Source organism: Achroia grisella, unplaced genomic scaffold (assembly GCF_030625045.1).
Source record: "Achroia grisella isolate CSIRO2021 unplaced genomic scaffold, CSIRO_AGI_Agris_v1 utg1173, whole genome shotgun sequence".
NCBI classification, from domain to species: domain Eukaryota; kingdom Metazoa; phylum Arthropoda; class Insecta; order Lepidoptera; family Pyralidae; genus Achroia; species Achroia grisella.
In genome coordinates, this window is record NW_026712589.1 from 1520793 (window position 1) to 1664971 (window position 144179).

At 34.3% G+C, this 144179-nt stretch overlaps 1 protein-coding gene across 1 annotated transcript; it reads right to left on the minus strand.

Annotated features, from left to right (window-relative positions):
* Positions 1-43270: 43270 nt before the first annotated feature.
* LOC131851183 (homeobox protein araucan-like) lies at positions 43271-94606 on the minus strand. Its single transcript, XM_059201632.1, has 5 exons — positions 94520-94606; positions 65958-66070; positions 55409-55725; positions 47332-47920; positions 43271-44814 (listed from the first exon to the last, which is right to left on the minus strand). Exons 2-5 carry the CDS (start codon positions 66032-66034, stop codon positions 44811-44813), a joined length of 987 nt encoding a protein of 328 aa, XP_059057615.1. The 5' UTR covers positions 66035-66070; positions 94520-94606; the 3' UTR covers positions 43271-44810.
* Positions 94607-144179: the final 49573 nt, after the last annotated feature.

The following is a 144179-nucleotide window of genomic DNA, read 5'->3' on the forward strand; positions in this document are numbered from 1 at the left end:
CTGTAGAAGGCGCGAATGTTGTTTTTTTTTACGGTGCCCTCACAAATGTTGCGAGGATACGCATAACGACTGCAAATAAATGTGACATGCTATAAAATGTATTCTTTTTAATTATAAACTAACCTGTAACAATAATTATTTCAATAACCAGTTATTGAAAGACTTTATTTTTGGAAACCACTTTTTTTTTTTTTGTTATAATTGAATGATGCACCCGACTGTGCTAACGGTTTACACTGGCGGGGCACCAGCGGAAGATGAGCATGAGATCAGGTCAGTTAGCCCATCGTGACAAATTCTTCATGAATTCGTCACGAGGGGCTCTAGTGGAGGATGATAATGTCATGACGTCAGGGTTGTTATACACTAAATTTTTTTATCGATGATAATGGTATGATGCACCCGACTGTGCTAACGGTTTACACTGGCGGGGCACCAGCGGGAGAAGAGCATGAGATCAGGTCAGTTAGCCCATCGTGACAAATTCTTCATGAATTCGTCACGAGGGGCTCTAGTGGAGAATGATAAAGTCATGACGTCAGGGTTGTTATACACTAAATTTTTTTATCGATGATAATGGTATGGTGCACCCGCCTGCGCTAGCGGTTTACACTAGCGGGGCACCAGCGGGAGAAGAGCATGAGATCAGGTCAGTTAGCCCATCGTGACAAATTCTTCATGAATTCGTCACGAGGGGCGCTAGTGGAGGATGATAAAGTCATGACGTCAGGGTTGTTATACACTACATTTTTTTTATCGATGATAATGGTGCACCCGCCTGCGCTAACGGTTTACACTGGCGGGGCACCAGCGGAAGATGAGCATGAGATCAGGTCAGTTAGCCCATCGTGACAAATTCTTCAAGAATTCCTCCACTAGTGGAGGATGATAATGTCATTACTGATTTAATCTTATTGTGTTTTTATATTTGAGCCTAAATAAATTAGTGCTGGTTGGTAGTTTGTATTCACACGTTTCGACTTGTAAAATGTTAACTTACAAGGATTGTTTAAAAGAGCAACACACAAGTTTCTTGCTTATTCTTCTTCTGATGAGACAGCTTTCCGAATAAGCGGTAGATTTAAAAAAATTTTGACTATTCAAGAGTGCTTAAATTAAGTTTATTTGAATAGATGATTTTCTATTCTATTCTATTCTATTCATGAAGTCAGGGCGGTTACACACTACTATTTTTTTTATCGATGATAATGGTGCACCCGCCTGTGCTAGCGGTTTACACTGGCGGGGCACCAGCGGAAGAAGAGCATGAGATCAGGTCAGTTAACCCATCGTGACAAATTCTCCAAGAATTCGTCACGAAGGTTTCCAGAAGAACCGCGTGGATGTGAACCTGACATGGTACATGCGGTGGTTATAGTAGCAGATTTCTCGGCAATTTCCCCCTGGAAACCATCATGATGAATTCTTGGTGAATTTGTCACGATGGGCTAACTGACCTGACCTCATGCTCTTGAGGTTGAGGGTGACGCAGCTGGAGTCGAGTCATAACGCGAATTTCAAGGCGTTTATGGAGTTCCCACCAAAATACTGACCAACTTCATGAAGGAGGACTATTTGAAGGGTGTGGTGTATCGGCGCTACCGTGGTAGTTTACCATCATCAGTGCCGTGACCACACAGATACTTTTATATTTATTTTTTTTATTAATACCTGTTGCAGACATACTGAAATATACCATATAGTTTTATATTTCACATTTAAATTGCATTTTTTACTATTAAGATTGTATTATATATTTTTGTACTAACTACGCCCGCGATTTCGTCCGCAAGGAATAGAGGACGAAAGAGGAATTTCCATTTCATCCCCTATTTTATTTCACCCCTAAAAGGGTAAAACTCGTACAAATTTTGAATGTCACATTGATAGTAAGAAGCTTAAAAATTAGGTTTCAAGGTTCTAGCTTTAAAAATGATGATACTCCCATAGAACGTTTCATCTCCCCTTTCGACCCCTTACAACCCTTTCGCATTAAAAAGTAGTATGTCCTTTCTCAGGGTCTAGACTCTCTATGTACCAAATTTAATTTAAATTAGTGTCTGTCTGTCTCGCCTTCAAGGTAAAACCCTTGAAGGCGAGACAGACAGACAGAGTTACTTTCGCATTTATAATATTAGTTAGGACATAGAACCATAGTGTCCAATACAGATTGTGACAGCCAACAACTATATCATTCATATGTATATTAGTTTCTAAGGTATTTATTATATAATATGAGCTTAGTAGTATTAGTAGCCCGAAGTAAATAAATAAATATATATATATATATATATATATATATACATATATTTATATTGGATGTTAACAAATATAATGTGTCAAAAAATACAATTCTTTTTTCATACTTGAAATGGTATTAACCAATATTTATTACTAGTATTTACATAACCTAATTGTACAACTAAGAACCTAAAATTAAAAAGCTTAAAAAATATAATATGATGACTAAAATATATTATTAAAAGGGGTCCCTTTAGGCAACGGTCCGAAGATACTGGCAGCGTTCCCTCTTTGAATAGCTAGACTAATTCTTTGTCCGAGGTAGCTGCAGCTCTTCGGTCTTCTGTGATGTCGACTAACCTTTTCGTTATTTCTTTGAAAAGTCTTATAGCGCTAGGACCCCACGGACCAAGGGTCTCGACACCGTATTTACATATTTTGGCTTTTTCAGCCGCTTCACATGCCGCACCAGCTCTGTTGTTGGTTCCATGTAGATGGGATGGGTCCAGCGTGTCTGCACAGGTTGCATCCCATACCAGCAACCGGCCCATCTATTTATATTTATTTTTATATCCATATTTATATATATATTTCCTGTTTGTATTATTAGTTAGACAAAAGCACGGTGCCCATAACTTGAACAATAAAAATATATGAATCAATAAAGGTGTGAAGTGTTGTAAAAAGGGATTTCTAAAAGCCGAGGCGGGCCCATTGTTTATGTCTGGACATTGAATTTAGGATTGTTTTAAATTTATGAACATGCGATGACCATTTAGGTATCCATATATCTTATTTTGTTTACTTACTAGTTTATACATCGCTCATAGCTCTGTCTACATTTTTCTATGGGTACATTTTTTTTAAATTTTCTCGTTTAATAATTATATGTATAAAATTTGATTTAATAAATGGTGCGATGGTCTAGTGGTTTGACACACCGCTTTATTTCCTTTGGTCGTGGGTTCGCTTCGTCGCACTGTACGAACATTTTTATTCATGTGTATGATTATTTCTAAAGGTGTTAAGTATTCTCTAATCTTAAAAAAAAATTGTCTATGTAGGTATATATCATTGATTACTACACAATACAAGTTTTGCTTACCTTGGGACTAGATGACGTTGTGTGAATTTTCCAGAGGATATTATAAAAAAAAAAAATAAAGTAACATTTTGGAATCGCATATCTGAATAATGTGACTAATTTAAACCAATACCACATTCAAACATAGACGGAATGTAAATTAGGTATAATAATTTGAGTATATTATGTATGTATTTACTAAAATAAAGTTTCTATATCAGTTGTCTTAGTACCCATAATACAATTGGTTATTTAGGTTACTTAGGACTAGATGGCACTGTGTGAGTTGTCCTGAGATTATATTACTACTTTTACCTGAGATTATATTACTAATGATAAAGTAACTCTGTTTTCTGTCTATCAAGCTTTTACGCTAAAACTCCAGAACCAATTTAAATGTAATTTGGTACACAGATAGTCCTGAGAAATGACATAGGCTACTTTTTAATGCGAAAAATGGTTGTAAGTGGTTGAAAGGAGAAATGAAACTGGTATGGAAGTATCGTCATTTTGAGCTAGAAGCTTGAAACTTATTTTTAAGGCTGTCGATTAAAGATAATTCAAAGTTTGTATAATTTTACCCTTAAAAAAATAGGAGATAGACATTCATATTCATCGTTATAGTTTCAAAAATAAACGTATTTCCATTATTTATGAACATAGAACATTTCGTGCTTTGGTTTAGATTATTAAATATATTTTCTTTATTTCATCAAAGTCACTATTCCCCGCGGACGAAGTCGCAGGCACAGCTAGTATGATATATATTTGTTCTCATTTGACTTGAACTCAAGCATCAATCTGTTAGTAAGCAAAAAATGCGCCTACAAATTATTATTTTGTGTACACTTATGTTTACTTTCAAAAGTATAATGTGTGGTGAACACGGCCCAGCGATGATCGATGACTGGCACCATCAAGGACACCCACATGAAGCTCTACACTGATGTAGTGATACTAGAAGTACCAAAACTGATGTTGCATATTGAACTTTATTACATACTAGCTGTGCCCGCGATTTCACTCGCGAGAAATTTATAGCCTATATGCCATTCTGATCGACGTTAGTGACACTAGAAGTCCCAAGTGATGTTGCATATTGAACTTTATTACATACTAGCTGTGCCCGCGATTTCACTCGCGAGAAATTTACAGCCTATATGCCATTCTGATCGACGTTAGTGACACTAGAAGTCCAAAGTGATGTTGCATATTTAACTTTATTACATACTAGCTGTGCCCGCGATTTCACTCGCGTGAAATTTCAATAACAAATATATTCTATGTATTATTCTGATGTATAAGCTATATTAGTGTAAAGTTTCATCAAAATCTGTTCAGTAGATTTTGCGTGAAAGAGTAACGAACATTTATTCATACTCACAAACTTTCGCATTTATAATATAAAATAATAATAATATTATTATTAATATATATATATATTAAGATGATAACAAGTTACAATATACAATATAAGCCGCTTTTTTTTAAAATAACGTACTACTAATACTTTTGATAGTACGTCAGTTCGTATGAACACGTTTAGTTATAGAATGGCTCAAATGATTTCAATGCGATTTTCAATAGTGTATTGTTCAAACATCCCGTCACATTTACGATGTCCAAAATTGAATAAAATGTAAAAAAAAATACGATATAGTGATTACTCTAATAAAAGATTTCAATAAGAAACTGATTTTACTTAAATATCGTTTAAATAAAGTTAGTAATTCGCTTTACGGTAATTACAACAAACTACCAGTCTTTTCTACTTCTGTGTGAAAAAGATTCAAATGTCATATAAAACACTTCCTTTCTAAAAAAGCATATCGTAAAATTGAAGAGTTCGTTACGATAATAGTGTTTTGTAGATAAACTTAAAATTCAGATAGACAATATTATTTGATTCCGCTAAGAATGAGGTGTAGCGGTGGCTATGTTGATTATCGCATGCCTCTCACTTATTATTGTGTAATTATTAATATTAAAATACATCTATTCAAAAGAGCAATACACAAGTTTGCTCATTTTTTGTGATGAATCTTCATTCAGAATGAGTGGTAGAATAAAAAATATGACTATTCAAAAGTGCTTGTATTGAGTTTCTTTAAATAAAGATTATTTCTATTTCTAGTCTATGTTCTAACAAACCAGTCCACCGAATAATAGACTACACTTAACTTCAGGCTTCATTCACATGCCACACAACATATATACTATGTTTTTGAATTCCCTTTGGTTTTACAAGATTTTAACTTGCAATGTTTCAACGCTTGTTCCAATGAAATCTTGCAACTAAACTTTAAAACTGTTATTCTCAAGCGATCGAGCTGCACTTTTGTATACATGCTTAGTTTCAATTGAACTTCATTTTTAGTTAACTGATATCAGTCAAGATCTAATGTAGTGGACTACTTAAGATAGTCTGCCTACTCTACCTATTTAATAATAATAATAATATCTCAGAACAATTCACACAGCGCCATCTAGTCCCAAACTAAGCAGAGCTTGTCTTATGGGTGCTAGACAACTGATATAAATACATGAATATATTTTTTTTTGTAAATAAATACATATTATACATAGAAAACACCCAGGCCGATACAAACAATCATACTCATGAATAGAAATGTTTGTACCGTGCGAGGAATCGAACCCACGACCATCGGATAGTAAAACCACTGGACCATCAAGTCTGTCAAACTATTTATTTATACTTTGTAATAATATGTGTATCAAATTAACTTATTAATTGGGTTCTTTGAGAGGAATTCAAAAATGGAATGTCGTCACCCTGTTCGAGTCAAAATTGTTTTATAATAGTACACCTAGATGGCGCTGTATTTTTGCCTACATATTTCTAAAACACGCTATTAAGATTTTTTTGTTGTACCTTATATTGATATGTAATATTTTTGGTCCAGAGAAGCTATAAAGGTCAGCTGCGGCCAAGAACATGAGAGTAAAAAAAATTATACGCACCTCCGATTGATCCCCCGTCCAATTCAAACGGGGACCGATGTTACCACGAACTGAGCCGAGGTTCGAAACCCCTACGGTGCCCTCAGACTAAAGTCGTATCCGTCAGGCGGGAGTTGGCCTTCAGCCGCTCGATAAGTCCTTCCGCGGGTTTGAAGTACCATCTGATGTCCGATGAAGCTGTAAAGGCCAGCTGCGGCCACCAGCATTGGAGTAGTCCAAAAAAAAAATGCACTTCAAATCAATATACAGCTCTAACCTCATAACTGTATTTCATTCAATATAAGTACAAAACTCTCCTGATCTCCAGAACCTCAATTTTCTACACTCTAAATCAGATACGATGATCTAAGCCGTGGCTCGGTCGCTTAGCAGTGCCATCAGACTAAAGTCGTATCTGTCAAGCAGGAGTTGGCATTCGGCTGCTCCATAAATCTACAAATTATAGTGCCTACTGCAATATTCCTCATTTTTAGGGTGAGCTGTAAAGTTCAGCTGCATAACATTAAAGTAGACTGAAATAGAAAACTTGTTTCCAATACTAAACCATTGGGTTGTTTTGAAACCAATTGTCTATTTGTTTCCGCTAACCTTTGAAATGCTGGACCGATTTTGACGGGACTATCATTGGCAGGCAGCTGATGTAATAAGGAGTAACTTAAGCTACTTAAGGGGTCAACCCTCTTTCGAATTTTGAAAAAATCGAATTTCGAAAAGGCAGTCTATTTTGGATGAAAATGTGCACTATGAAGAAGATGAAGGCATAATGTATGGTGCAGGCATCGCTGATTAGACGTAAGTAAGATTTTTTCACGATTTTTCGTTACAGAAAACTTTAAACGCGTTTTTCTCGGAATGATGTTTTTGGACGGCTTGTTGATAAAATCTCCGAAACTATTCAACCGAACCTTACCAAAATTTAACCACATGTTCTTGATGACTATAGCTATAGCGCATATCATACGATTTTTGAAATTTTGAGTTTAACTATTTATTTTTGGCAAAGAACGACGGAAAAAACGTGATTTTTCGTACTTTTTCGAAAAATGGCTGCAATTTTGTCATTTTAAAAAAAAATCGTATGATATGTGCTATAGCCATTTACTTACTGAATCTAAAACTATTTTTTTTTTTTAGATCATCCATTCCACATATTTCATCAACAGCGCACACTCATCTTTTTTTTTGGACCAGTCTTCTCCCTCATTTTTATGTATAAAAACTGATTAAAATAAATATAAAAAAAAAATTCTTGTGTAATCAAATAGTGTATTTTTTAGGCCTAACACTTTTTATGTCCATATTTATGACGTATACCGGTCAAAAAAATTCGTGAAAATAGCCTTATCTTTGCCCGTCTAAAGAGGGTAGACCCCTTAAATACAGCACAGTCGCGGGTACAGCAAGTCATTATTAAAAAAATGTTATATGTAGTTCCTGTCGCTTATAGTTTAGAACTATATCTCTGTGGCCATACGTGCTTAATGAAACATACATCTCGATACATCATTGATCGTGGCGCGATAGTCGAGCTCACGTCATGTTTACTACGAGTAGACCCAACATGAACGCCCCTCGTTGTTTCAACTCTCATTAATAGAATTAATGATAACGTTTCGCATCTGTACGCCTATTTAATTCGTTGTCGATACTGACGATAGATTAACTAATGTAACTTACGTTAATTCGCTTCAGAGATCCAATAACCGTTATCGGAGTTCTAAACTGTTTAAGATTTGTTAAAGTATAAAGTATAAAAACTGTTGTTCCAATGACTTCATAATTATCTACATATTTTATGACTTTCTCTTTATTTTACTAGATAAGTAGGTTCTCATGACAATGCATCTTAAAGCCAAATTTAATTAGGATCAGTTCAATCAGTTAGTTGTGAAAAGGGATCATATAGACAGACCGACACATTCATAGATTTGTAATCGTAAATAGTGAATATAATATAAAGTAAACTAAATATAAAGATTTACACGAATTTAATACAATTTTTAGCGGTACAGTCGAGAGTTGACGTATGGGGCCCCTTAAACCTACATCCGGGACTAGACTCGGGAACTCAGAGTTCTCTGCCTCATGATGGACCCGGCAACTGCACGGTGAATCCATACAATGCTAAGAAATTCTTGTCTTAGTATTAATTTCATGTATTTTTTTTATCGTTTTAATTTATGTAAATAAGTTATTAATTGTAAATAACTTGGAAGACCAATAAGACGGTGGGCTGATGATATTGTGGACTATATAGGAAAAGACTGGTTAGCTATAAAATAATAATAATAATTAAAAGGATCAATGAAAAATATTGCAACAACGGAGTATCTTATCAGTGGCGTAGCTACCTAGGGGCTAGGCGAGGCAGTGCACCAGGGCCCTCAAGCTGATGGCCCTCGAACCTTTACCAGTAAATCTCGATCAAGGAAAATTACTCCCATTTTCAAAAAAAATATGAAAAATTCAACCCCCATTTTAATCATGGCAACTCAGTTGATTAAATTTCTAAAGTTATACCTTCGAAATTCCCCTAAATTCCTTCTGTGGGTTGGATGTGTCGTCAATTTGACGGATAGCGATATACTATGTGCGTTTTAATAAAACTATTGTATAATGTAACTGTAAAAAATTGGGCGCCAATTTTTGATTTGCCCCAGGGCCCTTTACCTAACTACGCCACTGTATCTTATGTGCTTTCTAAGAATGTACGAGACACATTAAATTTAATAAGTGATGAAAAATCGAACAAGAAAGGCACCAAGCAATTCTTGGCCAGACTATTAACTTGGCCATACAGCGAGACAATACGGTCAGTATCTTTGCACCTCTATCACGTAAACCCATTGTTCATATCTTTTCTAATATTATTTAATTCAATAATATATAATACTAGCGTTTGCCTGCGGCTTCGCTCGCGTTAATTTATCCCCTTAGGGGTGGAATTTATCAAAATCCTTTCTTCGGGGATGCCTACATCATAGTAGCTTTATGCATGCAAAGTCTCAGCCCGATCAGTTTAAAATTGACAAAGTTTCATACAAACTTTCATCCCCTATTTTATCACCTTGGGGGTAGAATTAATCAAAATCCATTTTTAGCCATTGCCTACGTCATACCAAACCTACCTGCATATACCTATTTTTACCTATACCTATTTTTAAATTTCAGCCCGATCCGTCTAGTGGTTTGGGCTGTGCGTTGATAGATCACTATGCCAGCCAGTCACCTTTGAGTTATATATATTTAGATATCTTACATATAAAATTCTCATGTCACAGTATAGTTACCATACTCCTCCGAAACGGCTTGATGAATTTTTATGTAATTTTTTTAAGTAGGTCTGAGAATCGGCTACTATCTACTTTTCATACCCCTAAATGATAAAATAAAGGTTGTCCACCCCTAACTATTTTTTATTTTTTGTACAAAATTTTATATATTCCACATAATAAAATTTATAATTTTATTATGTGGAATTAAAATGCATTTATACATAACTCTAAATTTTCATCGTCTATCACCAACCCCTATTTTTTAACAGCGATTTTAATTTATATGGCAAAACAACATTTGCGGGGTCAATTACTATATTATATAGATATATACGTATATATGAGATATTCCTATGTGTATGTCTATTAAGATATACCTTAAAAACAGTTGTAGTACAATGAAATATTGTGAATATTTCAATAGAATAAGTTGTTAAACAAATTGAGATGTCGTTTTAGAATTATTAATAGATGGTAATCAGATGACGGTCTCGATGATCTAGCGGCTTAGCACACCGCCTTACTTCCGATGATTGTAGGTTCGATTCTTAACACGGTACAAAAATAATTGTTTTAATCTAGTGTTTTCTATGTATATTAATGAAGTATTTACAAAAAATTGCCGCCATCGTAAACCGTAAACCCGCTTGGGCTTATAGTTTATGCTAGCGGAGCACTAGTGGAGGATGATAAGTTTAACATGAGGTCAGGTCAGTTAGCCCATCGTGAGAAATTTCCCAGAAATTTATCAAGATGCGTTTCCAGGGGAAACCGCGTGGAGGTCAACCCGACATGGTACATTGCTAGTAATGGGGTCATGAGTCCACCTTTCTAATAATCCCCTTCCCCTCAAAATATGTATTGAAGTATTTATATCAAATTCAAATTCAAAATATCTTGATTCATGTAGGTCTATTACAGACTCTTATGATAATATGTCAAATCTACCGTCAGTTCGGAATGATTTCGAGATGTGAAGAACTGACAAGAAATTCAACTCGTATTTTTTTTTAATGTTGTACATATTTACATTAATACTATTTCATTTAAATTCAAATTTGGGAGAATAGAGTGACCATCAGCATATGCTATATAAAAAAAATAAAAAAATCTAATCAGTGTTCGCAACCTGAACAGACCAGTCCCCACAAGCAGCACCCGTTCACGAGTATGACGGATGAGCCAGCCATCATTGCACTCAACCATATTAGAGGGAGCACATCGACCCGGCCCACCACGCCGCCACAAGTTTGAACTTTATAGCGAGCATGACTGTTTCAAGTTACTCCGCTACGTCATTTATATTATTTACAGCATAAACTGTAACAATCACAGTATCAGTTATCTAGCAATATCAGTTATCTAGTAACTGTAGTAAGCAAAACTTGTTACCAAGTTTTGCTTAGCTTCGATTGATTGTATTGCGCTGTGTTGATTGTTCAGGGTTACATTATTGTCATATTACATCAATAAAGTGGGTGATGTTACATATAATGTGTAAATTAAAAAAAAGAGTCACGTTAAAAATATTCCGTGAATGTAACAGTTGTCCCAGTATGTAATATACAAAAAAATACATGTATGTATGTATTTATATCAGTTGTCTAGTACCCGTGACACAAGCTCTGGTTATCTCGGGACTAGAGTGAGTTGAGGGAATTGTCCCAGTATGTAATATACAAAAAATACATCTATGTATGTATTTATATCAGTTGTCTAGTACCCGTGACACAAGCTCTGGTTATCTCGGGACTAGAGTGAGTTGAGGGAATTGTCCCAGTATGTAATATACAAAAAATACATCTATGTATGTATTTATATCAGTTGTCTAGTACCCGTGACACAAGCTCTGGTTAGCTCGGGACTAGAGTGAGTTGAGGGAATTGTCCCAGTATGTAATATACAAAAAATACATCTATGTATGTATTTATATCAGTTGTCTAGTACCCGTGACACAAGCTCTGGTTATCTCGGGACTAGAGTGAGTTGAGGGAATTGTCCCAGTATGTAATATACAAAAAATACATCTATGTATGTATTTATATCAGTTGTCTAGTACCCGTGACACAAGCTCTGGTTAGCTCGGGACTAGAGTGAGTTGAGGGAATTGTCCCAGTATGTAATATACAAAAAATACATCTATGTATGTATTTATATCAGTTGTCTAGTACCCGTGACACAAGCTCTGGTTAGCTCGGGACTAGAGTGAGTTGAGGGAATTGTCCCAGTATGTAATATACAAAAAATACATCTATGTATGTATTTATATCAGTTGTCTAGTACCCGTGACACAAGCTCTGGTTAGCTCGGGACTAGAGTGAGTTGAGGGAATTGTCCCAGTATGTAATATACAAAAAATACATCTATGTATGTATTTATATCAGTTGTCTAGTACCCGTGACACAAGCTCTGGTTAGCTCGGGACTAGAGTGAGTTGAGGAATTGTCCCAGTATGTAATATACAAAAAATACATCTATGTATGTATTTATATCAGTTGTCTAGTACCCGTGACACAAGCTCTGGTTAGCTCGGGACTAGAGTGAGTTGAGGGAATTGTCCCAGTATGTAATATACAAAAAATACATCTATGTATGTATTTATATCAGTTGTCTAGTACCCGTGACACAAGCTCTGGTTAGCTCGGGACTAGAGTGAGTTGAGGGAATTGTCCCAGTATGTAATATACAAAAAATACATCTATGTATGTATTTATATCAGTTGTCTAGTACCCGTGACACAAGCTCTGGTTAGCTCGGGACTAGAGTGAGTTGAGGGAATTGTCCCAGTATGTAATATACAAAAAATACATCTATGTATGTATTTATATCAGTTGTCTAGTACCCGTGACACAAGCTCTGGTTAGCTCGGGACTAGAGTGAGTTGAGGGAATTGTCCCAGTATGTAATATACAAAAAATACATCTATGTATGTATTTATATCAGTTGTCTAGTACCCGTGACACAAGCTCTGCTTATCTCGGGACTGTATGAATTATCCAAGGATTTTTTATTTTAAATAATTCCACTATCTAAATTAAAACACAAAAACATCTCAATCATACATTAATAACTCGTAAAAGGCACATGTGAACAACTGTAATAACTTCATTCACATTATCCAAAGACATTGGAGTATGTTTTTTTTTTTAAACTTTTTATACAATCGTAATAATACGTTTAAATATTAATAAAGATCTTCGGAAGGGGCTCAATCATTTGAGTTTTATTCATACACTAGTTGCGACCGCGACTTCGTTCTTGTACTGATCACATTAAACATTTTAATTCTTAATATAATATTATAAATGTTAAAGTAGATATGTTTGTTACACTTTCACGCAAAAACTACGGAATAAATCATCATGAATTTTTGTACTTGGAGGTAATATGGGTTACTTTTTACTTAAAAATACAGATATTTTTATATTTAATGCGAGCAAAGACGCGGTTGTAGTAAAGCGAGTAAAAGCAAGTAGTGTCATAAACGCGAAAGTATATGGACGTTTGTTACTCTTTCACGCAAAAACTGCTGAACTGATTTTGATGAAATTTTACAATAATGTAGCTTATACATCAGAATAACATGTAGGCTATAATTTAAAAAGATAGTATGTAAATTGGGTGAAATATACGGATATGAAAATATGATGTAAGTGTTATTCAAAGACAGATATATAGCGCGGGTCAGATAGTAGTTTCTATATTTTACTAGCTGTACACGCGACTTTGTCCGCGTGGAATTTAACCCTATTTTTCTTAAATAAGACTTTCATTGACAGGTAGCTAATGTAATAAGGAGTAACTTAGGCTACTTTTATTTTAGAAAAGTAAAGTTACATTCCACGAGGACGAAGTCGCGGGTTCAGCTAGTCTTTATATAATCTTAGTGCTTACAACACGTAAGATTTGTGCATTAAAAAAAAACATTTTAAGGACCTACACAGACGACTTCATACGATTTTACGACTATACAGAATGATGTAAAAAGAGCAAATGTTCTTTCGGTGTTTATTATTTTAGTTAATGGCTTATTCTAAATGGCTTTTAATTATATGCTTTTATAGAGGATAAAGCTACGGTCTTACGTCTTGGGTTTTGGTCCAGTGCGACATGTGTGTGTGTGCAGCTGATTTTTGGGTCCTAACTGCTACTAAATTCTAAACTTATAAAATTTGTCTGATATAAAACTGCCGGAACAATGATTCAGATGTCTTATCGCGCTCTTTTTTGGTAAAATATCTTATTATAACATTATCATATTATAGTAATAAAAGCTTAAGTAGTAGAAACAAACTGGTTTCACCTGAATACCGTTTGACGAAAGTTAGTAATTCTTTTTATGGGAATTGCGTAAGGTTTTACAACAAACTCGAAGATTCAAATGTCTTAAATATTTTCTTCGTTAAAAATCTTATTATAAAATTAAAGTGTTTATAAATGATGGTAATGTTTTGATATAAAAAAAACTGACTTGAAATTCATAGCGTTGATAATACCTATTACGATAGGATTCATTTGTAATAATAAATAGTGAGTGATTTCTAGCTAAGAAAAACTGACAGAAAACCCAGATTTTAATCAGTTTAAATGAGCTTGTACATGTTTACAATAATACAGATTCATTTTTCAATTCAAATTTGGGAGAATAGAATGACCACCAGCATATGCATTTTTGTCAAAAGGAAATAGTCTCATCAGTGGCCGTGTTACTGGCAGTTTGTCTACCATTCTTTTTATTTCTGATAAACTTTATATTTCTGATATCTATTTTTATACGTCACTTTTGACTAACTAATTGTTTTGTTACTTCTCGCTGTAAGCCCTTTTGGGAAGAATACACATTTTTACTAGTATTTGGTTTTATTAAAATAGTAGTTGTGTTCCCGCTCCAGTAACGAGCCGTAACCCAAACAATAATTGTAACAATAATTAAAACTCTCACAATAATACATTTTTTTATACATCTTTCATCTGTTAAATGTTTTCTTTAATCACATTTCCATACAAAACTGTAAATTAATTATGTAAATGTAAAACTGTTTTCATAACTAAATATTACAAATGTAATAACGGTCCAAAGTACAAAACGGGTAATAAAACAAAACACGTACACATTCCATAAATACGAGAGATTTTTCTAAAATGCTTCATAATGATTATAACACACTTATATTCATTAATCTTTGGATAAGTTATAATTTATAATGCCTTACGCAGGCAGCATTAATAAATTTGGACGAGTGTATTGAAAACTCTCGGGTTATGATAAATAAATAACACGATACAGACAAACAGATAGGTTGCCTCCTGCAGTTAGAAGCGCGTGCCACGTATTATGTATATTTTCATATCAAAAGGCAGGCTGCGACTATGCATGAATGACTCATTTGGGGCGCGATGTCTTCCTCTGCCTCTGCACTTTGTGTGGGTGAATTTAATTTGTTGCACTTTATATTTAATCGCATTAGCGATTTCATATCTTCATTATGTCTTGTCCAGACGGGGCCTTATCTATCGTTTGCATAGGTCTCAGGGGACATTGCAATTTCAAATTATTATAAGGGACTGGTCAGATAAAATTTAATAGATATGTTTGCAAATGAGTAGCTGGTTGATAATATCGCTTTTATTTTTATAAGAAAATGTATAGCAGGTTCGGATATTGCGTTATTTGTTTGTTTTGCTCATGCAGCATTTATTTGTCCCACTTATATTATATATATAAAAGTTTGTGAGGATGTATGTTTATTATTCTGTCATGTAAAAACTACTGAACTGATTTTGTTGAAATTCTCCACTAATATAGCTAATATATCAGAATATATATAGATAATAATTTTTGCGGCTGAAACTAGTACTTTCTGTTTTTGTGAGCATTCCATTTGATATTTAATGTGTACGAGATACGATACGGTAGGTATAGTTATAAAATACATGTTTTTATTTGCAATTTTGTTATAAATTAGGTGATCCTATGATGCATGCTCTTTGAGTCTACAAAAGTGAAAACTATTTGTATTCTCAATTGGGTAAAAGCAACAGTATTTACAGAGATATCTTGTTCTACTTATCACGGGAATTATAAAAAACATATTACAGCGGTTGAACTATTGTCTTTTGTTTTAAGTTGTTGTCTTAATTTGAACGAAAGTGGCAAAATATTTTAATAGTAGGTGTGCAGAAGCATTGGTCAAAAGTGTGGCCTAAAATATTATTTTTATATTGCAACGTCGGGGTTTCAGCGGGCCAGAGACTCACTCATAGTTATACAATTGAGATTCAAAAAGCTAACTATCTAACTAGTCTGACTAGTCTAATGCTGTTGGCCGCAGCTGGCCTTTACAGCTTCATGGGGCGATAGGGGGCAAGTGCAGATGGCACTCCAAATCCGCGGAAGGACTTATGGCGGCCAACTCCCGCCTGACGGATACGACTTTAGTCTGAGGGCACCACTAGGGGTTCGAATCTCGGTTCAGGCCGTCGTAATATCGATCCCCGTTTGAATTGGACGGGGGATCGATCGGAGGGGATTGTCAGTGCTATGAATTTAAAGTTTCAATATTACGTTCAATGTATTCAACCTGCATACAGGCGTGCAAAATTTATATACATCTATGAAAACGAGCCTCAGTCCAATTAAGATCTTGCATTATCAGTGTTTTGTGATAACATACTAGTATCAAATCTGCACGCATATGACCAGCTATTGGGACCACCGGCAGGCAGATTGGTCCCTATTTCCATGAATTTTGTTTATTCAACATTGGCCCGTTTCTGGTTTATTTTGTATGTTTTTTAGGCATACGCATGATTTATCAGTGCCCATTAGGTGACCGTGAGTAATGCACGCAGCGCGGTCCCTCTCCCCGGGACGTCTGATCCGTTCGCATAGATAGCAACTACACATGTTGTCAACTTGTATGTTTTCATCCAAATACCGTATATTTGATAAATTTAACATTCTAACATTAGTATGATATACCGATAATGACACCGTTTTATTTTGAGGTGTCGGTTAATAAAGTTTTCTGATTCCGATGTCGGATTGTTTTTTTTTTGAGTTATTTTGACAGTGTAATGTGCGGTGTGAGGGGCGGAACAGATTCGTTTTTTGTGTTATATGAATGGCGAGATAGTCCACCTGGTGGAGAATGGAAAAAATATGTAAAACCAAATAATTAAAAATATAATTCTGAACAACATTTTTATAAAAGAACAAAGAACAAGTTTCTTGCTCATTCTTCTTGTGATGAATCTGCGTTCCGAATGAGTGGTAGAATAAAAATATATGACTATTTAAAGGATTGAATGAAGGTACATGCAAGTTTCTTGTTCATTCTTCTTGTGAGGAATCTGCGTTCCGAATGAGTGGTAGAATCAAAATCTATAACTATTTAAAAGATTGAATAACGGTACACGCAAGTTTCTTGCTCATTCTTCTTGTGAGGAATCTGCATTCCGAATGAGTGGTAGAATAAAAATATATGTCTATTTAAAAGATTGAATAAAGGTACAAGCAAGTTTCTTGCTCATTCTTCTTGTGAGGAATCTGCGTTCCGAATGAGTGGTAGAATCAAAATATATGTCTATTTAATAGATTGAATGAAGGTACATGCAAGTTTCTTGCTCATGCTTCTTGTGATGAATCTGTGTTCTGAATGAGTGGTATGTTAATGAGTGTTTATATTAAGTTTATAGTTTTAATAAATTTTCTGCATTAACCATAGTACCTACCTCATGTGATACCTACCCCATGGTTACGATGCCATGTCTCAGTGCTCTTTAATATGACTGTCTTATCTTAACCTTAAAAACAGATCAGCTATCAAACTCTCTCTATCTCACTTATATCTATTGACTGAGGAATAACTGAGACAGAGATAGATTAGCAGACTACAGTCAGACTCTACAGTAAAAAAATGATGTTTAGAATATTAATTCAATTATAACATTAATTATAATGTCTCAAATCAATTTAGATAGCGCCATCTAATCCCAAACTGAGCAGAGCTTGTGTTATCGGTACTAAACAACTGATATATACATTCTAAAACACTTTGTGAATACATACTTAGTACTTACATACACCCAGATTTATTTAAACTATAAATAATCATATACAAATATTTCTACCTTATCAGGAATCGAACCTGCTACCATTGGAAGCAAGGCAGTGTGCTAATACATACTTAACATACACTCAGATTTATACAAACAATCATACTCATGAATATAAATCTTTGTGCCGTACCAGGTATCGAACCCACGACCATTACAATTGAGGCGGTGTGCTAAACTAGCACACGATACCAAAAAATAATTTAGAACAAATAAGCGTGTACTAAGAAGTAATCACTTCATAAGCAGGAGATATAGAACTCAATTTAAAGAATATACAGACGAAGTTGCGTGCGTCAGCTAGTCAATAATCCTTAAACAAACAAATCGTCTACTCACACAGTACAGTATTCGACAAATCGATCGCTAACATATATAATTGCCTAATTACCATACACAATGTGATTGACAAAAACGGCAAGTCATGTTACCGAGATCCAATATTGTACAACTTAAACAAATCAACAAACATAATAAACTAAGAACACTTGTCACCCCGAGTAAGCGTTTTTGTTCACCTTGCATTTTTATAACAAGAGTTTTTGTTGCGACGTAGGAAGGAAGACGCGGCGGGGGGTCCAGGCCTCCCGGGGCATGCGTAGGTACACACAAAACATTTCGTGATCCACAAAGACAAAAGGAAAATTAAAATCTGTAAAACTCTCGGGACAATCTCCGGTACTCCCTCGTACAGTCTAAATAACAGGGTTGTTCGTTTCAAAAATCTGTACTAATATTATAAAGCAAGAAACAATGTTTTTATAGAACAACTTAAAATCCATAGCGCTGACAATGTTATCTGATTGCACTGATGAGTGCGTAACGATTTCTATGTTGATTATCGAATTTATATAAAAAAAAAACATATATTCAAAAGAGCAACATACAAGTTTCTCGCTCATTCTTCTTGTGATGAATCTGCATTCCGAATGAGTGCTAGAATCAAAATATGACTATTCAAAAGCGCTTGTAATGAGTTTATTTGAATAAAGATTATTTCTGTTTCTATTTCTATTGGTTGTCTGCTCTTATCACTACGACTGATTTAATCTTATTGTGTATTAAATTTGACTCTAATAAATTAGTGGTAGTTGGTAGTTTGTATTCATACGTTTCGACTTGAAAAATGTGAACTTACAAGGATTATTTAAAAGAGCAACACACGAGATTCTTGCTCGTTCTTATTTTGATGAGACTGCTTTCTGAATCGGTAGATTAAAAAAATTGTTATGACTATTCAAAAGTGTTTAAATTAGGTTTATTTGAATAAAGGATTTTCTATTCATTTCTATTCTGGAGATATATTTGTTTGTTTGTTTGAACGCGCTAATCTCAGGAACTACTAGTTCAAATTGAATAATTATTTTTGTGTTGGGCAGTCCATTTGTCGAGGAAGGCTTTAAGATATATAATATTATGCTACGACGAATAGAAGTTAATCATCAGTGAACAATGTTGCAAAAACAAGAAATATTATTCATATTTGTGGGCTCCCGTTGCGTGCGCTGTGCGTACGAAGTCGCGGGCGAAGCTAGTCCTGTTATGTTATAAACGCGGAGGTTTGTTATATTTGTTACTCTTTCATGCAAAACTACTGAACATATTGTAATAAAATTTCGTATATACGTAGATTATATTGTAGATTAACATGTAGAAATAATTTATACTTTATACATTCTCTATAAAGTAATAAATTATTTGACATAGTAAAAAACAATTTTAATAATTAATTTTCGGCGAGATTTCTCGGTACATACTAGCTAAATCTTTACGATGTTCTAAAAGATCTTGGATCTTGGCTTATGTAGAACTGCAGTAACTTCTATACTTGAAGTGTAACGCTGCAATAAAAAGCTCTTTCCAGATTTGGCCAAGCAGAGAGATAAGCACGAGCGGTGAAGGCGAGTGTTAACAATTACCAACATACTATAATAAATTAAATCTTTGAAAATAATCATTACCATGAGTCCGAATTATTGACACGTAAAATTGAAAAATAAAATAGATAAACCTAAAGCTCCTTCACAAACAGAAAATACTAAAAAAACTATTAATATATATATATATTAATATCAATTATTATTAAATAAAATAATAGTAATAAAAAGATACTTAAAACAATAAATTCTAAACTTAATAAAATAATTAATAAATGCTTATGTTTAGAAACAAAAATTATATTCCCAACTAAAAATATTATAATTACAATAATTAATATATTAAATATTTTGATTTGTTTTTATAGTTTAAACAAAACATTCGTCTTGTAAATCACTATATACTGCAGTTCTACATAAGCAAGGGGCTCAAACAAAAATCCTGGTCACGAGTCCCGAGAACTGCTCGGAGTCTCTCTCTACCACGCAATGGACCTGGCAACCTCACGGTGAATACACGTAATGCTAAGAAGTTCTTCTATAAACTCCAAATCATTGAAGTGTTAAGATTCGTATATATGTATATATATACGAGTTTGACGACCTCGGTGGTCTAGCGGTCAAGCACACCGCTTTACGACCGATGGTCGCGGGTTCGATTCCTCGCACAGCACAAACATTTGTATTCATGAGTATGATTGTTTGTATCAGTCTGGGTGTTTTCTATGTATGTATTTACAAAAAAAAAATCGATGTATATGTATCAGTTATCTAGTACCCATAACACAAGCTCTAGCTAGCTTAACTTGGGTCTAGATGGATCTGTGTGAATTGTCCTGAGATTATTATTATTATTTTCTTTTTTCCAAAAATTAAGGAATTGCTTATTGGTTGTTATCATAAAAAGATAATTTTTATGATAACAACCAATAAGCAATTCCTTACCAATATACATCTTTTATTAATAAACTGAGGCTATGTCCAGCAGTGGACGTCTTCCGGGCTGCGATGATGATGATGATGATGATGATTAATAAACTGTACTTAATTTAATTAACGTAAAAAAGTACAACTTAATTAGAAAACTCCTGCTTGTTTTCTAGTCTGTTAACAATGTTTGGACGTACCAAATGAAATTAGAAACTTCCATACAGCAAACTCGACTGACGATGCATTTGATTAAAACTAAACGGCTTGTACTCACTAGTTTTGGGTATATTAAGCATTTATTCGCGAGCACTATCTCTACGGGATGTGGAGTTTTAACAAGCACATTCATTTGTGTGGCAAGTTCAGTGTTTTGGAATAATAAATTCAAATTCAAATTCAAAAATCATTGGATATTTTATAACTTTTTTTAATAGAATTTCCCTACCGTCCAGTTCGGTATATAGATCCAATTGAGAAGAACTGGTAAGAGAATTAATTGAATTACTTTTTTTAAAAGCCAGTTTAATAAATATAAACACATTTATTCACGCAAGAATCTAAAGTGCTGTCCTGATAATCTGGATGTACGATCATCGTCTTTCATAATATATGTTATTTAAATAAAAATATGCCCTTTTTGCCACGCATAACCAAAAAATTACCTTCCAGCAATGGTATTTCCGAACCAATACCATATTGAAATCTTCAAGAAAAGAGTTCCTTCTTAAAAAGCTGGCAACGCACTTGCAATTGCTCTGGTGTTGCGGGTGCTCATGGGAGGCGGTAGTCACTTACCATTCTCTATACTCTTTTTATAGCATGCAGCATAGGGATCAACCTAATTTGCGGCTCAACAGATGGTAAGTGATACGAGTTTGTCACACTGTTGTGAAATGAATCTGAATATTCTGTTATTTCTCAATTGACATGTTATTTAACACCACAAAAAACAATTACAATACATTATAATTTCTATTATTACCATCACGGCCTTCATAGTCTAGCGGTTTAACACATCGCCTTAATTCCAATGGTCGCGGGTTCGATTCCTCGTACAATACAAACATTTGTATTTATATGTAGGATTCTTTGGTTTGGGTATTATCTAAGTTTAATATGTATGTAATTACAAAAAATATGTATCTCTATATTTATATTAGTTATATAATCTATAACACAAGCTCTGCTTAACTAAATATGATGTGAATTGTCTTGAGATATTATTATTATTTGGTTAAAAGTGATCACAACTTTCAAATTAATAATTCCCCAAATCCACATTATGGAATGAAAACTTTCGTTTGCACAGGTACAAGGAGAAATTTACATTTATTATTCATGGGAACAAATACACTTTGAATGGTTTTTGAATTTGTCGACTTAATACAAACTGCTAGCAAGGTGGCCGGTCGTCGGCGACGTCGCCGCGTCGCATAATGGATGCTTTTGAAATTCGCATTCGGAGCAAATATTGCTTTCATACGTCCATAAAGTCCAGACATTGCGTTGTTAGTTGTTAGACAGAACTAATAATTATTTGTTAGTTTATGTGTAAATCAAATTGTAAATATGTAAATAAATTGTAATTATATATCACCTATGGGACACAGTCACCTAGATACATAAAATAATAATTGCATTTAATAATGTCTAGTAAGACAAATTCAATATTGTCTACTAGGCACTGCTGTATCTAAACTGTGTCACCCCACCTTACATTTTCCTATTTTTATTTAGTATATAAGATTAGTTCTATGTACATATTGTCAGTTTATCATCATCTGTAATATACATCGTCTCGACCAGCAACATCTTATTATTCACCCGCAACATCACCGTTATCATTATATAAAACAAGTCACTGTCGCTGTCTGCCCGTTCCTATGTATGCTTAAATCTTTAAAACTACGCAACGGATTTTGAAGCGGTTTTTTAATTGATAGAGTGATTCTATAGGAAGGTTTTTGTAATACACCCGTGCAAAGCCGGGGCGAGTAACTAGTTACATAGTATACAACAAAGTCGCTGTCGCTGTCTGCCCGTTCCTATGTATGCTTAAATCTTTAAAACTACGCAACGGATTTTGAAGCGGTTTTTTATTGATAGAGTGATTCTATAGGAAGGTTTATATAATACATCCGTGCAAAGCCGGGGCGAGTAACTAGTTACATAGTATAAAACAAAGTCGCTGTCGCTGTCTGCCCATTCCTATGTATGCTTAAATCTTTAAAACTACGCAACGGATTTTGAAACGGTTTTTTAATTGATAGAGTGATTCTATAGGAAGGTTTATGTAATACACCCGTGCGAAGCCGGGGCGAGTAGCACATAGTATAAAACAAAGTCACTGTCGCTGTCTGCCCGTTCCTATGTATGCTTAAATCTTTAAAACTACGCAACGGATTTTGAAGCTTTTTTTAATAGATAGAGTGATTCTAGAGGAAGGTTTATATTATATAATACATGTACTCCCGTGCAAAGCCGGGGTGAGTAGCTAGTTGTAAATAAAAGAGGAATTATGTCAGTATAATCTGGAACGGTTTGAAATTTTATATTTATATTCAGTAGGTCTGAGAATAGGTTTATAACTAATTACCCATAAGGGTGGGTCACCTCAAAAAATTTTTTTTCTATTGTTCGACTTATTTTTTTGTTATTATGTGGTATTAAACACATATACACCTATTTTTTAGTAATAATAATAAAGACATTTATTCAGCATTATAGTATTATTATATGCTATCTATCTTATATACTATATAACTCAAAAACTAAAATAACTAGTAACGCTGAATGTGACTCCCACTCAGCATTTATACTGTAGTACAGTTATACCACAGCGCTGATTTTCAGTGGGGCCACCAAACACATACACACACCACAGCGTACGTAAAGATAACAAAAGAAAATAAAACGTTAAATTTAAGACCATTTTATAATCAGGTATGAAAATGTATGTAAAGATAAATGTATGTAATGATATTGGTACTTAAATTTATACGGCAAAACATTTGCCAGGATTTTTTATAATATTCTCATTAGTGTAACAAATATTGAAGAACAGAAAAGAAAAGCACTCGTAACACAACGTTCTATGTTTGAATATTACGAAATAAATTATTGAAGAGGTTTTAATACTTATTTTTGTTGTTTCCAACACTTTATTTTATACTTGTTGCTGCCTGCGACTTCGTCTGCGTTTCCGTCGTTTCATAAAATAAGTAGCATATGTCCTTCCTCACGGTTCAGTGGTTTTGATGTGTTTTCCTAACATTTCCTTTCACTGCTCTGCTCCTATTGATCGTAGCGTGATGAAAAGTATACTATAACCTGCACAGGAGTATGAAGAATAATTGTACCAAGTTTCGTTAAAATACGTCGAGTAGTTTTTGTTCCTATGACGAACATACAGACAGACAGACAAAAATTTTACTGATTACATTTTAGGCATCAGTATCGATCACTAATCACCTCCTGATAGTTATTTTGGAAATATATTTCATGTACAGAATTGACAGATTCAAGTATACATACAGATTTCTTCTTCTACAGATTTATTATAAGTATAGATAGAAATAAAACAGATGATTATAGGCTAGCAGACTATTACTTTATTTTTATATTATATTATATTGACATCCATAAAATTGTTATATGGCGACTGAACAAAATAGATTTACTGAAATAAATCAATTTAAGTCAAATAAAAATGTAAAAATTAACATAATAAGAGCACGGACTTTGTGTCTGTGGAAAGAAAAAAAAAGGCTAGCCGACCCAGCAAACGTATAAAGCCCGTATAAAGCCTAGTATAAAGCGTATATTTATTTCTATTAATTTTGCTATACTTAAATAAAAAAAAAGTATTTATCGTAAAAAGGTACATTAAAGTGTTTTTTTTTTAAAGAACAAAAATAATTGATGATTGATTAACAAAATATTAGATCACCCTAATCATTAAGGTATATGAAACATAGGTATTGGTCGATTCTCAGATTCGTATCACTGTGTTAGTAGTTAGTGATACTTCTCCAAAATGGCTTAACCGATTTTAATGAAAATTTATATATATACTCAGTTTTAGCTTATGAACGTCAAATTTTTTATATTATATTTTTTCCCTACCATCCAGTTCAGTATATAGATCCAATTGAGAAGAACTAGCAAGAAACTGAATGGTACAATGCTTCAAGATTTTACTTTTTTCACAGTTTTTTTTGGCACCAGCTGGGATCTATCGACATTGACATCGTTGTAATCCAGTTAGGTTGAAACCACTGCTAGTGGAACCTAGTCGAAACATCGAGAGGTAAATTACCATAAAATTACTCGTATTAAAACCCGTTTAAGAATAAAAATAACAAAATTCTCTCTTTATATTATTATTACAAGTCAATATTATCACATTCAATATGAAAGAATTTTGTTGGAAAGCGAAAAATAAAATATTTTTTCTATGCTATAACAGTGTTGCCATACTGATGAGTACATCATCATTTCAGGTCTCCATAGCTCATATACTGTCACAATAAATTATCCCAAACCACCTGCAGTTCAGCATCTATTGATTATCTGAAACAGATCTCTACATTACTCCAAATTGACAAAAAGCATTTTTAGCATATTCTAAAATTCCTGTCAACAGAACGAGTCGACAGTGGTCTGCGCTGGCGCAAGTCGGCTGTCCGGAAATCATTCCATATAATATAATAAAGCACATCGAGAAAGCGCCCGCTCGCTGTGTGATCGATGTCCACTGCGCAGCGACAAAAAAATAACAAAATCGACTTAGCAAACATGTTTAATAAAATGAATGAGTCGCCCGTATATCTTCACCTGCTTAGTATGACATAAATTATAATAACATTATGTTGTACACGTTCAAGGAGTCCCAACAAATTCTTATTCACTAGAAAATAAGACGTTTCAGAAAAAATATTGTCAGTGTTATTAAGATGAGTTCAAAATAGAATAAAACTTGAAATTCTTCTAACATCACCCCGCTGTTGAACATCGTATGGAGTGCTTTTGTGTGTTTACATGAATAATGCGACGATATTCGAGCTAGCTGTTAACTGTTCTCAGGATTAATCCCAGTTTTAGGCGCTGAAAACATCCGACAATGTGACACCTACCATTCTACATGTATGATGCACTTATTGCAGTAACTCTTCAAATATTTAGATAACATTACAAAGTATAAAACAAAGTCGCTGTCGCTGTCTTTCCCTATGTTAAAAATCTTTAAAACTACGCAACGGATTTTGAAGCGGATTTTTAAATAGATAGAGTGATTCAAGAGGAAGGTTTATATATATAATACATGTACATCCGTGCAAAACAAGGGTGAGTAGCTAGTTGTAAAAAAAAGAGGAATTATAAAAACTAGTATACTATAATCTGGTCTAACCTAAAAAATTAACAATCATAGCCAAATCGATATTGTCCGCTAGTGGCATTATTACTCCAATTTGATTAGATTTAGATAACAAGACTTCTACGACAGAATCCTTTATCGCCCCTAATTTCCAGAGGCAGTCTCCAAATTATCGCTAAACAATATTTAGCACCGATTAATCCCATAAAGTCTCTTCAAATTAAGAAGACTCGTAAAAATCAATTAGGCGGTGCGGAGTGACGTAACCGCACACTTCCGATGTCCCGAATTCCTTTTATTATCAATTAGATGGCTTTATGTGGAGAGTAGGTAAGGATTAGGCGAGGACGGGTCTAGCGTGCGTGTCTCCACCGCTGTCGAAGAGCTTAGCCCCTCGGGACGGTGTGACCCTACACTATACGATGACATCTGTCTTTGTCATGTCCGAGAAGGAATTTTATACCGCGAAATTGACAGCGGAGTAGCTGTAATAACACCGTAACTCATGGATCGAGTTCTCATACGTGTTACGATGAGCGCAATAAAGCATGCTCATTATTGTTCATGTTTACCGGCGTAGTGTAGACTGCGCAGTGTGGGTTTCACGCAGTGCCGATCGATTTATGTTGTTTTATATCGTGTCCGCTTTTGTTAATGCGAGAACTAAATCAATCTGTTTACAATTTAAAAGTAAATTGTAAGTGTAATGCTCTTTAATGTTATAATGAATTAAAATAGCGTGTTGTGGTACTTTTTGTTTTTGCATTAGAGCAGGCTGGATGACTTCGACGTTTGCGTGACCGATATTGTGAGGTATGCTAATAACATGATTAAAGATCTTTTAAGTGAGCAATTTAATTTGAAGTTAATACTCATTTTGTTAAAGAAAATTAGTCCATATTGTATGGAAGTTTTGTCCATATACTTGGATAACTATTTGAGGAACATAGTGTTATTAAATTGGCTGTTAACTTTATTATGCACTATCATATATAAAGATAGAGAATATACATACCATACCTGTATAACATTTATTTGAAAAGAATACGAGCTGAGTTTCTTGTCAGTTCTTCTCATGTCGAAATCATTCAGAACTGTCGGTAGATTTGACATATCATAAGAGTCTATAATAGACCTACATGAATGAAGATATTTTGAATTTTGAATTTAATATGAATTACAAATATTGATCATATAATCTATATTTGACGACCTCAGTGGTCTAGCGGTTTAACACACCGCTTTACTACCAATGGTTCCGGGTTAGATTCCTCGCACGATGGGAATATATACATTGTATTATGAATATGATTATTTGTATCGTTCTGATTTTTTCCTATGTATATAATACATTCATTCTACACAACCGATGCCAATAGCTAGTATGAAATATGTACTATGAAAATAAATTATATGGAATATCTATTTGATAGTACATGCTGGTGGTCACTCTCTTCTCTTTAATTTGAATTAAAACTTTAATCTACATTTTAGTTATCAAGTACAAGCCATTATAAAATTAATAAAAGCCGAGTTTCATGTCAGTTCTTCTTAGCTCGAATGCATTCCGAACGGAAGGTAGATTTTGACATATCATAAGAGTCTGTAATAGACTTACATGAAGAAAGATATTTTGAATTTAATTTTAAAATAATAAATATAATAAAAAATATACGTTTGAATTTGGAATCTATCATTCTTTTATTAATCTTTAACGAGCTGAGTTTTTTGTCAGTTCTTCTTATCTCGAAACCATTCCGGTAGATTTGACATATCATAAGAGTTTCAAATAGACCTGAATGAATAAAGATAAAAAAAATATTCATTATGTTTCGTCATTTTCGCGCCAATTGGTTGTCAAATAGCTTTTTTTTTATATTAAACCTTACAACCTTTTTTCGCATTAAAAAGTAGCCTATATCCTTTCTCAGGGTCTAGACTATATGTGTACGAAATTTCATTTAAATCGGTTCAGTCATTTTACAGTTTTTTGTCAGTCAAAAGTTACTTTTGCATTTGTAATATTAGTAAGTATGGAGTGGGGTGATAAAGGGAACCGACTCGCTTTGATTTGATTTGATCCTCTGAATAATAATCAATAAAACCTATTTGCACGTATACCAACAAATACTCAAGGACGTCATTAATATGGGAGTTTCGTACAAACAGATTTTTCGTTCAACAGCTGAATATAGGTCTTCATTAAAAGCACCCACAATACTCCCGGGTTGTGTAGGTATGCACCGTTCATTCACGAGGTTATAGGTGCCTACCTACGTTTAAAGTATGCCCAGATTAGGTATTCTGTATATCTGCGTTGGAAATATTAATGGACTTAATCTTTGTTCTTGTTTCTTTGGGATGATAATTGAAAGCCAACAAACAAATAAGAAATCTGCATAGTAATTTTTGGACGATTGATTCGCGATTGAACAGCTATCGTTTATTGAATGTATCTCTTTATAGTAATATAGTAATCTCAGGACAATTCACACTGCGCTATCTAGACCCAAGTCAAGCTAGCTAAAGCTTGTGTTATGGGTACTAGATAAGTGATACATATACATAGATATTTTTTTGTAAATACATACATATTATACGTAGAAAACACCCAGACCGATACAAACAATTATACTCATGAATACAAATATTTGTGCCGTGCGAGGAATCGAACCCGCGACGCGCGTCGTAAAGCGAGGTGCTGACCGCTAGACCACCGAGGTTGTCTTTATTTATTTATTTATAACTTTATTGACCAATAAATTATGGTAAGACTTAATAGGCATTGTCTACCAGTCAACATTCAGGAAGTGCAGAAATACTTGATGTAATTATTGGAGATAGGTTTAGGTTTCAGGGAATGAGTTCCAGAGCCGTGAAGATTGTAGACCAAGACAGTAACATGCAAAATGAGTTTTATAAAGAGGAGTTTGAAGAAAAAGAGAGTTCTTAGATCGTAGCGTGGATCTTTATATTAATACTTTTTTTAAGTATAATAATGATCTATGGAATCCGCTTCCTTACTACTTATTAAGGCATTTTTTTTAAATTTATGTATTATTCACGTTATATAATTTAGACCTAAGATAAGCAGAGATTGTGTTAAAGATACTAAACATTTGAGATAAATACGTAGATAAATTTTTTTGTAAATACATAAATAATATAGTGCCTTATAAATACGTATAAATATAAGTAATTTAATGTGGTAATTTAGTAATTTTGTTAATAAAAAATTTACTTTCTCTTTTAAAAACAAATTCAAAGAAACTATAGCTTTTTCTTAGATAGAGCTATCTTTTCGATTACTAATTGCGGAAATAAGCTTGATCAAACAAAGAAATTTCATCTTTCCTTAGGTAGCCTTTTTTTTTTTTTTTTTACAAGGGGAAATCCGTCATGGAGACCCGCACGCCCCGGGGGAAGCGTGGGGGTACTGCCGGACTCCTACCGGCTAAAACCCCTTGGTGTCCTCCGAGCGCTTTGGTGCCGGGGTTACGGGAACAAATGATATTCAACCGTAAAACCCGGCAGCGCGGGCTCTTCAGCCCAACTCCTGAGTGGCACGCGCGGACACCACGCGCGCCTACTCCTGGCCTCATACCTCCTTAGGTGACAGCTGACGCCCCCTCGTCAGCTGCCGCGAGGCCCGTGGTGTTCCTTAGGTAGCCTAGCCTATTTGAACGTAAAATTTTATTAAATACAATTATTTTTCAACTATATTGTCATATAAACGTAACAAATAAACAAAAAGATACTTTACCATTTATAACCTTAGTATTGATAATCTATACATAGAAATAAAATTGAAATGTCTGTTTGTAATATTGAAATAACCGTTTTTTACTAATTGCGTGTGGTTATAAATACGGTACATACACGAAAATAACATTTTTCACTTTCGTTTGCTCGGGTTAATGGCTGGACCGATTTTGACGGAACTTTTTTTGGCAGGTAGCTGATGTAATAAGAAGTAACTTATGCTACTTTTATTTTAGAAAAATAAAGTCAAATTCCACGCGGACGAAGTCACGGGTACAACTAGTATGAAAAATACGTGGCGAGTCAGCGCAGACGAATTGCTGTAGATAAATTATAACGAACGTTTTCTGTTATCTGAGATTTTAGTTGGAATGCAAAGATCACAACTGTGGACCGATCGATCCAACGATAGTGGCCCCTTCAGATACAGTAGTCCTGGCACAGAGCACCACTATTTATCGACGTCATAGAGATTTATGTGTATCTTCTAAATCAACAATCATACATCTGACTCTACTAGTGGTTAAAATTCAATCATAATTAATTTAACATTCAATAAGATTATAGACAAACAATCTATATCTAAATATGTATAACTCAAAGGTGACTGACGTAGTGATCTATCAACGCACAGCCCTAACCACTAGACGGATCGGACTGAAATTTGGCATGCAGGTAGATATTATGACGTAGGCATCCCCTAAGAAAGGATTTTGATAAATTCCACCTCTAAGGGGATAAAATAGGGGATGAAAGTTTGTATGAAACTTTGTCAATTTTAAACCGATCTGGCTGAGACTTTGCATGTATAAAGCTACTACGATATAGGCATCCCCTAAGAGAGAATTTTGATAAATTCCACCCCTAAGGGGATAAAATAGAGGATGAAAGTTTGTATGAAACTTTGTCAATTTTAAACCGATCTGGCTGAGACTTTGCATGCATAAAGCTACTACGACATAGGCATCCCCTAAGAAAGGAAACAAAAGTAAAACCTCAAAAACTATACCTAATTATTAATAGTACTTCTTAAAGCGAGCGAAGCCGCGGGCAAAATATAGTATTAAATATAAACAATGTTATTCTATCTTCAATTCGACCACAGATTTTAAGAATAAAGTAACGAGTACGAGTATATATGCCTCTGTGTCAAATAGATGGTAAAGTGATAAATGATTTTTTTATTGATTTAATGTATAATTTTTAAAATATATATTCAATAGCAGCAATTCTACACTCTAAACAAACTCTAAGTTTGCGAAATTACATACCGTTTGTGTAATTTTCGTTAAAGGAATACAAAGGTTTTGCTTCCATAACTAATTCAGAGCAGTGGTGGAATGGATTGTTATCTTATAAATCCATCCAAAATAGTGGTTACTAGCAATGTACCAAGTCTAGTTTGACGCCACGCGGTTTTGAAATCGTTGTGGTTAATTATTAGTATATATTCGCAAAGAATGAAAAATATTAGATTCCAAATTAAAAAGTGCTTGTACTATAAACTGATGGATATGCATCAATGCATTTTGCACATATATATCTCATATTTTGCAATCTTTGCGAATATTGTATATATTCGCAAAGAATGAAAAATATTAGATTCGTAAATTTGCAACCATCACCTGATTATTATGATATGGAATGGTACCTTAGTCTCACCTATTGCAGCCAGCTGTGTCAGCTTTTATTTCTTAAAGTATGAATATATATATTATATATATGATAGAGTAGTAAAATTACAGGATTTCGTTGCATCCTTCTTTCTTCAAATATCAATATTTGAGTGATATTACTAATGTCATAAGATACTAGTAATATTATAAACTCGAAAGTTTGTAAGTATTGATGTTTGTTCTTCTTCCATGCAAATACTGACGGTCGGATTCTGATGAAACTTTACAATAATATAGTTTATGCATCAGAATAATATACAGGCATGTATTTATTATTGAAATAATTAATAAACAATAGTAATTAGAGACAATGTGATCAAAGGTAGACTTATCTCTAAAAGATATCTTTTTTAATCAACTATAGCGTCAATATAGCGTGGCATTTATTGGCCAGTTAAATAAATACCAAACTGGAAAAATGGAACTCTCGTGAATTTTACAGCAAATATGAGATTGTAACAGCAATATATTTCAGATATTACTAATGGCATCGATTTCAAACATGAAATAGTTGTTAGATATTGGTTGGTTCAATCTTGTTGAGCAAGAAAAATTGGATACAATATTTTTATATTACGAGACTCGTTTGAAAGAAAACTTACTTAGAAACCTCGAATAATATTATAGTATATCACATAAACGGGTTACTAGTATTACAAAGATTTAATTAAATTTTTGAAGTGAATGTAACTATAGTTTTTAGTGGATACACTACTGACAAAAGAATATATAATTGATGTAAATATAATTGAAAAGAAATAGAAAAATCTATTATTAAATAAACTTAATATAAGTACTTTACAACACTCGTAATGTTTCTTTTATTTGCTCAATCAGACTGCAAACTCATCATAAGAAGAAATCGAAAGAATTTTTTAATATAATATTTTTTTTTCCCTACCGTCCTGTTCGGTATATAGATCCAATTGAGAAGAACTGGCAAGAAACTCAATTAAACAGTATTCAATTAGATGATATATATCAAGTAAAAAAGAAGCATAAAAAATATCAATAAATAATATTAAATTGCCCCTTGCATCTGCTAGTTGCTCCAACAATGTAATGGATATAATAATCCACTCGGTCAAACTAAAACCGTCGTAAAATACAAAAATCTGTTTAGAATCGCAATAAATAAAACAATGCGATCTCCATACATATAGGAGGAATATTACGCAATAGTTTGATTTATTGGTTTGGGCAAGGTGCAGGAGATTCTAACGGGCGTTTGCCCTCACCAGTGGCGTGACAGAATTTTGCCTCGGCAATTTTCTCGTATGAAAAACTACCAATGTTGTCGACATCGTGCATTTACCACCAGAACTGGTGGATTTTACCCCGGATTTGGTATGCAAAATTTGCCTTAAGTAGATTTTTTATCGGCATGAAAAACCGATATGTTATTCTTAAATTCTTACTAATATTATAAAAGCTATTTGTTAGTTGGATGGATGGTACCCTCACGCAGAAAATATGCAATGGATTTGAGGAAACCTTAACAGTAATATAGTTTATATATCACATTAATACATAAGCTACAATTTAAAAAGATATTATGTACTTATGTGGAAAATATCTAGTCAAGTAAGTAGTAATGTAGTAACATAGATGAAGTTGTTGGGTCATCTAGTTAAAATAATTCTTTCGTTGAATTATTGATAGTGCTTAGGTTCATAATTTTTCATACAAAACTACATCTAAGAATCATTATTAACATTCTATTCTAATTCTTAACCAGCTCTGCGTCCGCATTTTCACTCGCATCAAATTTATACAGCCTATGAGTTATTCTGATGAATATTACTGTGAAATTTCATCAAAATATTCAGTAGTTTTTGCGTTAAAGTGTAACAAACATCCACCCATCCATCTATCCATTTATACTCACAGACTTACGCATTTATAATATTAATAAGATTAAACTAATTAAAGGATTAATTAATAATTATGAGATATAGTAATCCAACATTTTTTAATACCAAAAAGTACTATAATTGGTTGTTATTTGGAAGTTTTTGTGTCAGTGGACTGGCTCAAAGTTAGTTGGCAACACTGAACTACTTGAGAGTCCGCCTGTGATAAATGCGAGGGTATGAATAAATTTGCCCGTCCATAAAGAAATCTGGTGTGATTAGGTTCGACACCTAAGGCGAGCAGGTGGCGTTTGAGGCCCGATAAATGTTATTATCCTAAAAGGCTTCCTTATAGATAATTACCAACATTCAGGTCAATATTGGTAGATCACATCTGTATTAGACCTCGAGTCACACTTTATGATCTTGATTTACTATTTTCTACTATACCACTCAGAGCAATCACCGATATATCTTCATCATCATAATTTTAACACGAAATACTTCTCCACGACGATCGGTCCTGCGCTGCTCGCCTCCAATGCCGTCCAGCTTAACCAGATCATCGGTCTACTTCGTCGTAGTCCTTCCCACGCTGCGTCTTCCGGTTCGCGGTCGCCACTCGAGGACTTTACTGCCTCAACGGCCATCTGTCCTATGAGCTATGAGCCCTGCCATTGTCAGTTCAGTTTTGCAATTGCTCGGGTTATGTCGGTCACTCTGGTTCTTCTGCGGATGACCTCATTTCTAATCACGCAGCGAAACTCCGAGCATAGCCAGAGGGCTATGCACGGAGTTCGGAGCTCAGAGAGCAAGGAAGAGGCCCTTGCTCTCTAAGTGACTCTGAGCTTACACAACAACATATAAGTATGTTTAACCGGTGGCATGAAGTTATTATGGTGAAAGAACAAGAAGGTACGTGACGTTACGGAAAAATAATATTTTTTTAAAGGAAACGGTCATTCAAATCAAATGCTATTTTAAATGAAACTAAATATAAGTAGAAATAATCTTTATTCAAATAAACTCAATACAAGCGCTTTTGAATAGTCATATTATTTTAATGTACCACTCATTCGGAACGCAGACTCATCACATGAAGATTAAGCAAGAAATTTGCGTGTGTAAAATGGTGGTTATTTAAAAAAAAATAGGAGAAATATATATTACTAGCTACTCGCCCGGCTTCGCACGGGTGTACATGTATTATATATATATAAACCTTCCTCTAGAACCACTCTATCTTCAAAATCCGTTGAGTAGTTTTAAAGATTTAAGCATACATAGGGACGGACAGACAGCGACAGCGACTTTGTTTTATACTATGTAATAATGTATACACTAAATAGCAGTTCTGTAATATTATAAGTAACAGTGATTCCATATTGTAGTTTAATTATGATTGAATTAACAGAATACAATAGTTAAAAAAATATCAATCAACAAACTGTCAAGCCTTTAAATAAAACCTCTTTAATTTTTGTTAAATAAAAACAAATGTTTGAGGAATCAAACCTGCGACAATCGGAAGAGATGCAGTATACTAAACCGTTGAACCATCGAGGCAATTGAAACATATTTAAAGGTTCTACAAATTAAACTTCATACCGGTCATAACCAACCCAAATATTACTAAATCACTACGGACGTTGTTTCATACTCGACTGCCCACCAATTCAATATAACTTGTACGCCTAATAAATTTTATAAGCTTAAAAAAAAGTATTTGCAATAAGAGCCATATCTGGCGAACAATAGAATAACGTCGGGCCAGCAAATGACGTTGGAAACGTAAATATTTATTCGAGTTACGGACATGGGGTCGACCGCAATCCGCCATTAAGAACCGCAGATCTCTCAAAGCACCAACCAGGAATCTGAATGAAATATTTACTGTCCTAAATAATTGTAATATTCACTAAAGTCCTGTACAATACCGTTTCTTTTTTTTATAATCGAATTTAACTTTGTAATTAACATTGTATATTACAGACATGGAGAGATGTTTCATTCTTGATTATTATGAAGAAATGGAAATAGAAATAAACTTTATTCAAATAAACTTAATATATGCACATTTGAATAGTCAAATTTTTTTATTCTACCGCTCATTCGGAATGCAGACTTATCACAAGAAACTTGTGTGCTGTTCTTTTAAATAAATATTGATTAACTTATATTTAATTAACAACAAGGATTAGGCATGCGACAATCAACATAGAAACCGCTACGCACTTAATCTCTGTTCAATCAGATAACATTGTCAGCGCTATGAATTTTAAATTAGATATTTTCTACAAAAACTATATTATCATTTATAAATTCTTCAATTTTATAATTATTATATGAAAAAACTCAAACTAAGATGTAACTAAATGTAACTAAACTAACATTCCATTACTAGGCGAAAATATAGTTTAGTATTTCTAATAACTTTATATAAAATTATTGATTTTAAAAGTTACATTAGTGGTTACGGACGGATATTTTTATATATTTTATGGATGACAATGGAAGTGTGGACCCTCCTGCGTTAACGGTTTACTGGCGCCAGTGGTGGATTATAATATGTATTATAATATGTACTATAATATGTATTATAATATGTACTATATTAAATCATTTGCCTGATAGCATCAAGTCACTGGATGCTGGACAATTTAAAAGAACCTTAAAACAATGGTTATTGTGTAAGTGCTTTAACAACTTAGATGAATATTCCCTTGGTGGAGGGGAGTGACAAATTGTTTGATCTGAGTTGTGTTGTAGATAGTTATTTTATATATATATATATTTTTTTTTGTCATTTGGTTATTTGATGTAATTGTATATTTTAATTTCATATTGTACGTCCGAAATGGATAAACTGGTCGTTTCCATATATGATGTAACACAGTTATAGACAATAAATGCTTATCTTATCTTATCTTATCTATAATATGTATTATAATATGAGTATATTAGTAAATCATCTTTGGCAAATGGCAATTTACCACGATGGTTTTCAGGGTGAACCGCATGGTGGTCGACCACACAAGGTACATTGCTCACAAAGTATTTAGTATACTATATACATTACTAACATACTTCTTCCGTCTGAATGTTTTTATTTTGTAGAGTAAAAATTGAATGATTATTGAGAATCTTATATAACTGTTACTATTATTATATACATTGTGTTGCGGCTGGCAACGGCAGTGAAATAGGGTAATATAAATAAAATTACTTAACAAAATTATAGATGTATTTAGTGGTAGCGTATATGACACAATGTAGCATAACAATATAATAAAAAATATATGTCAAAAATTGTATATAAAAATATATGGTTTAAAAATAGAAATATCTATAAAAAGAGGTATGTCGCCAACACATTGTGAGGGTTTAATTTTAAATTATCATGTACTAGCTGTTCCCGCGACTTCGTCCGCGTGGAATTTAACTTTATTTTTGTAAAATAAGTAGCTAAACTAAAAATTATTTTGTTCGTCTTAATTTATTCGTTCCATTAGGTACTGATAGGTTTAAACTAATACATTTACATCCTGCATCGTCCATTATTTTATCCCCATGGGGTTTGAATCTATCAAAATTTTATTTAAGCTAACGTCTTCATCATAGTAGCTCCAATATTAACAAACAAAATCACTTTTGCTGTCTGTCCTATGCTTAAATCTCAAAAACTATGAAACGGATTTTGAACCGATTTTTTTAATAGATAGAGTGATTCAAGAGGAAGGTTTATATATGTAATACATGTACAAAAATTGTTGAGTTTCTTGCCAGTTCTTCTCAATTGAATCTGTATACTGAAGTGAACCGTAGGAAAAATATATTGATACAAAAAAATTGTCGTTTATAAATAGCTACAATGTTCTTGAATTTTGAACATGAATAAATGATATTTGAATTTGAATCAGTTAAGTATCTTTTGAGTTTACTCTTGACAATGAAATGTCAATTATTTTATTTTCACTAATAATATTTAATTAATACATTATTGGAAAGATATATATTTCTAATTGTTCCATTAATATTAGGCGTGCAACAATTATAAAAGTTCATTGATTTAATAACAACCTCAGTGCTTCAGTGTTGTGTTAGCAACGAAATCAATAGAACCCAATTGCTTCAAATTAAAACCAGGTATGCCATCTGGCGAACGGCGTTCAAAACAAGTGAGCTCACGGCTGAATACAACCAACTTCTCGATTCAACACCTGAGCTACGCTAACCTAGGCTGTTAGTTCATTGAAATTATAGACGATGGTGTCAAGGTTTCTTTGAAGCAATGTTATCGAAGTTTGAATTAGACGTTCATAAATTAACAAATGAAATATTTATGCGGTAATTAATATTTAGTTACTATTTCTATATATATATTTATGTATAAAAATTACAGGTAGTTTGTCCGCGATGGACTCTTAAACTGAAGCGATTGCAAATTGATTTGCACATTGTGTGCAATTCGGTCCAACTTGAAATATAGGATAGCTTACATCTCAATTTATAGTCGCAATATTATTTTATTCAAGAACTTTAGCCACAGCAACGCATGGCCGGGTCTGCTAGTAGATATATATATAATAAAGCGTAAATTTACTGGTGTATATACTAACCAATTATAAGTACTTCGGTCTTAATTACGTCAGCTACCATCAGATTAGTAAGCTGTGGTTCGGTGAAATAAAAAACAGCAAAATTTTATGATATATAGTATTAAAACGTTACCTGTAATTTAGACTATTATGAAGAATATAACCTATAAAGTAAAAATGTAAAATCTATGGACTATACTTCGCAAAAAATAGTATATCTGACAATATGTTCAATCTACAATGCCTATCTTCCTTTAAATATAATAGAATTCAACTCAAATGTCAGATCAAATCAAATCAAATCAAATTAAATTAAACTATCTTTAATCGTGTTTATTTCAAACTTATGTCAAATCTACTCTACACACTAATCTTTAATAGTTAATATTAATAACATCAGGCAATTTTTTAGGACTCCTGCAATATAGGCTCGCCTATTACAAGGTCCAATGTAAAATGAGTTCTATATTTGTAAATTTCAAAATAATTAGGCAATAAACCAGATTTATTACACCGGACAGGCAACGCATAATGATAACGTGATGTGCATAATACCTTATCATGTGTAATCGTACACACGATTGTTATCGCTTATCATCAGGTGAGTTTACAGCTCGTTTGCTATTCCAATGGCATAAATAAAAGCTGTGTAAAATGAGAGTTGATACCACTTAAGCGTCCATGTAATTTCCCATAAACAAGTTAAGCTAATTAAAAGCTATGGCTTCAGCAAACAGTTTTATTGCACCAATCATCAGCAATACTCTCTGATTTTCGTATAAGGCACCTATAAAATAATTCGGCTACACGCCCAGGGTTGCCAACCGTAATTTATAACGACGTGTCCTACTTTATTTTTGTCGGTAAATATACTTTATATTGTTACATAAAGTATGCAAAAACACATTATTTTCAAGCTTTACTTTGATGCGTAAAATAAAATACTCATTATGGGTACTTAACGATTTATTACTGAACGAAATGTTAGATGTCAATTGCGAGTTGTGACATTTGTTACAGCTCTAGTGTTAAAAGCATACAAAATATATTTTTAATGCTAAAGGAAAAGAAAAAAAAAATTTAAAAATATTTTTTTTTTTATCCAAACCAGTTTATACGATTTTTTTTTTGTCAAAAAAGTTGGCAACCCAGCACATCGTGATCAAATTGGACTAGTGGATTATATTATTAGTCACTATTTGTACTGTCAATGTTTATGACCGTTTTATGATCTCTGTTCGTTTTATTGCACATTCAATTGCTATAGTAACGTTTTCGATTAACTAAAGCAATCATTGCGTTTTGCTTGTCGCTAAATTAATGCACTTTATTGCCACTATCTGATTAGTGATAGGTGTTTCATCCGTCATACTCGTGATCGCTGCTTATGGGGACTGCCCTACTATAATCACTATTATAAATTTAATGCTATTGTGTTTTTAAGATTTTGACCCTAATAAATTAGTACTACTTAGGAGTTTGTATTCACACATTTCATCTTAAAAATGTGTCTTTATATCCCTCTTGCATTATCTTATAGAGAAAACAACATACAAGTTACTTGATCGTTCTTCTTGTGATGAAACAGCTTTCCGAATGAGCGGTAGTTTAGAAAAATAAGTAATGACTATTCAAAAGTGCTTATTTGAATAAAGCATTTTCTATTCTATTCTATTCTTACCTTTCAATAGAAACACAGCTTACAAAAGAGGCTTGGCAAGATAGAGGTACGCAGATATAAATTCCTATATTATTTTGATACTCTTTACTTTTTTATATGTTTTTTTCTTCATTGGAAGATCTTGAGACCAATATCCATATAATTATTTCTGGTTTTCTTTCTTCAATAACAGTGCTATCATATCGCTCAAGTCTTAAAATTATTTTTTTATGTTCAATAATTTACTAAATTATGAGTCTATTTCTAATTATGTAGATGTATCGTTTTGCATATTAATAAATTATTTGAAATATTGTAATGAATAGTATTTCTTTTACTATCTTATCTATTATATATATTCTTTTATTTCTTAATCTTAATCAAATATATCAGTTTAAAAATCATTATGAGATGATTAGTAATGAATTTCATGTTGAAGTTTATTGTAATTTATGTTTAATATTATTTTGTATTTATTATGAGTCTTTTTTTGTTCTTAGTTACGTCAACAAATTACAAATCTTATTTGTTTATACTCCTCATTAGTCTTCGACGTCTCCTTTTTTATGGCGTGGATAAATCTTCAAAAGATCGTTCCCCTATCAGAGGGGTGACGAGAGGGTGTGTGGGATTCTTAATCACTAAAAAACCACACGCTGTACCTACGAGCGTCATTGCCTGAATATAGAGATACCATTAGCATTCTATGGCATCTTCGGAGGTTCGGAGGAGAAGTCTAGGTGCTATAGAAGTATACTCCGGCAATAGGAGTTCTTAGTTTTTAGTGAGTAGGAGTCTCAGAGTACCCGCTTTCTTCCCTCGGGGTAGGCAGGTCTTTGAGGGATTTTCTCGAAATAAAACAAAAAAAAGGTGCTATAGAAGTATAGGATACATATATATAGACGACCTCGGTGGTCTAGCGGTCTAGCACACCGGTTTACGACCAATGGTCGCGGGTTCGATTCTTCGCACGGCACAAACATGTGTATTCATGAGTATGATTGTTTGTATCGGTCTGGGTGTTTTCTATGTATAATATGTATGTATTTACAAAAAAAATATCTATATATATGTATCAGTTATCTAGTACCTATACCACAAGCTTTAGCTAGCTTAACTTGGGTCTAGATGGCGCTGTGTGAATTGTCCTGAGATTATTATTATTATTATATAGCCTATACTTCTTCTTCTCTATTCTTCTTCTAATGTAAGTAATTTAAGGCATTAAATCGGTATCAAATCAAATCAAATCAAATTAAATCGGATCATTTCGGTGCTATAGCTTCATGTTTTACTATCTTGTAACAAAATTTGTTATCTCTCTTTCTTCTCTAATATTAGTATAGATTTGGAACACTTAGACAATCGTAATACTTGGAGGGGACAGGAGAGTTAAGTACTTGTTAGTAATGTGGACTGCCAAATCAATTTCATCCCCTTCAAAGTAATCCCCCTCCCGATGCAATGCACTTATGCCAACGGATTTTCCAATCTTCGAAACACTGGTTGTAGTCACTTTCCGGGATGGCCTTCAGTTCCGTCTTCGCTGCGGCTTGAATCTCCTCTATTGTATCAAAACGGTGTCCCCGGAGCGGTCTTTTGAGCTTGCTGAATAGCCAGAAGTCGCACGGCGCCAGATCAGGTGAATAAGGTGGTTGAGGAACAATATGGGTTGAGTTTTTGGCGAAATGATCACGAATTATGAGTGCAGTATGGGATGGTGCATTATCGTGGTGTAAAAACCAAGAATTGTCTTTCCACAATTCCGGCCTTTTTAGGCGGATAGCGTTACGCAATCGACGCATGACGTTCAAATAATATTCCTTGTTGACTGTTTGACCGGTTGGAAGGAATTCATAATGCACAACACCACGATAATCGAAGAAAACAGTCAACATGACCTTGATTTTTGAGCGACTTTGGCGCGATTTTTTTGGTCTCGGCTCTCTTTTGGCACGATATTCGCTCGATTGATCGGTTGTTTCGGGGTCGTAAGCATAGATCCAAGTCTCATCGCCAGTTATAATGCGTTTCATGACACCCTGGTAGTCGGAAAGCATCGTTTCACACACTTCAACGCGACGCCTTTTTTCCAAAAAATTCAATGTTTTCGGTACCAGTCGAGATTTGACGCGCTTGAGGCCCAAAACATCCTTCAAAATGGTATTGGCTGAGCCTTTCGATATGCCAACTTCATCAGCAAGGTCTCTAATTGTTAATCGACGGTTTTTCAACACCAAATCTTTGATTTGTTGAACGTGAGCTTCGTCGGTTGAGGTTGATGGTCGCCCTGGACGCTCTTCGTCTTCGACACGTTCACGGCCGGCTTGGAACTCACTATACCACTTGTAAACATTTTTTTTAGACATAGCCTCATCACCAAAGGCTTTCTGCACCATCCTCAACGTATCCGCAGCAGAAAATTGATTCCGTAAACAAAATTTAATGCAAATTCTTTGCTCAACAAATTTCGACATCGCAAAAAACGAAAAACTCACTTTTAGCAGCTCACAAAACGACACGTATCTCAAACACTAATGAATATTTTGACATGAAATTTGACATAAATGTGACTGACAGTACTACCAACCTTGTTGCCAGAACAAAGAAAAAGAAATATTCATCCGTGCTGTTGATGATCTCAAAAACAAACGGATACAAAAAGTATCAGGTAGGTACCTACCAACCATCGAGGGCGATAAGAAAATGCAATTTAATTAGGCACATAAACTTTGGGAACTTGGTAAACGAAGACTATAATTCCGTTAGCACTCCAAAGTAGAAAAAAAAAACAGTTCTTTTATTACCCTTTAAGCATTGTTTAAGAGGCAAAAGGTAAGGGAGGAACCCCTCTTACCTACGAATTTTACCGGTTCATTATCGACATTACTCTCTTTGTACCCCCGTTCTCAAGACAGAAACGCTATTAGGTTAACCTGATTTACTTATTTAAATCGTTAAAATGGTTTAATCTAACATTTAGAGAGATTAGGAGAAACTGCAGTTTTAAATATGAAGAATATCTGTACTGTAGGACAGCCTCGATGGTTTAACGGTTTAGCACACCGCTTTACTGTCGATGTGTCACGAGTTCGATTTCTTACACGCTACAAATATCTTTATTCATCACTATGATTGTTTATATCTGGATGTTTTCTGTGTATATTTTGTTTGTATTTATAAAAAAAATGTATCTATGTTTCTTATAAGTTTTCTATTACTCTTTATTCATTAGTAAGATTTTTGATATCTGGATAGTTTCTGTGTATATTTTGTATGTATTTACAAAAAAAATTATCAATCAGTTGTTTAGTACCCATAACACAAGTTCTGCTTAGATTAGGTTTAGTTGGCGCTGTGGAGATATTATATTATTGTAAGCAAATAGTTTCTTTATGTGCACGTAATAAGTTTTCAATTGCAACGTCAGATGATAGAGTATGTGTTATTATATGTGATTCGTTGAATTTAATGATTCATACAATTAGGTCTCATATATAGGTCTATATAGTATTTACTATTTACAGAATAATTCCAAATTCAAATTCAAATTCAAAAATCATAATTCATGTAGGTATATATTTTTCTCTACCGTCCAGTTCAGTATATAGATCCAATTGAGAAGAACTGGCAAGAACTCAATTGAATATATTTTTTAAAGCCAGTTCATTTACAATGTATATTTACATAGGTGTCTACGTCTAACATTAAATGAATATCCCGTGCATGAACAACTATTGCCATGCACTATCGTCATTCAAGTAATAGTTCACTTATTTATAAACAAAGTGATGTAAAGGGAAGGTAAATGTAAAATGAAATTTACTCCATTGAAATAAAGATTTAATTACAATTGTTACATAATTTTACTCATAATAATAATAGGTATATATTCTATAAATATCTATATAGAACATTTAATATTAAGCGAATGTATTCGATTTGGTCACATTGAAATGTTTTGTCTCACAATTATTACGTTGCATTATACTTCGATTGATTGTAATAAGCCTCAAAATTGTTGACCCACGTGTAATCTAAGTTGTGACCTATAAATACATACAGACTAAGGTATATAAAACAAAAATCTATTGCATTTACGGACGATGTTTAATTAAGGTATACCCTAACGTCAATCTGAAACATCAGCTCCTCTGGCAGATCTAAATCGGTGATCGTGGTTTATCTAATACAACATTTATAAAAGAAAAACCTTCAATTCGTATAAGCTTTGCTTAATTTTTAAAACCAGTTAAAAATATGGCCTCAAAACATTACTACCCGCGAAAATTTTCGTACGCCCTTCATTGTTTATTGAATACTTTGTTACCTAGCACATACTTCACATGACTATATCCAACATTAAACAAATCGTATTCTATATATATAAAATCCCGGATCCTGTCGTTGAGTGACCGCGATCACTTTAAACATAAAATATTCAGAATATATTTATTTACAATGTATTCTAATAATACTTTTAAACAATATTTATAAAATTCATATTGACGCAATTATGTGAGGCGCCGCGTGACGAAACCATATTAATTACTTTGTACACTTGTTAAGAAACTAAAAATAGAAAATCTACAAAACATTCTATATACAATGACAATAACAATAATCGAATCGACGATTGTGAATCGATCCGTACAGTAACAAAATGAAACAGATTGCGACGCAAACAACGCGAAACTAAAGTTCCCATTACCACTTCACTGAATTAACAATCACTTACAACTAACGAAAGTAAAGTCTGGCACCGCAACTAATGAATAACTTATTGCTCCAAGAAAACACTACAATCAAACGTTGGAAGAACTTAATAGCAAATCAGCATACGAGACCCTTATCTTACAATTATTCCTGCTGGAGTCCAAAGATAATGTACAATTTTACTAAAACCAACTCGTGGTATACTTTACACGTAATTGCGCCTTTTGTGTATCTCTATAAATAATTTGGATAATATTTCCATATTATACTTAAATCTATAAAAATACTGAGCAACGTTGATTCCGTACAATGATTCGTTTCATATTATTTCACTAATTAAGGACAACCGTCGACCGTAATCACATCAGAACCGAATATTAAGTACATCATAAAATTCTTTTTACATTATAATGATCGGTGCACTTTAGTTTAGTAGTTTAAAAATTACACTAGGCCATATACAAAAAACGTATGCACCAAAATTAATATAACATTACAGAGTCTACAAAATGTAGTCGCATATTTCGTAGCCATAGTTTTATGTCCCTACAAATTGTTTGCATCATAAATCTTATAATAGAACTGAAACACTGTGCCACTGTGAAAATTTGTTAGTCCCTAGTGGTTGATGCATGGTGCAGCGACCCAGGTTTCACGTGCTTTACCTGCAACAAGTAAACATCGTTTTAGCACAGCTATTAATAATACTTACATCTAATCTCGATACACACAAGATTTTATAGGAATACTTAAACATTTAAATAGAACCTTACAATGATAAAGTTTTAGTCTAAAAAGAGTAGCGGTATTTAAATTAATGAAAAAAAAGGTCCGTTCGGATAGTTGTTCCGATTCTATCGCGGCGTCAGGGCAGCGAGCCCGCCGCAGTGTTCACACATATCAACCAAAAAGTAAAAAAGAATAACCAATCGAGATGAGGTGACGAAACGTTCAGTCTCATTATCTGAGAATTTATTAACGAATCGTTGGGACCGGAAAACCGAAATGTGAAAGAAATAAAAATTCGACCTCGGCCGCGGTCATCTCAAGTTTGTACAGCATCAATGAAAAAAGAAGTCAAACAGGTTATCCGAGCGACCTGCGACTGAATGAAACAAAGAAGGACCCGAGCGAGGATCGAAAGATAAGAGATTAGAGCGTTAAAAAAAAGCTGCCTTAATGCAGAGGTAGTGTTGTGAATGAAGAGGATCCATTGAGATTCCACGCCCACGCACGCTTGTGGTGTCCGTTGCTCGCGTTATCGCCTTCGGAGACCAACCCGGCTGCCGTGCCCGACAGCGGCGCGGCCACCACTATACTCATTGTTCATTCATTTTCGGGCTTAGGGACAATTCCCGCTTTGTATTATTTAAATTGACCACCCTCAATAGGATTACAACTAGGCGTATTAGATCTGACTTTTATCCATCCGGTATTGATCATTATTGTTTTTCAATCTTCGAAAATGGAAGCAATAATATGTCAGCTCGCTAAATTTGATCCTCTTTAGTTGAGTGTATAACAGGATCAATTCGCGATATCATTTGGCAAAATAATAAGTTAAAACGACACTGGTAGGTATGTTATTTAAGTTGAAAACAAAAAACTGCCAATACGCCGTGCTCTTTTTGGGGCTACTTTAGAGGAATGCCGCGATAAGGAGTTATTTTCGCGTCATGGAATCCGAGGGACAAAAAGGCGTGAAAACGAAAATAATACAAAACGTTCTAGAAGTGAATTTGTGAGCGTTTGGCTAAAACAAAATTCTTGGCGATGCCGCTCTGTGCGGCGGCGTCGATGATAGCGATTTATTGTAATGAGACGCGGATACCGCTGCCGCAGTCTCCATTTCTCAGAAAAAGTTTATAGACTCTAAGAAAAATGTGACAAGAGACACCATCGGGGAACTATTTAGATTTCATCTTCACACGGTATTGTTAGAGTCGCGATTATAATCCAATTTGTTCTCACTTTCACTAATTTTGTGTTTAACTAATTAGTTTTATTAATTTGTGAATAATATAATGTCTCATGTTATTTACAAATGGCTTTAAACCAGTTATTATTTGCATTTGCAGTTTTTTCATCAAATTGTTTCGTCTTTACGTTATGCCTAAAAGTAGCGATATTTAACGATAATAATACTTCATTATCTATTAGTATGTCGTTTGTAAAATTAATCATTCTAGTAGACGGTATAAATGCAATAAACGTCTGCTCATTACATCGAGTTATAGCGACATTTCTTAGGTTCGACGTCATTTCATTTGAATTCAAATTTTCTACACTATTTGGGAATGTTATTGGATATTTATTATCAGCAAGATGGATTACGTCACAGTGATGTTACGACATGGATAAAATTACTACGATAGGCATCACCTAATAAATATATTTTGTATACTAAATTATTATTGAATACTTTAAAGTATGCTGATGAATTATTTATAAAAATTTCAAACAGGTTTATTGTGTATTCACATTGATGTTACAATTATAAAAAATTTAAAACTGTCGTAGTTATTGTTGGTATTATTATTTATTTAGTCCATATTATCATCATCAACGCGATGAAAGGTGTTAATAGTCTAGAAGCTAAAAATAGTTTAGAGATAATGGCTTATTTCAGCGATAAAATATCTATGTTACGCGCTCGTACAGCCGGAGAAGCTAATTTGGACAGGTCACCGACGCGTACGTAGGCGTGCAGTGCGCGTCCCGTTGACACTGACAAATGATGTGAGATTGCAATCTCGCCCTCGCGTCGCGCGACGCCCTTCCGCGACTAAACTCCATTGTTTTCAATTACGGACATGACGCCCTGCCTCGACTCTTCGCTACTAAACCGCAAATCTCTTTAAGGATCTCTCTGCATCTTTAGTATAATCATCCATTTATTTACATAGACACAGTATATTAGTAGGATCTAGCTCGAGCACCTATATTTGAATCAATCGGAAACTCACCGCTAGTGGTGCGCGGTCCGCTTTCAGACGGCCGACACGAAACCGTTGGGATGTTGGAGCGAGCTGGAATAGGAAATATTCTCTTTTCACGTGGTGTAGGAGATCGTGAACTTAGTCCACCTACCACCTATTAGCCTAAGTAATCGAATGATCTTTTTGATTACGATTTATGATCCTAATTGCCTAACGGTTGAATATTAATGTAAGTATATTAACCTCTTATAGAAGGGCTTGAAGGCGGCAGATCCCTCGTTGTGATGTGGTTGGTTGGGCTGGTGGCTGTTAGCGGCATGGTGAGGATTGTGGTAGGGATCACGCTGCGGCGATTGCTGATGCCGAGGAAAGCAGTAGCCAGATCCACCGCCGCTGCCAAGTGGATTTGCGACACTCGGCACCTTCATGTTGGGTGGAGTCTGCGGGGGTGTGTCAGTTTGCACGTCGGGGAATGCGGCAGGATGCACGCAGGGATGCTGGCCACTATATTGCCCCGCCGGAAAGCCACCATAACGGCCATATGAGCCGCTAGCAGGGCTCGCTGCTGCTGTCGCCGGCAACGCGAATCCGTTAGAGCTACTGTCGGCAGCTGCTGAGCGGTCTGGTCCATAGGAGTGCTGTGGCCAGGGCTGTGCAGCCGGTGGCGGCGTCTTGCATGCTGCTGTATCAGCTAATGACCATATCTTCGGTTTAGATGCCGGAATGGGCACACCGCAGTCTGAAGTCCCTCGCTTTGATTCTTCTTTTATCCCGTAACCCAGCAACTGGTGATGCATCCCCTGCAGCAGCTCATCGCTTTTCCGCTCCTCATCTGTAAAGATAATCGTATTCATCGATCATATTTTATGTCCGATCAGCAATAAACGTGGGAGCATACGTCATTGCAATCAGATTAGTCGCAATAGCCGAAGCCGTAACTAATGCTACACCAATAAAACAGAGCTTAAAAAATCGATACGAGCCGTATTGAATTGTGAACGTGACCGTTACAACTGGGACGTAAGTTTTAGGTACTAAGAAGTGGAATCGTCGGCTCCCTTCGGAAAAGTCGTGTGAAAATACGTTTGGCGTGCAGTGACCCATTCGTTAAGTGGTTATCCGATTAGCGAAGTGAAAATACCACTTTGGGGCGCGAGTCCCCCGCCGCGGGCTCACTCGCCGATCCCTTTCGTATTTAAGCCGGGCATTTATTTCGCATTTCCCGGCGCACCCCGCGGCACCGCACTCCTCGTGGAATGTGCCCGCGACACAATTAATGGTCAACCTCGATTCCCGTCCTTTCTTCTATTTTGACCGCTATACACATCCCTTTTATTCTTTCCGCCTAACGTTCGTTTTTATAACAAGTCGTACTTTATCTTTTTTTTTTAATCATCAATATTATCCTCGGCAATCTCCGCGATAAAATCTTGACTCGGTCGCTCGATTATTTTAAAGCTGCAATGAAATTAATCCGAGCAGCGTTCTCGCTACAAAAAAATGGTGTTATTGTACAATTACACAAAAATGTTTATTCAGCAAAATTTTATAAGGCCCTAAGTATTATCATAATGCCATTTTCCGTTGTAAAGTGGCTTTCGGAGGGAGCGGGGCGGGTTGAGGCGACTAATGAAATTCAGAGGCCTGCGGGGTGCGACGGGGCGAGGGAGGGTGGCGCGACCGCTCGACTTCATTCTCTTTATTCCATCTAATGCTGACTGCTCCTAGCTTTTAAGAGGGGTTATCCGCGTTGCCCTTCACTAGGGATAAATAGGGACGCCAATGATACTCCGCGCGAAGATATTTATCCGGCAAATTGTTTTAATTTTCATTGTATTAATCTAATAAAGGCCCACAACGACGGGAGATAAGCGAGAATTGCACGATTTCATAATGTTTTATTTTAGCAATATGTTTAATGTATTCGTTAAGCTAATTTCTTTACAAATTGTTAGGGAGCAGTTTATTGAATATAAAATGTGATACTTAAACTTACGCGGATTTATGTTGGTTTGTTGTCTGTTGTGGATTCAGTTAAACATACATTTATAACATATCAATTAACTAAACTTTTTAATTAAACAAATATACATAAATAGAATTGTTTTTTTCTTATATAAAATTGTCCGAATTGATAGCTATGAATCAAGAGACGTTCAATCCTTTATCTTCTTTAAATAAACCTAAACCTTCTACTGCAGTCACGTATAAACAAAACGATTTCATTCTAAATATAAAGGGTTATATCCAATTAAACTGATGCGGCTATTTCACTAAATCGTTTATAAATATTTATCAAATGGCAGAATACGTAAAGCTATACTCTAGATTACTGAACGTGCAGTTAAGCGCCTCTAGAAGCGACACGTGGATAGGATTTGGAGCGGGCTGGGATCTCACGCATGAAGCGCACTTCGTTTGACACGTCAAGTGGTCTTCCCCTTTACCCGAAGCCAGGGGCGAAGTGACATAATAAAAATGCGTCTCCGGCCTCACAGGGCGCTCCGCAGGACCCTCCCCCGCGCCTCAAGCCCCTCGAGCACTCCGGTGCAGCGCAGTGCACTTTGCAACAGAGGACGCTGCAATTTATTACTCTTTGGCGTCCGCCCCGATGTTCACTTGTTTGTATTAGCCGTACTCGTTAGCTATTAACGCCGGCCCGGCTTAATATTTTATTTGGGATGCGTGTGCTCACGACAAAAATTAACATTTATTGGTGGGGGTCACAAAATGAAGCTTTTATTCATGAGTGGCTTAGCGCGGGATAGTTCTGTGTGTTTGTTTGTCGACGACGTCCTAGGGATCGCGTGTGAAAGCTTTTATATTGGCTTTGTTTGGCGTGACTTAAAATGATATATTACACGTCGTGAACATTGACGGTTTAGTAAAAGAATGGTTATGCATGTCGAGTGAATGTTATGGTTTATTTGTTCAGGTCTGCAGTTTGGGTTTCGCTAGCCGAAACGTAGTTAATACTGTGATGTGCGTGTTTCCCGTAATAACTTATTGTTGGACTATCACTCTAGTTATTATGTTTCGTTGCTAATTCACTTAATCCGCTCTACAACAAAAATGCATATAAACAATTCGGATATTACAGCGTCGGTCGATAGTAAACGCACGCGAAGTTTGTAGTCACGTCAGACCTACGTTACAAGCGGGTATACAACATTATATTCACACAATTATATAATAACCTGGTACATGCCTGGCATTTTAACTACAATTACTTGACTTATTTTTTTTAGTAAATTACATATTTACTACTGGAAATGCTCTTTTGTATAGTATTTATATAACATAAATAAAAAATTAAATACATATATTTTTTTAATACTTTACATAATTCCTGGATACTTTTATAAAAACTTGACATATTCTGGTAAGTTTGTTAAAACGTAACATTATAAGTTTCACGAATACAAATATACTTATCTTCCAACATAGATCATTTACCTATAATTTTTTTTTCATTCTTCACACGTATATTAATTAAGAAACACAAAAATTAAGACGCGAAACAAATGCAGTTGCGTTGTATATACTTAATATGTAGATTTCGCAAATACATCTATTTACGTATCAATTTATGTCCCGCATTACTAGAGTTATAAATATAAATAAAGACATACAAACAATTATGGTCTTTAATTGATTCAATGAGAATCAATTAAAGACCATAATTGTTTGTATGTATGTATAAATTTCGAATTAGTTTAATAAAAACAAACAAATATATAAAATTCATGCGAAACAAATATGGATTTTATTTGATTCTCTTTAAACTTCCATTTGGTTTAATAAAAACAAATAAATATATAAAATTAATGCAAAAAGAAATATGAATTTTATTTGATTCTCATTAAATTTCAATTTGGTTTACTACAAATTATATTGAAAAACGGTAAAGGGTTGTTGAATCAGATTTACAAAAAGTTTTAATGCAAGAAGGAGATTTGATCGTAAAATAAAAGACTAGTGTTTTAATAGTGATTTGCCTATGTTGTAGCATATAACTTCAATGGTAGAACTTGGTTTGGGACTTTTTTAATTAAACTTTTACAAATGTATAATATAATTCTTATTGTTTTCGTAATGATATTGTTCTTCAATATATTATTCTTATAAATTCAGATTCCTTACAACCTCTATAAAATGCCTTTATGTTTTTTAATTATTACATAAAAAGTAAATATATTATTCATATAATATATTTTTAACGTTTTTAATTATTATTTAATAATTTTTAATATATAGTCTATTTTATTTATGACATTATACAATTTACGTTCGTAAACACTTTAGTACCTTATCATAGTGACATTATTGAGATATTCAAACAATTTTGCATAAAACCAATAAATTATTACTGCGACAAGGTTCGAAAGTGTTTACATACTCGTATTATTGCTCGTACGTTCCACGTATCAATAATGTTCATGTAGACACAGCTGATGGCCCACATGATGCAAAATGTTAGTAGGCACATTTGAATTGTGTAAAAATCATACGTCATACTCGTGAACGAGGCCTGCTCTAATCACTACGATTGATTTAAAGCTATTATGTTTATCTTTTTAATCATAGTCTATGTGTTATTCTGATGTACTGTAAAGTTTCATCGTAATTCGTACAGTAGTTTCTGCGTGAAAGAGTAACAAACATCCATCCATGATAACTCACAAAATTTCCCTTTATAATATTAATAACATATAGTATGTTCACGACAACCATTTTTTTTCGGAAAGGAAAGACTCATTCTTTTCTTAATGTATATATTTATATGCTATTTTATATGTATAGCTATTTTATAATATGATGTATTAATATTTATATATTCTTTTTCGGACTCATATTGCCTTTGTTAATGCATTAATATTTATATATGTTATTACAATTCTTAATAGAATATTGCATTTTGTGCAATAACAATAGGATCATAACAATCAGATCTGCGGAACTCCGACAGTGGTGTCACTCGGAAGTAGGGACGTAGGGGCGCGAGTCTGTAATCCTCGTTGAGGGGAAATGCGCGACTTTTTTGTAGCCACTGTGAGGGATGATGAAATGTCCAGATCTAGAAAAATTGGAAGAACTCTAGAGTTTATTATTAACTACACTACACACAGTTAAATGATTTGAATTTTGAAATTTGATAAACATGAAAAATTAAATAAAATATTTTAAAAATCTTCTGTAAAATAGTAAAAAAAAATTATTTTATTTTAAAATATGTAATATTTTAAAATCTTACTCAAAAGAGTCAGAGGTGTATTCTACGCGAGTAGCGCTGTCGGATCAGTAAGTGTTAAGGAAAGAAAGAATTATTAACTTAAATATAAAATTTTGATTTTTAGTTATTTATATGAATTTATTCTCAATACAAATTTGAGGTAATAATAAATAATAATAAGAAGGTATGCTCATTAAATATTCCAAATAGATAGGCCTTTAAAAAATATTACTAATTACTCACCTGTTATTTTATATACTCGTAGATTTAGGTTCATATGTCAGTTGTATGTCATTAGTATTGTAAAATAAACGTTATTCCTCTTTCGTTAGAGTACATATTAAAACTAATGATTTTGTGCCTCTTTAGTTACTATAAAAAAACCAAAAACAAGTGATCGTTATCTCATATTGATCACAAATGTAACTTTCGAATTTAACCAATACAAGTACCTACTTCACGTAGAAATAGATGTTATTTTTGGTTTTGCGTGAAAGCGAGACAGACAGACAGACAGAGTTCAGTTGTAGTAGTTTTGTAATAATAATATATTTCACTCTATCCTCCCAAATTTGAATTTACTGACTGTGTATTATTGTAAACATGTACAACATTTATTTGAAAAGAACGATTTTTTTTTATGGAAACTTTTTATTTTTTTGGTTGTTTTCTACTGTACTTCTTGTCTAATAAGTATTATAAATGTTGTTAGAACCCCGTATAATGTGCATAATAACATGTTTTTATTTTTACTTGTTTACTACAAAATAAACAAGGTTAATAGAAGAAATGTCAAAATTAAATAAGTACAGTGATAGAAATGTTAAATACCACAACTTTAAATTAGATTTAAAAAAAATACGCCTTTTAAACTAGCTATGTATATGTGTAAAATACATTATGCACTAGCTGTACACGCGATGTCGTCTTCGTGGAATTTAACTTTATTTTTCTAAAATAAAAGTAACCTAAGTTACTCCTTATTACATCAGCTACCTGTAAAAAAAAAGTCCCGTCAAAATCGGTCCAGCCATTTCAGAGATTAGCCGGAACAAATAGACAGACAGACAAAAATTGTAAAAAATGTTATTTTGGTGTTTGTACCGTATTTATATTCATATGCATGTAGTAAAAAACGTTTATTTCAATATAACAAACAGATATTCCACTTTTATTTATATGTATAGATTGGTACATCAAGTAATCATTGTTACGTTATATATTCTCTATTAAAAAAACAGTATTTTACTGTTAATTCTTCAATATATTGTATTCCTTTATCTTATATATAAAATTCTCGTGTCACAGTTTTCGTTCCCATACTCCTTCGAAACGGCTTGGCCGATTCTCATGAAATTTTGTGAGCGTATTGAGTAGGTCTGAGAATCGGCCAACAGCTATTTTTCATCCCCCTAAATGTTAGGGCTAGTCCACCCCAAAATTTTATTTTTTATTTTTTATACAAAATTTAAGTTTCTAATTTTTTGTGATACAACATACAAAAATACATACAATCCTAAATTTTCACCCTTCTATCATCAACCCCTATTTTTTTATTAATTTATATGGCAAAACAACGTTTGCCGGGACAGCTAGTGACTCTACATACATCGTCTCACTTTTTGCAACTTCACGTCTTTATATTTTTCATACATTGTTGCTTGTTCCTATTGTTGTTGGAATGTCTAATTTATGAATTAATGTTAATATTATTTATATAGTTATCACAATCATTTAGTCATTTCCAGTCATGCTACGTTCATGTCATTCACTCCAAGCCCCATGTACACTCCCATACATCTCGACACTTTATTATCGGCAGTTTATGACCCCAAGTGCCGCTGTTGCCGGCAACCGAGACGGCATTCAAACCACGAATTAAGTATACTTCTATCCCAACAATAGCGAGCTTCATTAGTCGACGTATGCCGGGCGTTAGCTATGACGCCCCTAGCTACACTTCCATTAGCGCCGTGAAGTTTGCAATGAAAACACTCGTATTTGAAACCATCTTTATTGTAACAATGTCTACTTATAATTTATGGTGTTGACAAGCGAAACTAAATAGTCTCCCTCGATGTTATTGCGAATCGCACGCTCCGTATCTGCATTTTATTATTGTAAGTGCTCGGGTACTTGTGAATGTATTCATCGAACTTACGAAAACACATCCGAAAGAGCACCGTAACACTCGTACGGTGACGACAAAGACCGCAACGAAAAAGGTCCCACATTCAATTGGAACACATTATAAATCCCCAAAACCGTACTTACTTACGTTCAGACGGAATATCCTCATAAAAGAAACGATCCACGAACTCGACAAATCCTTTGGCAAGAACATGAAGTAGGGCAGATCGTCTGACAAGCCGAACGCGACCTCCGAGCGTCGCCCCGTTGTACCAACGAACGGAAAAAGCGTTATATGAAATTTGGGCCCGGGCGCCGCCCACTACTACGAATAGGAAATCCGGGAGCGAGAAGCGGCTACGCACAGTTACACGCCTGAGACCCACTCCCCCCTCTGTCCCACGCCTCCGCCGGCCTCCTCTTGCCTCCTCTACGAATCTCGCACACCCTACGGCCCTCAACCGCGTTATGCCAATTCACTCGACGATTTATACACCGACAAAATTAAAGCAATTTTAAACGTTCAACAACATCACCTCAAAACGAACATGAAAATAATACAAACCGCTCACACTAATAAAATAGAGAAACCGTATAATATTCATGACCTTTCGCTATAGCAACAGTTTAATTAGGACTAACACATTGTTATTTAAAAACGTACACATTTCGCGTAGCTTATACAATTATGTTCAGGGGGAAAGTGTTTGAAGCACAGAAATAGTATGTTAGGATTCAGAAAGTACAACATTTGACGGCCAATTAATTACTCGTATAAGTAGTTGGCCATCCAATGTTGCATAAAGCCTCGTTTAGTTCTATTCGAAATATTGTAACATACAAGAATTTATTTAAATTCACGTGATGTACAACTAGTATTACTAAGTACTATAAAGTTTGATTTACAGTTCGACTAAATCTAAACAGGCTTAATATATTGAAATGAGCTCAACGAACCTTTGTGTGTTTTAATTTTCTCGTCTTGTTCATCTTTTTCTTTTTCTTCATCGGAAAGCATCGTGTCGTCATCATCATCAGTTTTATTCTTCGGTTCCCAGGTCATCTTGTTTTCTTTTTTGAGCCGGCGCCGTGCGTTCGCGAACCACGTGGACACTTGAGTCAGCGTCATTTTAGTGATGATCGCCAACATTATCTTCTCCCCCTTCGTCGGGTAGGGGTTCTTCTTGTGCTCGTTGAGCCATGCCTTCAGTGTTGCCGTGGACTCTCGCGTAGCGTTTTTCCGTCGGGCGGCTAAATCGTACCCAGCGCCATATCTGTTGACAAACATGTTTATACTTACATATACCTAATGGGAAAATCATAACGCTTCTGGCCTTAAATTTTGTACATTCGCAAGTTATAACTATCGTGCACATTTATCATATAGAACTAAACCACGTTTCTAGCGAAGATCCTCAATAACATATAAAGGATGGAAATGTAAAAATACAGAATTTCTGTAGTAGAACGCATACAAATAAATATATTTTTTTCTTATAAATATCATATTCCCAGACTAGTAACATTCGGCGCGTATCGTTTACAGTTAGCAATAAAGTGGCTTTTAAATTTGTAACAGATAGGCGTTTTATTTGAGGCAATAGATTTCTCGTAACGGCAGCAAAAATAAAGCTATCGCGGCTCCAGAGCGACATTCGATATACTTTTTAGGGCTACAGTCCCATTTGCATCCGTATTCTAAGCGTAATTGTGGCGAAATGTTCGTTCCCCTTTGCAGTATACCTGACTTCGATTTTCTCGCCGACATGACAAAGGCGCGGTCTAAGGGGCCCAATAAATAGGTTTCGCGCGTGAAAATAGTTAAAAAATGACGCCGCTACCGGGTATGTTCGGGCAAATTGTATCCTTGCGTGCGCCGTTTAGGGTTTAGTATAGAAAAATACTTATGGGATGTTTCCACAAGCGTGTTTCTCAAAAAGGAAACGTGATTTGCGAAAGTGACAGCATTTGTAGTTTTATTACATTCTGTCAATATCACTTGCATGTTATCCTTTTTATTATTTTTGATTGTAGATACGTACTATATTGTTGTTTACTTCTTTCCTTGTTTTTTTATTATATACCTATCATAATAAATAAAACGAAGTACATATATGTTTTATTTGATAAAGAATCGTTTGCTATTTTTATATCCGCACGATGTGCTATTTTATTTTTAATATAATTTCTAAGTCAAGAGCATCTTGTCCTTCAATGAAGACTGGTTGTCTCGCTAGAGGGCGGTCCGTTGCATCTTGTTGCAGTTGCAGGGCGGTGCAGCGCAGGCGTGGGCAACGTGGGCGTGCTCGACACCAATCGATCGCGACGCCATCTTGCCCGCCGGACACCGGTATTGCTAGTCGCTGGCCAGCCGTCGGCTCATGTAGCCACAGTACTGCGGACGGACCACTTGCGTCCACTACAGACCAAATCATCGCCACTTACAATAACCCTAAAACTCCCACTTAAACATCGCAAAATCTTTTTTACCAAATAAAAAGTACGGCTCCATAAGTATTACATTGTAAAGTTGGAGACGCGTCAATCCAAAGCCCCTGAAACCATAGCTACCACATTAGTTTAAACACGACTAAGCTCTTCAGAAATCTACAGCGGTTAGTGATGACAGCGGCGAGGGTTAAGAAAAACTCTGCGCTTTAACGCTGAAGTGTTTTATTAAGTTAACAACGCATTGTTGGTTTACAGCGCTGAATCCGCTGCGAGGGGTGGTTTTGCTTTAAGCTTTCTAATTAATTTAGACGGTCCACTTAGTCGTCGCGCCCGCCCTGTGAGAACACATGCACTTGGTTTAGAGAATGTTAATACGTTCATGGCGGAAACGCTTTGTATCTTTGTTAATTTAGGGACTAAACGTAATGCCGATGGTCGGGTTTAGAATTGTACTTTCTTCTACTGCCAACAAATGGTTGGATTAATTTACAGTGACGTTTCCTGCCGCGACTTAACCACTATAGTTGTTTCTATAATTATAAACCGATCGAATATATCTTAATTAAACTATTCCATTTTATGTTTTTTATTAACATTACAATACTTGTCATGTAAACTAACAGTAAAACACTGTTCACATCAATTCATTGTATCGCAAAAATGAATAACAAAGAAAAAAATTACAGTTTTTCATTAGTCACTGCAAAAAAAAACCATGAAAATATCATTGAATACGTAATGGTTTTATGGGTTTTTTGCATGACATACAACACGTACCTACCTAGTTATAATATTATTAAAAACATACTAGTAATGACAAATAAATGAAGTAGATATAATATTTAATTAATTAAACACAGATTTGGAATGATTGAAGAAATCAGCGTGGTAAATACAGAGTTTAGTAATATTTGAAAGCGCGTAGAGAATTCAATTCGCGGTATCGGAGGTTTACGATCTGCCCGCTTGGGGGAATTGCGGGCTATACGTGCCGTCCCCCATACACCGTACAGCTATGTACTACGCACATAAGTAATGTTTCCCCCTTCACCCCAGAGGGGTCTCGGGTCGTATTAGAATTAGGATCCGCAACAGAAGTGCGAGTCGAGTAGGCGTTTTGGAAGCGGAATTGTTGCGTTGTTGAGTCGCTTTAGATGCTATATCCTTTTAAGGTGTAGTTTTATTGTACGTGTTTATCGTATGTCACGGTCGCCATATTGGCAACTATAAAGTTGCATTATTGTCTCCAACTGTTTTATTGGCTGCTAAAGTTACTTGTTCCGAAAGTGTAATTCCTACATGTATTTTATTGCTCAAATTGCAAATTGAATACTCCAAACTTTTTAATTACCGTTACATTTATAAAAATGTCTTAATTAACAGATTTCCAAATGGCAAATCTCTATAATTAGGCGGGCTCCTTAGTTTAGCAGTTTAGTACTTCGCCTTATATCTGATAGGCGCCGATTCGATATAAACATACACGATCAAACTTACATATTCCTGTGTATGACTGTTTGTATTGGTCTGCCTATTTTCTATTACGTATGAATGTACAAAAAATATACAATATTTTTACCAGTTATCCAGAACTCATAACAAAAGTTCTACATAATTTGGGATTACATAGCTCTGTAGATATTGTCCTGATTTATTATAGCTATTATTAAGAATTGAGTTTTATCCTTTGCAAATTCATTAAACTTAATAATGTACAATAAAATAACGTTAAAGTAGAAACTTTAGACAATACTAAATATATGCAATTAGTATTTGAAGCACGTCAGCAGCCCGATCAGATAGTAGCTGCGTACTTAGCTGCAACGGGCGTAATTAGAAACATTAATTACTAGGTCCCAACGCTAGCTAGACATGATTAGCGCGTCTCGTGGAATCAATTAATACAGCTTGATAGATTTATCACCACGCACTCCATTTAACAGTAAACGCACGATTACGCGCATGCTGCCTTCGGTCTGATAGAAGGAAACCGCCGACTACGATTTATTGTCGGACTTCACTCGGAGGTGTGGACAATCGAATAATTAAATCGATATAAATGATATCGAATCGTGATGTGCGGGATGGGACTGTGTTTAAAAGAAGGACGATGGATGGACGCCGGTGTGCCTTACGCTGAACTATTAAATATATTGGATGACATAGATGAGATAAAAATAAACAATACGAAAATAAATTTCATTTTCTGATAACTTCATTATGGATGCATCGATTTGGCGAATTTTGTTTTTGTTGTATTTATAATTGTTAAGTATATTTTTACACTTGACGAAAGGGAAAAATAGGCAAAATTTGGCCTAAATAATGTTAATAATAAAAAATCTGTCATAGTTTAACGTTGAGGTTTTTACAATTTTGTAACTATTATATCTTACTAATAAATCTCATTTATGTTACTTGATTAATCTTTCTCGCGAGGAACCGGGGCAGGCAACTAGTAAAATATAAAAATAATACCCAAGACATGACAGAGCTTTGTCGATAAGGAAGATAACGAAGAGATACCATCACGACCAACATGTCAAGAGTTCACGACTAAAGAAGAGGAAGAGAGACGTGATATGGAATCCGCTAATTATAATAGGTGCCCATTAGGAGAAATGGTGTCGTGCATACCACATTTCCGTTATAAATAGATATTTGAAACGAAATCGTTAATGAACGTCGTCGAAACATACAAGTGTCATTTGAATGGTACATTTCTTTAACAAGCATTCCTTATTTGGTTTATTTAAAAGGTAACAGAGCGTATCGTTGGCACACAAAATAATTCCCTTAGAGAGACGCCCGCACGCTCGGGGCGCAGTAATTTCCTGCTTATTTTGATCTCAATGGTGCAGTACAAGTGCTCCCCCGTCTCATTCCTCTAATTTTTGTACGTTTTCTGTGCTTGAGACTTGTGTTAAAAATAGCTGAGTAATTTTTCATTTCGGCGGGCGGCGGGCGTGGCAGATTACAGGCTGTTTCAAATAATAAGCCAACGGTACTTAACTGAAGTGAGCCAACAGTCGTGGCCCGTTTTTGTTGGTCCTTTACACTTTTCATTGTACCTTTTACTCCGTATGTCCACGGTTGTTCGGCCCGGATAAGTTATTACTCGGTTGTCAAATTTTTATTTCGGTGTTAATTAGCAATTCTCTGTGTCTGCTGTTGCAGTTGAAATCGTGTTGAAAATATCTGCGCTTTTAACTCTTAACTCACGAGCGTCACGAGATATTGCTGTTTGTTCATTTTGGTGTGTTGCTACTTTTTTCTTGGTTAAATGAAATCATCCCATGTTTTGAATAGAGCCGTGAACAATTGTATTGGGATAGAGGGCGCAGTATATCACAGTGTATTTCCGTGCTTGTCCCAGCCCGCCATCGTATCGCTACGTCTTTTTTACGCATAAAAACTAATGTCGACTCTAATTATTTTTAGATTACAACGTACCGCCTGCTATATATTAAGTCGAGCGCAGCCGAATTGTCAGCATAACTTCGCTTTGATGTATCATGATTTGTTTTTATTTTCAGGCAGTTTCAACGTGATTCATGGATGGATAAATTTCAAGTACGCCGTGAAACGTATATTTAATTGATGCGCCTACATAATACATTGTTATGACATTGTGTGCTCATAAATATTTCTCTATAGCAGAAACTGTTAACGTAAATATTTATTATGGCACTCCTAATTTGGATAATTAATTAGTTTCATTGATATTTCAATAACCTGTTTCCTGTGTATATTAATATTATTTTACAAGTATATACATTATTTAGGCGTAATTTTATTTTTTAATAAATCATACAGAAATATTAGAAGTTCTGATTTGTATTGTTTATTCATTCATTCATAAATTTAAGTGCAACGCTTTTGTCGGTGGAGGTCTTGCCACTTTCTACGATCTTCCATCATACTCTTATTATATTTCCATCATACTTTAAACCTTGATACATAACGACTCCAATTCTGTCATTCATGCTTGATGTAGATGTTGCCTTGGTCTTCTTCTCCCCCTCTTTCCTTTTATCCTACCTCAATAATTACTTCCATAAATTAATTTTTACTGGTCCATAAATTAAAACTTACATCATTATCTTGTCTTGCCTTTATTCCATTATTTGGTGCCGTCGCAGTATGTCCTCTTCTTCCTCTATTCTCTATCAGTTGTTATATCTGAGCTTAGTAGTATTATCTTAGTTTATATTCAATTGACAAATAATGGGTCATAAGAATATTATGCGAGAATGTTATTACTTTTAGTGCTGATAGTGTTTCACATATGACAAACAATTGGTATTACGACCGGGATTGAATAAATTAAAATCAACGACAAGACGTGGATGTGAAAAAGTAATAAAAAAATGAAAAAAAAAAACATAAATTTTGCTTCATAATAATTTCCTTATGATAGACACTGTGCTGTCCCAAATTCTTTGTTGCTATTTTGGTTAGACCCTACACATATCACGGATAGTCGTAAGTTGAAGAGCTAGGTAGAATACTCTGAAACTAAATCACATTTACTACTAAACGACGTGGGAATCTACAAATAAATTATGAACTGTCAAACTTAATTGATTGATCATGACCTTGTCTAGTTTGCGTTAAAATTTTGGAAGTATAGGTACCTAATATTTTCCGCTGTACCTCTTGGAGACATTTGTCTCTCTTTTGGGTTTCGGCTTGATATATATTTCATGATTGACCCCGTACACTGTTGCATGTCTTTTAAACAAACGCCGATGAATGTGCGACCACCCTAATCGACACGTCTGACGGGTTTTGGCTAAAACGTCAACGCAACGATCGCGTTTCAAAGAAAAACTGTGAATTAATCAGGCACTAGCGCGAAATGGATGTAGTGTCATTCGTCTCTGTCAGTCATGGGGACGGTTATGTGTGGAAATGAGATGGACGACAACCGGGAGTGGTTACCCGGTCATTTGTCCCTTGCGGCACGCACGCCTAGCTTCATAGGGCTATATACTATACTTTTATCGGAGCAGCTGAATGTTTGATATCAAATTGATTATCAAAACGTCAGTACGAACCTAACGTGAACAGATGGCACGTTTTAAACGGGACTGTACCTTTTAAAAATTACGGGTCTCGGTGTCCCCAAAATGAACTCTGGGACGCAAATGTCCCGTATTCGGAAACTCCGCGAAAATTTATACAGCCGTGCGGGACGGGGCGGTTGTGATGTTGATTATTGATGATAATTATAGTGAAATAATTAGTCTAGCTATTCAAAGATGGAACGCTGCCAGTATCTTCGGAACTTTGCCTAAAGGGACCCCTTTTAATAACATATTTTAGTTATTGTATTATATTTTTTAAGCTTTTTAATTGTATAATTAAGTTACGTAAATGATATAATTAGTTTAGTATTGTTGTCTTTAAAATTAAATAATTACAAATTAAAATTATACTTATATAAAAAAAAATTATAGCGAATATAAAAAACGTGCCAAGATTTTCAGTCTTACTTAAAAGCATCACTAGCTATATTAAAGCAAATTTGTTCATCCAATAATATTTAACTTTTAGGCTAAAGTTAATTTCTGAATAAATAGCTTTAAGAAATTGTCTTTTCATTGCCTATCTATTAATTGACATAAATAAATCAATGTCCCGTTTTGTGTCAAAGAATAAATGGATACGTTAGTCATACTTATGTGTATGAGTGTATTTCTTCTGGCGTTATCTCACACGCATTTTTAATTCCGGTATAAAATGTCGCTTTATTGTTTTCATTTTACTGTATTTACATGCAATTATTTCTTAGTACTAATTTAAACGAATGACAACAAAACTGCGTCTAATCAAACATTTACATACATTTACTGAAGAATATATTGCAGTTAACACAACGTAATACAACTAAAACTTTTGTACCTAATTGTCAAAGAATCTTTCAGAACGTTCATTTTAAAAATTTGTAACGCCAGTTTCTTTATAAGTTATATTCTTCTGATTCTTATACTATATAAATATAGCAATAATAAGAATTGATTTTAATTATTTATTATTAATTTTGTCATAAATTAAAAAACATATTTATTATTTTAAAAGAGTTGGTAGGATCGTATTTTTTTCTGTACGCGGATACCTATATGCCTAATTGGTATGAATATTTATTCTTATTACTTTTCCATTAATTCATCTATAATTAGAACCTAAATGTACCGAAACATTATATCAAGTTTCATTACTTATTTCTAAATGGTATATTAAAAAGAACGCTTCAAAAATTTAATTTAACCCTACATAATATTTTATTGCATCACATGTCGGTGCTATCAAACGGGACGTGTCAACCCTAAAACTCGGGGTTATATTACACATTTAACGATGGCCGAATATAAAATGAATAGTTAACAAGCCAGTAATGACAAGTGATTTGGCAGTGTCTGCATCGGAAATCGAGGATAAACGCTCCGATAACTACACGGACGTACTGACGTATCGTGAGGAATGTATTGCGTTAATTTATCTGCGTTTCCAATTAATTTGATGTACAAATCAATTGTTTTTCTTTCTATATTCAAATTCATGGCTATTTATGGTATGGTCATGTAATGCAAAAAGAAATACGCAGTTAAAAAGCTTTCCAACTAACAGAACATAAAAGAGGTAGAGGACGTCCTCCAGCTACTTGATAGACCAGCATGACAAATATCTTCGAGAGGGAAAAATTGCCTAACCCTATAACCTAGGGCCGATTGTCCTGGTGTCGCAAAATTAGGAGAGTCGACCAATAAAGTGGGATAGTGCAAGAAAAAAGGGATTCAAATTCAAATTATATTAACAGTATATATACTCATAATAAATAACAATAACTATCTTCAAACTACATATACTATATATGTGTAAATATAGATATATTACTAGACTTAAGATTACATATTTAACAGATTATTAATTCAATTCAATTCTGTATATTATGAAGATAATTCCTACGATATTATGCGTCTTTACATTCTAAAGTAAATTTTATGAATGAAAGCAAAAACAATAAAAATATATAATTAAATATAAGTAAAATAACTAAATGATGCAGAACTATAGTTGACAGATAGTAAGTAAAAAGCGCAGGAGGCGCCCTCAAACAAAGTACAAATACAGTATTGAGTGATGTTAGTTTGAAAATAATCACTATGTACAATTTCTTAATAATATTTTTATTTTCTTCTGGAAACATAATACAATAACTAAATTATGTTAAGATACAAATCAGCTGTCTTACGAATATGTACGGTCTTTATATTACTTTATACTGTTACATTTTTTTTAATTAGGACTGAGAACGTCTTGTTTAGTTTAGTTTAGTTTCATTTATTGACCAATGTAAAAAACATCTTTACATATATGGCAAGTCATAATATACAATAATGATATTTATAAAATTTAAATTCGATTACAATTATATTATTAAATAAAATAAAATAAATTAATTACGTACACAATACACGGTATAAACAATTATAACACGTCATAATAATGTTTAAAAATCATGATTACGGTATAATTATATAATTACATTTTGAGTCATATATTCTGTTATATTATAAAAAGGATGTTTTTCAAAATAATATTTTATTTTCAATTTAAATTCTTTTGAAGGTAATTGTCTGATAGTAATAGGTAGCTTAATATACATTTTTATTTTTAAAGTAATGCCATGTTTAAATGTTTTATCGAGTCTTGTTTTTGGCAATTGTATATTATCTTTATTTCGCGTGTGGTAATTATGATTATCTGAAATCTTACTTAGCTCATTTTGAATTGTATGTTTACTTTAATAATTGTGATAGAAGATCGCGTTCTTCTAGCGTTATTCTTTATTATATGAATTTGTTTCCGCTGATATAATTATGAAATTAAATCGAAAATAATGTATTTATTTTAGGACAGTTTAGCTACATATGAACATCAAGGTCTATATTAATATTTCTTCTCTACCATCCAGGTCTACCAGATTCAATTGAGAAGAACTGGCAAGATACTCAACTGAATTTCCATTTTTTTAAAAGCCACTTTAAACACTTACAGAAGTTGCCTAACATTAAATGAATTTCCCGTGAATGAACAACTATTCCCATACACTATGTTCTATTAAAAGAAAGTGGATACTCAAATATTAACGGAATCGAATACACTGCAGTTGAACTATTTAATTGAATAGACTAGCAACTAATTAGCTACGACGGTCTGTAGCGGTTGAACTCTCTCCTTCAAGTTTCAAAGGTCGTGGTTTTGATTCCCGCACGACCAACATTTGTTCTCATGAGTATTTTATGTCTGTTTTGATAGTTTTTCTTTGTATATTTTTGAGAATGTCCATCAGTGACTGGATAAAGCTAAAATAATATCTCAGGACAATTCATACAGCGCCATCTAGTCCCAAACTAACCAGAGCTTGTGTTAGTACTAGACAACTGATATGAATACATAGATACTTTTTTTGTTTTATACATAATATACATAGAAAACATTCAGAGCTGTACAAACAATCATACTCATCAATGCATATGTTTATACCGTGAGAGGAATAGAACCTGCGACCATCGCAAGTAAGGCAGTGCGCCAAACCGCTAGACCACCGACGCCGTCAATTGTATACAAATTTAGAATATCGTTTCCACTATTTGTAAACATAAACTCTCAATTAAACTATAAATGTACCGCAGGTAAAACAAATGGACTGTCGAAGTTAACATATCTACGAGTTAATATTGAAAAAAATATATTTAATTTCAAAGGCGATTGTTACAAAAACTATATCGATCCATCACTCGCTAGTAACGTGGCTCCATTCCCATTTACACCCACATCGAAGTGAATATATTTGCACAACACAACAAAATTTATTAAAGTCAAAGCGAATAGCCAAATGTAAACATGAGCCTCTCGCATTGCAGTCTATTAGCAAAATAAGTCAATAGGGAAAGGTCCCTGTTATGTTAATCTGCTCACTACGCGAGCTTTATCTAAAGTGGCGCGGGCGTTTGGACCTTGGGGTTTTTGGACCCTGGGGACTTACCCGTAGGCAGCGAGCGTTGGGTCGTAAGGGTAGTAGCCACCGGAGGGTTGGAGGCCTGCAGAGGTCCACGCCGACATTTCACCGCCACCCTCCTTCAACGCGTAAGGGTTGCTCTGTAACACCGCAACACACAATAAATAAATATAAAATTGAATATTTTATAATAAACGCTAATGGAATATTATAATACTATTAAGAAATAACAGTGAAGGTAAATTAACACTCGGTCGTGACCTTTCGCGAGTGATCCTGTAAAAATCCCAAAATTATACAGGTGAAGTAATTGCAAGGACTTTACAATAGTATTTGCATGCAAAAATATATTCACAAAAACAATGATTCAGTACGGAAAATTCTCGATATTATGCAAACATCTTCTTGGAAATGCAAAATATAAATTAGCTATCCTTTTATTTTTGTAACGTTAAAAAACTAACGTCCTTCTGTAATGTTAAAAACATATATTTTAACGTAAATTCTTATCTATTTTCTAGACAACAAAGTATTTTTTTCATTAACTTTTTAAATACAGAAATATCAGATGGATCCAATAACATACTAGTACACTTTCTGTATTATTAAAAATATATATTGTAAAGTAAATTCTTATGTATTTACTACATATTAAAGTACTTTTTTCATTAATTTTAAAGACTAAAATACAAGATGGATCTATTATAATACTAATACACTTAATTACTAAAAACAAGGTCATAGAAAACGACATTGTAACTGAGCCGTATAATCACATAAATCTCTACTCGTAATAGATCTAAGTCAATCAGGACAACAAATATACGACTGCGAATTTAATTAAAGCAAACTTAATAAAAGGGAATAGACTCGTATCATAATAAAGGTCCCAAGTGTACGTACAGATATATCACTAACGCATTTGCATAATATAGTATGTGGGGGATAAACTGTTAAGACATGTACCCTCGTGTCGAGTGATAGTGGTCCGGAGATACCGAGGGATTTCTCATTCGCATACATTAGGAGCAACTAAATTAAAAGTGTGATCGACACCCCTACATCTCGCCCCCTTCTTCGATAATAAAACGAGCAGCATTATGATACATATGGTGCTCTGGTTTTCGATAACCGAATAGAAGAGCGAGTTTATTTGTCCCACTCTTTGAGGAAAGCACCATTATAGTTTACGCGATTCATCTTTTCGTATACGTCCTTTAGAAGTTATTTTTATTTTGACGCCCTCGATGGTTCAGCGGTAATGTGCCGCTTTACTTCGACTGTCGCGGGTTCGAATCCTCGCATGATGAACATTATAACGACTGTTTGTATTGGTCTGAATTTTACCTATGTATATTATGTATGTATTTGTATCTGTTGTCTAGCACCCATAACTCGCTCTACTTAACTTGTAACTAGATGGCTGTATGTCTTAAGAAATAATATAACCATCAGATGGGCCGTATGCTTGATTGCCAACATCGAAGTATAAAAAAAAATATCTTTATCAATATGTGTGATTTTGCGAATTTTTTTTTATCCTACGATGGTGAAAATACCATTCCAACCGTATCTTTTTTATAATAAACGGTAGCCTATTCTGATGGTAAATGGTTACTGTAGCCTATAGACTCCTGAAACACCAGGGCTCTCACTAAAACAGGTGCGCGTTGACGTTGACGCTATTATTGTTTATTTTTGGGACAATAATTTACAACCGTTCATGTGAATGTGCAGGAAAACATTAGAAATTAATAGGTTCATTCTTAAGGAACAGAAGTAGCGCGTCCAAGTGGAACATCGCTTGTTTATTCATCACGAATAACAAGTCCGTAACACTTATTATTAACATGCTAAGTATTCTCAGATAACGACTTAATTGCTGTACCAGGCTGTAGTTATATCAGCTAACAGCTAAACACCTTGTTAGTTCTATTGCTCTTACAAATTGCCTAACTAACAATCGACAGGAAAATGTTATTGCAAACAGAAAAGTCAAACAAAAAATGAAGTTAGTACATATTAGTACATTTATTTATAACATAACATTTGGTATTAACGGTTCATAGAGAAACGGACCTTGAAAGAGAATAGATTTATATTATATTTTAAAACTAATTGTATAAAATTTATTTATTTCATTATTTATTCTTTAATGCACAATATAACATGTACAAAGGCGAGCTTATTGCCGTATGGCAGTCATCACCAGCTAACCTTTAGGTATACAGAAAGCGTTGTGGGGCAGTTATGTCAAAAAACAATCACAAAGTTACTAATAAATGTTATATAATATACCTATATGAAATCCTATATCTGGAGTATAGCCTTGTATGCGTGTGAGACGTGGACATTAAATCAAAAGGAAAGAGACAAACTGGAGGCTTTTGAAATGTGGTGTTGGAGGAGGATGGAAAGAATTAGCTGGAAGGATAAAGTAAGAAACGAAGAAGTACTACACAGGGTAAAAGAAAAGAGGCAGATATTGAACACAATAGAAAATAGACGAGGAAAAATGTTAGGACACTTGATACGGCACGATGATTTCATGAAAATTATTATTGAGGGGAAAATAGAAGGAAAGAGGGGGAGGGGAAGACCAAGGAATAGCTACATCAAACAAACTGAGGACAAAATGGGAGTCGTGTCGTATCAAGAATTAAAGAGCATGATGGAAGATCGCGCAAAGTGGCAAGAGCTCCACCGACAAGAGCGTAGCTCTTAAATTACGAATGAAAATGCAAATAAATATATACATTAATGCTAAATATAGAGAAAATATAATACAAATACAATGCTATACAGTTATAACTCATTTTGGTGACACAAGAGAAAATGAAATAACTAATGGACACGAATATGTAGAGTCCGACATGAAGTTAGTACAATTCATAACATTTAGTTTTAACGCTTCATAGAGAAACTAAGCTTGCTATGGGATGAGTGTTTTTTTTTTTATATTATAGAACCAATTGTATAGAATAGATACATATAGATATATAAGATTATATGTATGTATAAAATATATGTAGATTTCTTTATTTAAACCATTATGAGGTACTAGTATTTATCTTGCTAATATTATAATCGCGGAAGTTTGTAAGTATGGCGCTTGGATGAATGTTTGTCTCTTTCACGCAAAAATTACTAAATCGATTTTAATGAAACTATACAAAAATATAGCTTATATATCAGAATAACATATAGGCTAAAAACTAACCTGCAGTTTCAAATAAAATTCATACAGTAGAAAAAAAATATTAATCCAAAAGTTTGGCGTTCATGAGCCGCTAAAATGTCCTACGTGAATGATTTTTAGTCTAAGTGTTAACCTATATTACTGAAAAGTTTCGTCAAAATTCGTTCAGTAATTCACCATGAAAGGGTCCACATATATCCAACCATCTATCTATCCTATTAGTAAGAAATTTGCGTTGTATATTTCTCCCGAGCAACGTTGGTACCTATAAGTAATTGTCTAGGATAGTCACAAGTAATTACATCTAATTTACAAGATGTAGATATTATATCAAACATGTACATACAACACAAGACACATTTATTACAAGCTGTGGTGTGTATTTATTAATGCTATAATGCATGACACAAATAGCATACCATACAAATAGCGAGTTGATAATTAATGTTTAAGTGTACTCATATATATTTCTTAAACGACTTCAAAATCGCTACGATCGCCGTTTAATAATAACCAAGTTTATATTCTTTAACACGAAAATGTCATAATCATAATAATATGTACTGGGATAGAACAATAATTACTCATAAAACCGTACATCACAATAGACCCGACATAACATTACACGACAAAATGAACAAAAAAGTATATCTTGTAGATATAGCCATCCCAAACACATACAATATGCAAAGCACCGTGAATAGAAAACTAATAAAGTATACAGATCTAGCAATAGAATTAAAAAAATAATGGAAAGCACACACCATCCATATAGTACCAATAGTTCTGTCATACACAGGAATTATATGAAGTCTCAGGAAACACTTAGACACGTTGCAAATCCTCTCAAAATTTTTTTTTTCAAATTCAAATTCAAAATCATTCATTCATGTAAGACATTTTAGCCGCTAATGAACGTCAAATTTTTACATTCTAATTTTGATTTTTTCCCTACCGTCCAGCTCGGTATACCTATAGATCCGATTGAGAAGAACTGGCAAGAAACTTAATTAAATTACAAATTTTTTTAAAGCCAGTTTATTTACAATGTATATTTATATAGGTGTCTATGTCTAACATTAAATGAAAATTCAGTGCATGAACAACTATAACCCTGCATGCTCGTCATTCAAATAATCGTTTAGTGAGTAATAGGCTTTGCTCAGTAAATATGATTTAACAGATGTTTTGAATTTATTTAAGGGTAATTCCAACATATCCTTTGGTATCTTATTGTAAATTTTTATACCTATTTTCATAAAAGACCTATTAACTTTTTCTAAACGATACTTGAGGACAGCAAGTTTGTCTTTAAATCTAGTATTGATATTAAGAATATTGCTGTTTTTTGGAAATATTGCTGTTTTTTGTGTTGGATAGTCCATTTGTCAAGGAAGGCTTTAGTCTATATAACATTACTCTACGACTAATAGGAGCTGCAATAAAAAATATTGCAGAAGGTGAGGAAATGAAACGCAGACGAAGTTGCGCGAATCAGCTAGTATTGGATAGAAATAAAAGACGCATCATTTACTTCTATTCAATATATAAAATTCTCGTGTCACAATGTTAGTTACCATACTCTGAAACGGTTTTACCGATTTTTATGAAATTTTTTATGCATACTCAGTAGGTCTGAGAATCGGCTGTCCCTAACCCTCAATGATAACGAAGACCCACCCCTAAATATATTTTTTTTATTATTTAGCACTAATACTTACAACCCTAAATTTTATTTCCTAAAACCCAAACCCTATTTCTTAAATACCAATATTAATTTATATAGCAAAACAACGTTTACTGGGTCAGCTAGTTATGATTTTAATAAGACTGTATAAGTTATAAATTATTAGAAATTACTTTCTATTTATTACACGAGTTTCTTGCTTATTCTTCTTGTGATGAATCTGCATTCCGAATAAGCGGTAGAATGAAAAAACTTGACTATTCAAAAGTGTTTATATTAAGTTTATTTGACTAAAGATTATTTCTATTTCTAATTAATATGAGTAACAAACAAACACACATAAGAACGAAGGCAGGTCTCCCTTACTTCCGGTTTCGTCCGGTTTACAGATAAAACGATAAAGCTAAGTAGACATTACGTTATCAGCGGCATCAAAGAAAAATTATAAAAAGTACAGTTGTTTAAAAAAAAATAATGGATGTTTACGTTTTCATTATTAATCAATATTAAAATGGTCGTTATTTCCAGAGGAATAAGGCTCAAGTTTGTTAGTAGCTACTGTTTTAGTTTCGACTGAGTGATCATCATTGACCAGTATACAACGTGTAGTATATATATAGATATACATATATACTAGCAGTCCTAGCAAACGTTGTGTTGCCATATAAATTTAAATACTTAACAATGTTAAAAAATAAGGGTTGGTGGCGAAAATTTAGGGTTGTATGTATATTTTAAAGAGACGTCATAAAAAAATTTTTTTGATCAATAAATAAAACAAAATGTTAGAAGTACAAGCCTAATCAGTTAGGGATATGAAAAATAGATAGTAGCCGGTTCTTAAACCTACTGAATATGCATATAAAATGACATAAAAATCGGTCAAGCCGTTTAGGAGTATGGTAACTGATATTGTGACACGAGAATTTTGTATATATTTTAAAATTTACAAAAAATCTAACCATTGTTTCAGATCCAATTTCGTTGCTGAAATCCATCTAAAACAGTTTTACTCGCTTCTTATCATATATAGACTAATATTTACTTTTTTTTTATATATAGATATTTGTTAAAAAAACTCAAGTCAACACAAACAGAAGGAGCCGTGCAAAAGTGGTTTAAGTACGATATTAATATTTATCAGTAGGAACGTCCCCCGCAATAAGCTAGTGACAAATTCGTATCCGCAACTCTTTGTGTGGTTGTGATAAAAATTGTGACTTTCCCTGTTCGTGACAGTGCCCTACGGGGGTCAGAGGTTAGCTAACTATGAATGATGATTGTCTCGCCCCCGCTGTTAGTGAATCGAGGAGTCACGTGCCATCACCATTAATGATTATACTGATTGTGCTGCTCATTTTTTACATTTTCGCACTTACAATACTTTTCTTTGTGTACATTATTCGTATGTTTTTTTTTGAAATTGCTTTATTTTCGCACTTATATATATTCTTTTAATTGAAATTATTATACTGATCGTACAGCTCATATTTTTATATTTTCTCACTTACAATACTTGTCATTATGTATATTATTCGTGAAATATGTTTTTTTTAATTAAATTATAATACTGTAAGTACGTAAGTGTAAAAAAATAAATTGAGCAGCAGAATGCAATTTTTTTTTCATTTTTACACTTACAGTACTTTTCTTTGTGTACTATATATGATTCGTAAAAATATGTTTTTTTTTTTAATTGAATATAATGAAACAGATACCGCTATTGATACCAATTTAAATACATAAGTGACAGAAAAGGTAATACTATAATATTCACTTTGCTTCTTGGATTAGGTGGTCAAATTATCTGAGTGCTATCCTTGCTTTTATCTTAGTATTATGAACAAAACGAATGGTCATTCGCCATTTTATAATATTTACAGCTACCAGGTTTCAATCTATATTAATTCTTAAAAAAAGAATCATTTTAAAAATAGTATACCAATAATATACTAGTTCAATATCCCGCCGTTTCTTCTCAAATAGAGTAGTTAATAGACTGATGGATATTTAAGTGAAATTGACGTACAAATATGACTAAAACTACATATATATATATATGAACATTATTATTAAATTTGAAATGTCTATATAAGTAATATATAGATTATATAAATTAATTAAAAATTAATATAAGATTAACGAATTAACATTTGTTTCCGTGTTACCAACATCGGTATCTGCTGTACCCTATTAAAATCCAAACTGAAATTTGTTGCTCCAACTTAACTGTGCGACAAATCTCGTTTATTAACTCTCAAAATGCCTACCCTCTTTCCGTGAGACTGAATCCTAACAACATTTTAATCAATTCGCCACAGAGTTCGCGAGTCAGCGCGCAGATAGACTCATTATTCCGACCCCAAATAAATATAAACAGTAGCGTAAGGGACCAGCCCCACCATTAACACGCGCCGCCAGATCTATAAATAAAAGCCAACTAGGATACCCGCGACCCTAGGAACAAAAAAGACAACTTCACGTTTGAATGATCCGGGTTCATAAATAAGTCGCATTCCTTTGCAGTAAACGGGTGATATGTTTGATGACTTATTAAAAAATTCATAGAGTTCATCTATCTTACCATTACGTAGTATAAAGCAAAGTCGCTGTCGCTGTCTGTCCGTTCTTATGTATGCTTAAATCTTTAAAACTACGGAACGGATTTTGAAGCGGTTTTTTAATAGATTGAGTGATTCTAGAGGAAGGTTTATATATATAATACATATATTGTACACTCGAAGCCGGGGCGAGTACCTAGTAATATAATAAAACAGAAGAGTTGGTTTGTTTGTTTGTTGGAACGTTAAAAATGTATTATGTAAATTTATGTAAAGAAATGTCAAGTAAGTGTGATGATTACGAAGTTGTGTGGGTCAGCGATAGCTGAAGAAGTAATTTTTCAATTCAAACCAGTAGTTCCTGAGATTAGCGCGTTCAGACAAACAAACACTTCAGCTTTATAATATATTATCCTTCCTCGACAAAAGGACAATCCAACACAGAAATTATTTTTCAATTCGAACCAGTTGTTCCTGAGATTAGCGCGTTCAGACAAACAAACACTTCAGCTTTGTAATAGTGGTATAGATTATTTTGAATTTATTAGTCACTATATTCCATGTAGATGATAACTTTAAACCATGGTGATCGGTAGGAAGGACTTTATGCTTTCATAGAGTTGAAAATGGTGTGATAGAGATTTGGGTGCCGTTGGTTTAGGCGCCGCGACGCCTGGCCCCGCTGCCAAATCGGCGGTCCTAGATCATTCCCCAACATCCTATGGTACACCAGTTAAGGCTCGTCCTAGTACATTGTTGGGTGATATCATTTTCTGCGTCATAAACGACCCTCCAGCAAGGAAGTGAGTGGCTGATTTTAACCATAGTAGAGTCATTTGGAACTACCCATAATGCACCATTCAAATATCCTACAGCTTGGATTAAAGCCAAGTATTTATATATTTGACGGCCTCGGTGATCTAGCGGTTTAGCACACTGCCACACTTCCGATGGTCGCGGATTCGATTCCTCGCACGGCATAAATATTTGAATATTTGACGACCTCGATGGTCTAGCGGTCTAGCATACCGCTTTACATCCAATGGTCGCGGGTTCGATTCCTCGCACGGCACAAACATTTGTATTCATGAGTATGATTATTTGTATCGGTCTAGGTATTTTCTATGTATAATATGTATGTATTTACGAAAAAAAAATTATCTATGTATATGTATCAGTTATCTAGTACCCATAACACAAGCTTAAGCTAGCTTAACTTGGGGTCTAGATGGCGCTGTCTGAAATGTCAAAAAAAAAATTGTATTCATGAGTATGATTGTTCGTATCGGTCTGGAAGTTTTCTATGTACTATATAATAGTATTAACGAAAAAATCTATGTATTTGTATTAGTTATCTGGTATAGTTATGGGTACAGTTATGGGTATAATACAAACTTTAGCTATCTTAAATTGGGTCTAGATGGCGCTGTGTGAACTATCCTGAGATTATTTCCTGATATTACTTTCCTTCATCATCATTATATATTTGTAGTACTTTACTATACTTTCCTTCATCATCATTATATATTTGTGGTATTTTACTATACTTTTCATCATCATTATATATTTGTAGTACTTTACTATACTTTTCATCATCATCATTATATATTTGTAGTACTTTACTATACTTTTCATCATCATCATTATATACTTGTAGTACTTTACTATACTTTTCATCATCATCATTATATATTTGTAGTACTTTACTATACTTTTTTAGTTTTCTGCTGTTTGCATATTATCTACCTGTTCGATATTTCAATCCGTTTCTCTAAGGTTGCCTTGAAGATTGCATTCAGCAATAAGGCCGCCTAAATCTAACGATGTCCTTTGATATATTGTTTGTGCTTCTTCTGGACTGTATATCGCAAATGAATGTATATTCTATCCATTCTGCCGCTATCAGTCGTAATAGAAACATTACATAGTGAGGGGAATGGTATTGTTGGTAATGTGTAAATGTGTCAAGTCGACCACCACGCGGTTCCTGGAAACCATCGTGTTAAATTACTAGTGAATTTGTCACGATGGGCTAACTGACCTGACCTCATGCACATCTTATCATTCTCCACTGCCCCGTCAGCGTAGAACGTTAGCGCAGGCCAGGGTGGACCATGTCATTATCATATACAAAAAAAAACATTACATAGTATAAAACAAAGTTGCTGTCGCTGTCTGTCCCTATGTATGCTTAAATCTTTAAAACTACGCAACGGATTTTGAAGCGGTTTTTTTAATAGATTCTAGAAGAAGGTTTATATATATAATACATGTATATCCATGCGAAGCCGTGGTTAGCTAGTAATAGAATAGAGTAGAAAGTCCTTTTATTAAAACCTTAATATAATATAAGCACTTTTGAATAGCCGTAGTTTTTTTAATCTACCGCTCATTCGGCTCATGGATCTCAAGAAGAACGAATATTATTTAAAAGAGCTACACGCAAATGTCTTGCAATAGTAACTTTACATTTTTAAGTTGAAATGTGCCAAAGTATCAAATATATGCACCTTACATTTTATCAATCTGAAAAATTGGGCCTTTACACATTGCAGCGTGCTATCAGTTACACTATTAATAAATGTAATATAAATGTTTCAATTAGTGATAAGAAATTAATTAGTTGTCTACATCGCGATGTGTTGATAATCACGAAATTCAATTTGCTTTATCGGTGCGTATGATCTTCAAGAAACCTCACGAAGGATTGCCAGCCAATTAATAGGAAACCAAGGTTTCGAATTATGAAAACTAAGTGAATATTTCGATCTATACATGTACCTAAATAAAATTGGAGTGTCTATTTGTAATATTGAAATAACCGTTTTTTACTACATGCATATGAATATAAATACGGTACTTATGTACCATAATACGGTAAATACGGTACTTATGTACTTAGGTACCGTATTTATATACCAAAATAATTTTTTTACAATTTTTGTCTGTATGTCTTTTGTAGCGGTTTATCTCTGAAATGGCTGGACCGATTTTGATGGGACTTTTATTGGCAAGTAGCTGATGTGATAAGGAGTAACTTAGGCTACTTTTATTTAAGAAAAATAAATATTAAATTCCACATATACGAAGTCACGGGTACAGCTTGTAATATAATAAACGGCAAATAGCGACTAGTGAAATCTGAAAGTGAATTGTAACGTGCATAAAAAAGAATGACTCTAAGTGGATAAAAAGCGTACACAAACGAAAAAGTCATTTCATGCCACACGGCGGTGACGCATTTGGCGGCACACGACCTACATCCAACCATATTTTGATAACACTAGGGGTTGCTTTCCTCTGACACGCAGACAACGTGGCAAACTTCAATAAAGCTTTCCCCCAAATAAGCTATAAAACGAGCGGCGACGGGCGCAAGCGTTCGCCGTAGCTATGTTCTCGTTCCAATTATTTGTTTGTGGAGGCGCAATAATTTTATTTTACGTTTTATTTAACATTTATTTCGTTACGGCAATTTCACGGGTATCAAAGAATTGCTAGATTGTGATTTAAACGGAATTGCTTATTTTCCACATCGGCGACTACAACTTCACTATGTTCCAATTGGCATCGAATTAATGTTATTTTATTACGCGCGATATTATGTTCATAATCGAAAAACAATTCATTTTACGACACATTTGTATTGGGAATTGAGTGATCATACGTAATTGGATATTAACTTGTTCGATTATACAATTGCATTATTATTGCTCATTATTACAGTTTCCATGCAAAATCTATACTTCATTACATAGTATAAAACAAAGTCGAGGTCGCTGTCTGTCCGTCCCTATGTATGCTTAAATCTTTAGAACTACGCAACGGATTTTGAAGCGGTTTTTTTAATAGATAGAATTATTCAAGAGGAAGGTTTTAGTATATAATACTTGTACCTATAACCGTACAAAGCCGAGTAGCTAGTAATAATAATATATATATAATATATAATATTATAAAACTGAAAAGTTTGTTTGTTTGTTTGAACGCGCTAATCTCAGAAACTACTACCTCGAATTTTAAATATCTTTTTGTGTTGGATAGTCCATTTGTCGAGGAAGGTTTTAAGCTATATAACATTACGCTTCGACCAATAGGAGCGGAGCTGCAATGAAAAATATTGCAAAAGTTGAGGAAATGAAACGCAGACGAAGTTGCACGGGTCAGCTAGTGTAATATATAATTGCTGGCATGCAAACTATAAACAGTTCGCCGTAATTTTAATCAACAGTTATTAATATGTAACATGAACACGACTTTTAGAGACAAAATTACAAGTTTATATGTATCTACACTATGACAGCAGATAGGGTAGATGACACCAGATAGGGTGGAAAGACAGTTTTGTCAGCTGTTGACATTTTAGTAAAGAATACTTGCCAAGGCGATGTTTCACTTAGAATATTTCAATTGCATCGGAGGGGCAGAGCGAGTTCTTTCTAAATTGGAATTGATGTTCATCAGAAAAATACTTTCTTTTTTAGAATGCACCGTAATGATTTCGTACTATTAATTGGAGAATATATTTTTCTTTCCCTTATTTATTATTAAATAGTTATAACTATATTATTATAAATAACTGAGATTGAATATACAATTGAGAAGTTAATATATGGAGCACCTATTTAAAATTATTTATACATTCATATGTACTTTATACTTGTGTCAGTTATACTAAATCATTGAATATGATATTTTATACCTGCATCAATATTACGTACCTAAAAAAATTCCGTATAGATAAAACAAAAAACATGCTTAAGAAGTTTAAATAATTAACTACGGGAAAGTTAAAAATACCGCTCGAACGATGCTAAGTCATTAAACGACACGCCGCGACTGTTGTCTGCCATAAATAAACAATAAACTGGGATTAAACAAGTCAATTGAAGCTTAGTTAGAGACAATATGCGGTCAGGTTTAACTGCTTAACCCGATTACTCGGCGGCAGTCGATCGTGGCCGTCGTAATTCAATGATCGTAAACGCTCGCAATGATATCAATTAGACGAGGTCCCGAGACCGATAAAGCTCCACTTTAATTAGAAGAACAAACAACAGACGTACTTTAATGAGCCGTGAGTGTGTGGAGGGTGGGAGAGGTAATTAGGTCGAGGGAGGCTGCCGCAAGGCGGGATGGCGAGCGATCAATTATTGAACCTTCGTGATTGATTCAGTCGCAGCACGGTCGCCCTCCTTCCATGGCTGGCGTGGAGGCACCTCGACCGCGTCGACCTCACTCGTTAATCCCCAATTCACACAACTTCATTACTCTCGCCGGTTATACACTTAATTACAAATACGACATGTAATGTAACGATCGCATAAAACATAGTTTTATAAATGCTCAAACATTCAACACGTTATAAGACCACTCACAAGAGTTTCCGGGACCCCGCGTTTATCGCTTAACGAATTTATCTGATGTCTCGCTAATAGCCATCATCGGAGGGTAAAACGCAGCTGTAAAAGTCTGACCCGCCGTATAAATTACTTATAAAATAAGGACATTAAACACCATTTAGAGCAATAACTATTATACAGTAAATATAGCTATAAATGAATTGTATAAATTATATGTATTATTTTGATACAAAAATAAATGTTGGAGGTGTCAGTGTTAATGGTAGACGCGGGGAGGTCGGGGAGAAAAGGACAATACGCCCCCGGGGCGCTTTTGTTGGCGCGGATTCCCTGCCCGTGACATCTGTCCGAATGGTTACAATAACTCGCAAAAAACTCACTCCAAATTTACCAACTGGAAAGCGCTGTGTGCGATTATTTTCCGCTGAATATACAATGTAGGTTGCTACTATAGCACCATTTCGTTTGCACGCAGACATCTTCATTGACGCCATTGTTGCCGGTGACGTATCATTTATTCTATTCTGAATTAGAACCCTTAGTCGGTGGTCCCCGGCCGTCAGAATTGAGATAAAGAGTATACGGTGTCAAAATATTATAAATGCTGTTAAATTTTGCGATGTCAAGGTAATTGTGTTATTTTTTTTGTACAAAATTGAATTATAGAGATTATGCGAAAAAACTTTTTCACTATTTCTTATTGAATTGACACTTCTTATAATCTTCAGTGTAATATTAATACTTATGAATACTTCTGTCATTTGCTGTATTTAATTTTCGTAACGGATTTATACGAAACCTGATGAAAGATAAAACAGGATGACTGGTTCTTCATACTTGCAATATATATACCCACATCCAATCGAAGGAATGAGTAACGATATAGTATATTACTAAAATGATAAATGGGTTCAAAATTTACACCAACGGAACTCTAGAATAAACTTAAATTAAATAATAATGTAGTTAAAAACTATCTTAAGTTCAATCGACACCTTGTTTTTTATTCTACTAATGCGCACCGCGGCGGGCACTGCGGGCGGCGCGGCGCACGAAAATTATGCCTGGATCACGTTTTTTATTTGACTTCCGGCCGAGATAACGGTCCGAATAAGCACCTTTATGTTGTTAAATGGTCACAGACCGCTTAGTAAATGACACGTCCAATATAATTGTTTATGTTTAAAAGCATTGTCCCCGATCCTTTCTACCCCTGTTTCCTCAAACTTTCAATTATCGCACATTAGCCGATTTCCTTTGGTCAAGCGTTTGCGCAAACTTTTCGCTTAAGATTAATCGGGATCGGGAATCGGGAGCCTTCGTATGGAACGGTCTTAATATCTTCTAGTTCCGGACGAAAACAAAGGGACGCAGCAAATTTCCTGTGTCTACAGATTGCTGACTAACGTCTGCTAGGACCGACTATGTCGGAGTAACGCACTAAAATAACGATCTCGATGGTCTAGCAGTTCAGCACACTGCTTTACTTGCGATCGTCGCGGGTTCGATTCCTCGCACGGCACAAACATTTGTATTCATGAGTATGATTGTTTGTATCGGTCTGGGTGTTTTCTATGTATAATATATATTTATTTACAAAAAAAATATCTATGTATATGTATCAGTTATCTAGTACCCGTAACACAAGCTTTAGCTAGCTTAACTTGGGTCTAGATGGCGCTGTGTGAATTGTCCGATTATGATTCGATTGTGATCCGTAGTATGATTGTTTATATCAGTCTGGGTGTTTTCTATGTATGTATGTATGAAAAAAAATCTATGTATTTATATCAGTTATCTAGTACCCATAATATAGGCTTTAGCCAGCTAAACTTGGGTCTAGAAGGCTCTGTGATTGTCTTGAAATTATTATTATTATTAAATAAACGTCCAATGAAATATGCGTCACCGCGAGCATCAGTTACAACAACATTCTAGGTGTATTCAAACAATAGTAAATACATTTAGTCGGCCGTCATTTGATTTATAGTGGAAGCGTGTAGGTAATTTATAAGAGTGGCGCGCGAGTGGACGCAGGGAGACCGGGGTGAACGCGGCGGGTTGTCGGGGAAATCGGGAAAATCGGAAGATTTATGGTCATCAGAGCGGTCAGGCGGTCAGCCGCACGACCACTGTTTGCTCAGTCATTAAAGTCACCAAGTAAACGGTTAGTGCAAAGATGAGTTTGTTTGCGAAGCAATTAACGCGCTTGAGGTGAGATGAGGGTTGCGGGGTTGGTGTATTGTTTGTAAATGATTATAAATGCTAATTAGCCAACTCGGATTGACAGAGTTGAATGTTTAGCTTCTGTTGTACGGATGTTTTTATGTTCGCAACACAAACACGGTCCTGCGGGCTATTGTGACTTTTGTAACCAACACGTTCCTGAAATCTTTGTATATGATTTTTACTTGAAATTTCAACAGGTCACTCCATTCTCCCAGATTTAAAATTTAAAAATTAATCTGTATTATTGTAAACATTTATAACATTTATTTGAAATGAATACGAGCTGAGTTTCTTCTCAGTTCTTCTCATCTCGAAATCATTCCGAACCGACGGTAGATTTGACATATTATAAAAGTCTTTTATAGACCTACATGAATAAAGATATTTTGAAATTTGACTTTTTTTTTAATTAATGATATGCCAGTTTAGAAATAGTCGGATAAATATACTTTTAGAGTCGACGTGATGTGATGGATAAAACTAAAATGATTGTAGGAGAGAGTTAAAATATTTTTGCCACAATTCTATTTGATCTTTGATTGAGATTATTATGTGTATGATTATAGTATCCAGCACCTGCACGGTCAATATATGAAATGCTAAGAACTTTGTCATACAACTGCCTAATTATCATATATTAATATATAATATATATATATATAATTATCATATTATAATATTAATATAGATATATCGGTATAAACCGGCGGGATGTTATATGGGATTGTTAGTAATGTAGACTGATGATCTTATTGCTTGCAATGTACATGTCATGTTGACCTCCATACGGTACTCCAAGGAAACCATCGCACTAAATTCTGGGTGAATTTGTCACCACGAACTAACTGACTTGACCTCATGTCCATCCTATCATCCTCCACTGGTGCCCCGCCAGCGTAAACCGTCAGCGCAGGTGGGTGCACCATTATATTATCATAAAAACAGATATGTACATACCTAGATAAGTATATATAGTACATACTTAGCAATTTTTTTTAATATTCACATCCTGACTTAATTATAGGATTATCTATATTTAAATATTAAATAATGATGGCACTAACATCCTCTGCGAATGTATCTTAAGTTGTTTTGGTAAACATTGAGACCGTAGTACAATGTTTCAACGTTAATATATAAATAATACATATAAAACAATAAAACATATATAAATAACCGTATTATGTATGAGCGCTTTGAAGTATCTCTAAAATGTTTTATATATCTATACATATAAATAAAATTGGAGTGTCTGTTTGTAATATTGAAATAAACGTTTTTTACTACATGCATATCAATATAAATACGTAACATACACCAAAATAACAATTTTTATCTGCCTGTCTGCTTGTTTGTTCCGGTTAATCTCTGAAATGGCTGGACCGATTTTGACGGGACCTTTTTTGGCAGGTAGCTGATGTAATAAGGAGTAACTGAGGCTACTTTTATTTTAGAAAAATAAAGTTAAATTCCACGTGGAAGAAGTCGCGGGTACAGCTAATATACTTTCGATAAATTTCAGACTTATTCGCAATAAAAGCTTTTGATAACAATGTGTGAAAATCAACGAGCAGACATAATGATGTCTATATTTTATATATATAAATTTAAATAATAATAGCTGTCGTTTTATTTTGTTGCGGTCAATGATACGAAGTTGTTGGTCGAGACGATGTATATTACAGATGGTAATAAACTGACAATATGTACATAGAAATAACGATCTTATATACTAAATAACAATAGGAAAATGTAAGGTTTAGACAATAACACAGTTTAGACACAGCAGTGCTTAGTAGACAATATTGAATTTGTCTTACTAGACATTATAAAATGCAATTATTTTGATATATCTAGGTAACTGTGTCCCATATATTTAAATAGAATAGGATACAAAAATATCTTTGTCACATCAAAATGTCGTCACGATACGTACGATTGTCGGGATTTGCGCTTTGTAAATTTGGCTTGACCTAATTCTATGGTTGATGTGTTACTGCATCAACATTTATCATCATTACATAGTGTAAAACAAAGACGCTGTCGCTGTCTGTCCGTTCTTATGTATGCTTAAATCTTCAAAACTACGCAATGGATTTTGAAGAGATTTTTTTAATAGATGGAATGATTCAAGAGGATGGTTTATGTAATAATATAAATAAAATATAATACATGTACACCCATGCGAAGCTGGGGCGAGTAGCTAGTATATCATAATTGATGAGGTTAAATAATATTACACTAGCTGTCCCGCGACTTCTTCTGCATCACACAAGATATACGAAAAATAAAATACCCCTCGATATTTCACACAACGCCATCTAGTCCCGATTCTAGACAACTGGTTTCAATGCTTAGGTACATTTTTTGTAAATATATACATAATATAGTGTAATTTAGAAATGGAATAAGGATGAATCAGATGATAATGATGATGCTTCATTATAGAAAACACTGGATACAAACAATGATACTGATGAATAGAAATGTTTGTACGATGCGAGGAATAGAACGGGCGACCATCGGTATAAAGCAATGTGCTGCACCAGTATAGCAGAGAGATCGCCATATAAGAATAGAGACTCAGACTAAAGTCGTATCAACAGGCGGCAGTTGGCCTTCAGCCGCTCCATAAGACCTTCCGCAGGTTTGGAGCATCATCCGCACTCGCTCCCTGTCCGGTGAAGCTGTAAAATCCAGCTACGGCCAACAGTATTAGAGTACTCGCTCCCTATCCTCCGGTGAAACTGTAAAGGCCAGCTGCGGCTAACAGCATTAGAGTACCTAATAGCTCTCTATTCTCTGGTGAAACTGTAAAGGCCAGCTGCGGCTAACATCATTAGAGTACCTACTAGCTCTCTATTCTCTGGTGAAACTGTAAAGGCCAGCTGCGGCTAACAGCATTAGAGTACTAGCTCTCTATTCTCTGGTGAAACTGTAAAGGCCAGCTGCGGCTAACAGCATTAGAGTACCTACTAGCTCCCTATCCTCTGGTGAAGCTGTTAAGGCCAGCTGCGGCTAACAGCATTAGAGTACCTACTAGCTCACTATCCTCTGGTGAAGCTGTAAAGGCCAGCTGCGGCTAACAGCATTAGAGTACCTACTAGCTCCCTATCCTCTGGTGAAGCTGTAAAGGCCAGTTGCGGCTAACAGCATTAGAGTACTAGCTCTCTATTCTCTGGTGAAACTGTAAAGGCCAGCTGCGGCTAACATCATTAGAGTACCTACTAGCTCTCTATTCTCTGGTGAAACTGTAAAGGCCAGCTGCGGCTAACAGCATTAGAGTACTAGCTCTCTATTCTCTGGTGAAACTGTAAAGGCCAGCTGCGGCTAACAGCATTAGAGTACCTACTAGCTCCCTATCCTCTGGTGAAGCTGTTAAGGCCAGCTGCGGCTAACAGCATTAGAGTACCTACTAGCTCACTATCCTCTGGTGAAGCTGTAAAGGCCAGCTGCGGCTAACATCATTAGAGTACCTACTAGCTCTCTATTCTCTGGTGAAACTGTAAAGGCCAGCTGCGGCTAACAGCATTAGAGTACTAGCTCTCTATTCTCTGGTGAAACTGTAAAGGCCAGCTGCGGCTAACAGCATTAGAGTACCTACTAGCTCCCTATCCTCTGGTGAAGCTGTTAAGGCCAGCTGCGGCTAACAGCATTAGAGTACCTACTAGCTCACTATCCTCTGGTGAAGCTGTAAAGGCCAGCTGCGGCTAACAGCATTAGAGTACCTACTAGCTCCCTATCCTCTGGTGAAGCTGTAAAGGCCAGTTGCGGCTAACAGCATTAGAGTACTAGCTCTCTATTCTCTGGTGAAACTGTAAAGGCCAGCTGCGGCTAACAGCATTAGAGTACCTACTAGCTCCCTATCCTCTGGTGAAGCTGTTAAGGCCAGCTGCGGCTAACAGCATTAGAGTACCTACTAGCTCACTATCCTCTGGTGAAGCTGTAAAGGCCAGCTGCGGCTAACAGCATTAGAGTACCTACTAGCTCCCTATCCTCTGGTGAAGCTGTAAAGGCCAGTTGCGGCTAACAGCATTAGAGTACTAGCTCTCTATTCTCTGGTGAAACTGTAAAGGCCAGCTGCGGCTAACAGCATTAGAGTACCTACTAGCTCACTATTCTCCAATGAAACTGTAAAGGCCAGCTGCGGCTAACAGCATTAGAGTACCTACTAGCTCCCTATCCTCTGGTGAAGCTGTAAAGGCCAGTTGCGGCTAACAGCATTAGAGTACTAGCTCTCTATTCTCTGGTGAAACTGTAAAGGCCAGCTGCGGCTAACAGCATTAGAGTACCTACTAGCTCCCTATCCTCTGGTGAAGCTGTAAAGGCCAGTTGCGGCTAACAGCATTAGAGTACTAGCTCTCTATTCTCTGGTGAAACTGTAAAGGCCAGCTGCGGCTAACAGCATTAGAGTACCTACTAGCTCCCTATCCTCTGGTGAAGCTGTAAAGGCATTAAAGTAGACAGAAAAACATTAGTGAGTTGTCGGACATTATAGGTGTTAACAATACCACCCATATCTAGGCGTTAATTCAACCATCTTAGGCGTCAGAACAACTTTATATGCGGTAGATAACGATACACACAACGTTCGGATATCACTGTGTAAACAAGTGCCATGTCAATCATTGCTAGGCGGCACTTTACATCATTTTATCGGTTGTCACATATGTAATCAATGTATAACGCATTTGACATAAATCGCTGATGTACCTAAAGATAAGCCCACCCACGTTCCGCCGCGATATCGCGTTGAGGAATGGCTGCCAAATACTGAGCAAATAACGTCAGAATTTGATATACGTTGACTCGTTGTATATGTTCGAGGGAGGGGATTGTTGGTACTGTGGATTGTTGACCCCGCGGCTGGAAATGTACCATGTCAGGTTAGATCCACGCGGAAACCATCGTTATGAATTCCTGGTGGATTTACCACGATGGGCTGACCTGATCTTATGCTCATCTTATCATCCTCTGGAGCCCCGCCAGCGTAGACCATTAGCACAGGCGGGAGCACCATTCCATTATGATATATTAAAAAAAATTAAAACATATGTTCCGATAGGCTATGTCAACGATGATAGTCCTTTGTTCGAATACATTAGTTAACAGTTAGTGGTTAGTATGATATGAGTTTCTAATTTCCCAATAATGATGGCGCAGTGGTCTTGAGATTTAGCATACCATGTACGTCCTATGGTCGCGGGTTCGATTCAGCGCACGGCTAACGTATTTATTCAAGAGTATTCGTAATAATTGTTTGAGACAGTCTAAATGTTTTCTATGTGTATTATGTATGTATTTATGTATATCATTTGTCTAGTACCCGTAACACAAGCTCTGCTTAGCTTTGGACTAGATGGCGCTGTGAGAATTGTCTTCAAATATTACTGTAATGACTGTGTTAGCTTTATAGCATTAAATGATATTTGTTGGCCCATTCTTATTAATGACTAGTTGTACTCGTGACTTCGTCCGCGTGGAATTTAACTTTATTTTTCTAAAATAAAAGTAGCCTAAGTTACTTCTTATTACATCAGCTACCTGCCATAAAAATTCCGTCAAAATCGGTCCAGCCATTTCAGAGATTAGCCGGAACAAATAGACAGACAGAAAAATTGTAAAAAATGTCATTTTGGTGTATGTACCGTATTTATATTCATATGCATGTAGTAAAATGGTTATTTCAATATTACCAACAGACTCTACAATTGTATTTATATGTATAGGTTTACAATAACAGTGTGTGCATCAAACAGGAATAGTATTTCTTACCCCTGGTAGACTTTATAATATTCATCAACATACTCCAGTCTCACCTATTTCAGCCACCAAGCAGTGTCTTTGTCAACTTCGATTGTAGGGTGAGTTTAAGCAGTAATCACAGGATAAGAGACATGGTAACTCCACCTTCTAAATGGCAACTCTTTATAGTGTATGGCCGTGGTGCTATTCATGAGATTGTTACCACTTACAAGGACTTTCAGCTTGTTTGCCATTCTTATCTCTTCAATAGAAACAGCTTACAATGCAAGCTGCTTAGCGTCTGCAATGGGTAGACAGAGCTACCCTAGCAGACGACTTTTTAATTTTTGCCTCAGCGAATACGTTTGTATTTATATTATACTAGCTTTTGCCCGCGGCTTCGCTCGCGTCAATTTATCCCCTTAGGGGTGGAGTTTATCAAAATCATTTCTTAGGGGATGCATACGTCATAGCTTTATGCATGCAAAGTCTCAGCCAGATCGGTTTAAAATTGACAAAGTTTAATATAAACTTTCATCCCCTATTTTATCCCCTTGGGGGTAGAATTAATCAAATCCTTTCTTAGCGGATGCTTACGTCATGACATCTACCTGAATGCCAAATTTCAGCCCGATCCGTTCAGAGGTTTGGGCTGTGCGTTGATAGATCACTACGTCAGTCACCTTTGAGTTATATATATTTAGATATAGGTCGATATATACCTACATATTATGCTATCTATATGTATGATATTATCATTACATATAACATAGTACTATCTGGTTGTACAAGTAAAAACTGTATATATATCGTGTAATTTAGCTAGGTATTATACGAACTAATCTTATAATGTAATATGGAAACGATAATGAATACAGGTTTATATATACATATATATGTATATATATGTTAACACTTAATTACATTAATGTATAGCCATTCAATTTTAGACTTTAAGCGTATTTCTTTAAGTATTTCGTTTGTAATAAGAGTTAATTATATAAAAATAAATTTGTTATTTAACGAGAAAGGTCACTGAGTAATTTATTGGCGAAAGACTTACATATGGTTTAGGAGATGTGACGGTATTTCAGTGTATAAATAATCTCAATCGAAATTCCGGGACCACCCAACTATTTAGTATAAAACTACACATATAAATAAAATTGTAGTGTCTGTTTGTTATATTGAAATAACCGTTTTTTACTACATACATATGAATATAAATACGGTACACATTCCAAAATAATATTTTTTACAATTTTTGTCTGTCTGTCTGTTTGTTAAGGCTAATCTCTGAAATAGTTGTGCCGATTTTGTATTGGCAGGTAGCTGATGTAATAAGGAGTAACTTAGACTACTTTTATTTTATAACTTTTCTAAAATAAAAGTAGCCTAAGTACTTAATTAACCTAAAGTAGTAAGTAACGTTACTAAATTATATTTTAGAAAAATAAGGGATAAATCCACGCGGAGTCGCGGGTACAGCTAGTAAAAATAAAATCCTAGAAGTTTTTTTTATTAAATCAATTCAATTTTGTCATATACCAGAATTGGACTACGTCATAAGACTGATGGATTAAACTGTAGTATAAGACCTGGACTCTGCTAATGGAGTTTTTTCGAACAACTCTAATCCTGTTGGCCGCAGATGACCTTACAGCTTCATCGAATAAAGTAACTCGAGATGACACTCCAAACCCGCGGAAGGACTTATGAAGCGGCTCGACCAACTCCTACCTGACAGATGCGACTTCAGTCTGAAGGTACAGCACAGGCCGTCGTAATTTCGATTCTCGTTTGAATTGGACAGAGAATCAATTGGGGGACACTAATGAATTATAATTAGATGTAAATGTGGTTTGTTCTAAACATCCCTTTATGATATCTATCCTAAATGGGGTGGTTAGGGCTGTTGTTAACAGTCAACGATGCTTGGCTGCAACCCTCAAAATATTTCGCTCGATTTAATTTTATAAAAAAATCTTGAGTTTTTCGTCAGTGTTCCGCCATCCAAAAGTCAGAAATATAATTTAATGTTCTACATAAGTCTAAGTTCAAACACACGCGCAGAATAAGTATAAAATGTACCTAAGAAAATACAGACTAAATAATACTATAGAGACCACAGGCAGGTATTTACAGCATTATGTATGTATGATCTGCACTGTAAACATTTATTAAGTTACTTCACATGTAATTAACTGTAATATAAACAAATACCAGACTATTTGTATATGTAAAATTATATTTAATTTAAACTAAAATAAATGTTTACAAATAACCAGTCGTCGCTTTGTGTATATACCTTTGCGTTATTTGTAATAGATTTGAATAGAGTAATTGGAAAAAATCTACCATTTACGCTGACCGCCCTGGAAATAAGCGTAGTCACCTTTTGGTTGATTCATCACTATACACTAATAGAAATATCTACGTGTTTGTCATATCATTCTTCACTAATCCGCCACCTGTGTTCACCGTCAGCGCATTAGGGTGCATGATCCATCCTATCGATACTCCAATTTAAACGGAAATCGAAGTTCGAACCCCTAGCGGTGCCCTCAGACTAAAGTCGTATCCGTCAGGCGGGAGTTAGCCATCCGCGGCTCCATAAGTCCTACCGTAGGTTTGGAGTGACATCTGCACATGCCCCATATCGTCTGAGCATTAGAGTATTAATAATTAAAATACTTTTCTTAAAATAATGTCATCTGTATAAGTATTGTTTGTTCATGCGCTTTAAAATCCAAGTTAAAGTCCTCGAGATAACATATCAAGAATCGCATCGGGCTATTGTTGTACGGTTGATACAGATTTGATAATTAGGTAGGAACTTAACCTGTGGTGATTAATGAACAAAGCGAGCACTACAGACCGACCACCCACAGGGAGGAGACGGCTTAATAAGACCCTCATTAACACCTTAATGGCTATTCTCAATTCGCCTGATTTCTCTTCACTTTTTTATTTTGCCTCTCTCAGTCGCGCCGCTCGCTCCTGCGCATCGAGTCTCTCATTCCAGCGCCCCATTTAATTGAATTTTTGGTCTCCTCTCCTAAACTTATTCTCTTTGACTTAAGATTAGTGATGTATTTAAATCGACGTTTTGTTACGTTTTTACAGTCGGCCGGGACGCTCGCTGTTTTTTGCTCGTGGCAAAAAACAGCGAACCTTTATCGTACTTTTAATTTGGATAATGCAATGAATTGCTTCGTTTCGTAATTGTACTCACTGAATGTAGATGGCGCTTTCTGTTGGTTGAACACGGTGATGTGCTTCTGTGGAGTCATTAATTTGGATGTCGGCGTCATATGTCTATCATTTGGTTGTAATGCGGTATAGGGGTAAGGTTCAGAAGATTTCCGTTCGCAATAAACGAGTGAGATATGTTGTATGAAAGGAGCGCGGCACATGTTGCAGTTGGGTCGATGAAAGATTTTATAGTGTCCCAGTGCGATTTGCCAGCAGTTTGTTAAATGAAGATTAAACTGTTTGTCATTGTATTTACTGGATGAGTAAGATTATATTTTCGTTGCTGTTTTGTCTTTGTTATTAATGTTTACTATTTCTTATTCGCAGAACTCGGTATTTACGATTTCAAACATTAAGAATATTGAGTAGATAGTATTAAGTATGTTAAACGTATGGTTGGGATAGTGACAAAGAATGATCACATCCATAAGTGGACGAGAATGTCCCGCATGATTATTTTTTTCTATTATATCATTACATTTTTTTTCTCGAACTACTTTAATGCTGTTGGCCGCAGATGGCCTTTACAGCTTCATCGGATGATAGGGAGCGAGTAGGTACTCTAATGCTGTTGGTCGCAGCTGGCCTTTACAGCTTCACTGGAGGATAGGGAGCGAGTAGGTACTCTAATGCTGTTGGTCGCAGCTGGCTTTTACAGCTTCACCGTAGGATAGGGAGCGAGTACTCTAATGGTGTTGGCTGCAGCTGGCCTTTACAGCTTCACCGGATGATAGGGGGCACTCCAAACCAAAGGAAGACTTATGGAGCGGCTGAAGGCCAACTCCCGCCTGACGGATACGAATCATTACATAGTATAAAACAAAGTCGCTGTCGCTGTCTGTCCCTATATCTTTAAAACTATGCAAAGGATTTTAAAGCGGTTTTTTTATAGATAGAGTGATTCAAGAGGAAGGTTTATATATATATATATATATATATAATATGCGAAACAGGGGCGTGTAGTTAGTAATTTATGAATCTTATTAATATTTTTTTCTCTGTCCAGAGATCTATTTCATCATTCATTTTCATTAATATATGCATTTTTAATATATTTTCATGCATGAAAATAACGAATACATTATCCAGAGGGAACAATTGTAGGGATATCTAAAATGTATATGTTTATTTACGAAAGTCGCCTGCATGAGTAAATAATTGATATATATATAATTTTGACTACCTCGGTGGTCTAGCGGTCTAGCACACCGCTTTAAGTCCGATGGTCGCGAGTTCGATTCCTCGCACGGCACAATCATTTGTCTGGGCGTTTTCTATGTATAATATTTATGTATTTACGAAAAAAAAATATCTATGTACTTGTATCAGTTATCTAGTACCCGTAACACAAGCTTTAGATAGCTTAACTTGGGACTAGATGGCGCTGTGTGAATTGTCCTGAAATTATTATTATATTATTCTTATACATATAAATATTTTTTTCTGTGTCCGGAGATAGAGTAATGAAAGAAGATAATGCTAGTCTTTTACATCTCCGTATTAAACTTCACATTTACTAAGTTACACATAAAAAAATACATATAAAACTACTAGACACATATAAAACTACTAGATTACAAAAAACTATACTGTTTTTTGTAATCTAGTAGTTTTATATGTGTCTGTTGTTGACATTTAATTATTTCGATATTTATGTAAAATTAATTGGTAGTCAAAATATTCTCCCGCTTGCAGTAAATCATTACATGACGTGTAAGAAGTTAATTTCTGTCAAATCTGATAAAATGATAAATGATGAAACAATAAAGATAACGGTTTTGGTAACAAAAACTCAAAACGTGTGAATTACCTTTAAGTTTTAGTACCTATCTACTCATAAATTCAATACAATATAATAGTAACATAATAAAATCAACAATTGAAACTATGGATAATTGATATACAGTTTCGTATCAAATGAACATAAATAGGTATAAATAAACTTTATAATATTTATATAAAGTTCAGTTTGTAAATGATAATGATAGTATTTTTTAACTTGTCGTAGGATTTTGTATTCACATGTGGATATTCTGCTACAAAAAAATAAATAATGTTTTCGTTAAATATAATTAACCATTACACTACTTTATTGTGTCAAAAAAAAAATAGTGGAATAGTGAACCGTCCTTGGACAGTCGTTAAAATAAAAAAAAAAACAAACTCATTGTATACTCTGTGCTATTCATCGAACATTTGTATCAAGAATCGATGACGTGTTCCAAATTTAAAAATTCGATGAAAAACTTAATAATATTTTAATTTTCGAACATAAAAATATAAAATATTTCAAATAACTAAAACTGTTCTCAGAAAAATACGAATATTTAATTTCTGCATAATTTATCTATTTAATAGTTACCTATAATAATTCTATTGCTACATAATTGTGAGTATACGTTTAGAATTATTACACACAAAAATATATATTTGCGGTATATAATTTTAATGGGGATATTCACTCCCTAAAATGTCAATTAAAGAAAGTGTTAATCACCTATAAAACGGTTAAACGCCAACGTTTTAACATCATAGTTAAGAATTATAAGTGCGGGCGAGCAGTTGACATTACAGCACCGCCACACAAACAAACCCTTTTTTATTGATTATCAAAAGCGTACAATAGATAAAAGATGGCGCTGGACGTATTGTTAGTAAGTCGCAACTCAACAGGACGGCGCCACCGGAGTCGCTTGTGTACAAAAATGGCAGTTGAATATTTTCCCCTGCGACGGTTGTTATACACGCACCAGGATATTGCGCCTTATAATCGCAGACATAAAGACCGCTTTACAACAATCGCGGGTTACTTACATACCCAGAAACGAGTAATATTTGTGGCGCAACGTCGTCATTGTTCGCTGAATTGTCGCCTGCACGGAACCGGCCAGGCTTGTCGTGAGTTTGGTATGAGCACAGTGCACACAATAACACCGTATATATATTTAAACACCTGTTATTAAACAGGGTCATAGTAGATATTGCGAGCTCGTTAAACACAATGACAGATAGAGATCGCACTGCCGGCGATTTAGGATGCATCCACAATTATTAACGATGTTTGCCACATGATATTATAATTACGATGAGTTGAGTGAACTCGTATTTTATACAAAAAGCCACGAGGTACGAATCACGGCTACTTATCTCGGTTGCAATCTATAAATTAAGACTGAACACAAAAACAAAAAATGCTAAATTATATCATAACGGAGCCAAGACTCACTCATGTGTTCAGATAGCTTCCGTTATGAACGTTTCAGCACTTCAAGATTAAAGCGAGGAAATCCCTCTTAAATTCACCAAAAAAAACGCCTCGATCTCGACGGGATTTTCTGGGTTTAACGGATCACATGTGCGTCTCGCTGAAATTCCTAAACCTTCTATATGAATCTGGTAAGATATTCTACAAATCGATAACCTATTATTATAACTCTTTTAGTTTGAGTTATATACACTATCAAATGTGTTTTGGACTAGTTACTACTAGCCGCTTCCTTTGCGACACCGGATAAAGTGCTTCCTATATATCAATGTCAATTAATGCTACACCAAGTTAAAAATGATTTGTTAAGCAGTTAAGATATGAATGTAGAAACAAACTCACTGGTACGTTAGCATTACAATGATGTTGATGGAAGGAGATAAGTACTTAAATTAGATAATGGACATAGCTACGATGAAAAGACCGTCTCTACTAGACTCAACAATACAATTAAACTTGGCTGTATTTTAGATAGTATAAACAAATCTGTCGAGATTTCAGTACCTTATACGGTTTCAAGAGCCGCAAACACTTCGTCCATTTGTCCTATGCCCAGACAAGGTGTTACACCGAAATGTAATTCCAGCAGCAGTGCTATCCGTAGTACTTATAAACGACGCAAATTGCAAATCGCTTTATAATTTAAAACACCACTTACAGTTTTATACTAATCTGTCACATTTTAAAAGCACCTTGTCAAAATTTGTAAAAAATATCTCATTTAAAACTTGGAGCAACGCAAAGATGAAACGGGGTTGAAATCAGATAAATGATAATTGGTATAATAGCGGCTGCTTTTAAATTTATTTTTTAAGTTTAAATATTAATGTTTCGTGACAGGACGATGGCGGCGTTGCTTGCGCGGGGTCCGAGCAAGGTGTCGGTGGTTTTCTGGGCGAACGCGTCCAGACCGGTTCGCGGGTCGCTCGCACGCTATGCCAGAAAAGTCAAACATGTATTGGACCCGAGAACGATAAACCTCGCTTCGTATACGGCAAACGAGCTATTCGTAACAATTTGCAGTCTCCTCATGTCGCTATAGAAAACCGAAAAGCGTCCACTATCACCTACATTTACATTCAGCAAGCTAATGTTTAATGGAAACACGATGAAGCGGAATGGTGTAAATCGGGGAGAAACAGAGGTCCAATTAATGTTAGCGAGTCATGTTATCCACGCGATAGAAACCGTTTGAATTAGAATCTTGACAGATACGGATATCTGGTGTAACACGCAGGCAGATGATAATCGCTATAGTCTCGTTAGCTGTTGTAGTTTTACTTACCAAAGGTGAGTAGAACGCTGAACTATCGACGCCGATGCTGGGATAGGGATTCTGGTCCGTCGAAGGGTAAGGAGTGCCATAGACACCGACAGCAGCGCTAGATAGACGGGGATAAGAGGTGAGGGCTAGCCTAGCTCCGTCGTACTGACAGGAGCAGACCGTTTGGCCGGAGACGGGATCGGTGATTATGGGACGGGGTGTATCGCAGCAGGAAGCGGCAGGGGTGCTGGCGTGGCTGCCGGCTCCGGGGGAGAGCGCGCCGCCGGCTGCGCCCGGCCCGCCCGGGGACAACGCCGGCGCCGAGCTCGAGCCGCCGTCCGGCGACGTCGCCGCGCCGCCGCCCCCCGCCCCGCCGTTGCCGACGAGCAACTGCAATCAAACAGTACATATCGTCAAATATCCACCACATTGCTATAACCCGTTCACGCCTATGATATTTTGATGCACAGCCCTTCACTTATATGGACATAGATAAGGTCGCAACAGCTGCTACTTGTTGCAAAATATCACCTGCATGAAACGGTTTTTATACGTGAGCTAAAAATTTATCCATAGCAATATTATTTTTAGTTTATTATAGTTTTACATGTAGATCATATCTTAAGGTGTTACATATGAAAGTGGATGGTTATAAGGGCAGAGGAAGACCGAAAATGAGATGGTTGGACTGTGTGAAAGATGATATGGTAAGATAGGAAGTAAATAACGAGATGACTGCGAACAGGGATGAATGGAAGAGAAAAACATATTACGCCGACCACAAATAAATGGGTTAAGGAAGAAGCAGATGATGATAATGATGATGATGATAGTTTTACATATAAACATGTCTGAACGGACGAAGAAATTTGATATGAAAATAGATTATATCTCGATGACGAACATAAGCTGTACATATTTTGTTTCTACAAATAATCTGGCGGAAGTATAAATAAGGGATGGAACTTTGTTGCCGACGAAGTGGAATAAAAACCTGAAATTCACATTGTTGCTGTTTGCTTAAATTTTGTATAAATTGTGCGTTTTCTCAAACAACGAGGCCTGCGATTCCGACACGCATTGTGTGCCCGTAATTCTTTTTATTGCTCAACCCATTACGACTAATTTACTGTGAAAAGATTATTATACGGTCCATTTGAGAGTGGCATCAAACACGACAATACAAGTAGAACGCTTTCTTGACGGTTTTATTTTTGAACGAAATGCAAATTAATTCCATTTCTAGGGCAGCCAGGCGATAATATCACGGGCATTCGTCTGAACCCAGCAAGCGAGTTTGTGACGCGCCCATAGCTCGCGTGGGGAATCTCAAGTTACTTGTTTCTAAGAAATAATTAGTACAAGTCAGGGTTGAAAGATATTAGGTGCGTACAAATTAATAACGTATTTAATATTTTCTACATCGTTATATACTTTTATTATCAAATGTATGAGTATATTTTTATCACATACTATATTTAAACGTACATAATGTTTTTTGTTATTAAGATATTCATTAATCATTATTACGTAGAATAAAACAAAGTCGCTGTCGCTGTCTGTCTGTCTCTATGTATGCTTAAAGTTTTAAAACTACGCAACGGATTTTTATGTGTTTATTTTAATAGATAGAATGATTCTAGAGGAAGGTTTGTATTTATAATACATATACACCCGGGCGAAGCCTGGGCGAGTAGTGAACTATATATGTTGTTTCATTCAAAACTGTAATTTATTTGTGTATTGTATACGTCAGATTTTATTATTTATTTACGTAGGTATATGAGTGTATAGTATTATGTGCGCATCCAATAATTAATTTATTGTTTGCCTTAAAATGATGTAATCAATTAGTAGACCGGGCAGGCTTCATCTTGTAGAAAAAACAACACCATCTGCCGGGTCCAGTTTTTTTTTTCTAGGTTGATAATGGAATGGTGCGCCCGCCTGCGCTAACGGTTTACGCTGGCGGGGCACCAGTGGAGGATGATAAGATGAGCATGAGGTCAGGTCAGTAAGCCCAACGTGATAAATTCACCAGGAATTAATCACGATGGTTTCCAGGGGGGGACCGTACATTGTTAGCAATAGGATCATTAGTCCACATTACTAACAGTCCCCCTCCCCCCCTGCCGGGTCCAGTTGTATTTACAAACCTAATAAGAACCCATTAAAATATAGGCGCATATTACAATCCATCCAAATCGATTCAGACTTTTCAAGGGTTAAGTGACATACTAGTACTATATAATGTATGTAATATATATTATAATTATTATATTTTTATAATCACATTGTGTGAAAGATGATATGCATAAAAGGAGAGTAAACTCAGATATGACATATAAAACTTGAAACAATATTCATATTCATATAATCCATTAAGTTAAATGATAATAGAAAAAAATATTATATTAAAAGATTAGAAAGATTCTAAAGAAAAAAGACTTGAAGTCGTCGTAAAATTAAAAACAAAATACTTTGATAAAAACAGAAATATCGTTGCGTGTAAAAAAAAACAGATACCATTATTCTGTTTTATGCAACTAACATTCAATAACTAACTGTTATTGTTTTTTTTTATTAATAAATTTAGAGCAACATTTTCCGTTAGGAATGACAGTAGTTGATTAAATATATTTTTCCCCTTAGGTGCTCAAAGAATTGAATGAAGATATAGATGTAAAACATAGAGTTCCCATTATACTGTTTATCGGCACAGCAGATAGACAGATATAAAACATCGAAATATATATATTTGTAGATATATCGCTGATTAAATGCCAAAGGGCCACAACGCATAAAACAACTGAAACAATTTTTTTCCAAAAATGGTATCTAAAATCGTTATAATTTTTTATATTAAAAAAAGACACCAATGATTCTAGAATTAACACATAGATATACCACTTATAGACTCGTAAAAAAAGTAAAAATATCACACTGAAAATTTTCACGAGCTCTTATGTAAAATTTACCGATGGCGTTTTGTGGCCTTTTGGAATTTAATCAGCGATATGTTCCAGTCCAAGAGAACGTTTAAAGAAATCAATCGGAAATAATGCAAACGTGACCAGATTACGCGGCGGACGCTCCTCAGTATAAAGCAATCTACTTTAGTGGAATAGAGTTGTACATAATTAACGAAAATTTGTCAATCACCCATACGACTAAAAGCGTTTCTGTGAAAAAAAGAATGCAAGCTGAAGTAGTGAAACAACACACTCAACATTACAAATACTTGATCTATTTATTTAATACACGAACCTAGATTGGTCGGTAAGAGATTAAAGAGCGCAGTAAAAGGACGTCAACAGATTTGGTCAAACACAGGGCAAGGTTGACTTAGAAATAATAGCATGAGTTACTGTGTACACATGAACCCCACTCTAAATTCAAACGCTCCGTTTGAGACCACCAACTTGTTTTCTTCAAACAGAGCGAAAAGACATCAAAAGGACCTCTTACGTTGTACTTAAGGTTAGTCTTTTATACAATTAGTAGCTCTGTCTCGAATTTGAGCCGCCTTTTTTATAATAATAATCTTTATGGAATTTTCAAAATATTATTGTACAAAGTAGGGTAGTGTAACGATAAATTTAAATTGAACGAAATATTGATACGGTAGGATAAAATATTGAAACAAAAACTTGAAGTTGATAAGTTGCTAAAATGTCCTACATGATTAAATTATTTTTTATTAGGCACTACTTGAGCTTGCGTGTTGTAACATCTTGGATCGCATCATCACTTAACTTCAGGTGAGACTGCGGTCAAACTCAAATTTAGAAATAAAAAAAAATATTTTGATTTCCATTTGATTGAATAGATAGATAGACAGATACATAAATATTTTGTCTGCAACCTCAGCATATACAATCTATACATGTATACATATAAATAGAATTGGAGTGTCTGTTTGTAATATTGAACTAACCGTTTTTTACTACATGAATCTGAATATAAATACGGTACATACACCAAAATAACATTTTTTACTATTTTTGTCTGTCTATCTGTCTGTTTGTTCCGGCTAATCTCTGAAATAACTAGAGCGATTTTATAGGGACTTTTTTTTGCAGGTAGCTGATGTAATGAGGAGTAACTTAGGCTACTTTTATTTTAGAAAAATAAATTTCAATTCTAAGCAAAGGAAGTCGCGGGAACGGTAGTAGATAATAAATAAAAAACATATATAACAAAAACTGTAAACAGTAACAATAACGACCAGTCAAACTATACGCTACAAGTGTCACATAATACATTTGTTACTGAATTGTTTACTGCAGCAGTCAAACTCCGTAACTCAGCGTCAGTTTTTGTCCAGGGAGAAAATACTGAAACATTGATACCATATAACATTGTTTTCACTTATTTATGCTCAAATGTTAACGGCTACACAGTAATATTTAGTAACCTTCCTCAATAATTGAATTATCCAATACTTAAGTTCGAAGGATTATTGCTCGCAAACAAACAATCAAATTTTAATATTACAATAGTTATGGATTTCAACTTTGAAAGCAATATTCTATCTTTTGGATATTTACAAGAAATTAGTAAATTCTTTATAAAGTACTGGATAATACCAGCGTTTTAACTGTATGCTTTAGCTACGTATCTTCAGTCTAGATCCATTACAGGGTAGACAAAAATCTAGAGTACAATAAAGTGCCTGAAATGATTTACAAGTTGACGTCTTAATACTGAAATGAAAGTCACAACATAATATCTGCTGTATGATTTATGGATTCTTTAATACTTATTTACGTATTTTTACTATCAAATCTGAACCAGCCAGATAGTCCCATGACATCGCCGCTGAAAGACTACAGAAATGACAAGCCACTAATTGTGCAGCATGAAACGTATTGCAGAGGCATATTCCCAACGTTGGGCTACCCCATGCTGATGATGAAGAAGAAATAGATCTCAACATTGAAGACAGAATGCAGCTTGGACTAGAAGTTGCTAATGGCACAATTACTTAAGCAGGTAACTAATACTGACTTCCTTTTATAGCAAAAGTACTACCATAGTATCATCAAAGTAATGAAACAACACATGCCTGTATATAAAGAGATATTTATTTAAAATTTTATGAAATCCAAGAGTGCATTAAATGCAATTAGTTGAGTTTTTATATCGTGATGTTGAGGAGATATTCAAACAAAGGGTACGTAAATATAAACAGAAGTCGGTACCTACTTACAATGCGCGTACGACCCTTGTTGACCCGAGTATAACGTCAAGACACTTTATGATAATATATTGTCAAACCTGTATTTTTATATTTATAGTCAGACTGTGCTTAAAATGCTGAGGTAACCTTCATACCCACCAATAAGGTAAAGAATATTGAAGACAACTAGACAAGGTTCTCGTGATGCGAAATTGCAAATAAATTTAACTGCAAATTTGGAAATCTAATAGAATTAAACAAAGTAACTTTAAAGCTGAAAAAATCAATTATTAACTGTACTAATGTTATGAAAATGAAAATAAAGAAATAAATAACCCCGGACAATTAACACAGCGCCATCAACGTGTAGTATCACAGTAAGCAGAGCTTGTGTTATGGGTATTATGGGACTACTGATATAAGTACATATTTGTAAATAGGATTAAGGGTTTTTTAAAAACTTTGAATACAATAGTAGTAATATTAGTACAATAAAATAGGAAACGAAATTTGTATCGAAATTGGTCATTTTTGAAGCTTTTCTTGATTTTCCATCCATAGTCGTTTTTGAATTTTTGAAGCTTGAGCAATGAAACATTTTCTTTGGGTTTTTATGTCTAAATAATGAAAATGCCAAGGAAAATATACCAGGGAGACGAAGTTGCAGACACAGCTAGTAGCTAAAACACGATCAATTAATGGAAATTGTTGTAACATGTATGAATTAGAATAGAATAGAAAATCATTTATTCAAATAAACTTTATTAATTTTTTATCTACCGCTCATTCGGAAAGCTGTCTCATCACAAGACAAACGAGTAAGAAACTTGTGTGTTGCTCTTTTAAATAATCCTTGTTCACATTTACACGAAACGTTTGATAACAAACCACCAACCAGCACTAATTTATTAGAATCAAATATAAATATACAATAAGATTAAGTTAATTCAGTCGTAATAAGAGCAGACCAGACCCTACAAGCAGCGCTCGTTCACGAGTATGACGATACAGCCATCACTGCTCTCGACCATATTTTAGGGAACCCAATGACTCTGAATTATGATACAGAAAAGCTTGAACGAGCGTTGTCGCGTGAAATAGAACTCCGGAGTGCAGTGGTGCGAAGGCGGCGATAAACACCAGCTTCGGTTACAAAGTAGCTGTCATTGGCTCCGCTTATTCAAACAACGCTATCTTTACGAGACTACATAGTATATAATACATAAATACATACAGTAATAACATACTTAAGATATCAATGAACAAAGGCTGTGGCGTTTATTATGCTAAATTTGCTACATACATTACATATCGCACTGTTTTATTAAGTTGTTCGATAGTTTATTCTTTTGGAATTGTTATATATTTTGTTTATGAAATATTTGAATAGTAAAAGTGGTAAATAGGTAGGTATGGTTTGATTGATAAAAGGTTGCCAGCCTCAAATTAAAAAATCTGATTAAAACATGCTCTGGGAAAACGGGATATTTGGCAACACTAGTCTGATGGAACATAGTAGTCATTGATTCTATTCTTTTTTATATTCCTTTCTTTTTTTGACCTAAACTATTCACACAGCGCCATCTAGTTACAAACTAAACTTTGCTTGTGAAAACATCCAAACCGATACAAATAGTCATATTCATGAATACATATCTGTACCGTGTGAAGAATCGAACCCGCGGTCATCGGAAGTAAGGCAAACCACCGAAGTAGTCTTGTAATGTAAATTTAAAAAAAATCATAATATTGAGTCAAACTCCTAGAAGCGAGGAAGTCTTGTGGTGCCTCCATAGGCTTCTTGACTGCTTAGCTATGCACTCCAGTATGATGTGAGTTGACGTTTCGTCGGCCTCAAAGCAACCTTGACAAAGACTGCCTGTACTCTATTATAGTACACTTTGTGTGCCAGTGTTTGTTTAAGAGATGGAGCATGAACATTATGAATATATCATATACCCTTCACTAAGGTCCGTACATATATAGTGTTCGGATCTGTAATATTGGTACTCAATTAAAGTTTAAATAGAATCAGCTAGAAAGCAAAAAAAAACATAATACTCTTTAGACATTGTATGGAAGGGATAAACAGCTAGAAAGCCGAAGAAAATAATATTGTGTAAGTTTGTGTATTTATTCTACTAGCTGTACCCGCGACTTCGTCCGCGTGGAATAGTGGTCTTGACCAAATAAAGAAAATATTATATTATAACCCAAAGAAGTTTCACCGTTCTACTTAAACAATGATGATATTTTCATACAACCTTTCATCCCCGCCATCAACCCCTTACAGCCCTTTTTTGCGCTAAAAAGTAGCCCTTGTTCTTTCTCATTGCAGCTCCGCTCCTATTGGTCGTAGCGCAATGTTATATAGCTTAAAACCTTCCTCGAAAAATGGACTATCCAACATAAAAATAATTTTTCAGTTCGAACTAGTCGTTCCTGAGATTTGCGCGTTCAAACAAACAAACAAATTTTTCAGCTTTATAATATTAGTGTAGATTAGGTTGACTGTAATATATTATATATATCAAGTAATATTAAATATTATCACTGCACCGCGCTATCAACGTACACCAAGCATTTGCGTTTCAAATTGATTAAGCTCTGCATGCAAATATAGGTTTTAATCCCAGCTACGTGAAATGATAATAGTAAAGCACAATTTCGGTTGACGTGAACCCTTGCAGGCTATTTGAAAAACATATTAGGGTTCCGATTGTCTTTGTATTAAAATATATATATGTATGTGTAGTATTGATAAGAGATATGAGGTATTGAACGCTGTCGGTCGAGATATTACAATGCCATTAGCGACAGTTCGGGAGTTATGGGGTGATTATCGGACATTAAATATACTGTATCAAAGCTACATGAAATTGTCAGTATATGTATTCCTATATCACTCGATAAATATTATAGAATAAATAATGTTTTCAAAATAACCATATATATATATTTATTTTACAATTATTATAAGTTGTAAGGGATTCAGGTATATAGTGTTTTATTTTCATCATAAGTATGAGTATATATATATTAAATTGTAACTGTTAATGAACGGGTTTGACTTTAAACCTAAAATCGTACTATTCTCTAACTATATATAATGATATAACTGTATTAAGTAATAATTTAATAATTGAAACATTTAAACAATTTTAATTTGTACAACGAACTAACATACAGTCTAATTCAGAATAACATAAGCATACATAATTATTATAACTAAGGTATACAAGATTAAGTTTTGTATACAGATACAGATATTTCATCCAACTAACATTATATTCAATCAAACTTGTAACAGAAGATAGCAAAAATATTGCTCAACATCCTACCTATAGTAGCACTACAGGCAAGGAAACAACAATATTAAGTCATCTCAAGGCAAGAGGGTTGATCAAATCAAATATAGGCAATATTATACACAGGGGGCAGTACACTTGACTGCCTCTGTCAACAGTTCATCCAATAGTAAGTACTTGGAAGGAATCGCGATACGAGTGTAAACAATCTATAAATGTGCGCCATGGTGTGGTATTACCCTTAAATTAAATAAAAAAAGCTTTGGTTATTTAGTTCAATCTGTCAAATGAAGAGTGTTCGGCAAAGAGAGGGGAGACGGCATGGATTAATGTTCGGCGTTTCTGTATGGGTGAATATCGGTTATGAAGTAAGGGGTTTTATATTGTGATTTAGTTGGAGTTGAATGACAGATATATTGATAGCAAACAATATATTACTTTAACTTGAGATACCTATCTACTTTGTATACATTTTGTATTATAGTATAGATATAATGTATAAAAATCCGTGGATACGTATATAAAATGTATGTTTGAAGATGTTGGGGGACCGCAACGTTTCTACTATATTTATTTATTAGAAAGAAATAAAGAAGGAAAGAAAGAAAGAAAGTATTATTAACTCTATATTGCACCAATAATATAATAATAGTAATTGAGACACAAAAGGTGTTTTAGATAAGAAAATGTAATACAAAAATACATTTTTTTTTTCGTTTTATTTGAATACTATAGTAGCAATATATATAGGTAATAATAAAGGATGAGAAATAATTTATAAATTTAATTAAAGAAATATTACAAATTAATAATAGAAAATAACATACATTACACTATATATAAAATATACGCACATACATCATAGTGTTAAATTATAGTACAAAAGAAAGAAATTTTCTGTTATGGATTTTTTTACTCTGTATTTTGACACATACAGTTATTAAAAAAAACTTATATATTCTACATTATTACTAAAAAACAAGACATTGAGTATTGAAAATTAGTTTAATAGTAGTATTTACTAAAATGAATTACTTCTATCGCATACTCATTTTATATACGTTCTATCTCATAATTGATCTAGGTAGATCTTATTTTAGCGTTGACATCTATATCCTATTACTACCTAAATACACGGGGAAATATGATTGATAATAATGTGGACTGATGTCACTATATCTTGCAATTTACTATGTCAAATTCTTGGTGAATTTTTTCCCGATGGGCTAACTGACCTGACCTCATGTTCATCTTATCTGTCACCGTTGCTCCGCTAGCATAAACCGTTAACGCAGGCAGGTGCACCGTTCCATTATCATACTGTTAAAAAAAACTACATACACTCACGGACACAAGACATAAATATATTGAGACGACCACAAAATATAAAACATGACATTCAGATAATGTTTTAACAAAATGCTGAGCTGAGAATGAATTATTATCTAATTATGATAATGAACGCAAATAACAACCAATGTTTGTTTATAGCAACGAGTCGTTATAAAAAATAATAACCATATTCCGAACTGTGGATATAATGATGGCAACGTCAAACTCGTTTGTCAAATATTAAACAAATATCACCTAGGTAGCTGTTCAACGTGACTTTGCTTGGGCGGATTACTGTACATTCCCGTGGGAAATTCAATATTTTTTCTCATTGCCTGCTTACATAATAATAATAGTTATAAAAGAGAAATAAATACAAAATTTTAATAGTCTAACATAGTTTTCTTATTAAATGGAATGATCCGCTTGTTCTAGCAGTTTAGGCTGTGGAGCGAGTGGGAGATGATAAGAGGAGCATGAGGTCAGGTCAATTAGTCCGTCGTGACAAATTCACCAGGAATTTGTCACTATAGTTTCTAAGGGAAACGCATAGACATGGTATATTCTTAGGAATATGGTCACCAGTCCACACGATCCTTTTTCCGCCAGGTTCAATATTCACGAAGAACTTAATACGACAGTTTCCAAGGGAACTGCATGAAGAACAACCTGACATGGTACATTGCTAGCAATGGGGCCATAAGTCCATATTACTAACAATCCCCTTTCTCCCAGTCTAACATATGTTATTTTAATATTTTTATATGTAATATATATTATATATATAATATGTAATAGTATAAATATTATTATATCACTTTTTATGCCTTGATTTTTAGTTTTTTTTTGTTATGATTATTTTTCCACCGCCAACAATTTTTCTCTGTACTGCCTATGGTTGACTGGTAGAAAATACCGCATGTTGATAAGTCCGCCAAATGTACTGTTACTTATGTACTGTGTGCATTAAAGTTATATAAATAAATATTTTAAGAGATCATAAAATAAATCTATATATATGATTTCGTATTACTAAGCGACCTAACTTTCTTTGACTCCGCCCAGTGCATCACTTAGATATTTATAACTTTGTGACCTTTTCATATACAGCCCATGTCATTCTGGGAGAATGTACATTTCTAGCATAAGCAGTAAAAATAAGTAATGTAATGTAATGTAATGTAATGTAATGTAATGTAATGTAATGTAATGTAATGTATAGGCCAAAAGGATGTATGGAAAAATGTCGCCACAAAAGAAGCGCCATATAATACTATACAATTAAAAGAAAAAATGTACATTTCTAACAGTGAAATAACAGGGAGAGGGGATTGTAAGTAATACGGATTAATTATCTAATTGCGAGCAATGTCAGGCAATCCTGTCAGGTTGACCTACACGCGGTTCCTCCTAGAAACCATCGTGAAAAATTTGTCACGATGGGTTAACTGACCTGACCTCATGCTCATCATCCTCCATTGGTGCCCCGCTAGCGTTAAACCGTTAGCGCAGGTGGTCTAGCGGTCTAGCATATCGCTTTACGTCCGATGGTCGCGGGTTCGATTCCTCGCACGGTACAAACATTTGTATTCATGAGTATGATTATGGTCTGGGTGTTTTCTATGTATATTATGTATGTATTTAAGAAAAAAAAAATTGTCTATGTATTTGTATCAGTTATCTAGTACCCATAACACAAGCTTTAGCTAGCTTAACTTAGGACTAGATGGCGCTGTGTGAACTGTCCTGAGATTATTATGATCATCCGTGAAAAAAAACAGTGAAATATCTGTCACATCAATGCAGTGGATATTGGAGTTTTTAAATTTTTACAGACGCATTATAAATATTTTAATTATTCTTATTCTATACCATAACATGCATGTATTATACATATAAATCTTCTTGAATCACTCTATCTATTGCTGAGAGCTGTATTAATATTATATATATTATCGTAACCGCGACTTCGTCTGCGTGGATATTAACTTTATTTTTCTAAATTAAAAGTAGCTTAAGTTACTCCTTTTTACATCAGCTACCTGCCAAAAAAAGTCCCGTCAAAATCGGTCCAGCCATTTCAGAGATTAGCCGGAACAAATAGTCAGACAGACAAAAAATGTTATTTTGGTGTATGTACCGTATTTATATTCATATGCATGTAGTAAAAAACGGTTATTTCAATATTACAAACAGACACTCCAATTTTATTCATATGTATAGATTGTAATTCAAAATATCTTTATTCATGTAAATCTATTACAGACTCTTATGATATGATCTTATTAAATAATATTATATTAAAATCCGTTGCGTAATTTAAAAGATATAAACAAATAGACTACGGCGACGATTTTGTCTTATATATAAAAATGATATATAAAAATGTTATATTCAAGAACATATAAACAGAGCTACATAATGAGATTATCCTATGATTTACAAGCAGTCCTAACAGCATATAGCAACTTCATCATTTATATATGTACTGTGGCGAATATGAAACAGAGCGTGGTCTCATTTGGTATGCGTCTAGTAAATCTATTACGTTGATATAACTATGTACAATGAGAACAGGACAGTAGAGAGTAGGTACGGGAAGCTTTCAGGTTGTTGTCAATATTTGATGAACTTGGATACGATGGTCAGCCAGCGCTGTCATACTATATCAGCCAATAGAAATGACCTGGGACGTTTTTCTCCGTGCATTATTTAGTACCGTTGCGGACTACAAAACATCGAAGTGAAACCGTATATATATATATATATATATATGTATATTTGAAACTATATTGTGAAATGGAAATGGTATGTGGGGAAATTTAAAGTAACGTATTTCTTATATGTGTATGAATGAGAGTCTGATATCAAATTCAAATGTTATATACGTGTTGTTCTTCATATATAATAATATTATTATATTGTATGTAATTATTGCTAAATTTCTGGTGAAAAAAGGTGAGTATTAAAAAAAACTGAGCGATATCTCGCCAACAAACTGTTCTGCAGTTTGGCGAGTCAATGTATAAAAATATCTGTATTTATCTTTATTAAATAAATATAGTACTAGCTGTCCCAGAAAATGTTGTTTTACCTTAAAATAAAAAAAAAAATTAAGGGTGGACTACCCCTAACATTTAGGGGGATGAAAAATAGATGTTGGCCGATTCAATACTCAATACGCTCACAAAATTTCATGAGAATCGGTCAAGCCGTTTCGGAGGAGTATGGGAATGAAAACTGTGACACGAGAATTTTATATATAAGATATACGAGTAACATACGTATATTGATGGATGATTGATATTGAGTAATTATATAGAAATATATATATATAAGGACAATGAACCTAAAAACTAATAAAATCAAATTCAGAAATCATTTATTAATGTAGGACATTTTAGTTTATGAACGTCAAATTTTTTCTTCAATTATAATTACTCCCTACCATCCAGTTCGGTATGACTTTAATCTGATCAAAATTATCTTTATTTATGTATAAGACATAAAGATTTTTTGATCTGTACTTATATGAGTTATCTAGTACACACACAAACTTTGCTTACTTTGGGACTAGATGGCGCTTTGTGAATTGTCCAAGGGTAATATCATCATCATCATCATCATCTGCTTCTTCCTTATCCCATTTATTTGGGGTCGGCGTAATATGTTTTTCGCTTCCATTCATCCCTGTTCGCAGTCATCGCGTTATTTACTTCCTTTCTTACCATATCATCTTTCACACAGTCCATCCATCTTTTTTTTGGCCTTCCTCTGCCCTTATAACCATCCACATTCATTTGTAACATCTTTCTTTCCAAGGGTAATATCATCATATGATTCTATTAAAAACTCATACTATATGTTAAGTATATGTAATTTAAATACATTATAAGACTATTTGAGATCGTAAATAGGATATCTCTAAAATTTTGTAAAATGATGGACAAGTACCTATCTTATATATAAAATTCTCGTGTCACAATGTTAGTTACCATACTGCTCCGAAACGGATTGACCGATTTTTATGAAATGTTATAAACATATTCAGTAGTTCTGAAAACTATTACTATATTTATCATACCCCTAAGCATTATGGGTTGCCCTACCCTAACATTAATTTTTTATTTGCTAGACATTTTTTTTGTTTTGTAATGTGTCATTGAAATATATAAATATTTTTAAATTTATTTTTGTATATACAAAACTAAATTTTCGCCCTTCTATCACCTACTCCTATTTTTAATAGTGATTTTTTTTTATAACACGTGACAAACGCAGCATGCGGCTCACCTGATGGTAAGTGATTACCGCCGCCCATGAGCACCCGCAACACCAGAGGAATTGCAAGTACGTTGTCGGCCTTTTAAAAAGGAATGAGCACTTTTCTTGAAGGTTTCAATATCGTATCGGTTCGGAAATACCATTGCTGGAAGGTGATTCCACAATGTGGTTGTGCGTGGCAAAAAGATTTTGATTTACCTATTCCGTTAGTTTAATTACCAAAGCAACATTTGCTGAGTCAGCTGGTATAAAATCATGTACTATACAAACAATGTTTACAAGGAAGTGACGTCATCTGCTACTATTCCGCTTTGCTGTTTCGGTGATAGTTTTTGCACCTATCGATTGACAATGCGGAAATTTTGTTGCAATATAATTACAACATTCCTTGTCATAATGAGGCTATAATGTTTAACATTTCCCAAGCACTGTTACCATTACACGGGAAAAAACATTACAATATCCCATATATATATACATTTAACATTGGAGTGTCTGTTTGTAATATTGAAATAACCGTTTTTTACTACATGCATATGAATATAAATATGGTACATACACAAAAATAACATTTTTTACAATTTTTGTCTGTCTGTCTGTCTGTCTGTTTGTTCCGGCTAATCTCTGAAATGGCTGGACCGATTTTGACGGGACTTTTTTAGAGTAGAGTAGCTGATGAAATAAGGAGTAACTTAGGCTACTTTTATTTTAGAAAAATAAAGTTAAATACCACGCGGACGAAGTCGCGGGAACAGCTAGTACATACTATAAGTAGAGTGTTAGATGTAAACTAATTTATTATTGTAATTATGTATACAATGATACCTCCGTATGTATACGTATGTATAGAATTACTAACCAACCCCGTTGTTGCCATATAAATTAAAGTCGCTATTAAAAAATAGGCGATAATTGTAGAGGTGAAAATTTAAGGTTGTATATATATACATATATATATATATTAGATTTTTTAATTTGAATTTAAATTGATCTGAAAAGTTTTTTTTTATAATTGTCATTTGTTAATTTAGGAGTTGAAATATTGTATGCAAGTAGTGATATTTTTAAAGCTAGAAGTTTGTAACGTATTTTTTAGGCTGTTCATTGAATTGTATAGAATTCTGTATGGATATTTTCATTTTTGAAGCTAGACCGATGAAACTTTTTTATTGGGTTACATTACTAAATATTTTTTCATTATTTGGTCAAGGTCACTATTTCACGCGGACGAAGTTGCGGGTACAGCTAGTGCTATATATTATCGATGTTATATACTTTGTCATTTTATATTAAATCTTTCATTCCACTCCCTCTATTATCAACTCTCCAACCAAACCATGAATACAATACAGTAATTTAAAAACAGTCTGTCTGTTTGTCCTTGCTAATCTTTAATTTTCACGGAACCTACACTAGAAGATACCTAATAATATAAGGAGTAACTTGGGCTATCTTTATTTTAGTAATTAAATACAAAAATAGTTAAAAAAACAACAAGACAAAGTCTCAGCTAACAAATAGTTAATAATTTTTAGTAATTTTAATATAAAAATGGTTAAAAAAACAACAAGACAAAGTCTCAGCTGACAACTAGTTGATAATTTTTAGTAATTTTAATACAAAAATGGTTAAGAAACAACAAGACAAAGTCTCAGTTAACAACTAGTTGATATAAATTAACTGGAATAACTCTAAACCATTTTGAATAGTCATTAATACTCAATACTGTATTTATAACGGCTATAATCATTTTCTCTTTACGATAACAATTTAATTATGATAACAATTGTAATTAAATTGCAGGTGCATGGCTTCGATACTCGTAGCCAACAAACATAGGCTTCTATGCATCCTTTCATATTAAGTGTTTTTTAATTCCTCGCACGATACAAAAATTTGTATTCAAATTCGAAAATTCAAAATATCTTTGTTCAGGTAGGTCTATTACAGACTCTTATGATGTGTCAAATCTACCGTCATTTCGGAATGATTTCAAGATGAGAAGAACTGACAAGAAACTCAGCTCGTATTCTTTTCAAATAAATGTTTACAATAATACACAGTTATTAAAACTCTTGGGAGAATAGAGTGACCACTAGGATATGCTATTGCAAAAAAAACAAAACAGGAGTTGGGCCTGTCAAATGACGATGCTTACTAGCGAAATGTATGGCGCCCCAGGATTAGAAAAGCCGACCCCGAGTAACGGGAAGAGGCGAGGATGAAGAAGATCTAATCAGTGTTCGCAACCTGAACAGACCAGTCCCCACAAGCAGCGCCCGTTCACGAGTATGACGGATTCATGACGATTGTTTGTATTGGTCTGGTTATTTTCTATATATGTTATGTGTGTTGAACAAAAAACTGATTGAAACCCAGCACATTTAATAGTCTAATTACTTTAATTGAAAAATATCAGCCACTAAATGTCCGCATTTAAGTAGAAAGCGCGTTCTCCAGAACCCGCCGCCATAAACCGACCTCCATCCACATCCTCCAGCCACAGTATCTAATGTGTTTATTTTAAAAGCACTGTTAAAACGTATAAAGATGATCTCATAATTTCCATTACATTAGCAGAGGCATTATCCCATCCCGGTCCAATTTCGGAGCAACGGGATATGTTAAAGATAGAATTATCATAATTAGATTGTTATCAGATATTATTATATGAATTTCCAAAATTATAAGAATGACTATAAGTCCCGGGTATCGTGAGGACGTATAGATTAGGTACTGGACAGCAGCCTGGGGGCTAATCGGCCACGAAACCTTGGTCCTTTATAACACGCCAAAGAGCAAATCGATAACCGATCATTATACATTATAATGATTGGGCCATAAACGCTATGCTTGATCTCTTTTGAAGGTTGGCGAACGGGAGTCGACTTTTAGTACCATGACGTTCCTATACTATGGCAATATATATTTATATAATATAAAATGAAGCCGCTAAGGCTGTATGCTCGCATAGATCTTTAACGCAACGGTTTGTTGGTTATAGTGTCATAGAATTTATTCAATTTAGTAATCCAATGAATGACTTATCTATACATATAAAAAAAATTGGTGTTAAAAAAAATTACGCAACGGATTTTAATATCATATTATTTAATAAGATCATATCATGAGAGTCTGTAATAGATCTACATGAATAAAGATACTTTGAATTACTATCTATATATATGAATAAAATTGGAGTGTCGGTTTGTAATATTGAAATAACCGTTTTTTATTACATGCATATGAATATAAATACGGTACATACACAAAAATAATATTTTTTACAATTTTTTGTCTGCCTGTCTGTCTGTTTGTTCCGGCTAATCTCTGAAATATCCACACAGCGTCATCTAGACCTAAGTTAAGCTATAGCTTATGTTATGGATACTAGACAACTGATACAAATACAAAGATTTTTTTTCGTAAATACATACATATTATACATAGAAAACACGCAGACCGGTACAAACAACTCATGAATACAAATGTTTGTGCCGTGCGAGGAATCGAACCCGCGACCATCGGGCGTGAAGCGGTGAATTTATGTATGATCAGTTGTCGAGTACCTATAATACAAGATCTGCGTAGCTTACGGCTAGGTGGCGCTACTAATTGTACTGGGTTATTATAATTATTGTATAATTATTGTCCTATACACACCTGCCGTATTGTAAAAGAACTCGCCGGCAGAACTCTCTACTTAATTATTTTCTTAAAGTTCCAATAACATATATTATATATTAACGCCCCCGGTGGTCTAGCGGTTAATACCACCGCCTTACTTCCAATGATTGCGGGTTCGATTCGCACGGTACAAATATTTGTATTCATGAGTATGATTGTATTGTTCTGGGTGTTTTCTATGTATTATATATATGTATTAACATTAAAAAATATTACATATTTATATCAGTTATCTAGTGATATAGACTTGGGACTGAGTTATTATTATATTATTAACTAGCTATTCCCGGGAATTCGTCCGCGTGAACTTTATTTTTGTAAAAAAAAAGTAACCTAAGTTACTCCTTGTTACATCAGCTACCTGCCAAAAAAGTCCCGTCAAAATAGGTCCAGCCATTTCAGAGTTTAGCCAAAACAGACAGACAGACAAATATTATATTATAAAAAATGATATTTTGGTGTATGTACCGTATTTAAATTCATAAAATATGCATGTAGTAAAAAACGGTTCTTTCAATGTTACAAACAGACATTCCAATCTTATTTATATGTATAGATATTATAAACGCGAAAGTTTGTGACTATGGATGGATGTTTGTTACTCTTTCACGCAAAAACTACTTTACAGATTTTGATGAAACTATAGCATATAGCTCAGATATAGTATATAGCTCAGAATAAAATATAGCTGTAAATTTCACGCAGATAAAAGCGAGCACAGGTAATTATTTATATATATATATATATAGCAATTTATATATTACCTCTGCTGGTATTTGAATACGCAGTGCAAAGTCGAATGCCCTTTTTATACATATATAATTATCTGCAAGAGATTTTTTATTTCATATTTCCCGTTACTGCTTACGTGAGACAATGGGCCAAACATTTCAATACAATGAGATAAACATCACAAATTATCTTAGATAATAAAATAATAATAAAGATATCCACCGAAATCATTCCAATCGTTATATCTGTGAACGGTCTTATCCCAACCAGTCTGGAACAACATCTCAGACGGTTGGGATTCCGAGACGGGACCTCCCGGGAAAGATGCAGAAAGCGGTGCTGTTAGATTCTGCCCGCATTGTACGCCGGTTTCTCTCCCTGGGGCCCTGAACCCCGGCTGACTGTGCTTCTGCCGGGGGTAAGTTGCCATCTCCTCTCCTTATGAGGGGAGATGAGAATTTTTTTAAGTTAAAAAATAATATAAGTTAAAATAGCGTGTACCCATGCGCTCACACGCATACACACACATTCTGCACTTACTTGGTTTCGGGCCGTAAGTGTGGAGAAAGCCAGCAAATGCTGAGAGAGTGAGACGATAGTAATAATAATAATAATCTATATTTGTCTCAAATAAAAACTTATACAGTTACTGCCCATCCTCATATAGTATAAGCCCACCTTCATGAAAGAGGACTACTGGCCGAAAGGTGTGGTGTATCGGCGCTACCGTGGCAGATTGCGGTCTTCAGTGCCGTGATCACACAGACAATATCGTTGTATTGGTTTTTTAATATTATATTATATGTATGTTAGTCTAGAAGGTATTTATAATATGGGCCTAGTTGCCTGAAATAAATGAATAAATAAAATAAGATAAAGTCGCTGTCGCTATCTGTACATCTTTAAAACTACGCAACGGATTTTGAAGTGGTTTTTTTAATAGATAGACTGATTCTAGAGGAAGGTTTATATGTATACACGGGCGATGTCGGGGCGAGTAGCTAGTATAATAATAAAATTTAATAAGGAAGGAAAGAGACACAACGATCTTTAACTCAGAGTGAGTACACTCTCTCTGCTACTCAATTATGACCTTTATTAGTAAATACAATAAGAGATCAACGTCAACGATAGCACGTAAGTTAAAAACTATTACCAACAAAGTAAACATAAAAATCCTCAATGACATTTTCCTTGAAATGACCCGAGATCAAGGTTGCCATGTTGCAAAATAACAGCTACAATTTAAGCAAATCTATCGAAAATAGGATTTAAAATGCGAGGGAAAATAAAAATTGTTGGTTTCTCATAAAGATATAAAATTTAACAAATATTCTTTATACATACATAATAAGTGAGGGATAGCCGTCTGTACATGTATAAGTATAAGGTTCATTTCCAATTATGTATTTTATTGTAATAGTTTTTTTTTTCTAACACAGGGGACAAACGAGCATCCAGCTCACCTGATGGTAAGTGGTTACCGCCGTCCATGATCACCCGCACTACCACAATTGTAAGTACATTATCAGCCATTTGAAAAGGAATAAGCACTTTTCTTGAAGGTTTCAATATCGTATCGGTTCGGAAATACCATCGCTGGAATGTGATTCCACAATGTGGTTGTGTGTAGAACCAAACTTCCTTCTCGTGTCTACTAGACACCAGAAGGAAGTTTCATATTTATTCTATACTAACTGTTCCTGTGGTTTCACCCGTATGTAATTTATAGCCTATCATATATAAGCTATATTAATGTAAAGTTTCATCAAAATCCGTTCAGTAGTTTTTGCGTGAAAGAGTTATAAACATCCATAGTCACAAACGTCCGCGTTTATAATATTAGATAGATAAACATTTTGAAAAATTCACCTATTTCCTTTTTATCTAATTTTTTTAATGAGGAATACCGTTATAGAAAAAAATTCTGTAATATCTACACTAGACCTACCTATGCTTGATATAGTATACAATCTAAAAGTATTGGATTGGTTTCAAAGCCTTCTTGCAGATTTCATTCACTTGTTTGTCATAACTAAATAAAGTGGTCGTAAAATCTGTAATTTTGTTGATACGCCTAATATATACTGTATTACTTTATTGACAGAAAAATTATGCGCTTGAATTTTATGAGTATGTTTTGTTATTCATTTTTTTTTGCAAATAAGTGCCTATTGTAGTTTTATAGTTGATCATTTAGTATACCCATCTCATGGGTATCAATCATCGTACAACTCTTTTAAAATGAATACCTTATAAATAATAATACCTCTGGACAGCGCCATCTAGTTCCAAAATAAGCAGAGCTTGTGTTATGAGTACTACAATGTGAATACATAGATATATCAGTTAAATCATATTTATTGAACAAAGCCTATTACTCACTAAACGATTACTTGAATGACGAGCGTGCATGGCAATAGTTGTTCATGCACTGGATTTTCATTTAATGTTAGACATAGACACCTATATAAATATACATTGTAAATAGACAGGCTTTTAAAATTGAGTTTCTTGCCAGTTCTTCTCCATTGGATCTATATACCGAACTTTTGCTATTTTGGTATATAGATCCAATTCTATATACCGAAAAAATTTGACATTCATAAGCGGCTAAACTGTCCTACATAAATAAGTGATTTTGAATTTGAATTTGAATTTATTATATATATATTTTGTAAATACATAAAAAATACTCGGACAGATAGAAATCATACTCATGAATACAAATTTGGTAGCGTGCGAGGAATCGAACCCGCGATTATCGGAAGTAAACCGGTTCTAACCGGATACTTACCAACTCATCATTGCCTGCCTTTAAATACATCATTCTCTTCCACTGCTCTCTATCGGCCGTCATATCTGAGCATACCCTCCTTTTATGCATATCATCTTTCACACAATCCATCCATCCATTTCTATACATACAAGTTCATTTTAAACACTTTCTTTAAGACATGGTCTTTGCTCTCCTACATAACATGCTTTACTACTTACCTGCAAGTAATTTTCGACTCTCCATTATTACTAACTAAGTCTGTATTACAACTAATGTAATAATATTGTACATAATTACGCAGTGCAACAAACCTATGCCTTAAAACTCCTTCCCATACTTCTTCTTTCTACACTAACTCATTCTCTGTGCGCGCCGTGCGACTGTGGAACTCACTACCATCCGGAGTGCGCAATCACTAACCATTTTCAAGAACGCTGTGAAATCGCACTATCTCTCTCAGTAAATATTCTTTCTGCTGTCCTTTCTTTCTTATTACTACATTGTCGCCTTCATAATTGCATATATGTTGCTGTGTACTTATACTCGTATATATTTGTATTATATTATTGTATATTTATTTTATAAGTTATGTATTTATATATTATGTAGAATGTATATGTTTATGATATGTATTATTTTATATATTAATATTATTGTTGTTTCTACTCCATCATGCGCCATCCACCACCTTCTGTCTTTTCTCCTCTACCCAAAGGTAGAGGAAGGGATCGCATAAGCGATAAGACCGCCTTTTGTACCCATAATCTAAATATTGTTTTCGTTTGTATATATGTTTTTTTTTTTGTTATTATGGTGCAATAAAGAGTAATAAATAAAAAAAAATACCCGTTATAAATATAATTTGCCATACAAATGCTGTTTTAAGTTAATGTTTTTGTAATTAAGGATTTCTGATTCCTGCGACACAAGCCCTGAGCTTAGTGCAGGGATTGCTGTTAATTGTCTTGTCTACAACCATCGATGTAATGTGTACAAAATAAAAATAAAAAAAAAATAACAACTACCAATTCGTTCAATGTATTAAAATAAAATGTCAAGTCAAATTTTGTGAACGACAAAATACTACTTGTAAGTTAAGCTCTCAAATTAAGAGGCGTGTAGATTATAGGGAACCAAGAGCAGATGTAGGGTTAGCTGCTAAATTGCCGGCCAGCAAAAAATTAAATGTTTTATCGGTGTACAAATTTACATTTCACCGCAGTATGTTGGTAGTTATTTTTTTGTTAACAAAAAATATATATCTAATTACGATTTGATTGCACAGACGATGAGTGCGTAGCTGTTTCTTAGTTGGTTGTCGTATGCCTCTTTCTTGTTAATGTGTTATAATTCAAAACATCGTTTATTTAAAAGAGTAATACGCAAGTTTCAATCGTATTCTTCTTGTGATGAGTGCGTAACGGTTTTCTTTATGATTATCGCATGCCTCTTACTTGTTATTGTGTAATTATTTATTAAAAAAATATATTCAAAAGAGCAACACACAAGTTCATTTCTTCAGTCAGTTCAGTCTACATTCCGAACCAGTGGTAAAATAAAAAAATATTACTATACAAAAGTACTATGAAAATAAATTATATATATTTCATAAAAGTTTAGTATGACTATCATTACATATTTGTAAAAAAAAATTTAAAAGGCTGTACCATTTCGTATAGTCGTTAATCAAACAGAACGAGTACAATAAGAATTTTACATTATCAAGCGGAGCCTAATATATTGAGTAATATGCAGAAACTAATAAGCATCTATCAAAAAAAAAAAAAACTACCTAGTACCTCTAGTAAAAAAAATTCTACGTTATTCAAGTAGACCCTAATTCTTTGTAATAAATACTAAAATTGATAATCAATCATCAATTAAAACATTCACATAAAGCGTTATTTTATTTAATAACGTGCCATTCACATAACACAAGTTATTTACCGTTAACCAGATACCGGCTCTTTATATCTCTATCTCACTCTAACTCGTCACACTAGCCGCATGCTGGAAAGAGCCTGCATGTTGCCCGCAAAAAAGAAAAAATTGTAGATGCATATTAAATACTAGCTTTTGTCCGCGACTTCGCTCGCGTTAAATTATCCCCTTAGGGGTAGTTATCAAAATCCTTTAGGGGATGGCTACGTCATAGCAGCTTTCTGCATGCAAAGTATCAGCCAGATCTGCTTAAAATTGACAAAGTTTCATACAAATTTTTGTCACCTTGGGGATAAAATTAATCAAAATCCTTTCTTAGCGGATGCCTACGTCATAACATCTACCTGCATGCCAAATTTCAGCCCGATCCGTCCAGTGGTGCTTCACGCGTCCATAGGCTATGGTAATCATTTACCATCAGATTGGCCGTTTACCAACGCCCAACGCCCGGTGAAGCTGTAAAGGCCAGCTGCAGCCAACAGCATTAGAGTAGTCGAAAAAAAAAAATTGGCCATATGCTTGATTGCCATAGTAGGAATATTATTATGGGGAAAAGCGGCAGATATTAAAAATATATTCATATTACAAAAACTTGCCATTCGAGCGATCTACTGTATGAAGAGTCGTGACTCATTAAGAGAGAAATTCAAAGAGGCAAATATTCTCACCGTTGCTTCTCAATTTATATATTCAAATATCCTATATGTTCATAAAAATCTTGACTTATTTCCAAAAAACAGCAATATTCATAATATTAATACTAGATTTAAAGACAAACTTGCTGTCCCCAAGTATCGTTTAGAAAAAGTCAATAGGTTTTTTATGAGAATAGGTATAAAAATTTACAATAAGATACCAAAGGATATATTGGAATTACCCTTAAATAAATTCAAAACATCTGTTAAATCATATTTACTGAGCAAGGCCTATTACTCACTAAACGATTACTTGAACGACGAGCGTGCATGGCAATAGTTTTCATGTTCGGGATTTTCATTTAATGTTAGACATAGACACCTATATAAATGCATTGTAAATAAACTGGATTTAAAAAAAAAAGTAATTTGCAGCAGCGCGGGTAGATGGATTTGAAGCCATAATGCGTAAAAGAGCTGCATCACTGATGTCTAGAATTCAGGGGAGCTCAAACAGCATCCTGAAAACTATTGCGAATATACCTGATTGTCCGCTCCAGAGGCACTGGATAACGTTGCATTGTGGACCCGGTGCTTCTGGACGTGGACACAGATATATGAATTAAATATATCTACGTATATGTATATTATAAGTTACTAACATGGTTTTATAAGTTTTTACTAACACAATATGGATGTAATCCGAATTAAAATTAAATAAATAAATTGAGTTTCTTGCCAGTTCTTCTCAATTGGATCTATATACCGAACTGAACGGTAGGGAAAAAAATTATAATGTAAAACTTGACGTTAATAAGCGGCTAAAATGTCCTACCTGAATAAATGATTTTTGAATTTGAATTTGAAGTATAAAAGAACAGGTAATGCAAATATCTCTTAAATAAAAAAATAATATATAGGGATTGTTAGTGCATAATAAATAGTAATACCTACCTACTTTCAAGTTCAATGCTTGAAACCCATGAACACGAACGTTTTATCATAAATAATATAAATAATTCATTATTTTACTTAACAAGTGCTAAAGTTTAAAGGTTTGAGTCATGTTTTCCATTAACTTTCAACACCTAATAATAATATGTACGAGAATGTACTATAACTGATTTTGAGTGTAAGTTAACTTGTTTATGAATTTCGTTGATGACTGCCAGAAAAATATCATTTTTGAGTATTTTTTTTCTCCTACTCCTTCCCTCCATCCTGCACTCCTAATTCTATAATTGAATAGCCAGAGATTTTCGGAGCCAGAAATTCAAATTCAAATTCAAAAATCATTTATTCATGTAGGACATTTTAGCCGCTTATGAACGTCAAGTTTTTACATTATATTTTTTTCCCTACCGTCCAGTTCGGTATATAGATCCAATTGAGAAGAACTGGCAAGAAACTCAATTGAATTACATTTTTTTTTAAATCCAGTTTAGTTACAATGCATAGGTATTTATATAGGTGTCTATGTCTAACATTAAATAATATCACTTTCTTGTTCGCTAGTGTTTATCACAACACGAATAAAAAAATGAAGAAATGCCGCAAAGGGTTATATAAAACAGACAGATTATAAATATTATTGAGAAAACGGCGCGACAAACTTATTTACACATTTACACATATAAATAAAATTGCAGTGTCTATTTGTAATATTTAAATAACTGTTTTTTACTACACGCACATGAATATAAATACGGTACCTACATACACCAACCAAAATATTTTTTTTACAATTTTTGTCTGAAATGGCTGGACCGATTTTGACGGCTCTTTTTTGGCAGGTACCTGTTCTGTATGTAATAAGGAATAATAAGGAGTAACTTAGGCTACTTTTATTTTAGAATCATAACGTTAAATTCCACGCGGAAGAACTCGCCGGAACATCTAGTTAATAATATTAGCGAAGGAAAGAAAGGAAGAGCACATATAATATTTATATATATATATAAATAGCAGCTATTTATAAACTAAAAATTTAAAAATGTCAAATCGGAGCTCTCGGGATTGTACTGTTTCTACTTATCCCTAGAGTTATATGTGATGTACTTTATATCAAAGAGACTCCACGCTCAAAGAATTGTTTTAGTTAAGATCCAGACGCCGCCACTCCATATATGTATGTACATACAGACAAACAGTACTCATGCTGTATTCATGACTGGAAAACAAACGGGTTCTCTTACTAATATTATAAAGAAAATTTGTGAGCATGGATGTTTGTTATTCTTTCACGCAAAAACTACTGAACGGATTTTGATGAAACTTTACCGTAACATAGCTTATGCTTCAGAGTTGCACATAGGCTATATTTTTTATTGAAATTTAACGCAGGTAAAACCGCGCGCGCAGCTAGGTAATATTTAAACCCGAATGTTTGTGACTCTTTCACGCTTAAACTACTGAACGCATTTTGATGAAACTTTACAGTAACATAGCCAATGAATCAGAATAATATATAGGTTATATTTTATATTGAAATTTCATGCGGATGAATCCGTGGGTATAACTTTGTTAATATTATAAACGCGAAAGTTTGTGATACATAGATGAATGTTTGTGACTATTTCACGCAAAAACTACTGAACGTATTTTGATGAAACTTTACAGTAATATAGCTTATACATTATAATAATATATAGGCTGTAATTTAAGAAGGTAGTATGTAAATTGGGCGAAATATAGTGATAAATGTCACGTAAGTGCGATGCAGAAGAAGTCGGCTAGTGGAACTATAAAATGTGTGGGTTACTTTATGCGCGCGTGCCAACTACACAGGCAGCCACTTTGTACCACTCTTATCTAATTAATTAGCAGTCTTATCAAACACAACCATAAATCTAAGAAAAACTCACCGACTAACAAACGACAGATTATGGACGGTAAAACGGTAGTATCAAACAATAAAATGCATTGTAATTTTTATCGAGCTCCACTCGTTATATTTTAAACATCAATGTTGTATGGGAACATTATAAAACAGACACTAATAATCTATACATATAAATAAAATTGTAGAGTCTGTTTGTAATATTGAAATAACCATTTTCTACTACATGCATATGAATATAAATACGGTACGTACCAAAATAACATTTTTTACTATTTTTGTCTGTCTGTTAGTTCCGGGTAATCTCTGAAATGGCTGGACCGATTTTGACGGGACTTTTATTAGCAGGTTGCTGATGTAATAAGGAGAAACTTAGGCTACTTTTATTTTAGAAAAAATAAACCTAAATTCCACGCGGACGAAGTCGCGGCTGCAGCTAGTCATAAATATAAATCTTTGTTTAAATAGCTCATTTATTCCTTGGAAATATTAGGTGGCGTTTTCCTTGAAAAATTGACTCGCGGAGAGGCCTAACATGACTGTGTATTTTGAACGCCGGTGTAGGGTTGTCGCTTTATAGAAATTTCTAAATTAGCAATGTGCAAATTGATAACATGACTTCGTGAAATAAAAAAGTATATAAAATAGTTATTGGAGTCAAATAGGACACGATAGTACAACATAAGTTTATGGAACTTGGTTATATGGTATGACATCCAAATGCCACACACACACTATACTCGTACATTTTTTGTATAATTTTACTAAAATATAATAAAATCAGTATTAATCAATAATTACTCACAACAAAACCTATCTTTTATTTAATCATCCTCGTATATCATCAAAAATAAAAGTCTATCACTACCAACTAAGACTTGGAAACGACTATTAAATTTTTTGGTCCTTCGAGCCGGAACAATTACGAAATAATCCATTTTCTGTTTTCTAAATACATTAAATTGTGGTATAAGGCGATTATTACTTAAATATGGAAAATATATATTTAGTTAATTCTCAAAATCTATCACGATAGAAAGCAAAAATATTTTTTAACGTAACTTAATAGTTAAACTAATAAAAAACGTCTTCTCACAAATACATAACGTAACCTTTTTTTTAAATTTCAATAGCAAACGGAATCTTCTTTTCATTCATCGTCTATCCGTAATACCATATTTTTTTCGTAGAGTAAACAAAATTAACTGCAACCGAAATAGAAATATATTGAATATAGGCATTTTTGAATAGTCATATATTTGGTTCTGCCACTCATTGAGAACGCAGACTAATCATGTGAAGAATGAAACTAAAACTTGCATATTACACTTTAACACATAGTTAACTATGAGTAAGCTAATTTACATTGAAATCAATTTCAAATACTATTAACACTATAACGGGATTAAGCCAGTCAGGGGAGTACCGCCGCGGTGATTTGACAGCGCAGAAGTGCCACGGATTAAATTATAATACACAGACAGACGGAGCCGCTGTGGATGTTAGGGTGGCGGTGTTATGGGAATTACATAAAACAAGACCTATCACACCTGATACCGAGAACAAGGGCCTGTTGGACGCATTCTTCTCTTTTATAAACGTTTCATTAATATACCTGAGAGATGTTGAAGAGTAATCGTCTATCATGGTATGGACAGGTAATGCCTAGGAATGAGGATAATATTTTAAGAAAGGTGTTACATATGAATGTGGATGGTTATAAGGGCAGAGGAAGGCCTAAAAAGAGATGGATGGACTGTGTGAAAGATGATATGGTAAGAAAGGAAGTAAATGACGCGATGACTGCGAACAGGGATGAATGGAAGATGAACATATTACGCCGACCCCAAATAAATGGGATAAGGAAGAAGCAGATGATGATGACCTGAGACTCTGTATCCGTTCAAATCAAATCAAATCAAAATATCTCTTTTGATTTGATTTGAATTGGGAACTACAATGGTTTACAAATTTTTGTTTGTTTACCAATTTAGATAAAATGAACATAGAATTTTTGTACGTTAGAGATATTTTCACAAAATGCAGAAGTGGCCTGGACTAAATTATAATACAAAGAGACAGCCCCCGTGGATGTTGGGGTGGCGGCGTTATGGGAATTACATAAAACAAGACCAACCACACCCATATCACAGCTGATACTGAAACAAGGGGTTATTAGAATTTGGCTCTTTTATAAACGTTTTATTAATATAGTGATGGCCGAGACGAATCAAATCCGTTCAAATCAAATCAAATCAAAATATCTCTTTTGATTTGATTTGAATTGGGAACTATAATGGTTTATAAATTTTTGTTTGTTTATCAATTGGGATAAAGTGAACATAGAATTTTTATACGTTAGAGATATTTTCACAAAACGCAGAAGTGGCCTGGACTAAATTATAATACAGAGAGACAGGCCCCGTGGATGTTGGGGTGGCGGCGTTATGGGAATTACATAAAACAAGACCAACCACACCCATATCACAGCTGATACTGAAACAAGGGGTTATTAGCATTTGTCTCTTTTATAAACGTTTTATTAATATAGTGATGACCGAGATGAATCAAATCCGTTCAAATCAAATCAAATCAAAATATCTTTTTGATTTGATTTGTATTGCATTAGGAACTATAGTGGTATCCAATTTTTTGTTTATTTACCGATGAGGATAAAATAAACATCGAATTTTAATATGTTAGTATAATTCTCACAAAAATAGGTTAATCGCATTTAGAGACAGACGACTACTCTATCAATGATTATTCTTTATGTATATCTCTATAACGTTGTAACGTTAAAATTCTCCAATAACAGTTTTCTTTTCATATATAGTCCACTAGCTTTTCCTACGGTTTCTCCTGTGTTAAATTTATAGCCAATATGTTATTTTGATGTATAGGTTTAGGTATATTACTGAAAACTTTCTTGAAAATCCGTTCAGTAGTTTTTGCGTGATAGAGTAACAAATATCCATCAATAGACTGCGTTCCGGACACATTCCATTAAATAAATTTGCTTATTTAATGAAAAAAGTGATATCCCCTAATTGTGAAGCTTGTGGAAAAGAAGAAGATCTGCATCATATTTTAATGGAATGTGTTGGTAACGCATATAAAAGAGAATATACCATCCAAGCTTTAATGTTAAATAGGTTAGACATAGGAGTATTCCATGAAATATTGGCAGAACCAGCGTCCGATGCAACTAAGTTATTGTTCTGGATGGTATCATATTAGATTAAGTTTTTTAGTTTATTTTTGTTATTTAGTATAGGTACGATGGGATTGTCATCGTCACATTATGTGCACAAAAATTCAAAAAAAAAAAAAAGAGAAAAAAAAAATAAATCCATCCATACTCACAAACGATATCGTTTATAATATTAGTAAGATCGACAGACAGCTGTGACATTTTATTATATGTATAGAAATTAGTTTCACGAAAAACGACGCATCCATAGAGCGACTAGTCATACAGGGTAGAGTTGATGGTAGACCCCTTGGACGATCACCCATGCGATGGACCGACCAAATCAAAACAGCAATAGGCGGTCCACTCCACGAGTGTACCAGAATGGCAGACAGTAGACAAATGGCGAGCTGTCGTACGGCGGATGATGTCAGCCTCACATCCCACTACGTAATGACCACGACCGTTCTGACAAGAACGAAGAGAATGAGAAGAAGAAGCATAGATTAGTATATATATGTTGTATTTGCATAGGCACCGTTCTATTTTGTACATTAATGAAAACCTACAAGTGACTTTACTATGTCTAATTTGATTATAATTTCTAATATAAATGAATACACAGACCTTGTACTACTAAATTGACATATATCCCACATAGACTTTCCATTTACATAACCTAATTGTACAACAAAGAACCTAAAATTAAAAAGCTTAAAAAATATATAATATGATGACTAAAATATATTATTAAAAGGGGTCCCTTTAGGCAACGGTCCGAAGATACTGGCAGCGATCCCTCTTTGAATAGCTGGACTAATTCTTTGTCCGAGGTAGCTGCCAGCTCTTCGGTCTTCTGTGATGTCGACTAACCTTTTCGTTATTTCTTTGAAAAGTCTTTCCATTATTGTCACAATATTTTTTTTTACTCACAAAATTGTACTCACATAAATATCAATATAAAATATAGCTTATATGTGATTCTGATTATATATTGGCATGCAGGTAGATGTCATGACATAGGCGTCCGCTAAGAAAGGATTTTGATTAATTCTACCCCCAAGGGGATAAATTAACGCGAGCGAAGCCGCATGCAAAATCTAGTTAAGTGATAAACTTGTTATATCACGCTACAATAATGGCCTGCTGCTAGCAACTTACTTTACTTACCCTTTATAGTCTGTATTTAGATCTATAACAAGATATTTGAACTGAGCGCACTATCATTATCTCGGTAATGTCTCTTACTGAAATCACAAACACCTTTCTACATCGCAATTAAGTGTTCTCCACTCTAGAATATTTGCACAGTGTTGATATAATATTATTACTCCGAGTTGGGTTTACGGCATACAATGTAGAGTTACCAACCGTCCTGTTTTCCCAGGACATGTCCCAGTTTTTGTAGTGTCCTGGGATGTCCTGGATAGTTTTTAAGCAACGTCCTGGGATTTTAAAACGTCCCTATAAGAATGTATTTCCAAAATTCGCGCGTCATTTTTACAATGCCTGCTCGAATTGTAGAGTTTTTTTTTAATACTTTTGATTGTTACCATTACTTGAATTTTATTCATTTAGCCTATTAATAGTATATTATATAATAATATAATTATAACCAGTATATTAATGAGTCCTTGTTTTTCCAACTTCAAATCCTATATTTTTAAATTTGGTGTTGGCAACCCTAATATAATGTGACTACAATGTTATATATAATATGTCATCAGAGTTAATGTCCAGGTCTGTCAGAAAGTGAGACTAGGCGGCGGAATGTTGAACGCGTGCGTACTCGGTATACCTATATTTAACCTCGCTAACAATGATACGAGTGCACGACAAAATACTTCGATATACGATAGTAAAATTGAAATAATGCTCGTGCGTGACGTACGTTGTCACGAAAACAGGTTCGAGCGGTCCATGGTAGTGGTGTTAGAAACACGACAGAATATAATCCCGTTCCTCGCACGTGAGACGTGAGCGAACAGGGTTGTCATGTTTAAAACAACCTCATGATCATCAATAATTGATCTGATAATATCTCGTATATTACCGCAATTTCGCTCTCTGATATCGTATTCGCAAGTCTAAATCTCGTATAAACTTGTCCGAAAGTTTTTTTCGGATTACTCTAATACAGCCGCAGCTGTCCTTTACAGCTGCATCGAACGAGTGCAGATGGCACTCCAAATCCGTTGAAGAACTTATGGAGCCGCTAAAGGCCAACTCCCGCCTGACAGATACGACTTTAGTCTGAGGGTTAGCGATTCGAACCACAGCTCATGATCGTAATTTCGATCACCGTTTGAATTGGACAGGAGATCGATAGAGGAGGAGACCAGGGGTACCGGTGTGGAGCAGGAGACCAAATGGATCAAAAATCTCGGTATTTGTAAGAGAATTCGAGTACAGTTGGCAACCCTGTTAGAGATCGACGTGCGAGTATATACGTGCGACATTAGAGATGCGCAAACCGCCGCTTTGGGACCCAATCGCGGCGTTCTCGACAAACATCAATAGTGCAACAACAGTTTAATGGTTATTTAACGGGCTTTAATTCAATTCTCGAATGGATTGCACCGATGGCCAAATTCCCAGTGTTATTACCCAGATAGTACTTCATCGTGACTCTCACTGCAATTCTACGGGGCACATGTTCGATAGTTTAACACTGAATATTAATGTTGCAACGTTTACAACTGTCCGTGTGTCAGAGAGTATGTTAGTTAATTTCTTTATCGTCTTGAGTTACTTTGACGATATTAAGAATGTGAAGTGATTAGATAACATATCTCGCAAAAAATGAAAATAGAAACACTCACTCGGATATGAAATCTCTGGTAGTCGCTATGCGTGCCATACATTTTTAACAAATCAACGTCGACTAATCGCTCCCAACGTACACAATCTAAGCGTTAGCGAAAGGGCAATCGGCCGCGACGCGATTCGAGTACCGTGTCCCATCTTAAATTATCGACAAGTTTAATAACAAGCAGTAGGCAACAGCAATAATCGCTGCAAATTAATTACCCACCGGATTGGTGTATATGAAGAAAAACAGTAAAAGTAATGGCTCGTTGCCGAACCGGCCGGTAGCTACCGGAATGGGGTGCAACGCAATAGGCTAAAATTTATAAGCGGCGTCCATGTGCGGTAGCCGGCGGCTGTTCGGAGTTTGCCGTATAAATAACATTTAGCGGGCGGGTTGGGAGACGCGGATTATGAGGTCGGAGGAGTCAATTAAACTGTGCTACCGGACCCGGCTTTTATTGTGGACTTTTGCTGTGACCTCCCGCCGGATTTCCAGATAAATGGTTCCACTTTACGCGCCACGTTGGCATTCGCACGGGATTCGGTTAAATTAACGATAACGATTTCACCGCAGACGAGCGTGTGTTCACGCAGATTGTTTTTGATAGCATATTACGACGTATTAGATTGTTGTATGTCACGGCACGGGCATTGTAGTGATTTGCATTTTACAATATTTGAGCAGCTCTCGTAACTGTACAGAGAACCGGATAGTAAATTATGCGCATGTCGACGTATTAAATGATGCATATTATTTATTATATTTTCAACTTATTAAATTAGAGGGAAAAGTAATCCAAACAGAAATCACTTTGAATATTTTATTAAACATACTTGTAGATAAGTAAGAACTGAGCTAGGTGTTTAATGAATCTAAATAAAATCGTTTGGCAAAGTTCTGAGAAGTTTAACTTTAGTCATAATATAAAAGTATAATAGGAAAGGTTATTAATTAAGTAATAAATATAATCGCATAGAACAAAAACTATCACAAATATATACCCACTATATTGTTTATTACAGTTACTTTTTCCCATCCGTTAACTAATGATGGCCTGTGAATCTTCTATGAAAATTAAACACGATAATTTTTCTATAATTATTCTCAATTTAATACAATTGCTAAGAAATTATAAAGTCTTTAGGAACGTAGCAAAAAATGTGTAAGTGTGCGTTGCATATTCCCCGCATGGCTGGTCATATGAGGCAGCATATTTGACATAATTACTACTATTTATTAGATTTAAAGATACCACGAACAACAAGCCAATTTCTATATCAACAATACTACAGTATTGTACGGCACTACCATAACAGGTAATTATGCACATTCTTCAATAGCAATGTTATAGACCGTAAGCAGTGATTATTTATTTCAATAGCCGCTAACATTTCTGTAAAAGTATAATTTTAGCAATGTTGTTTCGCCTTAGAAATTATCGTGCTGGATTCCTTGGTTCAACGACAATGAGAAACGATAGTCCATCATGGACTATCGTTTCTCATTGTCTATTGGTGACACTATTTTGTACGTTTTTTCTTCTTAAATTTGTGCATGCTTGTTAATCTTAAAATGAAGGTTAATGTATAATATAAATCTAGCAATATCCAGCATATTGCTAGAATTTAAGACAACTGCATGCACAAATTTAAGAAGAAAAAACGTACAAAAGTTAGCAACAGGAACTGCCTCAGCTGTTGCTGATAAAAGTACAACCTCAATAAGGTGCACCTCTACAAAGCTGGTTTTTAGGCAACCGCCATTACTAATTAGAAATCGTGAATAATGTGACTTAGATAGTTTATAGTTCAATTTACTAGTTTCATATAGGAGCCCAACATCATCAAAAAGATCCGTAGATTCATTTTCAATAACGTTTCCCTCCAATTCTTTTCTATCAACTGTAACTACATAAGAAACGAGCAAAGAATGCCACGATTACCAGCCGGTGTACACTCAACTGGCTCGAAGTCAGCCGTGTTTACTTGCACTTTCCCCTCCCGCGACGCATTAGTTTCAATTATTTCCCCATTTAAAGATATTTTGTCATACACAGCCAACGCCCCGTGGCCTTTTTTCGTTTCACACTACCATAATCGTGGCTTAACATTTATGTCAGTGCATGCGCTCAGGCGAAACGCATTACCTTCTGTTTGAGTTGCCGCTCCGATGAAAAAACGGTGCGTACGGAAAAAACACTGAAGATTAGATGGGTAACTTACAAAAGAATGCCACGGCATCGCAATTTCTCGTGTTTGTTTACCACGGCAGGCTATATCAGAATGCCATTAAGTATTTACGGCCGGGACCACTTGAATGGTCGATTGCATAAGCTCAATTAGACGTAAAATTGTTGCACAATTGCACCATGCTGTATACCATTGTGTGTACGGTGTTGATGTTGGTGTTGCCCGATAATGCTGGGTTACATGCATGAATACGCTATAACAATGAACCGGTCATGTGTAGGAACCTATATATCACCACAACTATTAGTCACAACATATATAAGTATATGTTGTTATTTTATTACACATATACAAGCGATACCTACCGTTTCATTATCTTTATCTTCTCTTATACTACTTTCTCTGCCCAAAGGTAGTCTGGAAGAGATTGCTTAGCGATAAGACCACTTTAGTTTGTGTTTACGTAGATTTATAATAATTAAATTATTATCTCTTATCTGGTGCATTAAAGATTATAAAAAATACCACACACATCAGTACTAATTTTTTTTTTCTTTTTTTTTTAAACGCCATATGTCTTACGAAGTGCAAAATTTTGTGAATATTTATTGCTTTATATATACTTTTTTTTTCTAATTATTTTTACTATATTTATGTATACGCCTACGGAAATTGTTTACGATCAGATGAGCCGTGTACTTAAGTATCACTATAGTTGTATATATAAAAAAAAATATTATACACTTTATATTTATTTGTACGGCTACGGCTACAATTATTAAACTAACTATGAGATGAGTTATATGCTTGTTATCGTCATAATTGTATCATCAAACTGAAAGACTTAGAGCAATCGGTTGCAAATGTACATACTACATAATTATGTTTATATTTAATATCTTTTGGGGAAATGAAATGTGCAGTTATTAAATAAATTATATCTGCTATTTATTCTGTATATCACTTCTATCGAAATTTAGAACATTTGTAAGCGAGTCCCTTGTTTTAGGGTTCCGCTGGCAATTTACAAAACCACCATCTATTTATCATTTACAACTAGCGATAATTTACATAGAAATTCAAGAAAGATTTCTCAATACAGAAGTACTCATCATCATCATCATCATCGCGGCCCGGAAGACGTCCACTGCTGGACATAGGTCTCCCCCAAAGATCTCCACGACGATCGGTTCTGCGCTGCTCGCATCCAATGCCTTCCAGCGATTTTGACCAGATCGTCGGTCCACCTTGCTGGAGGCCTTCCCACGCTGCGTCTTCCGGTCCGTGGAAGAACCAGAGTGACCGACATAGCCCGAAGAATTGCGACTCTGAAGTGGCAATGAGCAGGGCACATAGCTCGTAGGACAGATGGCCGATGGGGCAGTAAAGTCCTCGAGTGGCGACCACAGAAGTACTAATAATAAGTAATAAATATTTATATAACAGGTTATTAGATTAGCGATCAAAATTTGATCATTAATAGGTAACTCTGCCAGTGCGGTGGTCGCCTTTCCGCACTGAATATTTGTAGTCCCACACATAATGATAGCGGAATTGAACAAAATAATGTAAATGTATTAAGTAACAATATAAAATCGATCTATACACATAAGCGATGGTAAATGCGACAGCAAAGTTATGGAGTGGAGACAGCGTACGAGATGAGGGAGTGTCGAGCCACCTCCTAGATGGACGGATGATATCTAGAAGGTAACCGGGAATTAATGGCAAGGTGTATCAGATCAAGAAGTTGCCGGGAGTAGATGAAGGCACAAGATCGTATATTGTGGAAGGCATTGGGAATGGCCTATATCCAAAAATCCGTACCGGTTCAAATGAAGATATACATGAGCGGCCAACAAGTGTAGTCGACGGACTGTCGGGCGCCCTCCTGCAAGATAGGCCGACGAGATCATAAAGGTATAAAAGAATGCCGGGAATTAATGAATGCGGAAAGAGGAAGTTCCCATATTGTAGCGAAGGTATTGGGAAAGTGATATAACCAAAATACCGGTATTAATATGAAAATACAGCCCACACGACTCAAATTATTAACCCACGGAACCCTGAAGGGAACCCCGACTCATTATTGACCGGTTTATTTAATTTAACATGATGCGGGCCAAGTTATCAGTGTAATGGATTGTGGATTTACGATATCTTGAAAATGATTGAGCTGATCGACAGATGTTCTACAAGCTGAATATAAAACCACGTATAAAAAAAGCTATCTGAAAGTTACAAACATATGTATATGATACACATTTTTTTAAATTTATTTAGTTACTAGCTACGTGCCCCAGCTTTACACGGGTGTACATGTATTATATATATAAACCTTCCTCTTGAATCACTCTATCTATTTAAATAAACTGTTCCAAAATCCGTGGCGTATCTTTAAAGATTTAAACATACATAGGGACGGACAGACAGCGACAGCGACTTTGTTTTATACTATGTAATGATTTCAGGCTACTAAAAGCCCATATTATAACAACCTTATAGACTAAATATATGAAATAAAATTATACAATTAAAATTATTGATATTGTCTGTATGGTCACAGCACGGCCGACTTTTTTTTTCGGACTACTCTAATGCTGTTGGCCGTAGCTGGCCTTTACAGCTTCACCGGACGTTATGGGGCGAGTGCAGATGGCACTCCAAACCCGCGGAAGGACTTATGGAGCGGCTGAAGGCCAACTCCTGCCCGACGGATACGACTTTAGTCTGAGGGCACCACTAGGGGTTCGAACCTCGGCTCAGGCCGTCGTAATTTCGATCCCCGTTTGAATTGGACGGGGGATCGATCGGAGGGGCAGTACGGATGACGGTAATCTGCCACGGTACGCTGATACACCACACCCTTCGGCCAGTAGTCCTCCTTCTTGAAGGTTGGCAGCATGTCAGTAGGGACCCGGACTTACGCCTTGAAACTCGCGATGTGGCTCGACTCCAGCTGCGTCACCCTCAATTTCAGATCACTTTTCATTCGTATATTATCGACCATGTCCTGTCCCTTATAATACATAGGTACATAAATACATAACTGAACATTTATGTATGTATGATACCATCAATACCAGCTCGCTGTGTTATTAATTGCATGGCTTGTAGGTAAAGGACAAACGTGTCCATTAACATGCAATTTTTTTATAAACACACCTATGTAGATCACAGATTAGTCGTTGCTATGGTAACCAACGTGTAGTCAATACTTTAGGCCAGTGATTGTCAAACTATGTGCACGGTTGACGCCGACGGTAGTTTAGCACTCCGCTTTACTTGCGATGGAGACAATGCGTAAGACATATGTTCGGATATGCTACGTCGACGGCTATAGTCCTTTGTTCGGATACATCGTTTATATAATCTATTGGATGTATTCAATATTACAAACAGACACTCCAATTTCATATAATCTGATGTATAAAAAAATTGGAGTATCAGTTTGTAATATTGAAATAACCGTTTTTGTACTACATGCATATGAATATAAATACGATATATTTTTGTCTGTCTGTATGTTTATTCCGGATATTCTCTGAAATGGCTAAAACGATTTTGACGGCTACTTATATTGTAGAAACAATATTTTATTTTAGACAAATAAAGTAATGTTGCAAAATTCCACGCGGACGAAGTCGCGCGTATAGATAGTCATTAATATACCCACAGGATTAGTATCGGTGGTCTTGGGATTTAACACACCGCTTACTTCGATGGTCGCGGGTTTGATTCCTCCCACGGTACAAACATTTGTATCGATGATCATGATTGTTTATAACAGTTTGGGTGTTTAATATGTATACTATGTATGTGTTTATAAAAAAAGTGTATATTTATATCGGTAGTCTAGTACTTAAAAGATAAGCTCTTCTTAGTTTGAGACTAGATGGCGTTGTGTGAATTGTTCAGGAATATTATTATTTCATAATTATTATACATATATTAATCTATATTATTATTATTTATTATTATTATTATATATATTTAATATTATGAAGCCGAAGAGTTTGTTTGTTTGAACGCGCTAATCTCAGGAACTACTGGTACGAATTGAATAATTCTTTTTGTATTGGATAGTCCACCTATCGAGGAAGGCTTTGAGCTATATAATATGAGTGGCAATGAAAATATTGCAATAGATGGGGAAAAGAAACGCAGACAAAGTTGCGCGGGACGACTAGTGTATTCATATTGAATAAGTTCTAAAACCACTGATAAATCGAGTATAACACTTTTTCTTTCAAACAGTCCAGAGTTTAGGAGATTTTATTAATTAGATCTCAGTTTGAGAACCACTGCTCCACACTTAATTATATGCCTTTTTTATACTTAAAAAAACTGCTGAACGAAAGTCTAGCTAATATCATGAAACTTACCAATCTGATATAGGGAGAAGGGAGTTATATATGCTTTTATAGAAAAACTTTAAATCTATAGCACTGACAATATTATCTGATTACATTAATAATGAGTGCGTAGCGACTTCTATGTTGATTATCGCATGCCTCTTACTTGTTATACTGTAATTATTTATATAAAAAAAAAACATCTATTAAAAAGAGCAACACACAAGTTTCTTGCTCATTCTTCTTGTGATGAATCTGCATTCCGAATGAGTGGTAGAATCAAAATATGACTATTCAAAAGTGCTTGTAATGAGTTTATTTGAATAAAGATTATTTCTATTTATAAATAATAGGTACTAGTGGATCTACTGTTTGTTTTTATTTTTTATTAATTTTATTTCTTTCTCTATTGTGTTTGATAATGGAATTAAACAGTAGCGGAATTAAACAAAATAATATAAATTCATTAAGTAATCTATATATATATAACTCAAAGGTGACAGACATTGTGATCTATCAACACACAGCCCAAACCACTGGACGGATCGGGCTGAAATTTGGCATGCAGGTAGATGTTATGACGTAGGCATCCGCTAAGAAAGGATTCTGATTAATTCTACCCCCAAGGGGATAAAATAGGGGATGAAAGTTTGTATGAAACTTTGTCAATTTTAAACCGATCGGGCTGAGACTTTGCATGCATAAATCTAGTATGACGTAGGCATCCCCTAAGAAAGGATTTTGATAAATTCCACCCCTAAGGGGATAAATTAACGCGAACGAAGCCGCGGGAAAAGCTAGTTACTTATAAAGTCAATGCGATTTGTATTCAATAAAACTGTATGTTATAAACAAACAAAGCAGTATTATATATCGACATAAAAACTACATATGTACCTACTTACTACTTACTTCTCCATAACTAAGTCTATAATGACATGTAAAGTACAGACAGACAGAGCAAACAGAATTAATTATATATACCAGTTATAATGTTGTAGATAATTAACTACACTTACAACACGCTGTAGTTGTAAAGAATAAACACATCTTTTCTTTATAGCTTACTAGATTTTACCCGCGGGTTCGTTCGCATTTAATAAAAAATAATTGTTTTTTTAACAAAAAGCATCCTATGTTCTTTCTAATACCTCCAAGAAGTTGTGTACAAAATTTCATGACGATCGGTTCAGCAGTTTTTGCGTGAAAGCGTAACAAACATGACTACTTTCACATTTATAATGTTACTAAGGACATACAGGATGTTTATATTACGTATTATACTAAATAAAATTAATATTCATAGTTTGACGGCCCCGATGGTCCAGCGGTTAAAGATACTTTACTTCCAATGATCGCAGGTCCAATGAAGGCAGGATTCTTTCATTTTAGTACCCACTATGTTATGTAAAAGTTTAATTGAATTTTATATTCATTTTATTAATGACTAGCGACTGCTCCCGGCTTCGCACGGATGCATTAAATTTGTCGACTTGTTGTATAGTATAACACGCATGTGTTAAATGTTCTACTGCTAAAAAAAAAAAAAGGAAAGGCCAGCGGTGGTTCTGGGCCAGACGGATAAGGTCTGCCTCGGTGTCACTGTTAGGCAAATTGTAACATCTCGGCTGGAGTTGTACAAAAATGGAAATTAAATAAATATTATAATATTAAAGTAAATTAAAAAAGGCACGGACGAATATGTCTGTGGAAAAATGTATTTAAATATATAAAAAAAAAAAAATGTTCTACTGCTAAAATATACTAAATTGAAGAGAATTAGGAATCTTAAATGTACTATTATAATATATATTCAACACAAACGATATTAATGCAAGTGTTAGAATATCTTCCTTTTAATTGAATATTAATATAGGTACTCTGTACAATTATTTAAGTTCTCTGTTCTAATGACTGAATTACCTATGATTTTCCTACCTATTTTATATGTATATATATAGAATATTTTCCTGTATCTATTGGAAACATTTTTTCTTTTTTCTTTTTTTAATTATTAAAGTGCACTTTAATTAATTATCTCTGATCAACGCGATGGTTGACTGGTAGAGAATGCCATTTATTTATTTATTTCATTAATTAACACAATATAAACTTACAGCTAATTGCCAACACGTTTATATTTTAAAACTATCTATACTATGCCATCAGGCATTAAGTCCGCCATATATACAATTTTGTATGCAAAAGAATAAATAAATAGACTTTCGTATCGAGCTTTCTCAGACAGCTTTTGTTACTAAAGATGTAACCTCCTTTTATTCTGCTAATGTTTTAAATTCATTCCAATATAATAAATTCATATTCATAAGTACAAAAAAATCATATCCACAATTTTCATCAGCGTGACATCTAAAGAGTTGTCGTTTGGAATGCGTACAAGTATATATACAGGGTGATAAAATTAAAAAAATTCAAAATTCAAAATATCTTTATTCATGTAGGTCTATTACAGACTCTTATGATATGTCAAATCTACCGTCAGTTCGGAATGATTTCGAGATGAGAAGAACTGACAAGAAACTCAGCTCGTATTTTTTTTTAATGTTGTACATATTTACAATAATACTATTTCATTTAAATTCAAATTTACAAAATTGTATACAAAGTTGTATATCAATAAATATGTATTTCCTGTCTGTTTTAAAATAAATATGTGAGTATTATTAACTTTAAAAGGTAGCTAACTGCAGCACAATTACTAAGGACCCGGCCCTCGGGCTATATAATCATTATCTCGTTACGTTCTAGAAGTGTAAAAAAATGTATACCTACACAACATCTTGTAAAGTGTTTATTACATATTTATTTATACAAAGGTCTATTGTGTGAAAATGTGAGTGGTGAAGATTTTCACAGCAATGGCGCCGCGAAATAAATCCTTCAGCCTTCATTAAAAATCGGTTCGTCGCGAACTTTCTAGATTAATTTTATCGTTAGTTTTTTTTTTATTTACCCTCAATATTGATGTTAATTACTCGCAACGCATAGCAATAGCGGTCGTACAAGCTGCCATGCACACGCCTAGTTGTATCTGTGACGCGAGTGTATGTCCATCGTTTCGAAAATTATCTCTGCATTCAACCTCACCTCACGTCTTCAAAGACCGGATCTACCGAAGGTGGATGTTCAAAGAAGGCATTAGCAGAACAGGATACGTGTGTGCATTATATTTGCTATTGTCAACGAGTTTTAGAACATCGATTTATTGGTATACGTAATAGTCCCTATGTAGCGTAAAGCCACCGCTATTTCGGATTGGTGTAAAATAATGCATCACATCATATGTAATTTTTAGGGTTCCGTGTCGAATTAGGGCGCTGTCACATTGAACGGATGGTCGCGATGCAAACGCCGCGTTTGGATCGTGCATATACGGGCAGTGGCTGTACTCTACATGCTGTACGACGTTTGAACTAAAAGTAGGGTTTAGAGTGGACAACGTACACGTGACAACCCTATTGCTTCAGGCGTCTACTTAAAGTAATGAAAAACTTAAAGGATTGGATAATTAAGCGCCAATAAATAAGTAACAATAAATGAAAACAATTCCTGATTAACACTAAAGTAGAGAAATTAAGTTAAAATCAAAATAAGAATATTATAAAATTAAGTACGTTTTAAAATTATCTAAGCATATATAGAATAAATTACAAATTAGTATATTACGATTCAATTAAAACCACTCCAATACGATCTAAATTACGACGTTCTGAGCCGAGGTTAGAACTTCTAGCAGCGCTGGGACGAACGTCGTATCCGTCAAGGAAGATTTGGGTTTGGATTACCATCTGCACTCAGCCCCTGTCATTCGATGAAGCTGTAAAAGCCAGCTGCGGTCAATAGCATTAGAACAATTAAAAAAAACAAAGGATGGAGTGCGTAGAACGCGTTATGACCGCCCGAGTCTAATGTTTGTGTACGGCTCAAACGCATGCTCATCTGACCGAGCCCTTATAATTTAGCAATGATCAGACAAACTATTAAGCATTGTAGCCTAGTGGTTACAGCCCCGACTTATATCAAACAATCACGAGTTCGATTCTGGGTGATAACAAAAATATTTTTGGTTTATTTATACTTGTCTGTTCGGTAATCGATGGGCCGATAACTAAATAATATTGAACTGGATAACCTTATGAAAATGTGTAGGTAAAATCTACCTCTGACTATCCCATTTCGTACAACAGTCGTAAAGTATACCATATAGACAGAGGCTACCATATAGACAGACATTACTACGCTACAATGTATCGATCTTCGAGAAGCCCCACAATATATCGTAGGCAGATTCGTTACGTCACTTTGTAAAGTTCACTATAAACATAGATAATAAGCATGCTATATTATGCTAACTGTGCACGCGGGTTCACTCGCATGGAATTAGCCTATGTGTTATTCTGATGTATAAGCTATATTAATGTAAGTTTAACCAAAATCTGTTCAGTAGTTTTTGCATTAAAGGGTAGGAAACATCCATACTCACAAACTTTCGCGTTTATATGTAATATTAGTAAGATAATTTTTTCAAGATTTAAATAACATAATGATCTTAAATATCAGTAGATTGCTATGAAATATTAAAACTTATATTATACTATATTTATATTAAACTAGCGACTCAGTCCCAGTAAATCCTTACGATGCTGGGACTCATCACATCGATCACTCACTCGATCACAAATCTTTAAATTTCACGGCTTGTTTTTTACTATAACACACATGTATTATACATATAACCTTCCTCTTGAATCACTCTATCTATGACTGAAAACTACATTAAAATCCGTTGCGTAATTTAAAAGATATAAGCGAACAGACAACGTCGTCAACTTTGTTTCATACTGTGTAAAGATTAAGTGATGAATTGTTAAGCTGATAAGCATCAACAGGTGAGTGTTAAACTGATTTCTATATAATATATATAAGAACAAATACGTAGGTACTAATATTATATTATTCAGAATTTGCGATCACTAATGCAATTATAAATATAAATATAAGATTGTCACGATGTTAGTTACCATATTACTCCGAAACGGCTTGACCGATTATTGTGAAATATTATATATATATATATAGAACTCTGGGTCGTTCATAAAGGCTGCAGTAATGTAGATATGGACAGTGATTAAAATCTACTGCAATATTAATTTTTTAAGTACTTATTTTAAACTTCGTTTTTAGTTTACATTATGGACATACTTAAACGGTAAAACACGAATAATTGAATGGTAAACAAACGTATTTACCTCTCTCGATGTTCTAATTGGCGAGGGAGGTAAATACATTTATTTACCATAAAATTATTTATGTTAAATTAATTACTCATTATTTTTATAGAGTATAGTTTTTATCTATTTCAATATACGAGTCCACATAATGTTACATACTTCGCAGTATCATTAAATCTCGTCTGTGGCCGACCGCATGCTGTGACAATACGAAATATTCTGGACACTCGCCACGGATTCATATTACGATTAATCATTCAATGAACTTACTCGTTTAGTATAATAATATCTGTTTGAAGAATATTTGCACGAATAATAATAGATTAGTGTCCGTTTATTATTTTAACAAACGTTACCTAACAATTCGGATTCAAAATATTTTTATTCATGTAGGTCTATTACAGACTACGTCAAATATACCGTTAGTTCGGAATTCAAAATATTTTTATTCATGTAGGTCTATTACAGACTATATCAAATATACCATCAGTTCGGAATTCAAAATATTTTTATTCATGTAGGTCTATTACAGACTATGTCAAATATACCGTCAGTTCGGAATTCAAAATATTTTTATTCATGTAGGTCTATTACAGACTACGTCAAATATACCATCAGTTCGGAATTCAAAATATTTTTATTCATGTAGGTCTATTACAGACTATGTCAAATATACCGTCAGTTCGGAATGATTTCGAGATGAGAATGGACAAGAAGATCAGCTCGTATTCGTATCAGTCGTTTACAGTAATACAAATACATTTAAATTTGGGAGAATAGTGTGATCACCAGCATATTTAAGTGCATATAACCTTGTAATATGTAGTGGTTTAGCATAAGGCTTAATTTCCGATGATACCGCTTTATTTACACCACTTTATTTATATTTATGAACATGATTGTTTGTGGCAAACCTTCAAATAATAATAATAATAATAATTTTTATTTCAGACAACATGATCCATTGTGTTAGTAACAGCGTAATGACATAACTTATCCTATGTTAGTAATAAAACATATAATAAAATAAAAATGTAACTTTTAACATATTACCTGTCCCACCCAGTGTCTTAGAATGGGACAGTCTACTTTACAAGCAATTGTCTTCAGGACACTGTTGGAACTCGCCCGCACTCTGCCTAATAGGGACGTTATTCGCTTCCGCCGTATATCATAGAAATCGTCTGTGCGCTCTTGCGCAAACATATGTGACGCGCTGCAGTGGCGGGGCAGCCCCAACAGTGCCCGAAAGGCATTGTTATATTGAACGCGAAGAGCATTGTAGGTTTTTTGAGTATAGTTGACCCACAAGCCGCCAGTGTAGAAAACCTGACAAAATGCCTTAAAAAGTGTTATTTTGACTTGTTTTGTACACCGGGCAAACCTGCGTGCCAACATATTACTTCTAACTGCCAATGCTCTTCTTTCACGTTCTATGTCCATATCATCTTTTAATGTGGATGTAACAATATGTCCAAGATATTTAAAATTTGAAACAAGGTTCAATATATTCCCATTGAGTGATATAGGAGGCACATAATCCGGTTTTTTACTTCCAGATGCAAACACTACAATCACACTCTTGACAGAATTATAAACTAATCCATGACTTTCTGCATACGATTCACATACAGCTACCAATTTTCCTTAAAGCTCCAATTGAGGGGGCCATCAATACCATGTCATCTGCATAGCTTATATTGTTGATACTAAGTCCATCGATATAGCAACCAGCATGCATACCGCTGAGCTCCTCTATTAAAATGACAGATCTTATGGTAAATGGTTACCGTAACTTATGGTTTGAAACACTAGTAGTGTCACATGTGTGTTGACAACCCTTAAGTAACCTTAATATCTTGAAAAACCCCATGTTGTATTGATTATTAAAAGCCTCGACACACCATTCGAGACCAGGAACAGAATATAGCCGTAGGCATCTTTGTTAACAACAACAAAACACAGAGTTTATATTTATACATCAAATGATATAATTGAACTACCAACATATCTGACATAAATATTAATTTATTTAAATTAAAACTGAAGATGAACTGTGTGTGTGTGTGTGTGTGTGTGTGTGTGTGTGTGTGTGTGTGTGTGTGTGTGTGTGTGTGTGTGTGTGTGTGTGTGTGTGTGTGTGTGTGTGTGTGTGTGTGTGTGTGTGTGTGTGTGTGTGTGTATTTAAAACAGTGATTCCCAAAGTCTACATCGACCCTCAGGGGTCTATAACAAACTGCACTTTTACTCTATGTTTTTAACACTTTACTACAGTTAGAAATTTACAAAAAATCAATAGCAGGTAAGAATGGGGGTCTACCCAAAACCGAAAAATATGGAACCTCTGATTTAAACCTAATAGAGCATCGGTTACAATAAACGAAGATGTAAACAGACAACACTGAGCACTATTTAAATACACATAAGAGGTATAATAGTAGATATATGATAGAGTTACTAGTAAAAGAACTAAAAGACATCGTCTCTACTCAGCGTTGTAATGTCTAATTAGATAATAAACGATCAATTACTGTCTAAAAGACTAGGAAATAAAATGCCCGCAAATAGCTATACGCGTAGTTAAACCGTAAAAGGCTCAGCTATTTACTTAAAGTCGGATAAGCCAGGGAATCACATTATTAAGTAAATTGTACTAATTTACTTAGAAATTCTGTCTAAAGCAGATAAAAACGTAGAAGTACCAACCTTATAAGTACAAGAGATGCCACGGGACATTGCTATTGAGGGAAAACTTGAACGAATAAATATATTTTTACTACTGTACGACTATAGTGTACCCATCCAAATCAGGGTTATGGATATGAAATTTCGGATACGGATAGGTTTCGGATATAGGAATGATTATTATACCGGATACGGATACGTATGCGGATATGAAATTATTTCGGATTATCCGTTACTTTCGGATAATTTTGGTTATGGATATAATTTTTTTAAGGAATTACAAAAGTAAATTACAAATAGCTAATGAAATGTTTACATAATGTGTCTCTATTAGGCTCCGCCCCTATCCGGTATTATCCGAAACTTTTATTTCGCATTCGGTTACGGTAACGAATTTTTTTTATATCAAATATCCGATAGTCTGTTACAGTTACGGAGCTCCCTAACATCCCTAATTCAAATACCCTATTTGCAATGCTACAGTCAATTACACGTTTTTATTTATGGGGATATCTTCAACAAACGTTGTTACAACTAAACACCTCTTTATTTTTGCTATAATTTGTTTCCTAAACCAATTTTTTTTCTACAATTATGCCTAATCATGCTTAAACAGAATATCACTAAACTTGAATTGCGTTAAATGTATTTTCGTTTACACTATTTCTGTTTTTAAATAGGTACATGTCTTGATATACTACAAGATTATTCAATACTAGCTGACCCTCCCAACTTCGTCTGCATTACACTTATTATTATGTTCCGCCTACAGAATATCCTTTCTTGCTCATTCTTCATTGAATCTGCATTTCGAATGAGTGGTAGAATCAAAATATGACTATTCAAAAGTACTTGTAATGAGTTTATTTGAATAAAGATTATTTCTATTTCTATTTCAAATAATAGCCTATGTGTTATTCTGATTTATAAACTATATTAATGTAAATTTCCATCAAAATTCTTTCAGTAGTTTCTGTGTGAAAGATTAATAAACATATATCCATACTCACAAACTTATCCGTTTATAATGTTAGTAAGATTTCACCATACTGTATGTGATAATTTGAAAGAACATTTTCAATTTTTTTTCCTATTAATATTTTTTCTCGTATTGTTATTTCTTATAAGAAATTTCAAAAACATACATTTTGTAAGTAGGTGTATAATTGTATTTTTTATCAATATTTAATTTACTGATAGTAACATAGTATCTACTTGTGACTAATATTTCTATTGATAAGTGTGCAGACAAAACAGATAGTACCATATTAGCTGTTTTAAACTAAAACTGAAGAGTTATTTTCAATTATATAAACACGCAAATTATAGGCCTATGTTTATAGAAAGATATATAAATATATGCTGAACTAGCTCCTGTATCCGCGTTTTACCCGCATGAAATTTATATCTTATATGTTATGATATATAAGCTATATTATATACTGTTTTAATCTTGACGCGGTCATTATTTAGACGTATAATTAGTAAAAATCACGGGATCTTACCACGTTTTATATTTATTTCCTGAAACACTGCCGAAATATCGGGAAATCAGCAAATAAATATAAAACGTAGTTAGATCCCGTGTATTTTACTAATTATACATATAAGCTATATTACTGTAGAGTTTCATCAATATCCGTTCTGTAGTTTTTGCGTGAAAGAGTAACAAACATCCATACATCCATACTCACAAACTTTCGCATTAATAATAATATATACCTACATAGTGTACAGTAATTATACATACCTATTTATAAATAATTATTAATACATATCTATATAAATATTAACTTATAATTACACTAGTCGACTATTTCGTGACAATCACACTTACTTGACATTCATAATTATATTTCTCCCAATTTACAATACTATCTTTTTAAATTACAGCCTTTGTTATTCTGATATATAAGCTATATTACTATAATGTTTCATCAAAATCCGTTAAGTAGTTTTTGCGTAAAGAGTTACAAACATACCTCCATATTCACGAACTTTCGCGTTTGTAATATTATATTTATAGTAAAATAAATAAGGGCCTTTTACTTCTTTATAGGTATTACTTTGTTAAAAATATATACATATATAGTCTGTACATGTTTAAGTATGTTCATATTACTGTATTTTATATACGTTCAAATATACATACCTATTTAGTAAGTACTTAGATAAGAGAGAACTATGTGCCAGCAGACAAACCCGGACAGAAGTTTTGCAGAATAGTGGTATTATTAATAATATAAAAATTTGAAAAATACAGCTCTTTATCTATCTTTCTATCTATGTAATATTATTTATTGCTTAATTTTTAATGCTTCCATCAATAATAATGAATGAACGGTTTAATATTGGAGATTTTACTATAATGTTTATTACTACGATAACTATTCTAAAGTTTATTAGGGATTCAATAGTATTGGGCAGTAAAGCAAACCCAATATATATATATATATATATATATGTACCTAATAAT

Bases quoted from the DNA above. Each gene is read 5' to 3' on its own strand.
- LOC131851183 (XM_059201632.1), bottom strand. From the start codon at position 66,034: ATGTCGGCGTGGACCTCTGCAGGCCTCCAACCCTCCGGTGGCTACTAC. The intron at 55,726-65,957 runs GTAAGTCCCCAG...GTTTGTCAACAG, and splicing joins CCAACGCTCGCTGCCTACGG to ATATGGCGCTGGGTACGATT. The intron at 47,921-55,408 runs GTTCGTTGAGCT...TTATCTTTACAG, and splicing joins GAAAATTAAAACACACAAAG to ATGAGGAGCGGAAAAGCGAT.